The sequence below is a fragment of the Periplaneta americana genome, chromosome 5 (assembly GCF_040183065.1).
Source record: "Periplaneta americana isolate PAMFEO1 chromosome 5, P.americana_PAMFEO1_priV1, whole genome shotgun sequence".
NCBI lineage: Eukaryota > Metazoa > Arthropoda > Insecta > Blattodea > Blattidae > Periplaneta > Periplaneta americana.
This window is the reverse complement of record NC_091121.1, coordinates 114,216,269-114,360,447: the sequence shown is the minus strand read 5'-3', so window position 1 is coordinate 114,360,447 and position 144,179 is coordinate 114,216,269. Positions and strand designations below refer to the sequence as shown.

The window sequence follows — 144,179 nt, the reverse complement described above, 5'->3', positions numbered from 1 at the left end:
TCCTTCCATACCTCATGTCCGCGCACGACGTGAAGGTCAGAAAAATGTGCTTGCTTCGACATCACTGGCCTATTCTATTATTTTATCCTACATTATCCCACAGAACACATCTAACTCTTTAAATTACAGTGAAGAGTGCTGTAGGCTGTGTGCGCTTCCGAGTTAGTACATTATGCAACGAGCCTATAATGGTAGTAATTAAGACGCGAGTATGTTTATGAAACGAGCGCAAGCGAGCGTCTTAATTACCATTATTTAGGCAAGTTTCATACGACTTTTTATGCTCGACCATATTTCTAATTTGAAATTATTCATAAGTATTCATGTTATGGTTATCTAAGTGAGGAGCGGAACTGACCTCATGAATTTTGAGATGTGCGCAGACGCGGAAGTATTGATTTTTTCCGAGGAACGAATGTCATTGACCTTGATATAATCTAGAGAGTAACATGAACATTAATCTTGATATAACCTGGAAATTGATTTAGACATTGAAAAACGAGATGACAAATTGAATTTATTTGAATATTATTTACAATTAACGCTAATTATTATAGTAACAGAACATAACATTCTGCGACAGTATTGGATTTCCAGCCTCCGTGACGTTTCGCTCGTTGTCTTTCGATTGCATATCCGAGAATAATCGATACTTGCACTTTCATAATGCTACAATTGTGATTTCTGGTTGGCTGAACAACTAAACTTTAATGAAAAGGTGTACTTTAATGAGGTGCATTAAAGGGCTGCTACCAGGTGTATAATTACTACATTTCGGCATGGTCGAGCATAAAAATATTTAAGTGATTCCTGGTTGCTTCCTGCGAATCTCCTTCCACGTGAGCATGGTTCAGTTTGAGCGCTCTTCGCTGGAAGGAAATGCTCTCGAGTGAGGAATTTTCAAACGAGTACAAGCGAACAAAAAATTGGCATTGTAGTGTACTACCGTCAATGGCTGGTGAGAAGAAAGAATTCGTATATAGGTTAAATCTTATTTGAGAGTACGGCAAAGATCTGATACTGTTTACGGTTTTTACTATATAGTATATGAAAAAGCTCGAAAATTCCTAATTTCGAAAGTGCTATAAGCGTTGCAATGAAAATAATACTCACTAAAATAAAATAAAGATCATTGAAACAGGCAATTCAGACAATTTTACTGAAAGAGATGGGTGTTGGAAATGAAGACTTGGCATACTACACACAAGTTAGATGGTTCAGTCGTGGAAAAATGTTAAACATTTTTTGATCTGCGGAACACTGTTTAAGAAACAGGTACAGTTTATATTTCAGTAATATAACTTAATGCAACTGATGTAGTCTGAAAACGAGTTATAATGATAATAATAATAATAATAATAATAATAATAATAGTAATAATAATAATAGTAATAGTAATAATAATAAATATGTAATATAATCGTAATGTATTTATTTTCTAATGTGAAACAACAAATGAATTGCCAGACCACAGTTGGGTTATCGATTTGACTTTTCTGTTCGACATAGCCAACAGTATAAAAAAACTTCAGTGTTTCTCTTGAAGGAAAAGATAAAGTATCGTACACATGTACGATGAGTGAATTCCTCCTTTAAAATTGCTTAATCTCTAACCCTATGTTAATATTAGACATTTCAGTCAAGTACTGGAAAATTTAGTGAGAGAATTGACAGAAAATAGATTCAGTGATTTATAAAAATTAGAGAATTACTTTCTAATATTTATCAATCCATTCTCGTTAATGGTCATTAAGTGATATTAGATCATCAGTTAGAAAGCTCTTCTACTAAAAAAAAATGACACATTTACGAAATGCAAATGCACAAATATGATTGGTCTATAAACGACTTTGCAAAACAAAATACCCACGCCTTCGGAGTTTTGTTATGAAAATTGCTTCTTTGTTTGGTTCAACCTATATTTGTGAGCACATTTTTCTTCAGTTAGGTACTGCAAAATCCAAATCGAGATCACGCATTTCAGAGTAGTTTTTTTCACTAGCACACAATTATTGCAATGTCAGGCATAACTCCAGATTTTGAAAAGCTTGTCAATTTAAGTGACAAAAAAGAATGAATATGGTCTTAAATTTTAACCGTTGTGGAATTTGCATGTTTATTATTTGAATAGCCGCCCAGAACAAGATTGTAACCAGCAAATACGAAATTCATAAAAAAAAAAAAAATGGAGAAAAATACATTATACTGTAAATACTTTAAATTTTTAGAGCAAGTGTGACAATCAGACATGTGTGCTGATTTTAATACGAGTACAAGCATTACACATATCGCACCATTAACAACCATTTTTTCACGAAAAAGTCAACTTATGAGTAATAAGGGTTAAATCCTTGTTCTGGGCTGCTATACAATTTTACGAGGTTTTTACAGTAATAATTTAAATTAGAAACACAGTTACTGTAAGTTTAAGCTATTTTTAAAATGAACTGTATTTATATTGGAACTTTTATTTTCTTTCGTTGTTATTCATGAAAATTACATTTTAGAATATTGTAACTTTGTCCTGTTTAAATGACTTCATGCGATCCACCACTGCGTATGAAGTTAACAAGTGATGCGTGTTGCCGCAGTAGAGTAATATCACAGTCTAGTATATACAGTCGCGAAGCTCAATACGTAGTAAATATGTAAACATTAGGTAGTTGCTCACCACTAGGATCGCTAATATCGCTTCATTACAGGCAATGCAAAATAGTACCGTCACAGTCTATTGTTCCTAGCACCCTCAAAACTCAAGCTTCGTGACTGTATATAGTAGACTGTGGTAATATGGTGCATCTCTTTAAATGCCCATATCTGCTTTACATTAATATTATGTCACATGTCGTACATAACCATTAAACGTTGCATACAATTGATTTGCTTTTTGTGGTGAAAATGAAATTGTCGATTATATTTAGGAATGTACTGGGAAAATAATAATACAGCCAGAAATATAAATAAAAATAACTTTCCATTTCATTGAAAATCTTAATCGTATTCCAAGTTTATTCACTGCATTGAATAAAAATATTAATGCAACATTATTTTGTTAACCTATCAAATGAGAAATGTGACGTAATTAAGACATAGTTATGTAATAATAGATATATTTTAAATCTAATTCATACCTTTCAGATTTCATTCGATTGAATTGTTTTATGCGATATGATTCATTCATTTAGTGTTCTGCCCAAGGGCAGGTCTTTCATAGCAAACCCAGCTTCCTCCAGTCTTTCCTATTTTCTGTCTTCTTCTTGGTTTTCTCATATGATCCATATATCTTAATGTCGTCTATTATCTTTTATCTTCTTCTATTCCGAACTCTTCTCCCGTTCACAATTCCTTCCAGTGCATCCTTCAGTAGGCAGTTTCTTCTCAGCCAGTGACCCAACCAAATCCTTTTCCTATTCCTGATCAGTATCAGTATCATTCTTTCTTCACCCACTCTTTCCAACACAGCTTCATTTCTTATTCTGCCGTCCACTTTACACATTCCAATCTTCTCCATATCCAAATTTCAAATGCTTCTGTAATTCGGTAATTTTCTAGTAGTAGTAGTAGTAGGGTTTAAGAAGGGCGCGTCAGCTACTATGGCTATTTGAGCCCTTATCTAAAATTCTTAATGTAACAAATACATAAATAATATAATAATCAGTGCTAAAAGAACTAAAAAGCGTTGTCACGGTAAAACGAGGCACACAAATGCAGTATACATAAGGTGATTTCTACAGAATCATAAAAGTGAGCAATTCTACCACACTAGTAATTTTCTATGTTTGTTATAAGTACTAAGAGAGGCATCCTTGATATCCATAGAAATATCAACAATGAAGCTTAAGACATTGTTGTTTCCCTGACGCATGACCCTCTAAATGCACCGGAATGCAAGTTGAGATTGTCCATGAAGCAATACCGATATGTATTTATTTATCCATGGCGTGACCTATTGTACTTAACAATAGAAAAACAAAACAAGACCTCTCATATTTGATATATCCTGCTTGACTCTTGTGTATTATAACTGCCATAATATAATGCGCGGGACATAATGCGAATTTCAAAATTGGCCTCGTAATCAATACGAGGAAAACATAACGTGGGCGTAATTATATTAATCTTGAAGGAGGAGCCATAGCCCACAAATTATTAGAATGCGATAGATTCGTTTTTTGAAAGCTTTTGATTCTGAAGAGGTTGTGGTTTGTTAGTTCGGTAGTAAGAAAAAACTCTTTCAGTAACATCTGCAGTACTTTCTAATGCAGTATCAGGAGCTCACTTGAGAAAGTGCTGAATATTTTTCCAACAATTTCTTGAGTACGTTAAGGACTAAAGATTTGTTAGTTTTGAACCACTTTGGAAAGATTTTCTCGTTCGGATAGGTACTTCATTTTATTTTTATTTATTTATTTTATTTTTACATCAAGATATAAAGAGAAACAATCCCGCACAAAATTCGAGTACTAGATTGTCTCGTTAATTTGCGTTTTCAGCATTCCTCATACCTAAAATAGGCCATGGTTTGTCTGTCTGTGTACAACAATGTGGCAGTTTTATTCACGCAGCTACAGGCTGTAACATGTGCCTACTTCCTATGTCATTGTTTTTTAATCGCTGTGGACGCTTTCATTTCTACACAGATTTGAATATTTAAGTACCATCACCATTGAATGGAATTCTCTACCTCAGAAGATTAGGGGCTGCAAGACAATAAATTACTTTCAAGAACAGGCCAAACGATTTCTTACGGACGCAGTCCAATTGAAATTATAATTACAGTCATGATTCAATCAATCATTTCATTATTATTATTATTATTATTATTATTATTATTCTTATTATTATTATATAATTATTTTATGATGTGTTGGGAAGGTAAAAGGAACTGTTATTGTATTATACATTACTGTTTGTGTAAAGTGCAACACCCAGAAAGAATGGCCCCAACGACTCCAAACTCGGGAGATGTGTAGAACAGTGTACCACCAATAATAATTGATTACGTTTCCATAGAGATGGCTTACACACAGGCCCAACAGTGACGTATCTTGTGTCACCAGCAAGATCAGTGTTATGCCTTGCAGAGTTAGTGCAGAGCTTCCAAACGTGAAACCATGAGCACGTGAGCACGTGAGTGAGTTCGAACGGGACAGAATGGTTGGTATCGGGGAAGCAGTTTTGTCATACCGTGACATTGCTGCTACGACAGTGATGCATGTGTGGAACCAGTGGATAGAAGAGTGTCGTACGCAGAGACGAGGGAGTACTGGACCACGTAATGTGACCACAGTATAGTATGACCGCCATCTTATCCGCATAGCCGTGACGGGCCGTACAGCTACATCTACAGTGTTGAGTTGACGTTGGAGTACTGCAACGGTGTGGACCTCTCTGCGTCAACGGTTCGTCGCTATCTTTTGAGGGCTGGACTAGTGGCTCGCATGCCGTTGCGTCGGCTTCCATTGTCCAGAAATCACCAACGCCTCAGACTGCAATGGACACGTGAACGCCGTCACTGGCGTGCTGAGTGGCAAAATGTAGTATTTTCGGACGAGTCCCGCTTCAACTTGTACTACAATGATGGCCGCATGCGTGTTAGACGCTACCGTGGTGAACGCAATCTGAGAGCCTGCATTGTTGAGCGGCATAGCGGACAAATGCCTAGTGTGATGGTTTAGGGCGCCATTGGATACAATATGCGATCTCGCCGCTTACGTATTCAGGGCAATCTGAACAGCAACCGCTACATTAGGGAGGTTTTAGAACCCGAGGTACTGCCCCTCCTTCAAGCAATTCCACATGCCATATTTCAGCAGGACGGTGCCCGGCCGCATGTGGCGAAGATTGTGCAAGCCTTCTCCGAAGAACGACGGGTATCACTGCTTCCCTGGCCTGCACGTCCGCCAAACATGTTGCCCATCGAACTTGTCTGGGATATGGTTGGTCGGCAACTTGTTCGTCATGGTCTTCCAGCACCTACTCTCGACGCTTTGTGGACTCGCATACAAACTTCATGGAGTGAGATTTCCCCAGGAACAAATCCAGGCCCTCTTTGATTCCATGCCACGACGCTTAGAGGCTCTGATTGCAGCGCATGGAGACTTCATTCCATACTGAAATCTCATGATCACAGATCATGTACAGTTCTGTAATTTTAATCATTTGTGTATTGTCATGTACCTAATCTATGGTATAAATTTCATTTCAAACACATGTATCCGTCTTGGTGTTGCACTTTTCAAAAACATTAGTGTATTAACTATGTATTGTATATTGTATTGTATTAATTGTTTTGTTTATAGTGATGTAGTAATTTTGTTTCATACTGGTTGAGTGGAAGAGAAGGCGAATGTCCTTAACTCTGCCATTTAAAATAAAACATTATTATTATTATTATTATTATTATTATTATTATTATTATTATTATTATTATTATTATTATTAATCGAAATCGAAATCGAAAAATCGAAGGAGAATTGGGAGGAAAATTTAAAAGGTACGCAAAACGCGTCCTTGCAAGGGGTTGGGGGCTGTACAAAACTAAATATGTGAGCTCCAAGCCTGTTGGCCACTAGTCTCACTCTATTATTATTATTATTATTACTGGTCTATTTTATACCAGAAATTCTAAATTTCTTTCTCCGGTTATTAGAAGCATAAAAAGTGTCAATTTGCATGGTATGAATTTATATCCATTTGATGTATAGTTTGGGCTATTCTGATTGTTATTGCATTATTTGTATTTATTCTAAAGTTAATTTTATTTTAATAATAATGTTATATGTCATTTTGTAACTCTTTCTTTTTCATTTATATTGTTCTTAACTGCAATTATTCTCACTACATTTATATTTATGCATCTGTTATTTGTCTTTTATTTTATTATGTGCTGAACTATAATTGGCTTCTGGTTGTTGTCCGGCACACAAATATAAATGTTAATGTTATGTTTTCTTTAACGGCGCTCGCAACTGTAGAGGTTATATCAGCGTCGCCGGATGTGCCGGAATTTTGTCCCGCAGCAAGATGCTGAAGTAACATGAAATTGACGACGTTATTTACACTTCATTGTAGACTTCAAGCATTCAGAAAGTCCGTATTACCTTCAACATTTTCAAGAGACAAAAGCATTCGTCTCCATATCCTGCGCGAGGTTCTGCAGAGACAAGTCTCTCCAATTTGTGTAAATGCAAAACGAACAGCTTCTTTTAAATTGTTCGGTTGTCTGGTATCTGATCTTGAAGACATATTCCTTATGAATACCTCATAGAAAATTTTCACGAAAGCTAAGGCAATTCGAGAGGTGCAGGCAAGTGAACAAATCCTCTCCAAATCCACCTATCAGAAAACATTTCATCAAAAATTTTCCTAACAGTGATGGTAGGCTATATTGAGGTGGAGTTCTGTCTTGCTGGAACCGGCTTTCCGCCAAAAGACCGAATATTTGCAACTCGAGAACATACCAGTTCTTCAGCATGGTGAGATATGAATGCACATCAACCGCGTCGTTGGAGAAATAGTGGCATATCAAGTACTTATTGAACAGTGCAGCCCAAATCATCACATGTAATGAATTGTGCTCTAACTCCTCATAATAATGAGTGTTTTCTTTGTTCAAAAACATTCCTATCACGGGGACTTCGGTAGATAGAATATTCATTACTGAAGAAAACCTTTCCACTTTGAGAAAGCAACACAACAAGCTCGTACATATGGCACTCTATTTCTTCAAATGAGCATCAGTATGTACAATGAAAAAACAGAACAATGTAACTTCAATTTTGCAGATCTTTTCATATGAGTCAGTATTTTGGTCTTTCGGATTCCAATTTTCAACGGTAGTTTGCTCAGTTGTTTTTGGGAGATCTCAGCACTGATACCTCCACGGCTGCACATTATTTTTGGTTTTATTTGTGGTATTCCAGTCCTCTTCTTATCCAGTATTCATCAGTTGTGAACAGCATATATTCCCATTGCAAAAATGTCTGTTTCTGTGTAGAAAAAACACGTTGAACTTCCCATATTATTTATCAGTCAGTCGACATTTATGAATCCATACATTTGCTACTAACCAATCCTTCATTCTATAGTTGCTTGTGCCAGCCATGTGAAGACAGACAGAAAATGTATACTTGTTTCATTTTCAGCATCTTTTCCCCTTTAAAACATTGTTATTGTGTGACAAGTGTTTTTTTTAAGTTTCTAGAATATTATTCTCAATCTGTTTAGTGTTTAATTAATAATTCCAAGCAATTTTCTTCAAAGTTATTGAAATTTCCTAAATCCATATATTTTTTCCCCAAAAAATGGGACAGTCTCACCTCGACCTAGAGTGACTTTGTCTCTTATATAAAAAACCAATGAATAAGCCTTTACAAGAAATATTGAGACAATGTCACCCCTAGATTATCAACAGTAATCTCACTAGACGTTTTGATTTATCTAGAGAAAATCAAAACTCGAGTGGGATTTAATTGACTATTACACGATTAGAAGAAGTATATAAAGATTAGAAGTAACGAAGTACTCCAATACAATAAAATATTAATTGACTTACGAAAATACAAGTGTCTTCAAATGTATTATTGTACCATCTCAACATTACAAATATTACGCTAGATGCATGCTAGATGGCAGTAGTGAACAATGCCTTCTCGTCGAGAAATTCTCGATCTATTATACACGATGGCAATGTTACTAGTCAAGAAGGCTTTGTTGATTCAGTTTCATTTTTATTAAAATGCAACATTCCACTTCAATTATCCTAATCCCAGTAATCAACGTCACTTGACAGATGATTTTCAATAAATCTTAATATTAAACAATCTCTGATACGTGACTATCCATAATATCATATAGCAGAAGCTTAACATAACCTAACTAATATACACAAGTGTTAGAAAAGTTTTAATTAACGACGATGACATAAAAATAAACATGAATAATTTTAAAAGGAATAATTATTGAATGTACAATTTTCAAATTTGAATATGGTTGGCGGTTCAATTGATGTTGTATTGGACGTGTGCGTAATAGAAGTGGAACTCGTTGATTTAGGCCTACATGTTGTATTCAACTTCTTCAGGATTTCCGAATGGTGCTCTTCATTTATTTGTAAATCGGATTTCAGGAGATGCATAGGTATGATCAGTGATTTTTATTAATTCTTGTTCTTGAATGCCAATGCGAGCCATATTTGAAACTGCTGTGCATCGATTGGAGTGGTTTGTAATTTTATATATATATATATATATATTTTTTTTTTTTTTGACTTCCAGACCAGCGCAGTTTCAAATGTTGGCAAACAAAGAAACAAATGCTAGGGACGCGATAAAATTAAACAAATCCTAGGGACGCGATAAAATTAAACAAATGCTAGGGACGCGATAAAATTGTGCGATAAGCAGCCATGATTGGTTGAAATACGTCCTTTCGTACCGTTTTATTGGTCAAAAGTAGTATGACGTAGTAAGAGTGTAATAGTCATAGAAAAATGAATCTCAATAGCAATGATAATTTCTATGTATAAAAAGTCATCATTTTCAGTAGGTGAAGGAAATAAATTAGGCGAAGAATACAATTTCATGAAAATTTCCATTTATTTTCATATTTTTTAAGTAATTTGAGGAGTACAAAAGCTCACAAAAACTGGAAAACAAACAATAATAAAGGAATTATTTGCAGTAATAATCACTCAATTATAGAACTGAAAAATTGTTGTTCATTTTCACCGATACAGGTCTCGGAGGATCAATTTTCCTCAAAATCCGCTCCCTTTCGTATTGCTGAGATCCCAGCTGTTACTTTCTTAATATTTTGCGCGAACCTCACCGTTAATTCAGAGTGATCACGGAGAAGCCTTCTGATCCAATCAAAGAGTGGGGTATTATCCTTGAATTTAGGCACACTTTCAACTTTGCTTTGCGAATAATATCGCACACTCATTCTAAAGTCAATTTCATCCACAAGAAACCCAAACTCTGAAAACTTGATAAAATGGTCAACAAACGATTGCTCCTATCTATCGTTGAAAATCTTTTGGCCTCCCGGTGTTTTTGTGTGTCTTTTTTTTTTCAATTTATTCTTCAAAGTTGTAATAGGAATTCCATAATTTATGACAGCTTTTCTTTGCCTTAATCGCTTCATTAAGACATCATCTACAGCTTTCTTCAAAGTGTGTTCATTGCATTTTTTTAGGGCCGGGTACCTGCTGGGGACACATACAAGTACGTGGCATGATGGATCAGTACGAATCTAGGCCTACTGTATATGAAAACAAAAACAAATATCAGTATTTGTTAGTATTCATGTATGGATATACGAATAAATGCAAATCAAAAGTATCTAAATTCATTTTCAATACAAAATATGATGTGACAAAGTCAACACTAATCGCTGTTAGAAACGCAACATTTCTATAAACCCAACAAAATAACCTATAATGTTGGATCAGTAATTGTAACTTTCATTGGTGTTTCAAGTAGACATATTAAGGAATAAAAATAAATATTTACCAGCTTACTGAAGTAAGTTCAGATACCTGCTACAGTAGAAAGTTTCCTGCACAAGAAATTCACTGAAAAAAAAAAAACACAACAGTACAAGAAACTGTGGAACCACAACGTGTAATCTGAAATTTTCATACTAGTCCTGTTATATATCGGAATCAGACATTAGTAACCTATTTCATTGAAACAAAAGTGAGATGGCGCCACTTTTATTTATTTCCGTGGTATGATAGAAAGCCACCTCAGGGTAGACAAAGTCATCCCAACTGACGGTCTGTATAAACCCTGATAACAATAACCAATGCAAGTAACAAGGTTTTAAGCAACTGCTACAGGAGACTCCAGTTTTGAAATACTCCCACAAAAATGACTGGCGCGTGAGATTCGATGAAAGAGCAGGTCAAGGATGTCACCAATCTTGAAATCAGTAAAGTTTTGTCCCACAGATATTTCATAAGTCTCAGAAAGGAGTAACGGTCAGCACGTCTGGCTGCGAAACCAGGTGGCCCGGGTTCCATTCCCGGTTGTGGCAAGTTACATGGTAGAGGTTTTTTCCGGGGTTTTCCCTCAACCCAATATGAGCAAATGCTGGGTAACTTTCGGTGCTGGACCCCGGACTCCTTTCACCGGCACTATCACCTTCATCTCATTCAGACGCAAAATAATCTAAGGTGTTGATAAAGCGTCGTAAAATAACCTACTAAAATAAAATAAAAAAACTCAGAAAGGAGGCACTACGCATGATCAGACATACAACGAAACAAAACTAACTATTTTACCTCAACTAATTCTTCTGTTGTGAACCAGGTCGCTCGTCCTCTGATCATGCGCACTGCCTCCTTTCTGGGACTTATATAGTATCTGAGAGACAAAACTTTTTTCTGATACTGCACCTAATTCATATTGTTCTGGAAATATACTTATAAGATGATTTTTAAGTGCTTTAAGTATCAAAATTGTAGAATCTATTAATTGTCTTTGGGCACTATACAGACAATTGACAAAGAATATATTTAAAAATAGCTGTACGTAGCACATAATCAAAAATAAATTATATATTAATACTACATGAAATAAAATTGAGAAATTCATAAGTTGAATAAAAGGGATGTTTTACAAACCATGTGTATACTCTAGTCTTAAAAACTTTACTATTTCAATGTTTTACATTTCCAGGCAATTTATTATAAAATTTAGGTCCAAGATACAGGTAACAATTCTAGGTCTTGTTTAATCTAAAATAAGATACATTTTCATTTGATTTCGTCTTGGTATTATAATTGTAGGGTAAACATTGGTAATTTCGTGGTAGTGGTTATTTCGTGATACTTTTTCTTTGCTCTTTTGTGAACTAACCAATGGTGTTACGAGATCCAAATTTCCGCCAAGGGATTGCATATGTTGTCCAGTTTCCAGAAACATATAGCTAAGCTTTGTGTGACTATTGTAGTTGCTTCAGTGAGCTTTTATGTTTGGAGAGAGCAAGTTAGCTTCGACTTCTCAGGCATACAAATTTTGTGGATGTTTGTAATACATTACAGGCTTATTACTAAAGGTAAGCATACGATATTTGGTACAAAGATTTATTGTATCTTCATGAAATTTTAGGAAATGTTTTTGGAATTTTAGATACATCTGTAGTCGCCATATAGGCTTAGTTTTACTGATAGAAATCTTAGCTGTTTGAGGCAAAATTTTGTTGAGCATTCAGTGTTACAATTTTTAAAATAGTATAAAATGTATTACAATAGGAATTTTAGAAATCTGAAGACAAGATGTGATAACAAAAAAGAAAACGGAGACGCAATGGGTTCAGTGTAGCTTCTGTTTGAATTTTTATCATGCTAAGTGTCAATGATAAGTGCTAGATGACTTACTTGCAAGAATTGTGAAAAGAAGATGGAACATGGCTCCACCATTTTGGACCGGAGACAGAGGCAGACAATGGAGTGGCATCATGCAAATTCACCAAAGAAATAGAAATTCAAAAGTACACCTTCGGCAGGAAACGTTATGACTGCTGTGTTTTTCGATTCAGAAGTACTCTTGCTTGTGGACATCATGCCACACGGAACCACCATTAATTCTGACGCGTATGTTGCAACTCTCAAGAAACTTCAAGTTCGACTGAGTCGTGTTCGACGACATCGGGAGAAGCAGGATGTTCTACTATTGCACGACAACGCACAGCCATATGTCAGTCACAAGACCACAGACCAGATCAGAAAATTCGGATAGACAACACTGAAACAACCGTCTTACAGTCCTGAACTGGCACCGTGCGATTACCATCTCTTTGGTAAATTGAAGGATCCCTTCGCGGGGCGAGGTTAGAAGATGACTCCCTTGTGCACGCTGCTAAAGAGTGGCTCAGACGTGTTGGTCCAGACATTTACCGTGCTGGTCTACAGGCCCTCGTTCCTAGGTTACGTAAGGCAGTTGAAAGGGACAGGGATTATGTGGAAAAGTGACATTTTGTTCCTTAAGGATGCGTCTACATTCTGTGAAAATAACAAGGCTGTAGGATAAAATACAATTTTTAAACAAACGTTATGCATTACTTTTGGAGTTATCCTAGTAATATAGGCTATAGTAAAGTCCGTAATAAAAGTGTTCACCCTTTCAGGGCAAAGAAGATCCCTTTTCAATTTCAATTTTTACTTTGATTTCATTCTTATTATATGTTGATATGTATTTCTGTGTTTTCTTGCTATGAATATTAGACGGAATTACTGTTTGAAGTCTTGTAACAATAAATGAGAAGTTCATTTGACTTTAATGAATTTTTCCACAATTCTTCTACCTCTCACGAAATTATCAATGCAATATCACGAAATTACCAAGGTTATCACGAAATAACCAACCTTTCAGCTAAGTTGTAAAAGTGGTTTTTGGCACATATTCAAGAACGTATCCAATCTTTTATGTCTCCAGATTTGTACAGCAAGTTATCGTCTTTTAGATGAAAAAATCGGAATAAGGATATATTTACACATTTGCATTTTAAATTAGTTTTCATGAAATTATCACGAAATTACCAATGTTTACCCTATATGTTATATCTTAAATCAAAATTTGCCGAGGAATCATGTACAAAGAATTAAATATCTAATATAACACAAAAATTATAAATAGTCAAATACTGAATTCGACAAACAATAGTCTGCTTGGGGTTGTAAAATGACTCTTCGTGATTACCTTCAGTATTTTCTTTTGTAATAGAAGGATTTCATTAGCCTTCTAATACTTTTCCAGAGAATTAATCCATGTCTTATAACTGATTAAAAGAAAAGCAAAATATATACACTCCACATAGTAAGGAGGAATACAATCTCTTAAATTTCGAATTAAATAAATAACTTCAGATAATCTATTCTTCAAATAACCAGCATGTGTTACCCAAGATAATCGATTATCAATATAAACTTACCTACTTACAAATGGCTTTTAAGGAACCAGAGGTTCATTGCCACCAACACATAAGCCCGCCATTGGTCCTTATCCTGAGCAAGAATCAATATGAACACGTAAAAATTTAATGCCTGACTAAAGGTTATTAAATCACAAGATAATAGTAAATACATAAGTAACAGTTTTGTCTTTATTTAGAAGCATACTATTGGCTCCAAACCATTCAGACGCTTTCTCATTATTGATTCAGTCGCTTGTTTCAAAACGCTTAAGTCATTGCCAAAAGTAACGAAAGTAGTGTCGTCTGCAAACATTATAGTGTGAGTAGGAATACTGCCTTATAAATAATTGACAACAGTAAGAAACAATAAAGTACCGAGGAACTCCACTATTTATATTACTCATTGAAGAAAATTCGTCATTTGCATGAACCATTTGCTTACGATCTGTCAAATACGATTTTAAAAGTTTAAATTCATTACTTTAATACTACTCGTATTAAAATAAAGCTTATAAATTAAAATATTATGATCATTGAGTAATATAATCAAAGGCTTTACTCAAATCACAAACGCTTGCTAAAGCGTACTCTCCACTTTCAAAAGTGTGAAGTATTATGTCTACTTAACTTTCTATCGTATCTACAGTGCATTTGCCCTAAGTAAATCTATATTGATCTTTGTAAACCGAAACGTTTGAAAAAGGAATTTAATTGATTAAAGATTACATACTCAAAAACTTTACCTATGACTGGTATTAGAGATAAAGATCAATAATTAGACACATCAGAGATGTTACATTTTTGTGCACTGCAGCAACTTTCGCAATCTTCAGACAATTTGGAAAAATGCATTATTGCATACAAAGGTTTATACAATATGTAGTCGCCCTGGGTGGCAGAGTTGGCATAGTGGTAACCTTCTGTGCCCGAGGTTAAGAGTGCTTAAATGCGACAGGCTCATGTCACTAGATTTAGTGGTATGTAAAAGAACTCCTGCGGGACAAAATTCCGGCACATCGGCGACGCTGTCTGCAGTTGCGAGCATCGTTAAATAAACCATAATTTATTTTATACAATATGCAAGTGGATAAAGAATGTTGTCAAGTGTTCTTTTTAGAAAGTTATTCGACATATCATGTAATGTATTATATCAGTACAATTACTGTAAGAGCTCTTAAGGTTAGAAACTATGTTTAACACTTGATCAACATGGATTCTTTCCAAATCAGATTATATTTTGGAGTTGTATTGCTATTTAGAAATTCAATATCAGAAATTTTAGATGTAGTAATTTTCGATTTAGTTTTTTTCAACCGAATATATAGAATAATTATTCAGAGTTTCGCAGATAGTGGAACTATAGGGTTTGTTCCTATCGTCATTTTTAAGTTTACTTATAATCAACCAGACAGTTCTACTTTCGTTATTGGAATTTTCTATCAGATTGAAATTTTTAGTCGTTTTTAGATTTGTTTACATTCTCTCTATATTGCTTTCTTTGGGCATAGATTGTTTATAGACATCATAACTTAACCTAAGCATAATTCTGAGCTGCATTAATACAATAGATAACTGAATTTTATTAGTAAAATTATAGCTTTTTCTTAAAACACACTTTCTAATAAAACATTAATTAAAAACATCACATAACACATTAAAAATATACTGTATTAAAAATATTCAAAGCTGTATAGTTCGTGCTATAAAAATACGTATTCCAATCGATTTCATTCAGAAGTTGTTCAAATTTATTATAATTCAAAGAAGAAAACTTTCTTTAAGCTAAATATGTATAATTGTGCACTAATTGAATTTTACAGTCTGCCATAACAAACATTAAAACAAATACCTATGCTAAATGATAAGAAGGATATAAATTATACACGTCTGTAGCGCAATTATATGTAGGAATATTAGTGAACACATTACCGAGGCAAGAATTACATCTTCTACATTTATAATTGTGACATGTAAATCCTAATTCTGATGGCAAGTTAGTAAAATCTAGAACAGAGTTCTTTATTCGTTGTTACATCAAAGTCTGAATTAATGTCTCCTCCAATAATGAACCTATAGGGGAGAGTCGGGTAGTATCGGACATCGGGTAGTATCGGACAGTGCGTTTCTTTCACCTACCACCATATGGTAGTACCTGAATGACATGGTTACGTTTCTCTATGCGACATCACTGAAACGTAACCATGTCAATCAGGTACTATCATCGTGTGGTAGATGAAAGAAACTCACTGTCCGATATTACCCGATGTCCGATACTACCCCTAACTACACCATACTACATTAGGAACATGTCAAAAATGTCATTGAATTGCTTTTTGGTATGAATACAATTCGTTTTCCCATATATTGCATAAATGTGTCGGTATATACATGTTCTGGTGTGCTCACTCGAAAGCAAGCTATGTAATTATTGACAATGTGAAAAACACGGAGTTTCTAAGTGAATGTCTGCAACTTTGAGCGACTATCTTTGAGTTTTATTTTAATGCGGTCATTACGGTCGCACTGAAATTGCAGTTGCTTAAAATCGAATGGCATGTTAGTAGTTATCATAGGAATATGTAGGATAAAAACATAATCTCTCTTCGTTTTTCCAGTTAATCCTGTCTTTTCTATTACATTTTGAATGAGTTTTTTCAACCAATTCTTGTTTGATTGCATAATTTTGGTGGGTCAATATATTTCGCAATAATACTATTGGTAATTCAATATTAAATTAAGTGGTGGTAATTCTTGTGCTTCAAAGTATTCAAGAACTTAGTTGCTAAACACAGTCTGCTCACTATCTACAACTGTCTCAAAAAATTCATATTGCGGTTACATTGTCTATATTTTGGCCTTCATGATTTCTCAACAATGTTATTTAATTTCGTGTAATTTTTCCATGGACTCATGAAAGTCGATGTTGAATACAACAGCTAATAATAAAGAACAATTGACTGCAGAAGATTGCATTTTAATAATAATTATAAATGAATGTTTGATCGTACTTTTTTATTTTTTTATCCTTTTATTTAATTTAACGTCCACTTGTGCGATTTTAATGTAGCCTTTGTTTTTCTCCTGCTTGTGAAGGTTAAATGTGCCAACTTTGGCAAGTTCGGTCAAAGCGTGTAGATTTATATCGAGTATATACGTACATACATACATACATACATACATACATACATACATACATACATACACACATACGTACATACGAGCATACATACATGAGTCATTCCACGTCAAATCGCACAAATTGAACCTCGAATTGACTTTCATGTCTCTGATTTAGATAAAACAAATTTTACACATTTTATCGATTGAAAAAATAAATACGTATTTTATTATTGTTGTCTATGTCGATTATTGTAGTAGATATGTGTTATCAAAGATTCTGAAATAGGTCGCGCATCATTATTGTTAAACGTGATTATCTCCACTAATAATCATCACAGAGATTTTCTGTTTGTCTCAATTTGAAGGTGATAATACTTACTTTGTTCTTCGCATAATAGGCTAATATAAAAATATAAATTTGTGAACTTTGTTTTAAAATACATTTAAACACTTAAAAATATGTTTTAATGGCAGCGGCTTACTTTAAAATTACAGAAAAAAATCCTTAAATACTTTGAAATTATTTTATCCGCCCTTAAAAAAACAGAATGCTACTCTGATCCGTTGAAGAATAATTAAATGATTCGCCAAGCTGCGCGTCTTGAGTTCGCGAGCTGCATAAGTACTGTTGCAAGATGATGTGAAGGTGCAGCTCTGTATGAGAGTCGTGTGACCATTTTACACTGTTCTACGGTCAGAATATCACTCTTTCATGTAATTTATGTAATATACTACTGTATTTAAATATTGTTTTTGTAAAATATACGCTTATAAGAATGATAACTACAGTTTACACAACACTGCACTATTAAAACTAATCACCTACAACCAATTCTATTTAATGTCCTCCACTTTACTCTCACTTTGAAGTGAATAGTTCTTTATTATGGCCTGAGATTGTGTCAGTGGAACAAAAGAATGAAGTTGTAAGATACCTCGTAGCACGTTTGCTTGTTGATACCTTGAGTAGAAAATATGGCTATGTATCCACTAATGGTAAAAATTTAAAAGGAATATTATAAATAATATTATTAATTCCATCAAGCATTAATTTAATATTTTCATGATGAACATAGACACAAACTCAGTGCGTGTCACTTGTTCCAGGGAGCACACATTCCTTTGGTCTGAGTTTGAACATTTTTGAAAACCCTATTTTGATATACGGATATTGCTCTTTGAAACACTGGTAAGTTTTCTTAAGATAACATAGTATTAATCTTTTCTGTTTGTGAACTCTCTTTCCATCTTTTTTAACTGAAACACAATTCTTTTTGTCAGCTATAGCCCTTCTCACATCATCAGAATTATAAAATTGAACAACCCTCGCTACTATAAATGTTCCCAAACTTTTTTCCGATTTAGGATTAGGAGTAGCCAAAATCCCCTCTTCTGCTGCTACTTGTTTAGAAATTCGTATCATGTGAGTGGTGATAATAAAATGCTGTTGAATTTTACTGTAGGACCAAGTTTAAGAAATTGTTAATATTTGTATTTTGAGATTTCTGTCGTCTGTTTCATGTAGGAAGTGTATCAATTTCTGTATTATATCGGAATTATTTGAATTTTCAGCTGAAGTTGTGTCTTCTGTGATATGAAATATTTTATGTTTAAGTGTACCTGTAACTTTCTGCATTTTTTGTTTTGGATATTTTTTTAGATAATTTTGTCTTCTTTATTGGCGATTCTCAATTATCACTAAGCTCTCACCCATCTTCATTATATTATTTTTAAAGTTATTTCTTACTCAAAAGCAATCAGAAATCAGCGTAGATCTATGTAAAATATAATACATTATAATTTTTTTTTGCTTTTTTAAAGTAAGCTGTTATAAAAAATAATTGTTTAAAAAGTGACCTCTAAAACAAGCTCATCAATAAATCAATTAATATAATATTCCATTTGTTCCCATTTCAAATTACACTAACACTTAACGTCTATGATGCATAGAATCTTAACAATGAGCATTTTCATACTGCGTCGTGATGAATTTGTCATATAATTAAAAGAGTATAAATTATAATAGTAAAGTATTAAAGCATGATCCCAGAAAAAATTACAGACCTCTTATTTTGATCTGCAGAACATATTATAGAAGATTTAAGCAAACAATAAATGGTCACATTTCGTATACATGTGTTTGATTTGACGTGGAATGACTTAGCACACAACACATCACGATACCTACTCCGAAAGACTTAGGAATTATTGTTAGATAAATTAAAGGGAAACTGCTAAGTGTTGAAGGGACATTACGTGCTTTTAGAACTAGAGGTTATCTGTTTATTTACGTAAAGTAACACCGCACCACTGATAATGTATTACTCGCTCTCGCTGCGGCTATCGCAGCTGTATGCTTCGGCACGCGGTCTGACTCAATCCGAGCCTTCTGACCCGAACACACCATCAGTAAATTATTTGCACAGCGACTTCTTATTCTAATAGCATTCTAATACCAACGCAGTTCTACGTAAAACATTTCAAAGAAAATAATGATATTTTTTCCCCGCTTTAGAAGTAGGCCCCTGATATATAAAAACGTATTTTAAAAATATAACCCCGTAAAAGGGGCCCATTTTATGTTTTAATTGAACACTAAAAATTAGTATATAATATTGCAATTATTGCACTTCAAAATTACATAAATACGGAATTTCTACGATTTATATAATATTCAATATAACCATTTTCATAATACGTTGCACCCTAATTTATGGAAAAGGTAGCATTCAATAAAAGACTAAATAATTGTGTGAGCCCGAAAAAATTACACAAGGGTTTATTAATTTAATCAATAGAATGTATAAAAAAATTGGAGCAAAATACTAAGTTGTCATGTTCGATTTGACATGGAATGACTCACATACATACATACATACATACATACATACATACATACATACATACATACATACATACATACATACATACATACATACATACATACATACATAAGTTACATACATACATACATACATACATACATACATACATTCTGGAAGCTGAAAATTATGCCAATCTTGAAATGAAAAAGATAGCAGCATGGGCTATAAAGAACAAAACCAAATTTAATGAGCAGAAGTCGAAGACGATGCTAATAACATGAAGGAAACGAAGGGAACAAAAATATATACACATCTTTCTCAACAACAAGGAACTACAACAAACCGACAAGATTAAATATCTTGGAATTATCATTGACAAGAGATTTAGATTCAACGAACATATTAAATATGTAACAGAAAGATGCACAAACCTGATTAATGCCCTTTCCAAAACCGCCAAGATAAATTGGGGCCTTAAACACAAAGCATTAAGAACCATATATAAAGGTGCAATCCTGCCCTTGTTATCGTATGGGGCTCCTGTTTGGATAGATGCCTTGGAGAGGAATTACAACGTCAAAAAACTGAACCAAGTGCAGAGGCTAATAAACATACGTATTGCAAAGGCATTTCGAACCACCTCATATGAAGCATTATGCGTTGTTACTGGACTCACTCCCATTTTGTTCAAGATAGAGGAAATAGTAAACTTGTACTTTGCAAAAACAAGACATAAGTACGATGGTCTAAATCTTGACTACATAATACAGCACAAGAACTGGACACACCCTGCAGAACTCATCGACATAAAAGAAACAGAACAAAATACAGAATATACGTATGAAATATACACGGATGGCAGTAAAAGTGAACGTGGAGTTGGAGCAGGAGTAGCAATATTTCAGAGTAATGAACTAATCCAACAACTAAGATTCAGATTAGACAATAAATGTTCAAATAACCAAACTGAACAACTTGCTATCATGAAAGCGTTAGACAATATAAAACGACTAAGAACAATAGGTGAAAGACTATTAGACGAAAGACGAATAGCCATCTACACTGATAGTAAAATTACTCTGGACTCTCTAAGGAATGGAAGCAACCACAACAACCTAATTGAAGGCATCCGAACGAATCTACGGCTGGTGGAGAACGACAGATGGCTAGTGGACTTCGGATGGGTCAAGGCTCATGTGGGAAACTACGGTAACGAACTGGCAGATCGTCTAGCGAAGCAGGCAGCGAGTGACGTCGATCTACAGATCTATTACGACAAGGTCCCGATGAGTGAAGTAAGGAACCAGCTAGCGGTCATATCCAAAGGAAAATGGGAAAGTGAATGGTCAACTACTTCCAAAGGTACTCTAACCAAGGCGTTCTTCCCTGGTGTCCAAGATAGACTGAAATTGAAGATAGAAGTAACTCCTAACTTGACGACTCTGTTGACCGGACATGGAAGACTCAACGCATATTTTCATCGATTTAAAATCAAGAATAGTGCGACATGTATCTGTGGGGATGGGGATCAGACAGTGGATCATATCATTTATGACTGTACGAAATTAGGAAAGGAAAGAAGAACACTAATCCAGTCTATACATAAATGTGGTGGAAAGTGGCCTGTGGACAAGACAAAATTAGTGAAAAGTTATGTAAAATATTTTATAAAGTTTGCAAATAGTATAGACTTTGAACAACTACAATAGGCTGGCTAGTATATAAGGATAAGTTATTTGGGAAGATAGGTTAAAAGTCAGAATTAAGTGATAAGGGTCAAAAATAGGTTACTTACATTCTGTAAATAAGCTACAATATTAGAGGGTATAATTTATCTGAAAATAGGCTGATCAAGAGATAGTAAATATGTAAATACTGTAAATATTTTAATGCTAGAATATGTAAATAGATTCTTGTACTTCATAGGTTAGGAATAGGAAAATAAGTTAGATTAAGAAGTACCAATATTATCTTGGCAGTTACACATAGTAGATGAACTACACTAATCAATATTTAATCTAGAATGGCAACATAATAATATATAATGTAAATGGATTATGTACTTGAAGGTAAACCTAGGCATGTAGTATTACTTTCCATTTGTAATGGAACATGCTGCTCAAAAAAGGAATACATACATACATACATACATACATACATACATACATACATACATACATACATACATACATACATACATACATACATACATACATACCAGTGGCGTGCATTCTGGGTAGGCTAGGTCTGCTGCGCCTACCCAGACAGGAAGAAATTTATTAAATTTGTATTTAAAAGTAATACTGTTAATTTAAGAAAGTCTGCAGAGTCCTTAACTAATTTCAGCAAACTTTGACTTGGCATCCTATTTTCATTTCCTTTTAGCTGGTACTGTACATCGCATAATTATTGTCCGCTGTGTGCGCGCCCTCGCGTCATCTTTCGTCACTGGAGAGTTGGGCTCCCGGCGCCACAGCCTACCCGGCCTGCAGTGAGCGTAGTGTTTCCCTTCATAGTCAGTACATTAGAACAGCTGGCGCATGCGCCCTGATTTACGTGTCTTGTCCATTGCCGTAATACGCTAGGCTGGTAGGCGCTATTGAAAGCGCTTTTGGTGATGAAATTATTGTATTATAGTGTTTATTTGAACTTCTGGTGGTAAAGTGAGTGTATTATAGAGTTTATTTGAACAAAGTGAGGTACAACTAGTGCGATATTGTTGTAATATGACAAAAGATCACTGTATAATTGAACAGATTTTTAAAAAGCCTTTTGGTTGTAGATCATTTAGCGAAAAAGTTGAAATTGTAACTATGGGGGGAAGACCAGTGCCGGCGTTTCCGAACTTAAAGTTTTTACATAAAGAAAAGAGTAGAGAATATTTACGTTATTTCAGTGTGAACCAATATGTGAAAACTAATTGACTAACCGGATGCTGTCATCTTAATAAATTATTCTGTTGGCCATGCTTATTATTTTGTAACGAACAAAGTGTGTGGAACAAAGAGGGTTATAATAATTTAAATAATCTCAGCAATGCCATTGTCAAACACGAACGATCGCAGTGTCATTTGCGTTCGGTTGTTCAGCTTTCTTGTTTTGGAAGTGTTCGTATTGAAACCCAACTTGGTCAACAATTGAAATCGGATGTGGCGCGTCACAATGAAATGGTGAAGAAGAACAGAGAAATATTGAAACGCCTAATCGACGCAACTTGCTTCTTAGCCATGCAAGAACTGCCGTTCAGAGGGCATGGCGAAAGTGAAGATTCACTTAACAAAGGCAACTATATAGAACTTTTACATTTGCTGAGCAACTACGACACTACTCTTCGAGAACATCTAGAGTCGTCTACAACATTTAAGGGCACATCAAACAGAATTCAAAATGACCTGATAACTGCTATCAGTGGCGTGTTGATGGAATCTATTAAGAATGACATTTCCATGGCCCAGCATGTTGCAATTATTTTAGATGAAACATCCGATGTAAGTAACAAATCACATCTATCCACCACTCTCAGGTATGTCCATGACCAGACAGCACGGGTTCAAGAAACGTTTATTTCCTTCGTTGATGTGAGTGCAGATAGATCCGCTAATGGTTTATTTAATCATGTAATGGACATAGTGGCATCTTATGATGTCAGAGACAAATTAGTTGGTCAAACATATGACGGTGCGGCAGTGATGGCTGGAGAAATAAATTAACTTAAAACCAAAGTTCAGGACATTTATCCTAGAGCTCTATTTGTTCATTGTTTCAGTCATGTCCTAAATCTAGTCTTATCTCAGTCAGCTATGAGTATTAAGGAGTGCCGGATCTTTTTTCAAACATTGAATGGACTAAGTAACTTCTTCTCCAAGTCTACAAAACGCGCGCATGCTCTTACTGAATATTCCAACAGAATAATTCCAAGAAATGCACCCACAAGATGGAATTTCTCTTCCAGAATAGTCAATGTTGTAAAGGAGAACCGTGAATTGATGGTGGACGTTTTTAAAAATATACTCAGCAACTCATCAGACTGGGAAAGTGAAACTGTTGCTCTTGCGCGTAGATATTTGTCTTTCCTTTCAGAGTTTGAGACCAAACTTCTCCTAAATGTGTTATCAAAGATCTTTGCATACACTGACATTCTGTACAACATTCTTCAAACGAAGCATTTGGATATTCTGTATTGTGTAGAAAAGGTTAATGAAACAAAACGTATTGTTCTACATGAGAGAGACAGATTTGATGCATTATGGAGTGATGTTTGTAATGAAGTCGAATGTGAAGAAGTGCCGCGAAAAAGAAAATGCCTGGAAAATGATGTCATAAAATACAGGAGAATATTTTTTGAAATAATATACAATGTGACAAATCATATTAAAGATAGGTTTGGAAATCTCCCTCAGTTGGAATTTATTTCATTGCTTGATCCAACCAAATTTCAGTCTTATAAATTAAATTTTCCTAATTCCGCCCTGGATGCGCTGAATGTAAAGTACAGTACGTTTGACATAGTCCCTCTAAAAATGAATTGACAGTCCTATATTCAATGGAGGAGTTTCGTGGAAAATACCCTCATGAACTGGTAACACATTTAAAATCAAAACAACTCCACACAGCATTTGTCGAATTGTACAAATTGACCCTACTGGTTTTGACCATACCAAGCACATCTGCATCTGCTGAGAGGTCATTTTCTGCCCTTAAGCGGATTAAATCATTTCAAAGATCAACTCAAGGGCAAGAAAGATTGAGCAGTCTAGCCTTGATGTCCATTGAGAAGAAAAAACTGAAAGAAATCCGAAAATCCCCTACATTCCACAGCGATGTCATTGAGGAGTTTTCTAAAAAGGAACGCAGAATGGAGTTCACCTTCAAGTAAATAAGGTATGATTTATTTAATTACTAATTTATTTTATCATTAGTTTCCGAAGGTTTCTGTTTTCTTACCCTCCTTCTGGCTGCTGCTCTGGTTTGATGTCAGAACTCACTAAAATTATATCAAATATCAAATTATCAATATGTTCGAGATATTGTAAGTTGTATACCTATGTAGCATGCAAACATGAAGAGCCTACCCTATGCAATAGGATCCGCACGCCACTGATACATACATACATACATACATACATACATACATACATACATACATACATACATACATACATACATACATACATACATACATACATACATACATACATACATACATACATACATACATACATGCATACATACATACATACGTCCCCCTGTCATAATAAAATGTGTGGTAGACAAAGCAGAAGTTGCAGAGCAATTTACACGGCATAGACCCATTTCAATCTTTTATTCCACCAACACAACCCAGCTCTCTCACTTCATCCATCATCTGCAATGTTAAAAATAGGCTAAGATGAAGTCTCTGAGTTAGTATGGACTTCCGATGCTAGTAGGGGATTTAAAGCCTAGCAGGTACAGGCATTGGGTGCATCAGGTGATGATCTGGGAATGAAACCTGGTTTTTGACCTGTCGACTGGAACAATCATGGCATAAGGCGCACAACGCGCCAATGTGAGCCTAAGTTCATGGATATATTCCGTGATGTTCATCGTAAATTTCTTCATTGCAGAAATGGCTCGACAGTAAGAGACACTGTAGTCCAAAACAGATACTGAGGTCAAGATTGTGTGTCTTAATTATTATCGTGAGGGTCAAGAAGTGTTACACATTAAGAATCATGACATTCATTCGCCTGATCTCTTAAAAGATTCAAGACTCTGCATCATCATTTCCGCTGACCATAGTAACCGGGGAATCACCGCAAATGTTATATGCTGAGTGCAAAAGTGAACTTCGTTATTTATCTTAATTCAATAAGTTCTTATCACTAAAGGACCTTCGATCCAAACAATTTGGTACAGAAATCAAGTTGGTATATAGACATTTGGTTCAGCCTGAAACGCCTAAATGCTTACTTTGAAATGTCCAATGCTACATTTGTCAACATTAAAATGTTACTAATGTCGCTCTGCAATAGGGAAGAAATCAAGTAAGATAACAATTAAAAACAAACGACAATAACGTTAGTAATGTCGCTCAGTAGTAGGCAAAATTCAAGTACAATTAATATTCAAAACCAACGGCAATAATGTCTGTAAATGTCGTTGGACAACAAGCAAAATTTAGTTAATATACTCTTAATTCAAAATCAAAGGCAACAATGCCAGTACTGCCGTTCAGTAACTGACAAAATTTAAGTAACATAATTCAGAACCAACGTCAATAATGCCAGTAATGTAGTTCAGTAACAGACAAATTTCAATTAAAACACAGTTAAAAATCAACTATAATAATGCCAGCAACGTCGCTCAGCAATGGGCAAAATTCAAGAAAAATTACTCAAAATCAACGGCAGTAATATCAGTAATGTCGCTCAGCAACAGACAAATTTCAATTAAAACATAATTAAAAACTAACGATAATAATGTCAGCAACGTCGCTGAGCAACGGGAAAAATGCAAGTAAAATTACTCAAAATCAACGGCAGTAATATCAGTAACTTAATGTCGTTCAGCAACAGACATAATGTAATTGACACAATTCAAAAGCGATGTTACTAATTTCAATAATGTCACTCAGCAACAGGCAACATTCAAGTAACATAATTGAAAACCAACGACAATAATAACAGTAATGTTTCATTTTTTTCATTTCATTTATTTTATTTCATATATCTTACACTAGCATTGAAGATGTAAGATGTGAAACAAGTAAAAAATTTGCAAGGTTACACTTTTCGCTAGTTCAGAGACAACTTTAAAAAATGAACCTGGAAACATTATTTATGTGCCATGATTGAATTTTCAAAGTATCACATTATGATCTTACAATAATAGAAAAAAAATAACTGAAATTACATTTGTGTAGATTCTAGTGTGCTGTCTAATGCTGGTTCACATTTTAGGAAACAGATTTCTGGCTTCTTATTCTGTGGTGAGACACACAGTATTAGTATGATGATGATGATGATGATGATGATGATGATGATTATTATTATTATTATTATTATTATTATTATTATTATTATTAAAGCACCAGCTATCTCATCACTAAGTGAAGGCCTGTTACCATCCTAACTGTACACAAACAAAACAGAAACGAAATGAAACATCGTATTCATAACTAGGGACCGGATTTTTATGTAATATCAAGTTGTGAAATATGTACATAGTTATGTAAGAAAAATAAGCTGAGTATGTGCCAAAATATGTAAAATCATGAAAATATTTAATTTCAATATCTGGCAGATATAGGATAGGTAATACTCTCCAGTTGTGTGATTTCATAGAACACCCGACTTTTTTACCGCACACTTGACGTATTACTATTTTTCCATCTGTAGAGAAAGCTTCGTCCATAGCAATCCATGATTTTATTTTTGTCGTTAGGGTTGAAGATACAAGGGCATTTTAGTTAGTTAAAAACAGTAGATAAACTCACTTGCACTTTATACTGTAAGTACTAAAACTGAGTGAAATGAATGACACAACAGTACTGCAAGCACTATTTAGCTGTACTGGGTTAGGAGAAAATATGACGAGATGTGGGACACATGCATTTTAGCTGCTCCCTATAAGAAACAAAGTACCTACTAAAACCTCAAACTATATAGGCATTTACAAACTGTTGTTTGAAAAGTGACATTCCTGTCTCATTCAGAAGGGTAGGATTATTCCAGCCGAGAACCATACTTTCTAATTGCTCGAAAAATCCCATTTCCCTATAGTTCTACTAAATTTAAAGTAAAGAGGTCAAGCAATAACCTGAAAAGCTATTTATTCGAATATTTCAACATCTTTCCAGTTTATTCCCTTACTCCAGCTTCTTTCCAAAAGTCGGCTACTTTATTGCGGCTCATGTCACACTTGACACGGGTTTTCCCTGGAAGGATTACGAAGAGGGTGGGTAAGGTTGCAAATTGCATGAGAACGGCTTGTTAAGACGTGTGCAAAACAATTATAGTTCGAGACAAATCATGTCGTCCTCGTCCTATTCCACTCCATGAAGGCAACGCTACTTTCTGAGTGATTTTTACAATACAAGGTAGTTGTATGAGAAAGGTTGCTTTTTGTTCACTCATATTTACAGTGGGCGGTATGGGCTGAGTGCCTCTATTACTTCCTGGAACTAAGGACGTTATATTTCATCCCGAAATATGTCTTTTCTTGGGTAAGTAAAAAGGCTCTTTATATCTGTGTATTTCAAATTGTAAACGTCCCAAGCAGAAGTTCTTTTTCCTTTTAGAGAAGAAAAAATGAATAAAACCCCCAAATATGTAGATTTATGTAACACCAAGCCATAATATGTAATGTGGGGTAAATATGTAAAAATATGTGGTATCAAATTTTAATATATTAATGGTAATTACAAGATTCGCAAAGATTTGTTATTTATATACGGTTAGCTTGAAAAGGAATATAATATGTAATTATATAAAAATCCGGTCCCTATTCATAACTCTTGTAGGCCCTACCTCAAGTTCAGACCACTATTAGAGCATTCGATTCAAGTGCTTGAATTGATTATTGAGATCCTTCTCATTGTCAACCTAATTACTCCTTTGAATTCGACAACTGTTTATTATACCGGGTGAATCTTCTCATTTTGCGGATTGAGAAGTTATGCAGTACCGGCATTTTACTGACTATAGTGAGGGTCACGTAAGAACAGTTCCTAAACAGCAAATATTGCCGTCTTGTCGGTGTTGCCAACTGTTACCAGATATGACACAGATCCTACGTACTAAATGACTTATTTACTTACCGTACTTTATGTTTGAAGGTTATTCTAAATAATTCAATAATTTGTAACATATTTTCATAGGCAAACTATACGGAAAAGGGATCAACATGTCAAGTATTTTGTCTAGCAATACGAAATTCATTGGTTTGACTAAACAATCGACTTACGAGACCTAACCTAAAATGTATTTCTTTAACACTTGAAATTATTAGTACAAACTCCGAAAACTTAGCTGACTATAGTCTTGAATTATAACCACAATGCAATACATAAAATAACTACTCGTATTATATATTAATATTAATACTGATATTAATTAGTTATTAGTATGTTCAAATTTCACTAGCTTCCAATAACCGGCTCAGAAATCTAGTACAATTTTAATTTCATTGAACTCTAGTACCGACAAATATTTCGATATTTGTCTCAGCTGCCAACATACCAGTTACAAAATCACTACCATTGGTAGTATTTGTCAGTATCGAAATTCGAAACGAAGTTGGCAAACTAGAAGATCACCACAATCCACTAGCATGTGTAGTAATGGGCGAAAAATGGTTAGGTTTCACCCTTATAGTATGAAGTAAGCTGACCCGGACTATATACCGTAAACACAGTCCAATGGGTGGGCAACTCGCGCTCTCAAACTGTGAACAAACTCAGTCAGGTAGAACGAACTCTGTGCTAGCTGCAGTGTACGAGGGCCTTGCAACACGAGTGGTTGTTGGTTCGCTTGCGTCTACAGTGATTGGCTGCTTTTAACTGTAGCGGCTGCCTCGGTGTGTGCTTTTTTTGTGCCAAGGTTTTTAGCGCCTTGGGAGTACGAGTTGCCCACCCATGCATAGTCCCATGCGTCTCGTCGAATAACTTTCGGCCGAACTGACTGCTACGTACCGCTCGGCATAACATGACCTGGTGTTCCACTAGCCCAGATGTGTACGCGCTGGCCTTTAGCGGTGAAGGTCTGACGTTCAAGTACTGACACCTGAAAGTAGTTTTTATTTGGGGTAATTTAACGGATAATTTGGCATGGAAGAGATTAATAATACTTTTTCTGTCATATGTTTTAACGTAATTAGTTTAACACAGGTCAACATCGTAGCCTTATCGGATGGGCTGATGAATGCGATATGAGCACCTGTATTTAGCATCATCTGTAAAATGAAGGTTTGCCTAATTATCAATCCGCAGGATGAGAAGATGTACCCTGTATATACCGGTATGCGCGAAGGAAAGTCTGATTAAATAGCTGCCGGCGCAGAGGGACCAATATTTCTTTCACACTTATTATTTTTTTGTACAAACTCTGACTACATTTATATATGAGGGCCTACCAAGAACGTAATATGACTTATTTATCCAACACGGAAATAATACGCTGAATAATAATAATCACGGCCTTCTCGACCAATGAACATCAGATTTGTAATGATGTGAATTTTAATAATGCAGTATTATGGTCTAAAAAGAAAGAGGTTACTATGACAACAATGATATTATACACAGCCTTCTTCAGTTACAAGCCGGAGCATGGGTAGGTTTGGCAACGCTGAGTGGAGGCGGACGGAGGCGAAATAAAGGCACAGTTTAGTATATACAGTTGCGAAACTCAATACTTACTAAATATGCAAACATAGACAGTTGAAATATGCATCCATAGATAGTTGCTCACCACCAGGATCGCTACTATCGCCTCATCACAGACTCATTCCCTAGCAGACGATAAAATGTATTGTACTTTTGATATCGTGTTCTTTTGAAAAGTTAACACCTTCCTTCCACTATTGAAATACGAAATACATAAGGTTTCTATATTATTTTCATAAAGTATATATTTTATAAACTCACCTTCCTGGATCTTTCGGAAGGATAACTCTGACCTCTTTTTCTTAGAATTTATAGTGCTACAAACGTCTCCTTGTCCCATATTATTATTCAAATTATTGTATTTTAGCCATTTACAGTTATTACAACCGATAACGAACATTTCACAGTTTACACAACTTTTCACAACAATGCGAAATACCGGTACCTGCCTTTTCGATCTAGATCAGGCCGTAATATATGTTCGGGTTTTCTATTTCAGTGTATGGAGCTCAATGAATTATTATAACTTTATTGCATATCATAGCTAAGTTTTATTTAGTGTAATGTGTCCATAAGTTCCCTTTACTTCTTGTTGCATAATAGCCTATGTGGAAGAAATAATTACAAAACTGTGTTATTTTAATGTGAAGAGAATTTTACATGTTAACATAATCTTTTCGCATCAACATTTTAAGTTTAGAATGGAAGCTATTTTGAGGTTTAATAAAAAAGAATTTACGAGTATATTGTGATTTAATCTAGCACATCTATCTTCCTTAATAAAGACAGAAAATTTATCATACCACTCCTATGAAATTAGTGTACGTAGATTGTTACTTCGTCTCTTAGGTAGTAGATAAATACAATAATTCAATACTCAATTGTAGTATTAAAATACAGACGAATGTGCGGAGTATCATACATGTCATTATGCTTAATTATAATGTATAATTGCGAATTTAGGAATATAAGATATAGTAAACATAACCTATAATATTTCCATATGAATGGCAGGGCATTGGAGACCACTAAAATTAGACAGAAAGGGGCAATGGGACAGTAAACATAACCTATAATTTCAACATTATACGTGCGGTGCAACTGAAGATTATTGAATCGTACATAAATGAATGTACAGGAATTTCGCAATATTTAATCGAAATAAAGGCAAGTATTACACATACGAATAACGTAATTTTCACACCAAAAATAATATTTCATCTTAACTCGCAAGTGATTTATGTCTGAAGTGTCTCATAATCATTGTTTTAAATTTTATTAATGCAATTACACTACATTTTAAAGAAATATATGTTACTCTTTATGCATTCCAACTAATTCATATGGTTGAAACGCCGCCCTTCGTGATCAGGTTAAGCCAGTTACATACTCTGCCTTAAGGTCTGTATTAGATCACGATGGCAGTGACATAGTCTATTGTTCCTAGTACTCACAGCGCTCCAAGCGTCTAGCAACTATCGCGAGATTTTCAAAAAATCATCCCAAGCTTCGCAACTGTATATACTAAACTGTGATAAAGGCATGACGTTTGACGTTTTAGTGCTTTGATTTCGTTGTCACATGTACATTTTCGACATTAATTGATACAAAACTAAGTGCATATGATCAAGATTCAGTGTATTGATGTACGTAATTTATTACGGAATCCGAAATGGTATTTTATTTGAGTTTCAGAATACCGCGTAAGCACTTGCATACAGCCACTTATAACTTTAAAAAAATTAAAAGCATACGTGTTTTTTATTGATGGTACAAGGCAAAATAAATAAATACTTAAACAAATGTTACTTGCACCAAAAATAAATAAAATAACAACGTACTTTCGCAATACCTTATTCCTATCAATTAACCATTATGTGGCTAGTAAACTGACACTGTTTTGCCGTTTTATGTTGTTTCATCTCTGACGTGAGAGGTCTAGGATATCATATACATTTTAATTTCATGTGATTATCTGTCGTGCTTTTCTAAAAATATTTCATGCCCAGGAAACCAGTTTTAGCTTGAACCTGGCCAATCACCATAACAATACTGTTATCCTAAATTATTTATTATAAACTTTTTTAAAATACGGAATAATTTTAAATAAACATAACTACAGAAAACAAGCTAAGAATGTAAATTATGCAAATAAAATAAAAATGTAAACAGAGGAACTATTGACATATTATAATAAAGTATGAGGATGTAAATGAATACAGTTAGGCCAAATATAAAGATCTATGAAAAAATGAAGAAACATACCTCAACATAATACGTAACAAAGCACATAATTTTTTATTAAGTATGTACCAATTAGCGTAAACTCAGTGAACTTTAAATCCTGTAAATACGAAGTGAAAAGAAACATATCTATAACTAATTTATTGCGAAAGAAATAATATTAATAAACAAACCTTGAAAACCAACAAATTGAGTGCATGCACCTATAAATTATAGGTAGTTCTGACGTATAGCAGGCATTCCGAATCTTCAACAAAACTGTAACATTTATGGGATCACAAAACAACTGTTTACAATGAACTTGAAAATCAACGGCGTAACTTTTTTGATATAGCAGGCGAGACCCAACAATTTCGCTAGAATTCTGATACACCACAAACCACAACCACTATAAAAATGTAGTTTATACAATATTTATTATTTAGGAGAATTGTCAATCATCTCATATTATATATGAGGTCTCGCCTACCTCACTGAATATTACACGACTACTATGAAGTACCCAATGTGTATTATCACCATTTAATTCGAGAAAAATTCGTTCCGGCACCGGGAATCGAACCCGGGACCTCTCAACTCTATGCGCTGAGTGCTCTTTCCAACTGAGCTATGCCGGGACACGATCCACGGTGCCGGCCTAACTTCTCTCGTAATGTTTTACGGCCTTACTACCTGCACTTTAGACAATGTAAGTCATACATGCAGGAGCGCATATTTAAATGTGCAGGTAGTAAGGCCGTAAAACATTACGAGAAAAGTTCGGCCGGCACCGTGGATCGTGTCCCGGTATAGCTCAGTTGGAAAGAGCAGTCAGCGCGTAGAGCTGAGAAGTCCCGGGTTCGATTCCCGGTGCCGGAACTAATTTTTCTCGAATTAAATGGTGATAATACACATTGGCTACTTCATAGCTGTCGTGTAATATTCAGTGAGGCAGGCGAGACCTAATATATAATGAATATGTGATGTATTAACTGTTAGCAATTTTCACAAACTGATGTTGAATATGGACATAAAGTCATTTAAATATGCGCTCCTGCATGTATGACTTACATTGTCTAAAGTGCAGGTAGTAAGGCCGTGAAACATTACGAGAGGAGTTAGGCCGGCACCGTGGATCGTGTCCCGGCATAGCTCAGTTGGAAAGAGCAGTCAGCGCGTAGAGCTGAGAGGTCCCGGGTTCGATTCCCGGTGCCGGAACGAATTTTTCTCGAATTAAATGGTGATAATTGTCAATCACTTTGTCATCAATAATAACCGCAAAAATTGCTAATGACTGCAGCGGTATTTTCATTTGTCTTGTTCTTATCGCCAACGCGCACCTAGTTTATAATACATCAACAATTGACGCTTCGTACGAACGCGAACATAATTTCCTCGACACACACATATTGTAACATAATTTACATTGAAAATCGGCATTAGCACAAACACGTGTTCTGGAAAGTAGGCCTCCGGTTGACAGTTAATTGCAGTGTTGCCGACGAATGGCTCCGGCTTGTAACTGAAGAAGGCTCTGTATTATAGCACTGGCAAGTCGTTTCATAATGATACTAGCTATGCCTTCTTAATAGAAGTCACGACGTTTCAGTTGTCATGGTAATATTATGGCACTAATGCGATAATGTAGCATGTTATGCACGATTATGACTAACGAAAATAGTAATTTATGATACAAGTTCGTGGCGTTCGTAGTATTTTGACAGGAGTGTATGTTTGAGAAACGAGGCTTGCCGAGTTCCTCAAATACACGACTGTCAAAATACAACTTGATGAATGAGTATCGGTACTAAACAATGTTTTTCCTTCGATTGCTTCAAATTATTACTTCACGCACACCTTCCTTACTTCACGCACTGGTGTTATTACTTCACGCACACTTTCCTTACTTAACGCACTGGTGTTATTGCTTCACGCACACTTTCCTTACTTAACGCACTGGTGATATTACTTCACGCACACTTTCCTTACTTAACGCACTGGTGTTATTACTTCACGCACACTTTCCTTGCTTAAAGCACTGGTGATATTACTTCACGCACACTTTCCTTTCCTTACTTAATGCACTGATGTTATTACTTCACGCACACTTTCCTTACTTAACGTACTGGTGTTATTACTTAACGCACTGCTGTTATTACTTAACGCACTGGTGTTATTACTTCACGCACACTTTCCTTACTTAACGCACTGGTGTTATTGCTTCACGCACACTTTCCTTACTTAACGCACTGGTGATATTACTTCACGCACACTTTCCTTACTTAACGCACTGGTATTATTACTTCACGCACACTTTCCTTACTTAACGAACTGGTGTTATTACTTCACGCACACTTTCCTACTTAATGCACTGGTGTTAGGCTTATTACTTCACGCACACTTTCCTTACTTAACGAACTGGTGTTATTACTTCACGCACACTTTCCTTACTTAACGCACTGGTGTCATTACTTCACGCACACTTTCTTACTTAACGCACTAGTGTTATTACTTCACGCACACTTTCTTACTTAATGCACTGGTGTTAGGCTTATTACTTCACGCACACTTTCCTTACTTAACGCACTAGTGTTATTACTTCACGCACACTTTCTTACTTAGTGCACTGGTGTTAGGCTTATTACTTCACTCACACTTTCCTTACTTAACGAACTGGTGTTATTACTTCACGCACACTATGCACACTTCACTCACTGATGTTGAAAAGACTCATTCACACATGCTAATAGTGCGTGAAATTGCACTTCACGCACTCTCATAGAAAAAGACTTTATAATGCTGGAGTACAAAAAAAACATCTTATTAGTTAACGAGTCGCTATAGTAACGATATAACGACAGTGTTGCCAGATGGAACATCACCAAAACCGGAGATTTATTATGGTGCCTACTACTACTACTACTACTACTACTACTGCTACTACTACTGCAACTACTACTACTACTACTACTACTACTACTACTACTACTACTACGGTTTGATATGCTGCAAGAATACGTGACTTTAATCAGCAAGTAGTCAGAGTTTTAAGTTCTCACTGCACGAACAGTAAATTTCAGTAAATTGACAATTTCCCCGGGCAAGATTTTCCTGTTGGCTGGAGATGGATTCAAAAAACAGGGGCGGCGTCCAAAGATCTGAGTACTCTATGTGACGATAGCAACACGACTGTTTCGAATTGCATGAATTGACAATCCACGATTGAAGCATGTTGCCACCCCGTTCGCAAGAAACTGATGCAAACACTTAAAAATTATGTTTTTTTTTTTTGTTCGAAATTATTGTACAGTATTAATAATTTTTCTGTTTCTAGACGTTTCAAATTTGTATATGAATCGGTTTTTCTTAAAGGGCGTAAGTCAGGAAAATTAAATTTGTGGGAAATTAAAAAAAAAAAAACGAAGTTAGAGTAAAACTCTCAGAAAATATATAATGCCGGACATGTGGGCTGATAGTCTAGGTTACACTTGTTGGTTCCTGAAGTAATTATACTTAAGTTTTATTCAGATTTAAAATATGAATATAAATTAAGAAAAAAGGAAACTATTGTGAATGATTAAGAGAAACCAATCATTTAATTTTAAATGTAATTACTGTTTTTCAGTAATTGTACATTGCATTATTGTCTGTAGATCACCTGAAAAGTTCTTCATAAAATGCATTTTGCTCACTGAGATGTAGGGCCTACTGTTTCACTCTTTCCAAGTCTTGCACTTCTTTCTGTTTTATTGGCACTTTTCCTGCTGGGTAGAGTGGGCTTGTTGATGGAGGAACAGATTCTTGCAGAAGTTCCATGAAGAATGCCTGCCTTACTAATTCAATAATACTACTAGGTATTTTGATGTATCCAACTCTGTCATGTATATACTCAAATTGGAACAGAGTAGGCCTACAGTACACATTGCAAAATTGATTATTTAATTCCTTTGTTTGTTCCTCATTTTTTTAGAAACAGCAGTCTTTTTGTAATATTTCTTCTGTTTTCAGCTGTTTGCACTCAGTCACCACTGCCAACTGAATAGTTTTAAAGTGATGCCTGTCATTGACTACTGACCAAACAAAACAAATTGCGATTTTAACTTACCTCTAATAAACCAACGAACAATATTATTGGCGCCCTTTCAAGCAAAAACGATGGATTTATCAATGTACTTTCGAAACTACGATGAAAATGAAAATGTCAAAAATCATGACTTATGCCCTTTTAAAAAATTGAATAAATCCATACCATATATTTTTAAAGTTTATAAGTTCCGGGTAATTTTCCAGTAGGCTTACTTTAAAATTCGGTACCGTAGTTTCCCCTAACTATGGTCCACATTTGTCACATTTTTCTTTGTATATTCAATACTATTCATCCAGATTCAGTGAAATTTTAGCTTCGGATTCTTGTAAGTGTACAGTATATTAAATAAATATTGACATATGTGTTTGAAATTATTTAATTACAAGTGTTGAAAAAATAATAAGCATTGGTACATAGTTGTATTCTGAGTTGCCCAACTATGGTCCACTCATATATTCATGCTTGAAAGCATGAATGGACTATAGCTGGAGCTGTAATTATTCGTAAATCAATACAATGAGTTTCTAATTTAAGGGTAGAAACATAATCTAGCACAGAAATATTAAAAATAAATGAAAATTACGTGGATTCTTTTTATTAGTACACATTGCATAAACACACAATAAACAAGTGAAATCTGAATGTCATTTTCCTTCAATAATGAACAACTACACACACCGGCAAAAATACCGGGCCACCTAAAGTTTCTCAATTTTTTTATGAGGTGAGAATCAGAAAACCCATTATGAAATGAAGAAAACATTGCTTTCCAGAAAAAAAAAACTCTTTTTTATTATCACTTGCGCTATTATTTTCAACGCCAAACAATGGATATAATTAAAAGGTGTAAAAACTTACAAATTGTTTCAATTTTCTTCCAAATGTTCAACTGATTTTGTGGCCACCCAGATGTTACTAATAGCGGATATTGCCTTCCCGTGACTGTATGACTGTTACCATTCGCCGTTTCAACCTTTCGATCTGATTCTGGATGTCAGTCTGGTCGATACTATTCCATTCTTTACGTCTTAGAACATTTCGGAGCTGCTGTAAGTTGCTGTGAGGAGTTAGTTGACTTCTAACTCGCTTTCCTAGCATTTGCCACACATGTTCATGTTATATCAGGACTTCTTGCTGGCCATACCATCCTGTTCAATCCAACGTCGTGGAAGACCCACACATGTTCAATAGGGTTTATATCAGGACTTCTTGCTGGCCATAACATCCTATTCAATCCAACTTCGTGAAAGACCCACACATGTTCAGTAGGGTTTATATCAGGACTTCTTGCTGGCCATGCCATTCTATTCAACGTCGTGAAGGAACTCATCCACGATTCTTGTAGCATGAGGGCGAGCATTGTCATTCATTAACAGGAACTTTTCACCAATAAGTGGGTATATGGCACCACATGTTAAATTAGACCTTTTTTCGATGTATCTTGGAGCAGTCAAAGCACCTCCATTAATGAAAATAAGTTCTGTGTGAGCTTCATACGAAATGTCATCCCATACCATTACTGATCCACCTTGGAAACTCACACGTGAACTGAAGGTACATGAAGAAAAACGTTCTCCTTCTCTTCTCCACACTCTTTCACGTCCATCTGTAAACTAAATCTCGATTCATCTGTGAAGCGCACTCGTCGCCACTGCCCCAGGTTCCAAATAGCATGATTGTGAGCAAAACGTAATCGTTTAACACGATGTTGCTGGAACAATTCTGGGCCTTTAGCTGGTCTTCTGGAATGCAGTCCACATCCATCCAGACGTCTGCTTACATTTCTCTCACTCACGTTAACTTGTCTTATTTTCTGGAAGGCTCTTCTGGTCCCAAGAACTGCAGCCACATAACGCTGACTATTCCCATCTTCTATCAATGCAACCATTTTGCTGAATCGGTAGGACATAGTGACATTTGTATACAATGAAGTACTCCAATATTGCCTCAAGAGAGCTTACCAGTCTGTAGACTTCTTCAGCATAGCTTGAAATGAGGTCGAGAAGTTTAGACACAATTTTGCAAGAAGAACGAATCTCCTTTTCGGATCATTGTTGGCTATTACGTATTCAGTATTACATTATTACGTATCACAAAATAAATGGATAACTAAATGAACCTCAGCACACCTACAATTATTTAAAAAATCCTACAATTTTCAAAAAATTTAAATAAAATGTAGTTGGCCCGGTTTTTTTTGCCGGTGAGTGTATATTAAAGAACAAAAGTACGGTATCAAAATAAACTAACACATTCTTAGCAAAATATTATGCAAATATATTCACTGATAATGTTTATTTACCATACTGAGAACTATATTCAGTAGTATCTTAAAAGTATTTATTTCAGACACTGACTTCACAGCATATGTTTAAGGTCCTACACCTTTACATTACATATTTAAAGGACGTATGAACGTTTTCGTTGGTCTACACCAACATCATCAGATACGAAATTCATTTTAGCAATATCAGTGCTCTCTACATAATATCTACAAATACAAAACATATTTAGTGGCATGCAAAATGAGACATATTAAAATACAACATTGCTGTGATACACATTGACATTCATATATGACTGCCTTGATTGTCACTTACTTAAAAAACACGTATAGATTACAAAATATATTGATTCACACACACACACACACACACACATATATATATATATATATATATATATATATATATATATATATATATATATATAAATGCAAGTGTTCACATATGAGATAATAAAATGACATAATTTAAAAGTGATAAAAATAATAAAATATAAAACTGAGATAAAAAGTATTATGAATGTGAAGAGTTGCAAAATTACAGTAATTAGCCTACATTTATTATATTCCTATTTCTGTTTCACAATAATATATATATTTCCACCATTCAGAAACGTATGTATCATGGTTTGTGTCACGTAATTATTTGAATATTTTTCAAATTTATATGGTTTTATTATAAACGCCAATATATTATACGTTGGGTTGTTTGGTGTTGATTAATAATGTATATTTGATTTTGCTCGATAATGCTGTTCCTCCAATCTGGAAGTAATTGAAATCAATAAGTTGATGACCCAATTTTAACGGATTTAACATTTAATTTGTATGATATGTTAAATGGAAGAAACTTACATGGCGATGTGTTGTCGATATCCAATACTGTAATTGTAATGAGCGTGTGGTATGGCGCAAGTCAAGTATCAGAATTAACTGAAAAAGATCAAATATTGAATAAATAAATCACTACTAATGATATTGATGAAGCAAGTATTTAACTGGCATCATATGAATTTAAATGAAGGTCATAATTCGGTGCTGTTATTTTGGGTAATGAAATAGTTACGAAAATAAATATTTGTGTGCGGTTATTATGTACTAGTAGCAATTTGAAATTATAATTTGGTTGAGCGAATGTATAAATCAAGCTTTTTAGTCATATTATCCAAAACAGCTATATAGTTATATATATATAGTTATATATATAACTATATTTAGTTATATTATCCAAATATTATAAAAATATCTATATAGAGTTACTCAGTGTAGACGTGCCTTCTTAGATGTTGATTATGTGGTGGTTGTGTGAGGACTGTGTGACGACTACGTATGTCATGGTCTGAGGAAGATGTGGACAGTGCGCGCATGAATACATCACGTCATATGTTGTATAGTGTGTTCTGTAAGTTAGGTAAATTTTCATTAATTAAAGATTTATTTCTTTTATAATATTTCGAAATACAGTATTCTTCCGCTGTATTTATATGAATATTATCTTTATATGTTTTAATTATTGTTAAAGTATCATTTACTGAGCCAAGTTCGTGTCCGTTTTGAATGAGATGGGATGCATATTTTGACTTTGCTCTGTTATGTTTAAAATCTGAGATGTGTTCTTTATATCTTACTTTGAAGGTCCGTTTTGTTTGCCCGATGCATTTGGCATTACAGGTTTTACAATTTAACATATACACTCCTTTCTTATTAAGTTTATCAATATGGTGCAAATCGTTATTAATGTTATTGTTGATTTTATTGTTAGTTTTGTGTGCTATTTTTATGTTTTCTTTTTGGAAAAATGTGCTAATTTGTTAGAAATTATTTTATTATAAGTCAAAGTCGACAACGTTTTGTTGCTCTCTTTAGTAGATCTAGATAAAGTGGACGAACTTTTCATTTTCTGTTCGTTTTCTTTCTTAGATATTAGTTTTCTAATTAATGTTCTATTATAACCGTTTTCATGCGCGATGTCAAGAATGTTCTGTATTTCTTTTCTGTATTTTGTACGGGATAAAGGAATCTGCAATGATCTATTAATTAAATAGTGAAACATACTTAATTTATGGGCAGGAGGATGCTCTGAAGTTGCTGGTATAGTATGATTAGTATGTGTTGGTTTCTTATAGATGTCGAAGGATAGGTTACTTTTTTGTTTTATTATTTTTATATCCAAAAATGGTATGGATTTGTTTGTTTCCAATTCAACTGTAAATTTTAAATTATTGTGAATTTGATTGAAATCGTATGCAATGGAATCACTGCTCGATTTATTGTTGTGTATTATGATAGTATCGTCTACATATCTGCGATAATATATTATACCGTGTTTATTTAGTAAGTTTTGAATGTGTTTTTCTTCCATGTGTTGTAAAAAGATTTCTGTTAATATGCCCGATAACGGACTGCCCATTGCTAAACCACTGTTCTGTTTATATATTTTTTGATTAAAAGTGAAATAATTTTGTGACGTACATAGTGTTATTAACTGAACTATTTGTTTTATTATTGAATCGTGAATTTTATTTTCAATTAGCTTTGTTTTAATTACTTCTATTGTTTCTTGAACAGGAATGTTCGTATATAAATTTTCTATGTCTAATGACATTAGTCTTGTATCTTTATCAATTGAGATATTTTTCAATTCATCAACTATATGTTTTGTATTTTTTGCTGTATATACATTGTTCATATTAAGAGTCTGTTGTAACCATTTCTGTAAAAATTTACTAAGTTTATAATTAGGTGAATTCATATTGTTAATTATTGGTCGCATTGAAAGAAGGGTTTTAGGCAAAGCTTTTAAGGTTGGTATTGAAGGACTCATATTTATATATTTATTAACTTCTGATTCTGGAATGATGTATGATGCTGACTTTAATGCTATTCTAATTTGTTTTTTATAAGAGTCCGTTGGGTCCTGCTTTATTTCTTCTATTTTGGATTTTACTAGAAAATCTGTAGTTTTCTCATTATATTGTTCTTTAGTCATATTTACAATTGCGTTATTTTTATCTGCCTTTACATGGATAAAGTTGTTTTCTTTTAATTTCCGTTTTAATTTTGTTATCTTGCTTTTCAGCCTCTTTGCATTTTGTATGAGATTGTTTGTTCTGGGGTCATTTTTGTAATCATTTATAATTTTAGATGCGTTATACCTTAAATAATCTTTATTTTCGTGAGAGCTGCTTTGTATTATGGTTTCGGTTTCAATTATTGTATCTTCTACTATTTGATTAAGGTTTGCTTGAGGAAAGTTGGTTTTATATCCTTGATTAAGAATTTGAACTTCATCATCCGAAAATGTGACGGTGGATAAATTGACAAATTTTATCTGATTCTTGTTTCCTTTTTCTTTGGTCAAATTATGTTTAGGAATTTTATTTCTATTTGCCAACATCATTAATTTACTTTGTAAGTGGTTATATTTTTTGTCCATCAAATGCTTTATTTTATTTTGAACTGTAGTATCCAAAATTGGCCAATTATTTCCGAAGGTTTTTCCTGCTAGCAAATGCAATTCATATAATTTGGTGTTGATGTTAATATAACTAAAAAGCTTGATTTATACATTCACTCAACCAAATTATAATTTCAAATTGCTACTAGTACATAATAACCGCACACAAATATTTATTTTCGTAACTATTTCATTACCCAAAATAACAGCACCGAATTTTGACCTTCATTTAAATTCATATGATGCCAGTTAAATACTTACTTCATCAATATCATTAGTAGTGATTTATTTATTCAATATTTGATCTTTTTCAGTTAATTCTGATACTTGACTTGCGCCATACCACACGCTCATTACAATTACAGTATTGGATATCGACAACACATCGCCATGTAAGTTTCTTCCATTTAACATATCATACAAATTAAATGTTAAATCCGTTAAAATTGGGTCATCAACTTATTGATTTCAATTACTTCCAGATTGGAGGAACAGCATTATCGACAAAATCAAATATACATTATTATCAACATCAAACTACCCAACGTATAATATATTGGCGTTTATAATAAAACCATATAAATTTGAAAACTATTCAAATAATTACGTGACACAAACCATGATACATACGTTTCTGAATGGTGGAAATATATATATTATTGTGAAACAGAAATAGGAATATAATAAATGTAGGCTAATTACTGTAATTTTGCAACTCTTCACATTCATAATACTTTTTATCTCAGTTTTATATTTTATTATTTTTATCACTTTTAAATTATGTCATTTTATTATCTCATATGTGAACACTTGCATTTATATATATATATATATATATATATATATATATATATATATGTGTGTGTGTGTGTGTGTGTGTGTGTGTGTGTGTGTGAATCAATATATTTTGTAATCTATACGTGTTTTTTAAGTAAGTGACAATCAAGGCAGTCATATATGAATGTCAATGTGTATCACAGCAATGTTGTATTTTAATATGTCTCATTTTGCATGCCACTAAATATGTTTTGTATTTGTAGATATTATGTAGAGAGCACTGATATTGCTAAAATGAATTTCGTATCTGATGATGTTGGCGTAGACCAACGAAAACGTTCATACGTCCTTTAAATATGTAATGTAAAGGTGTAGTACCTTAAACATATGCTGTGAAGTCAGTGACTGAAATAAATACTTTTAAGATACAACATAGACTTCTCTGAAAATTAAAAATGAATTGCAAAATATATTCAGTAGGCTTATTTCTATCCTTTGACTCTCCACTTCTCTTGTAATTCTGAAATTGGAAAATAATAATGACTATAATGTTAAATGGTGTTTTAGAATATACTGAGATACCGTATTTACAGAAGTAAATAATCACATTGATCACATTTTATTGAAACAAATATTTAAAAATGAAATACAACTATGGTCCACGAAAAATTGTGGTACATAGTTGAGGACTGACTTCTAGCCTTGAGGTTAAACATTTTTCACGCAGAGTCCTTAACCTCTGACAGTCTAATTATTACGTGAAAGTAAACACTACATAGCCAATTTTTAATTGTACAAAGAATCATATATCTATAACGTACCAGTTCTACAGAGGAGAGCTTAATAAAACAGACAATCACAAACTGAATGATTTCGTGTCTTCACAAATTCAATAGAACGATGCACACTGACTTTGTTAAGCATCCATATCACTGCCACGGTAATGGTAGATGGGAGCATCTGTGGGGAACATAATTCGATCACAGTGGCGCCTTAAATGGCAAACACCGAACTCTTGGGGGACTAAGTACTACATAATGCGTTTTGGACCATAGTTGGGTGCCTGGACCATAGTTATGGGAAATTACGGTAGTAGTTTATTCCATACTTTCTAAACTGTTTATTGAAATACGAATTGCTTTATACTTCATAATAGTTAAGTTAATTTTACACTCAAAGGTCAAAATAATATTAAACTCTCTCATGAATCAAGTGTAAATATTCCTTGCCGGCTGCCGGCACTCCTTTATACAAGTACTTGAGACTAGGGAGACTAGATTCACATCGATATAAGGAGGACATTGTTCGAAAAAAGAGGAGGGATAATATTAAGTTTATACTTATTTTACTTTAAATTACGTCAATATCTATTTTATTATAAAATATTTACAGTATAGATTTAGACTTATATCATACTTAAAATTATATTTATAGGCCTATATATTTTTTACAAAATAATTATGAAAAAATAATAACGATTTCACAGTTAGCTACATAATACGAAAACCAAGGGAACTGTAATTTTATTAAAGAGGACTGATAATATATATTTATGGTAGATTTAGGCTTAGGCCTATATTATACTTAAAATTATGTCAATAAAATATATTTTATTACAACACACTTCTGATAAAACGTAATAATATTAAATTATTTTACATTTAGCTATATATGAAAGCAACGACCATAATAAATAGGAGCAAAGAGAGTTATGATCGTTTGCAAAGAGTATATTCCGTCAATGCTGCTGCCACCTACAGGCAAATTACTTGAGAAAGGCGCCAAATCAGATAATTTCAAAATATCAGGCATAGAAGTTACAAAAGGAGGGCATTTCTTGAATTTTTAAATTCCGCCCGGACCCCGGACAAAGGCCTAAAAAGCAGGACATGTCCGGACAAAAAAGGACGTCTGGTCACCTTACCACAAACTAGGTGGTAATTTGCTAGGAGACATTGTTAGGTATAGACTATTTTTATATTAACCCTTTAGGAGTTATTTAAGCAATAATTAATTAAATGTTAGTTTATGTTTAGTGTAAAACTAGTCTATGTGAAATGACGTCTACTAGCAAATTACCCATTATTTCACAAACAGTGTTCTTCAAAATATCAGCTGTTTATTAGTGAATGTCACACATCAGGAAACACTAGAACATATAAAATGCACTTATTCATTGGATGCAGTATTTTAACACAAGTTTTGTTCCTACACGTTCGCATGTAGCACTTGAGTGAGAAATACATCTAAGGCAAACTTTGAAACATCTTTGAACTCATTATTGTCAACAATAACAATAAAAGCGTCAACATTGTATTATAGGTATTGAAAACTGGGAATCCCTTTCCCGCATATTTCGTTTGTAAGATTAAATAAAAAGAAATGAATATTCTGAAAGTCGTCAATTATCATACAATAAAGAATTATCCTACGGGCTTTATCGTACAATGTAAAGTAGTTAAAACTAGTGTACAAAACGACAAGTAACTTTCCATTGGAGACTGCCTGATGTTTTCAACATCCAATACCAGCTGCTGTCGATCACACAATCGATATAATTGACAATCGACGGATCTTGTCGGTTTCCGATTAACCAATCAACGAACAGTCAGGGTTGCCAGATGTCCCAATTTGCTGGGACATGTCCAGATTTTCATTAAAGTCCCGAGTCCAGCTTCAATTCGAGGCGGGACGCAAAAAGTCCCTCCTTTAGAAAATTAGGATCACTTGTTTAATTTTCTGATACCTAGTTAGTAGCCTAACTATTTTCTTCTAGGCCTAAATAATTGCATTAAATTTAAATTAATTTTCTCAACAATGTAGGTTTGCACATTGGAAAAACGAATATTTTGGCAAGTGTAAGGTTCATGACAGCCAATTCAGTTATGAATAACATTTAAAAAGAGACGTTCATCAGAAATGTATGACACAGAGAATGGGGAAAAAAAACTTGTTGTAAATGCTGAAGTCCAGAGATAAATATGTATAGGCCTATAAGCTCTGAAAATGTATACTGTATGGTAAATAATAGATTTGAAGTAGTAATATGCTAAGTCACAAAATAAAAATGCATTTAGGTATCAATAAATGTCATTGTATGGTAATTAATAAACATTGAAATTTAAATATTTTTTCGCATGTGATACCACCTTTTGTAATTTGACCTTTACAGTTCATAATAAACAGCTGGGAAACTCTATGAGAGAGAACTACTATTAAATCTCTAAGTTAATAATTTGGCATACCGGTAACATATTATTGCCACAAGCGTTTCAGAGAAATGTGATGTAACTTATAGCATGATAAATATTGTTTTGTACTTGGAAACCTGTATCTACAATACGTTTTATTTTATTAAAATTGGAATTTTGACATTCATATTACCTTTTTTTCAAATACATGTAAAAGGGATAATTTTTATAAGGCCTACCTTTTTATTTTTGTATAGTCATGAAAATGTCAACTCTGGCCATATTCATATCACTCTTTTTAAGGCAAAATGTAAGTACTATATATCAGTAGTTGCCAGCACTGGCTGAAATGAGTAACGGGTAAGCGGTGTGTCGTAATATGCCCCGTCGTGCAGCAGGAAGAGGGAGAGACCGTACCCGCCAGCACCCACGGATGCAGCATAGTGCAGTCTCTTATCTGCAGGCAAGAGACGCTAGTCCGAGGGTGCAATGTGCTGATGACTGCTGCTGTATACAATGGAAAAAAAGAGATGTCCCTTCTTAGTAGCTCTAAAATATGGCAACCCTGACCAATATCCTGTTGCACTGAAAGTCTACATGAGCGGAGACCAAGCTGATTTGCTTTTGACTCCTTCTTTAATTTATAATCTCTTTGAAATTTTTCAATTTAATTTTTCAGTCCCTAATCCATGATGAATAATTTTATAAAAATATAACTGGCATAACTTGGGTTTTATTGTTTATGCTTGATGATTGAACTTTTGTAGCAGAGGATTTGGATGATTTTTCAATTTATGTATAAATTTTAGCTTTAAATTTTCCGAAAACTCTTCAATTAATGCCGTGTTCATGCAAAAAGGTATTGGAAGTTGTGTAATCAGCTAGAGCAATAAAATTGTGCGCAGAACTGTTCTCTGCACACAACGCAGTCTTGTCAGTAGAGACCCCATTGATAGACGACCAAGCTGAATGTGCATATAGGAGGTTAGCTCTGATTATATTGTTATATACCGTAATTATATAAATTTTTCTTAGTCCACAAACTCAACGATGGCGATTTGAAGAAAGGATATAAACGTTGAAACGCTGGCAGAAATTTTATTTACGTCCTGGTTAAAAGAAAGTCTATGGTCCAACTGTACTCTCAAATAAGTTGTTTCTTTTTGATTGGGAATTACTACATAAAACGTTTTCAGTTCAAATGGTTCTTGCGGTTTTTATTTTAGTAAAAATTACTACGAAACTCTTAGAGGCATTGATTTTCATTTTCCAGTTTATGAGCCATTTTCTATCTTGTTTAAGTGACCTTGTAAATTACCACTGACTCTGGTGGTTTCAGCCATATCGCGTCTTCTGTTATTTTTAGTTGGTTATTTAACGACGCTGTATCAACTACTAGGTTATTTAGCGTCGATGAGATTGGTGATAGCTAGATGATATTTGGCGAAATGAGGCCGAGGATTCGCCATAGATTACCTGGCATTCGGGGAAAACCTATGAAAAATTCCAATCAGGTTATCAGCCCAAGCGGGGATCGAACCCGCGCCCGAGCGCAACTTCAGACCGGCGCACAGTGTGCAAGTTTCCCAATCTAGGTGGACAAAAATCAAATTTCGACTTGTTAAGTTAAGCATAGTTGAATAGGAATTCGTGTTCTTTAACAGTAAGAGAATGCTGCGAGAAATAGTTTTTACTGTTTTATCAGCAGCAAGCTATATTTAGAAAGATATGAACAACGAGTTCTTTCTAAACACATCTCGCTCCGGTTCAGTCATAGACAGAGAGGCTTACTATGTGGATGAATAAGTGCCAATTGTTAGTGATTTATTGTGTTGTTAGATACGTAGTCTTCTCAGATAAATGCATTCTTATTAATATAAATTCAATTTCAATTTTGCAAAGAATTTTTCTTCTTACAGTAGGTTTAAATATTACAATTGCAAAAAATATTTTTCTTAAAGTTCTCCAAATATAATGTGAGTTTTAGTACAGTCGATCACGTCCAGTTAAAACAATTCTTTTATCATTTAATACAGCATCATTTACAATGTTGGATCCTTGTCTTAAAGTTTGCGCGTTCTTGCGCATTTTTCAGTAATTAATTTTTTTTTTCAGTGGTGGGGAATACGGTAATGCGGTGGCAACTGTTTCACGTTTTGCTTAACAGCAGAAAAGAATAATGTAATAAGAAAGTTTTTAATCACTGTGTGAGTGTTTAGGCCTGCAAAATTGTTCACATGACATCGAACATCATTGGACACATTTTCATCTAAGCTTAACAAAATCACCGTGAATCAGAACGCAAATCTAGTAGTTCAACAGTATTAATAACTTCTCTCCTATCCAACAGATTTTTATGAAACTTTATACAGAAGTTAGAGGTAGCACACATTTTTGTCTAGGAAGTTTCATTATGTTTCTACAAGAAGAACTGCCCCTATATAGTGATGAATTTAGGCAAAATTAATAACTTCTCTCCCATATAATACATTTTATGAAGCTTTGTACAACAATAAGGCCTACAGGTAACGTACAGATGTAATCAGAGTTGTACACAAAAATATATGCTACCTGTAACTATGTACAGCTGTCAAAAAAAAAAAAAAAAAAGTGGCCGCACTCGTGAACAGCGAATATTTTCAAAGTCCACTTCGGGTCGCGGCGATGTTACACGATGCATGTGCTTGTACAAGCAGTTCCGGAACTATGAAAGTGTTCCATATCTGCTCCTCGCAGACCAGCGATAGAGTGCTTGTTTAATGATTCAAAGGTTCTGGGTTCGGGCCTTCTTCAAGTTTTCATTTTTTTTTTAATCTTCTTTAGCGATGTAAATGATATTCAAATTATCATTTATATCCAGTTATCGTTCTTGATGTATATCACGTTATTTATATTTTGTTATCGTTCTTTAGAGATATGAATAAAATTCAAGTCATCATTTGTATTCTGTTATCGTTTTATAACGATATGAATAATAATTATTACTATTGTAGCTACAGTATATCTAATGGGGGTTAGCCCTATTTTACATATGTATGTTAGGGCTATAGTTTTGTACACAAAAAAGATAAGCATAAAGAGAAATGGAAAAGAAAATTAAATTAGCTTACGCGATGTAAACAAAACATAAACAATCCGTAAATTAGGCATTGCGATTGCAAAACAAATATCAGTTATCAATTTGAAACATACAAAAACATTAACAACACACATACGTAACACTTCTATAACACAAATATGCAGATTTCCGTACCATACATCATAAATTAATACACAATAGTCACACAAACACAATCAAACTATAATTACGACATTGCGACGACATCAAGCATCCCATAACTGACTCACATACATAACAAATCAAGCATTCGTTGCAACACATACACTTCAACATAGTAGCCACACTTTTAAAAGTTACAAATTTGGCTCCAAGAAGAATAAATAGGACACTGTTACTAATTACTATTCTTCTACAATTTCTTAAATACATCTGTAATAAATCTGTGAAATTCCGATATAAATAATATTCACGTTTTTTATATTGTTATCGTTCTTTAGCGATATAAATAATATTCAAGTTATCATTTATATTGTTTTCCTTCATTAGCATTATAACATAATATTCATGTTATTTATATTGTTATTGTTCTTTCGCAATATAAATAATCTGTATTTTATGTAAGTAATTATTATAACACAAATAAACATCTTTCTTTGTAAAATAGGTTATTTTATTTAGATAATTAAATACGTATTATATAATATCTTATATTAATTAAACAAACCGATATTTATCATTTATATTGTGTTATTGTTCTTTAGTGATACCGTATAAATAATATTCAAGTTATGTATATTGTAATCGTTCTTTAGCGATATAAATAACATAAATTTAATATTAGGTTTGGAAAAATCCAGTTGCATAATACTGCTATTAGTTTTTCTTTTTGTATTATTACATTATACTATCTTGAACCACAATAAAATGAAAAGGAGTAACGAGGAATTGAACCTGAGACGTTGACATCTAAATTCCGACGTTCGTCCGCTGAGCTACGAGGGCAAAAGTGTGGAAACATTTTCGGAAAAATTGGCCCAATCACACTCTAAGATTTTCTGATGATTCGTAGAAGCTAGTCCAGGATGCGGGGGGCAAAGGCTAATTGAGATTTCCCGATCTCTGATAGGGTCAAACATCTTGATAGAATTAATATTTAACCCTTGCCGTGACTTTCGGTGAAGTCCGGAGGGCCCAATTAGTCAAATCCACTCTCCTCATCTCCACGCTTGGGCGCCCTGGAATTTAATAAGATGCGAAAGAGATAGTGGTGTGCGGAAAGCAACGGGATGTTACTGCATTTAGGCCTATCCTTCCCAAGAAAAACTGCAAACATGAACAAAGGAAGCTTTTAATAGAAGAAGAAGGATCTTCTGCGGACCTCTGGAAAAAGAACTAAGGAAGAGGCTAGTGAAGTGCTTTGTGTGGAGTGTGGCATTGTATGGGGAAGGAACATGGACATTACGACGAAATGAAGAGAAACGAATTGAAGCATTTGAAATGTGGATGTGGAGAAGAACGGTGCGTGTGAAGTGGACAGACAGAATAAGAAATAAAATTGTGTTTGAAAAAGTGAGTGAAGAAAGAATTATGCTGAAACTGATTAGAAAGATAAAAAGTAATTGGTTGGGTCTCTGGTTGAAAAGAATAATAGACGACATTAGGATATGTGGATCATATGCGGAGACTAAGAGGAAGGCAGAAAATAGGAAAGATTGAAGATTGCTGGGTTTGCAATGAAAGACCTGCCCATGGACAGAACACTTATGTATGTATGTTCAGAATTCCTGGAATATCGTGTCTAAAAACAGTCGCTATTTGCAAAGACTAGTCAATTCCATGCCCACTCGACTGCAAGATGATCGAGATAAGAGGAAGATAGACAAAATATTGAATTGTGGCTTTTTGTTTTGCTTTTTGAACGCTTAATTATTTGAATGTTTTAAGGCCGACGCCATTAAATTTGTTTTGTTTATTCCACGAAAGATATTTTTATAGAATAAAATCTTTTTTCTTTCCATTTGCAGCCACAATATCATAATGATAAAGTCATGGCATAATATATTAATGAGCCTGATGTTAATTACTAAAATAATCGTAAAAGAGAAAGGAGCCATTATGTATAGTTTGTCTCTCCCAAAAACAGAACAAAAAATAACATAAAAAGCACGTGGTTGTAGTCGAACGCAGGACCTCATGAATAAGAGGCCTGAACGCTACCATTATGCTATCGATAACACACAGAATACTTCAATTATAACTGTAGATATCAGGCAACGTGGTCCAACAACATGTAACATCGCCTGTCTCCGAACTGTAGCGAAGATACCCGAAGGGAAGTTTGTTTCAGGAGAGCGGCCACTTTTTCTTTTGACAGCTGTACAAAGTTTCATAAAAAAATCTCTTAAGTAGGAGAGAAGTTAATTTTGTGTAAATGCACCCCTTATAAAGGATTAGTTCGTCTTATGGAACCGCAAATATAATTTGTATACAAAAAATTTATATGCTATCTGTAACTTCCGTACTATGTTTTATAAAAATCTGTTAGATAGGAGAGAAGTTATTAATTTTGTCTAAAATCACGCCTATAAAGGGCTAGTTTCTCTTACTCAAACGTGATCAGAGTTTGTACACAAAAAAATATGTGCTACCTATAAGATCTGTCCAAAGTTTCATAAGAATTCATTGAAATCCAGGGAAGTTATCAATTTTGTCCATCTAGATTTGCGTTTTTGCACACTGTGCGGTGGACAAGCGCCTTAACTAACTGAGCCACGCCGGTGGCTTCATCTGTTGTGGATTGTATGAAACTACTTATGTGGTTGTCTCTGATGTCCGTAATCTGACCAATGTAGTACAGAGAGTGATTCACGAAAATTGTGCCAGACTCCAGGATCTGATTCCAGACATCATATGACGATCTTTTCTGAGCTCAGTAAGCAATACCAGGTTTGTTTCTGCAGCAAGTACTTGATGGTTTGATAATGTTTGAAATTCAACTTCAACTCTTGCGCATGGTCAGCGATAATCGGTTTGAAATTAATTTCAATCCATCCCTGCACGAACGCTCATGTACAGTACCTACTGTAAAATAATTTTACTAATTTCGTGTATTGAAGTATATCTTTCATTAAATTTCACATTATATTTTAATAATCAAATATAGATAAGCTTGTAAACATACAATATTAAAAAGTACGTGTGTCCCAGTCCAGTGGATAAAAATAAAGCACAACTATCTTAATGTGCATGCGTCACTCTGGTTTGAGATCGGTTGGCGCTTGATCCGAACATTTTCCCGACCGTCAGGAAATGGTTTGGTGCTGGTTTGATATGCTGCAAGAACGCCTGACTTTAATCAGTCACAGTTTTAAGTTCTCGGTAAAGTCGATATGTTCGTGCTCATGACAGTTTGAAACTGCTACAGAAATTAACCTATTAAGAACGCTTGGAAATAGGGATGTGACAAACGGTTATTTTCTTGTAACTGTTATAACTGTCTCCGTTACTTTTGATTAGTAGTTGTAAATAACGGTTATAAGTAATGGTTACAATTTCCTGCCGGAGACAAAATAGCAGTCACATAAGAGGAAGTTACATTTAACGGTTAAATAACTAACAGATACACAGAAGCAGTTAGTTATCCACGAACAAGTTATATTTGAATGCTAAATACCTTACATTGTAATAATGAGTGAAAACGTTGACAAGTACATTTATAGCAGAAATACCATAAAATATTGGATTGATTGAACTTCAAAAGTAAAAACATTAACAGAAAGGACAGTAATGAAGATTACAACACTCGTAAGAAACACATTGAAATTTCTGGGTTAAACAGACGTCCACATTCTACTCACTGCGGTACACAATAATGTAATAGGCCTACGTTTTGTCAATTTTATAACTAGCTATGTGTAATCTTATATAACATTGCGAGCCCCCTCCAGCACATCCCTGGCTGTAGTACAATGTCGGTGACTACTTCAGAACGGTGGGGGGGGGGGGGTTAGTTTCTGAATAGTGTGGATTTGTGTTACATAGTTTCATTTTAATATCAGACAGGTTTTCTAGAAAATACCGTGTTTTCAGTTTGCTTTTTGTATTTATTCAGTGTTAACATTTTTTTAAAATTTTCTTTTGAGATTTAGGAAGCCAAAGCCCCTGCCTGACCCACTTGCCTACGCCCAAGAATGATAGCAATGTAAAAGGATAAGATGTGACGACTTTATAGAAGTGTAGACAAAGTCTAAGAGATTATTTAAAGTATTTATAATTATTGGTACCTATATAAATACTCTCAAACTTTCTCCTTCCCCCCTCCGCTATACTTGTTTTTTGAAAGATGGGCCATGACAGGAGCGTTGCGATCGGAAAAACAACTGAATGTCACATAGCGTGGTAGGCCTGTTGCTATGGTAAAAACGGTTGAGTTGCCAAACTTATAGAGTTTCCACGTGGCGAGTGCTTAATGGCTCTCTCGGCGACATTTATTGTGTACACAATGTTACCATTGGTACGTTTCGTTTGTGATTCTCTGTCGATTTTTGTATTGTTTTCTTACCTTCGCGTCAATTATCAATGAATGTTTTAACGTCAGCCATCTTAACGACAACTGGTAGCTTCCATCAGCTGGCAACATGGTACTGTAGTTCCAAGCTCGGCCGCTTAACTGTCATGTCCCATCTTTCAAAAAGACAAGTATGGATCCACCTATCAAATAAGTACAGGCTCCTTAAGCGACAAATCATGCAATAATCGTTTACTTTAAATACTTGAAAACTGTATATAATTACGAAGGACATCAATAGCTTATGAATATTATAATAAAAAAATTGATTTATTCATTATGACTAATTTTTTGTGATGGTTTATTTGCATAATTATACACATTCCACTTCGGGTGGAAATATTTTATGAAGAGTATAGCCGCTTATAATAAATTTTCTTACATATTTAATAACAATAATATTGTGAAATATTATCACATTCTCGGCTCTGATCGAAACAGTGCTCTCAGTGCTCTGCTCTAGGGAACGGACTTAGTTGATATTTTTGTCACCAGATTGTGAAACACATTAATAATGTATGATTTGAGGCTTTCTCGGCGTTGGTTCGCTAATGTTTTCGCGGGATATCAGCCGAGTTATGAGGAATGATAATTCCCGGCCCCGGATTGGCCGATCCGCCAACCAATCCCGTATCACCTGAGACAGCCTAACATCTATATAACCTACGACTTTCTGTCCAGACGCAACTTCCCTGAAGATGGCTGCAGAGACAGCAGTTGAAAGCTTGGAACATTCCAAAATTTTAACTCGGCTGATATCCCGCGAAAACATATTAGCGACATTAATAATGCCTCGTTATCTTGTGGACAGGTTGAGCACTACGTAATAACGTTACTATAACTAGTTTCTTTTGCAGAAGTTCCAAGCATAAGTAACAATGTAACAGCGAGTAACTAATTATTTCATGTCCAAATTATTTTTGTAACTGTTACAACTAAGTAACTGTTACAAAGTAACTGCTACGTTATTTTTTGCCCATTCCTACTCGGAAAGGTTGCATGGGCGCAGTGGCTTACAGTTAACCAAGTTGAAGTATATTACAGTTGTTCAACGTCACTTCAGAACGCAATTTGAACGTGGAAAGTTTCCAGTTATGGAAAACAAATTGAGAACTACAGGAAGGTCGCTTTTATATTGAATATCTTTTATATCGCTCCTATATTAAAGGTAAGGAAAGAGAGAAATGAAGTCTCTATAGTCTACAGGTTCTAGATTGAGAGGTGTTAAAGTGCTCTTTTTCCATTCTAATGTTCTGGAAAACTTTGCGCTTGAATGTTGACTGAATTGGAAATACTCTGTGATCAAGTAAGTTATTAGGGTCTACGGAAAATTTCCTGGAGGATGGTCAATGTCAAAAAGACATTTTACATAACTCTGAATCATGTGAAGTTTAAAAGGAATGTAGAGAGTATCCATACGAATTTCAGAGAAAAGTTTAAGTTATCATTAATCAAACTAAATTGATCTAAATGTTCTCACGTGAATTTTTTAATACTCAGATCTCGATTAGTTCGACTGCGACTTCATGTAGTTCAGTTTTTGTGTTTCATAATGTTGAATTTGCAGGTAAATATAGTATGTTAAAAACGTATGTTGTCCTTTTATGTGTAATTTTCAGCTACAAAATAGCTAAAATTTGAATACGGGCCTCGTTGTTATATTGGGTTGTGTGATATTGGACTTTCTGCGGTAAGTAAACAGTTTACGTAGGTCATGCTCGTCTCTTAAGTAGAAGAAGAGCCGCAGTGTCAAAAAGTAGAACACCTCGACGATGCTCAGGACGCTGCATCCCAAGAAAAATCCAGCCGTGCCTCCAAACGCCACTGTAACAGAACAAACTCAATGGCAGAACTACTTATTATGGGTATGTTTATGTATAGTTCTCAAAGTCCTATTTTCGTTCCCTGTTTAAAAAGAAAAATCTACAATTTAATCAGGGATTGCAGAAACAGCACATGTCACTATTTGTGGCGAAATGAGTTAATTCGAGTTTCATAGACTGTTGATATAGGGCTATCATTCCATGCAGAAACCACATATGACAGTATAGCCGTCTCACATTTGGTGATCTGTGAAATCCAGGAAGCGCGTAGAAACAACTCATGTCAAAGACATGTGCTGACACATTGATTCCGATTCCAGACGGCAGACATCTACGACACAAGGATACAAAAATTGATCTCACAGAATGACAAATGTATCAATTCTGGTGGTGAATACGTTGAAAAATAACTCAAAATTGCTATATCTGTTCCAATAAAACTTTCCATGAAATTTTGTTCTCTTTCTGTAATCGGCCCCAGGGAAACTTAGTTTTTATGGCCTTCTTTATTGCGCTCGAGTAAGCACTTCTTTTGGCATTATTAAAGTGATGGAAGAAAAAAGATTAATTTTTATCTGCCCCCATGAGAATGTTTGCTTGTAAGTACAAAGGAGAATACCATATTTAAATTCTATATTGGCATATCCAGACAAAATCGTACCAATTCAAAGAGAGAAGCTTGACGATATACGCAAACTAATGCGTTACGTACCACATGAATATCAAGACTTTTACAATAATATTCTTCAGTGGCCTATTGTGGAAAAATAAGTTCATTTGTATGCTGAACTTAAGTATTAAGTACACAGTAGGCCTATGCATATATTATATTCCTAATTTGACAAAAATCATCAGTTGAACTGAAATTATTATACTAAAATTTTGATTCTTTGCAGAAACAGCACATGTCAAGCTAACATATATTGATTTATTTCATTAACAATTCATTAGATTCCAATAAGTTACAACACATCTATTAGGCTTCTGTCTGAAGAAGCCAGTACTATAACCAATGATATAGCCTACCACCAGTAATTCCGTTTTTTGTGTCTATTGAAAAATTTAGTTTTCATGACATGTGCTGTTTCTGCAATCCCCGGTTCAATTTAATCATTATTAATAAAATACTGTAACAAAATTACTCTTATTTCAAGATTCGGAAATATATGCAGCGTCGATAAATGAAGTAATGTCTGGTTATGAATGCTCCGACTATAAAATGACATCAATAAAATTGACAATTTATATCATTTACAATATCAAGCTACAAATTTACATATTTTTCCTGATTCCTGAAGGCTTATTGTTACTGACAGCGAGATGGTAGTCTTGCGATAATGTATGAGTTTGAGATTTCGTAATGTGACTACCTGACATTCGCCTTATAATTGGGGAAAACCCAACCAGGTAAACATCCTAAGTGCAACCTAGAACAGCCTCACTTCTCGATTCAAAGTAGCTATCGTCAGAGCTACGCCGATGAGCTTAGTTTACAAATTGGTTCTGTAACTTTTGAAAAGAGAGTCTTTGTCAGATACATAAAAGTGCATTAATCACTCTAGCAATGTTCATGTCGAATGGAAACGAAAATTGTACGCAGTTTTAAATGTTTAAACATTTGTTAAAGTGTAGTCATTAGTAATTGCTATTACTAGAGACCGGATTTTAAAGGGAAAATGTTTAATCAAAAAAGGACAAGAAAAGGAAAGTTAAGCCAAAAAAAATTTGAAAAGGGACTATATTACTCCCCAAAAACACACTTCAGCACTTTCATGGATATACATGGCACACACAATCTTACATTTATCTCTTCACAACATAAGGAAAGAGTTATATTTGATATAGTCAAAAAATAACTTTAAAAAGGACTATAGTACTCCCTCAAAAGGATGCTACTGTATTTTAATTAAAAAAAAAAGAACACTTCAGCACATTCATGAGTTTACATGGTGCACACAAGCATATATTTATCGCTTCACAACATAAAGGAAAGTGTTGTATTTGATAACATTGAACATTTCAATATGTTTCAATATGATTCTGCCTCTTTGAATGCAGAATGTCTTTATAAACAGAAAATGACCGCTCAACATCAACTGAAACCAGAGGTGAAAATTGTCTTTTTATCTGAACTCTAAATCAGCACACTTTATTAGTTTTTCAATGTCTGGAATCAGAAGAAGAACGATATTTATTTTCGCTTGCTCAGGAAGTTATAGGCCTATCGAAAAATATAGGAAAATTATCTAAATGTTTGCGACATTCTGTCAAGAAAGGGCCATAATAAGAGGTTTTTAAAAAGGGGGAAGAAGGGAATATGGACTAAAAAAGGGAAAATAGGAAGTCAAAGCCATATAATTTGGTCTGTGGAAGATAGTTTTGAACATCGTAATTATTTCATGTTTAGTGGTGAAATAAAAACAAAAAGGATTCCCTTTAAAATCCGGTCTCTAGGTCTATTACCAAACGTACAACATGGAGAAGAAACTCACACAAATCAATTATTTATCAGTAATGTTTAATGAAATTCAAGAAGCATGATGGAGAAACACAGATTCTCCAAAAACATATAAATACAAACCCGTTGTCAGAAGACACCATAAACGTTCATAAGGATGATGCAGTCAACAATTTTAGGAATTCTTGTAGACGGTATATTCTACTGATGAGGCTATCATAAACATTATTGTTATTATTATTATTATTATTATTATTATTATTACTGTTTAATTTTGATACATATGATTTTATTAATATAAAATAAATACAACGATTTTATTCGACACTTTGTGTCACAAATAAATATTGGGATGTAAAGCATTATTTCACATATTCTTCGAAGGAAGACAGCAAAATCGTCTCAGCAACAAAAATTCTAGAGAAAATGTAATCTCGTTCAAGACAATTACCACAAAGTGAGATTATCTCACAAAAGGGACTTCAGAATAAGTTTACTATTATTCTAGCTAAATATAATACAATGCGGGATATGTAAAAAGCTAGGGAAGCAAAACAATTAAATACTATATTACAATAATATATAAAGGGACAATTGTCAGAGCCTGTCTTTATAAAATTTCACATTGCTCTTTTAAAAAATTGAGTTAAATCCATTACGGGAGTAGAGAGAACATTTATTTGTAATAATGTAATATGTTCTTGGATTAAATTTTGTATTCTCGAGTTCGAGCCAATTTTGACTTATAGTTTATTTTTAAATATCTTCAATGTGAAAACCATAAACAAATGTAAAAGACATCCTGCCAAGATTCTGTTATTGATATTCCTATCCTATGGAAACATCGAGGTATTTAAAAGGTTTAAAAGAAATCTTATTGAAAATGTAGGCGAAGTGTTTCAGTGTTATGAATTAATATTATGTAATCCAAACTATTCAAGTCCAATAAGTGAAAGGTCAATATAATGAAACCGTCAAGACCCACTCACTTATAAGGAAATTATCTTTCTACTCGGCTAAAATAAGGCGGGAAAGTGCCATGCATAAACCTCACGCAAAGTGTGACGAGTGAATGTTCTTCCTCCTTGCACATTCAACTTTGTAGGATGAGATATTGATCTGATAGTCTCCCCATAATAAAAAAATGGGAATCATTAAATTATCGTTATAATTCCTGTCCATAAATTTAGACTGAACAGTGGTTCAAAATTTCACAGAGTAAATATACCACGTCGAATATTTTGTCGCAGTTTACGACAAGGAACAGAGCAGCACAGAGAAACCCATCTGGTTGAAACGTACGTACTTTGGAAGATGAGGAACCTCAGGAACTTTCAAACATTGGGTATGAACTGTTTACTTCAGTAAACTTTCTGTGCAATCTTATGAAACGTACTATAGGCCTATATACTCATAAAGTGAGTGATTGATCAGATCTAGTAGTTTTCTTACTTTCGACCACACATATCACCAAATGTGTATATGTATTTCAAACGAGTCTACTTACAAAAATAACAATATTATCTAAAAATTCAATCTACATCTTGATTACTTTCTTCAGAAGATAACCATATTATTCAATTATTATTCTGTTATACTGAGTGATTTGAAAGTTATACTCAACTTTAGGAGCTTATAGAGTGGTCGAAATATAGTAACATTCTTCGAATAGGATCCTTTGGACTCCGAAGTAATCAAAAGTCAGTACAAGCCCGTAATATCGTGAATTACATTGCGAATGTAATTATACTTTGCTCCTTACCTTCTACCACCGTGTTTGAATAGGAAGATTTACAACATATATTTTGCAATAAGTTGTTACAGAGTTGTTACAAAACGTGTCACTTATTGTGGCAGTAGATGGAGATGCAACAGGACGAAGCATCAGCACACTTTACTCTTTTTCAACGAGACTTTCTAAATATCGAATATCCCTAATGTTGGATTTGTAAAGAAGGACCAGTTGAATGGCCACCCTACATTTTCCTAATGTCATACCCCTTGATTACATTTTTGGGAGCCTATAAAAAGCCTCGTTTACGACACGCTTGTTTAAGACTCATAAACAATTTTAGCCAGGACACTTGCAGCATCTGATGTGATTCGGGAGGCGTCATTGTATTTGGGAGAGTGAGTCACAGTATCCTTCAACGACGCAATGCTTCCACTGAATGTTGTGGTTGCTAGTTCTAACAACTTTTGGTGTAATACCGAATTAACTGCAAAGTTCATCTAATCTTTGCTTACCTAAAATTATTTGCACAGATTAGTATTACCGGTACTCCAATGGCATCATATATTTCTTGACTTCCACAGATATACAATGACTTAGGATTGCTTCGTAGACCATGAGTTCCAACCCATCTATAGGCTTCTTCAGTTCGAGCACAATATTAAATTTTGAATCACCCTTTAAATTTTATTAATGTCATGTGTTTTCCTTTATTATATCATTTTTCTTTCGTACTATCTATTGATTGACGTACAAAATAGTCAATGGGAAAAATTGCATTATCTGTTAATAATACAACTTTTTCGGTTGTTAAAATCGAGGCAATCTATGTAACAATATTTAAATGGGAAGTGAGTGATTTTAGTATTTTTTTGCGTTAGAGATCGCTGTGTGCAGTGCACTGCATGTGGGAAAATACTCTTTGACGACTTAACATTAAGTTCAATCTCTCTAACATGCAGAATACCATGTACCTAGCATATCAGGAAGTGTGAAGAGCACATCTCGCTTCATTCGAATTGTTGGGTAGTTCGACACATACCATCTGAGACTAGTACCTCCAAAACGTTCTTGCCTGTAAAGTACAACAGAATGTATGAATATGAAGCATGAAAATAACAGTTAGGCTTGTGATTACATACGAGTACCAAAATTAAGTATTGTGTGAAATATAATAGGATTCTGATTAGAATTAAAATTCTCCTTCCATCAGAATGTCGTTGGAGCACAACAGAAGTCATAAGGACTACTAAAATTTTAAGAACTTGAATAGGCTAATTTATAAACAGAATTAAAATTATTCTTCCATAAAAATATCTGTGGAGTATAACAGAATCATGAGGACTACTTAAAACTTGATAACTTGAATAGACTAATTTACAAATGGTATTAAAATTATTCTTCCATCAAAATGTTGGTGGTGCACAATGGAAGTCATGAGGACGACTAAAAACTCAAGAACTTGAATAGTCTAATTTAAAAATTCTTTCAATGAAATCCAACTGTTGCTCAATTCTTTCACGTTTTCTTTGGTGTATTTTATTGTCGGATGTCAAAAACTTTTATGAAATGTAATAATACCTGTAAGTTTAAACACTTCAAGAAACATTCTGAAAAGTATTTTTTTTAGAATGGCCTTCATCAGAATTTATTGTCTCAACAAAAGAACTAATTTTTGTAATATCATACACCATCAATTAGGTCGCATATCGATCTTCCGGACAAAATAGTATTTATATATAATATATTTAATCAAATCATCATAATGGAAATTATGATTTTACCATATCAAAACAGACAATCAACATGCTTAAAGTTTTTTTTCTGTGTAGTCCCATATTTTGTAAGCTATGTTTGCAAATGAGTCGTCTAGAATCAAACTGCACCTTCTACAAATTATGAAATATGAGATTAAAGTACGTTTCAATGCAGAATTTTGCAGGGAATATGATAAACTGCTCGTTTGAAATCAAACTGGAATTTATCTGCCTTAACTCCAGTAGTAAATTCACTGTTTGGAGTCTAATTACATTAGTGTTTCGCCTTCTGTGACAAATCAGATTTTTGGATAAAGTCCAGCTTTATTCTAAGCTACTCAAATATGATCATATTACCCAGTCACAGGAAGCAATAAGTTGACTTAAACTAGATAAAAGAAGAAATTTACATTCACTTCTCCTTCTCCTTGAGACCTTGAACTCCTCTATTCCTTCGTGCCTGTTGTTCTCTTCACTTACCTTGTTCTCATCGTAATCTGAACACATGTTCTCACCATGAAACAATACTAACAATACCATCCCATAGCACCTCTTCATACTCAGCCTCTTTCACAATAGCCCTGCCAAGACTCTGGAATTCGCTACCTCCTAGCATCAGAGACTGTCGAAATAAAATTGAATTCAAACGCAAACTTACTAGGTATTTGGTCAGTAATTGAGACTCGTTCAGACGTGACTTCCAGTAAATAGTTATCTTGTTCTAGCATAAAATATTTAAATACCCGGTAATATCATCCCTAAATAATTATTCTACGTTTAATTTGTACTTCAGTAAAGAAAAATCTTTCGTTGTTCCTAACTTCTGAAATAGATGAAAGTACCGCAAACAAAAAGTGTTGGAATCTTGCCAAACAGTATTTTACTATAATTGTGGCACTTTCATCGTTCACCATTTTCACATATTTTATTAAGGCACATATTTTCTTATTGCACTAAAATAATACATTTATTTATTTATTTATTTATTTTATGATATATATGATATATATTTATTTGTCAGTCAACTTTACAATTCACAGTTATGCTGGACCTTCACATTTCTGTTTTTCGATCCACCATCCCTTTAATACATACAACTCTTTTCTATTAATGTATTCTTTGCCGAGTATTTCTTGATTACTTTCTAATGTTCTGTTATAACTGAATTGCTCTATGTCCTTCCCTCTCTATCCTCTTCTATTCTCTCCCTCCTACCTAGACTGTCTCCCTTCCATTTCTCGCTCACCTATTAAATATTGCATATTCCTTGCTTAATAATTTGCATTTTTTATTTATTTTCTTCTCTACCCTCACATCCTACCTACTCTTAATCATTATTTTCCAGCTATTTTCTCCTACATTACTTGCTAACTTTTCCGTTTACTCTATTTTACAACACTTACATCACTTATTTTCTTTTCTATCCTCTGTTTATTTATGTATTGATCCCATTCTCTTCGCTTCACTCCTAAATTTCCTATTTTATTATCTCTTTCCATAAATTTATTTCTTTAATACTCCTACAGTTATAGTACCCCTGATACTACTTCCAACCCATCACATTGAAAAACATGAAATATCTAATTCACTTAATTACACTTGCAATTTCTCTCTCATTCTACTTCTCATTTATTCAGATTTTTTTTTTCACTTTAATTCTCTTGTATTCACTGTTTGATAGTCTTATCTTATTACACTATTACACTATCTTCTTACACTTAACACTTTCTTCTCTGTTCCTTTTCTTACACTTTTGCCACTCCTAACTTTCTTGCACTCACTTTTTAGCACTCTTCTTCTTCGCTAATAACCTCTCCAAAGCCCTATTCATTCTGTTCTCACAATCACTAATATCTGGTAGTCGCTTCGTTCCTTCACCCGTTCTTATCATGTCTTCTCTTGCATTTCCTCCATTAGTCTTGTCTATGCTCCTGACCTTAGACCCTTCCAGCTGTTTCCCTAATTCTTCGTCCGCAGTATTTTGTATCTGCCTCACGTTTTGATTTCCTCCTTGATTTATTCTGGTCAGCTGTTTCGTACTTGAAGTGGGCGTCAGATATCGACATTGTACATCTCTCGTTTCATTGATATTGAAGTTTTGTGTCGTTTGCATTTTTTCATTCTTCCTAGCGTGATGCCTTGACGTACGCATATTTTCACGTTCATTGAACCTCAGTTTCACTGCGCCTTGATTCACCTGGCTTTGCTCGATTTCAGTCCAAATCTCTGGTTTGTCACAATTCTTTTCACAGTATTCGAGAACGTACACTTTATCATTGATTTTCAATTTATCATCGATCATGATCGCAAAATGTCCTTTACTTCTCGCTGTTTTCAGATATGGTAACAATAATTTTCTTCTTCTTCTTACTTCGTAACTAAGGTCATTTACAAAGCGCAATTTTGTTCCCCTCGCATTTTTCACTCTGTTCATAATCATTTCTTTTGTCCTTAAATTTTGAAATTTCAGCAAGATTGGCCGAAATTTTCCCTTCCCCACTCTATAAACTTCTTCTATATGGCCATCTATATCTACTTCTAAAAGCTCCCAACACACTCTCCGGACTGCCTGATTAATTTTTATGAATCCTAACTTCATTTCTTCTTTAATTAACTCTCTCAACTCTTCGTTCTTCACACTCTTTGGCCCCGGATTCACTTCAATTCCTCCCATTATTAATATCATCACTATGACTGCTCCAATCGCCCATTTTAGTTCTTTCTTCTCCCCACTCTCCCATCCTCTCTCTTCTTTAACTCTTCTTATGCTAAACATTCCAATTCTTGATCTATACACATATAAATCCACACCCATTTTACTTTCGTCTACTGCTGTTCCTGTTGTCCGACGACTCTTTTTACTTTAGCTTAGAGCATCGCTCTCTCTATGTTGATTCTGCAATTCCTCGCACGACAGTACGTCCGCTCGGCTTGAAATCTAGTTGCTGACTGTATTTATTTATTTATTTATTTATTTTCTTATTCATTTGTTTATTTATTTATTTTATTAATTAATTTTATTTATTTATTATCGTATTTTGTAGATGGATATGTTCCAAGAAATAAAATTAATTTGTACCGATATTAATATTGTATCACATTCACTTTTTTAAATAAATTAACAACTCTTAAATATTCATTTCCGTATGATCGATTTTTTACTGTCCGTTATATTCTTGGATTTTCATGTACCTAACCATGATGGTTTCTGACTGCAGGGGACTTGCTCCGCGTGTTATATCTAAGTAAGAAGACATTGGCTTTCTCCTATATCAACTGAGCAGTGTATTGACATTTTACCTAGCTTCTATAGTTTCAGAGTTTTTGTACAAATTATGTCATGGAACTTTGTTATATTGAGGAAGACGATTATGTAATCCAACGTGATGTCATATTTTTTTTTGCTGGTTATTTAACTACGCTCAATCAACAACTGGATTATTTAGCGTCGATGGGATTGGTAAAGCGAGATGGTATTTGACGAGATGAGACCGAGGATTTACCATAGATTACCTGACATTCGCCTTACGATTGAGAAAAACATCGGGAAAAATCCACGCAGGTAATCAGCCCAAGCGAGACTCGAACCCACGCCCGAACGAAACTCTGGGCTGGCAGGCAAGCGCCTCAGACGACTGAGCTACTCCGGTGGCTGTGATGTCATATGAAGAGTCCACTGCAAGAATGATGGATGTCATTTGGAATATATTTTGCAGGAGAAGCAATTGAAAGTTTGAAATGCTTAGCGCTCAAAGCTTAACTGTGATTTTCCGATCATTACTGGACAATGACTATCAGTGTTAATGCCATATAACTCTCTATGTACATTCTATATGTCTTAAGTTATGCATTGACAGTCTTGGTTCATTTCGACAAGAAAGTGACATCCAACATTCTTGCATTGGACTCTTCATATATAGTGCATACATTTTATTATTCCACGCTCCCGGATGTAGAACGTATGCGACAGTGCACAGCGCATCTGCACACATGCGAGCGTGGAAAGATGAAAATGTATGCACTGTACAAATAAAATTACATTATTTCGGCGCGAAGTAAGTACGCCGAGTACATGTGTGTATAATTATATTTTAATATTTAGTAAAATTCGAAACATAGATATATTATAGGCCTACATTACATTACATTATTTAACGATAAATTGGGAACCGAGTTTCCTCTATTTCTTCATTTAATCAATTCATTGACAAACGAGTTGAATAAATTATTAATTAAAATATATTTCATAAAGCATAAACTTACACGTATAATAATATAATATATATTACAAACTGCATACCATCCCTTCGTACTCTTTTCTACAATGGAAAAGTCATCGCCTTCACAAGTGGGATAACAGTTGCAGGAAAACTGGTTTACTTCGTCGCCATCAACAAATATCAGTGACTCTGAAAATTAAAGCAGCATCGTATTAAATACTAGTCCAGTATTAATATAATATGCAATGCTTTCTTTTCTTCGTAGGAGAAATGATTATGAATCAGTGGTGATGTTAGCTGACAATTTTTGGATGCTCCGAAGGATTTTTTTTATGCTTCTAGATACTGTGTGCATATTTATTTTGTACTGCGACTATTCTATTTTATTTGCTTTATAGCTATACGCCTTGTTGAACATAGGAATCGAATTTCTTCTTTATTTTTAATACCGGTACTTCTCTTTTTTTCTACGGTATAAGTATGCATAAGGATGTAATTATTTGACTTATTTGAACTGTTGTATCAGTGAAGCGAGGTGAGTCAGTGAAGTTATGGTTTTACAGTGCAGTGAACAGTTCCGATCAGTGATAATTTATAGCGTCAATGAAATGTGTTCTATAGTGTCAGTGAAATGTGTGCTAAAGTGTCAGTGAAAAGCGTCATAGTGCCACTACAAGGAATGAGATGAGAGTAAAGTGAAAGACTATTGAAATTTATGTAGGACCTATACATAATTATGTAGGTTGTATTGTAAAATTAGGTATTTTATTTTATGTTTTATTATTATTGTGTTAAATTGTATTGCGTATTCTTATTGTATTGTGTATAAAATTGTATATGTGTTGTAAAATTGTATTGTGTATTGTAAATTTTATTGTGTATTGCTTATCATTTTATTGTGTATTGTTAATATTGTATATACCACTGCCACCGGGTGCTTGCCCACTTGCAGTGTAAATAAATACATACATACATATACTCTGAACTCTGAGGAGCGATCTACAACATCGACTCTATCAAATCAAGCAAATCAACCAAGTCCAGCATCGCCAATCGAGTTTAACTTCATGTCCCACGTGGTAGACGTGTCCCCGAAATAATTCTGCAAGAGGAGACAAAATGTCTCTTAGTCTGCTTTTACATTAATCCCAACACTCATTTGGACGACATTCAGCCTTTTCTCTACAGCATGTTCATGGAATATCAACGAAAATCAATAAGATCTTCTTGAGGCTAAAGTAGGAACTGGAAGTGCCTATGATCCTCACCAGAGGCCACTTCAAAGTAGAGATTAACAAAGATTAGTTTCTCAGCGATCAATTCAAACTAAGCTCTGTTCAAAATAGACGCTAGTTCATGTTTAGACTTGGTGTTTTTTTTTTTAGAAACTTCAACGTTAACTCTCTGCCCTTTATTTCTCTTACGCCTATCTCATATCATAGACCTAACTTAACCAATGTGAAGCTTATCAATGATAAATGAAATCTTGTAAGAAAAAACAAACACTGCAGTCTCATTCTGCGTTACTGAAGCCCTCAGACGTATTTTACATGGAAACCTTGCGGTTGTAGCACTGTACACAGCCCCGGAAGTTCTTTCTTTTTCTGTGTTGATCAGTACTGTAGAACTGCTGCTCTAGTTCATGCAAGAAAGTAATGAAAGCGTGAATATCTGCACTTATTTTGTTCAGTCCAATCTATTAAAATAATGAGTCACTCTCGATACATTTCGCAAAAATAGCCATCGAGGACTACATGTTCATTTCAGGGATATACAGTTTTTTGACCTACAATGCAGTGCATTGATATCGGTTTTTAACATCTTTAAAAGTATTTCTACTAAAATTAATTGAAATATGTGTTGTATCACTGTTCAGTGTAGTAGTAGTTATCAGAACTATCTCTGGGCAGAAACTCAAACATACGCTTCAACTTCACATCTTTGACAAATAAAGTCATCTGTGAGCTCAACCAGAAAGCACTAAGAGATACTAGTGTGTGAACAACGAATTTAAAAATAATAAATAGTAGTATTTTGTTTTATACAGATTACAATAAGTTCTGCAGTCTCGCTAGAATATGTACATATGGACTGTTATGTCTTAGTTGATTGGATAAAACTTCGCATCATTTGACCAGCAGCTTAATTTGGCCAAAGTGTACTAGGCCCGACAAGGACCAGTTAGCCGGAATTGATTGTAGTTCGATTCAATTTCTGTCTTTGCTTGTGATTACCCACACATTACATCTGTAAAATCTACATAGATGCTATTATTGCAACGCAAGAATTTCAGATTAGTTAGGCCTAAGTTTCACTTTCAGATCTTCTTCACAATTGTGCATACAGTCATAAGAGTTAATGAGTAATACTTATTTTAATGGCAAATATTGTGTCATTACAATTGAAATTATTCAGTTGTTTGATAAATGTTTATTGTTATTAGAAGCATGTGAAGTCGTGTTTCTGCAGATAACTCATATTTTGTGTTCATGTTTGAAATGGTAATATTAAAACGTTTCCTCAACTACCACATACAGTTCTAATATTCCAATAAAAGTCTTTATGAAGTTTTTCCGTTCTCAATAGCAAAACTAGAAACATAGCCTAAGATCATTTAAATATTGCAATTTTCTTAACTATTTATTACAATTTAAATGTAAAAACACAACAATTTTTCACGCATTTTAGAAGAAAAACAAATGTAATACGAGTCTAAAAGGTAAGATATGTAGCAGCTAATACATGTTAGTCAATTTCTATAATGGTAAAAATAAAAAAACTGTTTTGCTTATACATACCAGAATGGTTTGCAAGGCACAGCATTCCTTCAACATCACATATCTTGTAATCAGCTATAAAGAGATAAACGTAAGATTATGTGACATTCATTACAATGAGAAAAGTAGTATGCAGAAAAAAACAGAGTGGAAGATAACCTTTTACAATCCTTCTGGGATATGATATCTCGAATTATGCCAAACAAGAAAGACTAGTAGACCCCTAATATTTTGTTCCCAGAAGGGCGGTTTTTGAAAAAAAAAATGGACTTTTATAACTGGAAATTATGATTACGTTTTTCATGAAACTGCTCAAAATTGGATATTTATCTCATGTAGGATGTGAGCCGTGCTCGACATCGTAGTTTTCCATCTAGTACGTCACTTCGCCCGACAGAGTGCTCTCAGACGATATGTTATAAATAGCGCTACGAATTTCCTTCATTTTCTTATCCAAATTATCCTATGGGCCGCTTGATTACGTCAGACGAAGAGAGAGGGAAAGCGAGTTTACTTGGCTACGGGCAGTTGTATGTAACTCACTTAAGAGCCGGAGCTCGTATTGACAACATTACTCAGCAGCCAGGCCGTGTACCGACAGCTTCATTCAGGCAATCGACGTGCACTCACGATATAGAGCTCGAACTATATTCTACACTGGTAACTTAAGTTCATTGTGACAGATTGTTCGAGAATAGTGTGTCATTATATTTCACTTGAGTATTTACGGATTATATGAAACCTTGTTTGAAATATATCTTGGGATTTAGTGCGGCAACAAGTTGTATCAGATTTGTTATCATTGGAGTAGGCAAATTTGGGTTGTGATATTCTCATTTTTGGTTGTATGTGTTTGAGATATTGTGGTGGATCGTGTATGGAAATCACTCGCTGATGATACGTCTTGGGTTAAGTAATTGCGATTACGTGAAGTGATGTAATTGTGATATATGACGTTGTATTGTATTGGGGGATTACGTGATGAGATATACTTTTTTATGTGAGGTAGTATTGATCTTCCAAGACGGTTTGGGTGATAGCGTAGTGATTACGATCTCTTGGCTTACATCGTAATAGACGGTGTAATGAACTAGAATAGTATGGAACTCGTTATCTATTCTAGTACTTGCTACTCCATATTGGTTATTATTGGTCTCCACACCGGTATTCAGGAATCGAGTGCATTGACTTTCCGTTGCTATTCAAACGATCATTTGTATTTTGAAATTATTGTCGGTTACTTATTATCTATCGTATCTCTCTCTCTCTCTCTCTCTCTTGGGTATTGTGTGATTGTAAGGTACAGAGATTATTGTTAATGCTATTTGCACAGTTTATGTGAGACATATGTGGAATTGGTAATTTATATAGTGATCACTCGTGTGACAGTTTGTATTGGGTAAATTCTTTGTGTGATACTGAGCCCATGTGTACGTTCAGTTTGGTTAATCAGATTTTATGGTGTCTGTAATTGAATGGGGCATGTGTTATGAGTTGGCATACTGACTGGGCGTTCATGTTGAGGTTTATATCTAGTTGGTTATACATATACATTTTGAGACAATGTTTCAGTGACTAAATGCTTAATCGATCAGTAACTCATTATTGAGAAATGGGTGTATCAAATTGTATTACGACTTGTAAGTATGTTCGCCCAGTGTAGTTAAAGTTTCCACCATTCACTTATTGGTTCACTGATTATTCAGATTAACTTGTAATATTTTCATTCACTTAATTTCATACCTATATGTTATTTCATTCAGGGGCGGCTTTAGAGGTAGTACCGTTGTGCCATGGCACTACCAGAATACAGAAGGAAAAGGAGAATTCATATTTTCCGCTCAAAACCTGAGAGAAACAAGTTACGCTTATACAATCTCTACCGTCAATATGATCTTTGCAGCGAAACACGTTGTAACCAGTGTTTGGAGGATGGATCTGTGCCAGGCACTACATCCCATAAGAAATATAATGGGATGCGCGCGCAGTCTTCATGTTCGCTCGTCCTTTTCAGCATCTAAAGCATGATCTAAAATGTGACAGGCACAAATTGCCGCTGGCTTTTGCAATGCTTGTAAAACTGTATACATCCCCTTTACTACGCCGATCCCTTACTACCTCTGGCTCTGTTTGCCCTTCCACTTTGTCGGAACAAGTTTCGTAGAGCGAAGACTGCAACAATAAGGTAATAAAATCTCTCCCGGTTTCTTGAAAACTTGCTTGAGAAAGTTTTCACTTTATTATTTCTACAACAGTACCAATTGTAGTGTGATCGTGTTAAGTCGTGAGGTTGTCATCGTAATAGTGGTCGTGTTATCGTGTTGTGTACTGTGAAAAAATGAACTCGGTTGGCGCTTTATTGAAATCTCCGTTTTCAACATTAACATATGAAAACAAACTTCGTATTAAAGAATTAGGCAGACCTGTACCGCACTTAAATATTCATCAAAAGCAGCAAAGTGCTAATGTTAATAGATCTCGCAAATTCAACCCAGATATTTATTTAAAAAACAACTGGTTGTGTGGATGTGATGTGAAAAATGCATTCCTCTGTTTCCCGTGTGTTCTGTTCCGAGGTGAACTTAGCTGGTCAAAAGTGGGTGTGACAGATTTAGTACATTTATGGGGTAAAATAAAAACACATCATAAGTCAAAGGTTAATATGAATAACGTCTTCAGTTTGTCTATGCTGGGTAATGCGAACACTGAAAATCAGTCAAACTCACACTACAGACTCGCGATTGCAAAATACAATGAGCAAGTTGATAAAAACAGATATGTGTTAAATTTAATAATAAATTGCATACGATTTTGTGGGGCACTAGATTTAGCACTAACAGGGCACGATGAATCTGAGGAGTTTTGTTTGCAAAATAGACAACTTCAACAAAAAAATGATGGATTTATTTTCAAGTCAGAAGAATCTGCGAATGAGTTTTATCTGTCGCGCATATTAACCAGGTCAACAAAAGTGCTCAAGTGCTCCAGTTGTATAAATTTAGGTGAGTGACTATTATTATTATTATTATTATTATTATTATTATTATTATTATTATTATTATTATTATTATTATTAGAGACGAGAATTTCATGCACTATAAAATCCCAAAATATGCATGCATTCATGCACTATCAAACAATGAAATATGCTGGAGTGTAGGCTTTCACGGCCGGCGTCAATAGTAGAAAAGTTTTCCGGGCTATGAGGCCGTGGTCTGTTGGTTGTGAGACCAAACGTTTCGTTCACTGCTGCGGTGAACATCTTCAGTGGTGTCTATTGCTGGTGCGGCTGGTTCTACTGCGTGTTCCGATTACAGTCTGCGCTCGAAAAATCGAAGGAGAATTGGGAGGAAAATTTAAAAGGTACGCAAACCGCGTCCTTGCAATGGGTTGGGGGCTGTACAAAACTAAATATGTGAGCTCCAAGCCTGTTGCCAATAGTCTCACTCCGGGTTACGCTGCTCCCCTGAAGGAGCTCTAGAAAATTTTGAAGTGGAAGACGAAATTGGACGTAACCTCTTAGGTACCACATACGCGAGGGGGGCTGACATTGATCAATTGATCACGGAACGGGGCGAGGAGGAGTTGGCTGGTGTTTGCCGTTAGAATGGCAAGACGCCGTCATCTGTTGTTCGATGACAAAGCATGTGAAGGCCGTCGGAAGAAGCGCCGTGAAATCTAATCTGCAATTTGAGAGGTCCCTGTCCTTTCAATTTGCGACTTATTGAGTGACCTCGTATATTTAATAGACTATTTATATTATCTGGACTAGGGCATACATCGTTTATAATAAGGGTAGAATATATATGGGGAAGGGCATATAGGTCCGTGGCCCATTTCTTATAGGGCTCATCCCGACATTTGTCTTACGCCTGAGAAAAAACCATGGAAAACCTTAGGCGAGATGAGTTGTCTCATGTATAAGAGACTAGCCAATCTGGCTAATATGTAGGAGGTGATTGTTGTCATGAGCCTTGTTGAATCGTCTCAATTTTGAGACAAGCCATTTGGCTATATGATGGCTCAATTACGAAGAGGGGGAGATATGTAATTAGTTGATTAATTTAAAGTAATTAAGGAGATTAATGGGGATATGAGTGCAGGTCCGTGGCCCATTTCTTTTAGGGCTCATCCCGACATTTGTCTTAACGCCTTAGGAAAACCACCGAAAAACCTTAGGCAGGATGAGTTGTTTCAATATCAGAGACTAGCCAGTTGGCTCTTAGGTTGAATGACTCTATGAATCGATGGATATATACTAGCCAATTGGCTCTATGATACTTCCATCGATCAACAAAAGTAGATATTGTTAGGGAGGGATTTTGTTTAGCCCAGTTAAGACAAGGTCATTTTAAAGCGGTTGCACTATCCAAGGAGTCTCATGGAGTTGAGTCGTGGCTACCAAAACCTGGGAGTAACGCCAGCCTCCCTGTCCTCCTGTCTCAATAGTATAGCTAATGGACCTGTCTGGTGTCTACGCCGTAACCTAGGATCATACTGGCCGAGGCCTGATATGAGCGGGTTGGGGTTAGCACGAGCTTCCGCATACAGGTTCCTAGCCAGTCGAGCAATGAACTCGTCTATGGTTGGCAACTCTAGTTCATCATGGAACTTTCTTCTCGAGGCGACTCGAGGGAGATGGGTAATGGGTCGAATCACATGGTTTTGGACAACTTGGAGTTCACGGAGATGGGACACTGCCGCAAACCCCCATGCGGGTGCGGCATAGGTAATGACAGAGCGAATGAGGGCCTTATACATGGTAAGTCCTACCCTCAGGTTGTCAGGAGTTAAGGCCGCCAGAATGGGATAGTCTCTAACTATCAGCCCCTTGGCCTTACGAAGAAGGGAATGGATGTGATCTCGGAAGTTGAGATGAGAGTCCATAATGATCCCTAAATATTTAATTTGGTTCATCCACGGCATTTCTCGTCCGAAAAGTGTGGGTGGTGGTGGTATGTCTTCGAGCATCGCTCTTAGTGAAAAGAGTATGGCCTGACATTTCTCTACATTGACCTTGATTCTCCAGTCGTGGAACCACGGCTGGAGGTGATCTAAGATCGACTGCAATCTACGGGACGCTAATCTATAGGTTTTGCCCATCGCCAAGAGGGCAGTGTCGTCTGCATAGATATACAGATGACTACTTCTGCCGTGGATATAGCGAAACGGGAGGTCATTAATGAATTTATTGAAAAGTATGGGCCCGATAATGGAACCCTGTGGGACTCTGCGTGAATTTCACGGGGGGTGGAGAAACTAGTGCCTACACGGGTTTTGAATGTACGGCCTCGGAGGTAGTTAGAAATGAGGCGTATCATTCCATCTGGGACTCCCATGCCCAGTAACTTAACGAGGAGTCCCTCATGCCAAACCTTGTCGAATGCTCGCTCGATGTCCAGGTAAGCTGCAGCTACTACACGCTTCGTGCTCATAGCCCAGGTAATGTCCTCCGTCATGCGGAGTGCATGGAGTGTAGTGGAACGACCAGGGTGGAAACCGAACTGCTCGTTCCTGATTTGGGGCAACACTACTTCAGTGAGGTGTCTATGTATGACCCGCTCCGCCAGTTTGCTGAGACAACTGAGGAGACTAATAGGCCTATAGTTGCTTGGATTTGTCTTATCCTTTCCGGGCTTTGGAAAGAGAACTACGTGAGCCTCTTTCCAGGGAATGGGATAGTGACCGGAAGCCAAGATGTTATTAATTATCTCTGCTATGCGCTTCATAGCTGACCTTGGGAGATGCTGCCATATAATTCCTTGGATACCGTCGGCTCCTGCGGCCTTATGAGGGGCGAGGCGACGAATGAAATGGGCGACCTCGTGGGTGTTCGTAGGTCGTATCCCATTTTCCGGCTCCCTGCTAAGGAGGTCTCGAACCGATTTCTCAACAGCTCTGATATGGGGCAAGTTTAAATTTTGTTCCACGGGTTGAAAAGTGGTCTCTAGAACGTCTGCCAGTGCGTTAGCCTTCTCCTCAGGAGTAAAGGCCCTGACATATGGACCGACTACTAATGGGTGAATAGATTGAGACGGATTGGACAGAGCTCGAGATACACGCCAGACATCTGACATGTTTCTGCTGTCCATCGTCTCAACCTTGGATTTCCAAGCATCCACGACCGTTTCGTGGACCGCCTCACTGATCCGCCTGCGCAAGCGGTTCATTTCTATTCTATGTTCATCTAACCTAGTACGCTTCCACAATGTTCTTGCTCTATTGCGGGCGATCTTTAGGTCTATAATATAGGCTGGGAGCTGCATCCGTCCCGGTTGTGAAGACCGTTTAGGTATTGCAGCAACCATTGCCTTCTTTATGCACTTCGTCAGATCGCTAACTGACCTATCTAAGTCTGCCTGAGTGACTTCAGGGGGGAGTGGTGGAAGCGTAGCGGCTACCTGGTCTTGGAAGAACACCCAGTCTGCCGCCTTGTAGTTGAATTTCTCAGCGGTTGGGGAGAGTTCGACTGGGTGCATGATCTCCATTATCACCGGTAGGTGGTCGGACGGAAGATCATCCAGGGTTGTTAGTCTCGCTCTAGTTGTGAGACCTTTCACCAGAGCGATGTCTAATATGTCAGGCAGTTGATTTGCAGCAGCCGGTACGTGTGTGGGTTCCCTAGGGGCCATCACGACGTATCCTTTTCCTGTAGAATTTAGAAAAAGCCTATCGCCCTGCCGATTGGGGCGTTGACAGTTCCAGCTAGCGTGCTTCGCATTGAGGTCGCCGGCGACTACGAATCTATCGGATAGACTTGTCACTATATCTAAATCGCGTTCATTTAGTGTGCCCGGAGGACTGTAGGCAGCCATAAGCAGAAAGGGGAGTCTGCCTATGTAGGCTCTAATAGGCACTGCCTCTAATGCCGCTAGCTGGGGAAGGAGATACTCACAGTGCGCGATCGAAGAACGAACGAACACCGCTACACCTCCGCCTCTTCTACCCGCTCTATCTTGTCTATAGACTTTAAACCCCGCGCATCTTAAATTTACTTGGGGTGTCAGGAACGTTTCTGTTATAAATGCTACGTCTATATTATTAGCGTTCTGGAAGGCCCTGAACTCATGTCCATCATGTCTAAGGCCCCTGGCGTTCCATATACACATCCTAGCAACTCCGTCACTTCGTCTGGCCATTGAGAGAAACGAGGGAGGTTAGGAGCTTAAATATCTCCGGGAGGGCAGACATAGAATTCTCCATAAGGAGAACTATCACTCTGGTTAATCCTTCTAATATTGGGGCGAGCGGGAGGTTGGGGTTGGCTAATTGCAACGCCTCGGCAAAGTGCTGGACTTGGTCCAAGGTAGCGCCTTGACCGGTCGGGCCTTTGGAGGTGCTTGCAATAGCTTCCTGCTGGGCCGGTGGGACAGGGGCGGAGATGGGCTCTACCGTGGTAGCCTTGGTGGCTTTTCTGCTGCCCCTGTTGCGCTTAGGGCGCTGAGAAAGGGGTCCTACTTTATTGGCAGCAGTTTGGGGGGCTGTCGCTGCCATGGTGGACCACAGAGGCGCGGGAACGGGCACATCCAGAAGCGAAGGGATGTCCGCCTGCTGCTACTACTGCGTTTGCTGCTGCTGTTGGCGGACCGGCCCGAGTTCCGTGCGTCGCTCCGCACGAGGCCCCTGCACAGGGGCGCGAGCCTGTGGCTGCGGCTGCTGTTCTCGGAACAGCTGCTGCTGCCTCGCAGCTCGCTCCACCCGCTGCTGCCGGAGCCACTCGCTGTTCCTCGAGCTCTGCCCTCCTCCGTCGGGCAGCCCTGATCGTTCGTTCCATGGCATCTCTAACCTGTAGTGCTACGGGACAACCTCCGTAATTGGCGGTGGGGATAGACTCGAAAATCGAAAAATCGAAGGAGAATTGGGAGGAAAATTTAAAAGGTACGCAAAACGCGTCCTTGCAAGGGGTTGGGGGCTGTACAAAACTATATATGTGAGCTCTAAGCCTGTTGGCCACTAGTCTCACTCCGGGTTACGCTGCTCCCCTGAAGGAGCTCTAGAAAATTTTGAAGGGGAAGCCGAAATTGGACGTAACCTCTTAGGTACCACATACGCGAGGGGGGCTGAGATTGATCAATTGATCACTGAACGGGGCGAGGTGGAGTTGGCTGGTGTTTGCCGTTAGGATGGCAAGACGCCGTCATCTGTTGTTCGATGACAAAGCAGGTGAAGGCCGTCGGAAGAAGCGCCGTGAAATCTAAGCTGCAATTTGAGAGGTCCCTGTCCTTTCAATTTGCGACTTATTGAGTGACCTCGTATGTTTAATAGACTATTAAGGCTGCATCGTTGTATATATAGTGCGGGAGGTGGGGGGCTTGCTGTTGTCGCCTCGGTCCGCGCTCGAATGTGCTTCGCGAGCGGGTTTGCTGTTTTCCACGCGCTCCGCGTCCGAGGTTGTGTTGTTTAATTGTGCTACGCGGGCGGGTTTGATGTTGGTTTTCCTTAATGCCGGATACCAGGCCTTGTTAACCTTGAGGCCTTCTTCTTTTCGATTGAAATTGTTCTTATGTTTATATATTTCAATCGGCTCTCGGTGTAGCCTCGCGTAGAAATGTGGTGTGTCGCTGAGTGTATCGGTGTCTTCGAACCTAATTTTATGTTCGCCTTCCAGATAAGCATGTTCAGCTACAGCCGACTTATCTACGTAGCCAAGGCGGCAGTTTCTTCTATGTTCGGAGATCCGAGTCTTGAAGCTCCGCTGCGTCGTCCCTATGTAAACTGCTCCACATCAACACGGGATCCTGTAGACCCCCGTAGAAGACAATCTGTCGCGTTTGTCCTTGGCTGAGCGTAGGCTGTTGCGTATCTGCTTGGTGGGCAGGAAAATAGTGTCCACCTTGTGCCGGTTGAGGATCTTGCTTATCCGGTCCGTAACTTGCTTGTGATAGGGCAAGAACACCGTGCCTCTCTTGGTAAGGTCTTGGCCTGACTCCGGTGTCGTCTTCTTCCTTGGTTTCAAAGCCCTTTTAACTCTGTCCTGGCGTAGCCTGAGGCCTTCTTATTGGCGCATCGGCGAAAGCAGCAACCGCGGACAACCAACCAGATTCTTCAGTGCTACAGCAGCAAGCGAGCGCAGCAGCCAAGCAGCACTCGGCCAGGGAGGCTCGAGGCGCCGAGCATCGTACTTCTGTCGGCCAGGCGGCGGACACCTACGTAATCGGCACTTCTTAAAGAGCAGCCTATTGGTTCCATTACCGCACCGGCGCTCAGAGCGAAGAAAGCCGCGCAGCCTACGGAGGGCTGTGCGCACTAACTTCCCTAGGCCAGGCGGATCCCGGTCGGGGTTTGGGTCCCCTCTCGAGGAGACCCCTAGCCGTCCTCGGCCTCCTAGGCAGGCTTCCTGCTAGGGAGAGACTCTGTGCCTTCGTGCCGGAGTGACTGCCCAAATGCAAATTTTCGTACGGCCCTTATCAGGGCCAACGAAATTAGCGAAGCAAACCGACGGTCCCCGGCGGGCTCCGCAACGCTTGTTGCGATCGGCTAACCGGGCTAGGCTTCGGCGACTAGTCGGGCGTAACTGCTGGGCTTCCACCCTTAGTGGGAAAGGGGCCTAGCAGGTTCTTGCACTGCGGACAGAGTGCCGCTTAGGTTTCCCCCCCTGACAGGATCGAATTTCTAATTCGAATGGCTCCAGTTAAGAGCAACAAGGCCACGAGCCAACCTACTGCAGGTGGCGTAAAGCGGTTGCTAATTTGCACTAGCCAGACAGGGCCCACTACCTCCTACTTGCGCGTGTCGCGTCCCGCGCAGATTACTCCTCCGCCCAGGCGTCGGAACCTGAGATCGGCTGGTCCTATACGGACGCCGCCTGTCCCGGTCCCCGTTGCGGAGATCCTTGAGTTTCGTCCCCCTACCACCATCCCAGTCCCTTCAGGACTCCCACGAAAGCCTACCCCTCCCAAGGTAGCTCCCAAGGTCACAGAGGTGACACGTATTGACTTGCCCGGTCCTAGCGGACTGAATAGCCATGGTGTTACAGTCTTAGCTGATGAAGTGCCGCCGATTCCATCTGGGTCCGGCGCACTTCAGGTCATTAAGGCCAAAAAGAAGAAGAAGAAGGGCTCAGCTAAGACTGAGCAAGGCGGCATTTCTACCGCTAGTGAGCTTACGAAGGAAGAGAGATCGGCTCTCTCTACCTTAGAGCAGTTAGAGGCGGCTACTCTTGAAGTCGTGACCGAGGAGGCAGCACCCCACGCCGAACCTCAGGCCCCACAGGAGACGGCTGCTGCTTCTGAGGTAGTTCAGGCTGTTCCCCGCCACCCTTCCCCAGCTCGTACTCACGTGTCGGAGAGTGAGGACGAGGAAGATGATGTTGAGACTGCTCTCACTAGGCGACGTGGTGATATCCCACCCGTTATTATTACGCCAGCCTTCACTGGCTCGCTGGGCCGACTGAACTTAAGGTTCAAGGCCGAATACGAACCGTTGGGCTTATGCTCGTACAGGGCGCGCGGCGGGACGGCCGTGAAATCTGTTTGCGAAAGGGACTACGCAAATCTTTGCAGGTTCCTGACCGAACAGCGAGTAGCGTACAACTTGATGCGTCCCAAGAACGACAAGCCTCTGCGATTCGTTTTAAGAGGAATAGATATTCACACAGATGAGGAGGACATCCAGGGCAACCTGGAATTCCAAAGCATAATCGTCCGGTGAGTGACGAGGATGCACTCATCAAGGACAAAGGCCAAACTCCCAATGGTCATTGTCGATGTGGAGAATTCCCCCGAAACCCGGGTTAGGATGAAAGCCTTGCGACAGTGCTGCCTGATGAGGGTTACAGTTGAGGACTACGTCCCCAGCAAGCGCCCGCCTCAGTGCAGCAACTGCCAGTGGTACTACCACACGCAGGCTTGCTGCAAAGCGCAGCCTATGTGCAGAGCTTGCGCCCGCCCCCATAGGACTAAAGATTGTCGCAAGCCGCACGATGTTCCCGCTACATGCGCACTCTGTAATGGCGCTCACACCGCCAATTACGGAGGTTGTCCCGTAGCACTACAGGTTAGAGATGCCACGGAACGAACGAGCAGGGCTGCCCGAAGGAGGAGGGCAGAGCTCGAGGAACAGAGGACGCTCCACTACGAGTGGCTCCGGCAGCAGCGGGTGGAGCGAGCTGCGAGGCAGCAGCAGCTGCTCCGAGAACAGCAGCTGCAGCCACAGGCTCGCGCCCCTGTGCAGGGGCCTCGTGCGGAGCGACGCACGGAACTCGGGCCGGTCCGCCAACAGCAGCAGCAAACGCAGTAGCAGCAGTAGGCGGACATCCCTTCGCTTCTGGATGTGCCCGTTCCCGCGCCTCTGTGGTCCACCATGGCAGCGACAGCCCCCCAAACTGCTGCCAATAAAGTAGGACCCCTTTCTCAGCGCCCTAAGCGCAACAGGGGCAGCAGAAAAGCCACCAAGGCTACCACGGTAGAGCCCATCTCCGCCCCTGTCCCACCGGCCCAGCAGGAAGCTATTGCAAGCACCTCCAAAGGCCCGACCGGTCAAGGCGCTACCTTGGACCAAGTCCAGCACTTTGCCGAGGCGTTGCAATTAGCAAACCCCAACCTCCCGCTCGCCCCAATAATAGAAGGATTAACCAGAGTGATAGTTCTCCTTATGGAGAATTCTATGTCTGCCCTCCCGGAGATATTTAAGCTCCTAACCTCCCTCGTTTCTCTCAATGGCCAGACGAAGTGACGGAGTTGCTAGGATGTGTATATGGAACGCCAGGGGCCTTAGACATGATGGACATGAGTTCAGGGCCTTCCAGAACGCTAATATTATAGACGTAGCATTTATAACAGAAACGTTCCTGACACCCCAAGTAAATTTAAGATGCGCGGGGTTTAAAGTCTATAGACAAGATAGAGCGGGTAGAAGAGGCGGAGGTGTAGCGGTGTTCGTTCGTTCTTCGATCGCGCACTGTGAGTATCTCCTTCCCCAGCTAGCGGCATTAGAGGCAGTGGCTATTAGAGCCTACATAGGCAGACTCCCCTTTCTGCTTATGGCTGCCTACAGTCCTCCGGGCACACTAAATGAACGCGATTTAGATATAGTGACAAGTCTATCCGATAGATTCGTAGTCGCCGGAGACCTCAATGCGAAGCACGCTAGCTGGAACTGTCAACGCCCCAATCGGCAGGCGATAGGCTTTTTCTAAATTCTACAGGAAACGGATACGTCGTGATGGCCCCTAGGGAACCCACACACGTACCGGCTGCTGCAAATCAACTGCCTGACATATTAGACATCGCTCTGGTGAAAGGTCTCACAACTAGAGCGAGACTAACAACCCTGGATGATCTTCCGTCCGACCACCTACCGGTGATAATGGAGATCATGCACCCAGTCGAACTCTCCCCAACCGCTGAGAAATTCAACTACAAGGCGGCAGACTGGGTGTTCTTCCAAGACCAGGTAGCCGCTACGCTTCCACCACTCCCCCCTGAAGTCACTCCGGCAGACTTAGATAGGTCAGTTAGCGATCTGACGGAGTGCATAAAGAAGGCAATGGTTGCTGCAATACCGAAACGGTCTTCACAACTGGGACGGATGCAGCTCCCAGCCTATATCAGAGACCTAAAGATCGCCCGCAATAGAGCAAGAACATTGTGGAAGCGTACTAGGTTAGATGAACATAGAATAGAAATGAACCGCTTGCGCAGGCGGATCAGTGAGGCGGTCCACGAAACGGTCGTGGATGCTTGGAAATCCAAGGTTGAGACGATGGACAGCAGAAACATGTCAGATGTCTGGCGTGTATCTCGAGCTCTGTCCAATCCGTCTCAATCTATTCACCCATTAGTAGTCGGTCCATATGTCAGGGCCTTTACTCCTGAGGAGAAGGCTACCGCACTGGCAGACGTTCTAGAGACCACTTTTCAACCCGTGGAACAAAATTTAAACTTGCCCCATATCAGAGCTGTTGAGGAATCGGTTCGAGACCTCCTTAGCAGGGAGCCGGAAAATGGGATACGACCTACGAACACCCACGAGGTAGCCTATTTCATTCGTCGCCTCGGCACTCATAAGGCCGCAGGAGCCGACGGTATCCAAGGAATTATATGGCAGCATCTCCCAAGGCCAGCTATGAAGCGCATAGCAGAGATAATTAATAACATCTTGGCTTCCGGTCACTATCCCATTCCCTGGAAAGAGGCTCACGTAGTTCTCTTTCCAAAGCCCGGAAAGGATAAGACGAATCCAAGCAACTATAGGCCTATTAGTCTCCTCAGTTGTCTCAGCAAACTGGCGGAGCGGGTCATACATAGACGCCTCACTGAAGTAGTGTTGCCCCAAATCAGGAACGAGCAGTTCGGTTTCCACCCAGGTCGTTCCACTACACTCCATGCACTCCGCATGACGGAGGACATTACCTGGGCTATGAGCACGAAGCGTGTAGTAGCTGCAGCTTACCTGGACATCGAGCGAGCATTCGACAAGGTTTGGCATGAGGGACTCCTCGTTAAGTTGCTGGGCATGGGAGTCCCACATGGATTGATACGCCTAATTTCTAACTACCTCCGAGGCCGTACATTCAAAACCCGTGTAGGCACTAGTTTCTCCACCCCCGTGATATTCACGCAGGAGTCCCACAGGGTTTCATTATCGGGCCCATACTTTTCAATATATTCATTAATGACCTCCCGTTTCGCCATATCCACGGCAGAAGTAGTGATCTGTATATCTATGCAGACGACACTGCCCTCTTGGCGATGGGCAAAACCTATAGATTAGCGTCCCGTAGATTGCAGTCGATCTTAGATCACCTCCAGCCGTGGTTCCAAGACTGGAGAATCAAGGTCAATGTAGAGAAATGTCAGGCCATACTCTTTTCACTAAGAGCGATGCTCGAAGACATACCACTACCACCCACACTTTTCGGACGAGAAATGCCGTGGATGAACCAAATTAAATATTTAGGGATCATTATGGACTCTCATCTCAACTTCCGAGATCACATCCATTCCCTTCTTCGTAAGGCCAACGGGCTGATAGTTAGACACTATCCCATTCTGGGGGCCTTAACTCCTGACAACATGAGGGTAGGACTTACCATGTATAAGGCCCACATTCGCTCTGTCATTACCTATGCCGCACCCGCATGGGGGTTTGCGGCAGTGTCCCATCTCCGTGAACTCCAAGTTGTCCAAAACCATGTGATTCGACCCATTACCCATCCCCCCCGAGTCGCCTCGAGAAGAAAGTTCCATGATGAACTAGAGTTGCCAACCATAGACGAGTTCATTGCTCGACTGGCTAGGAACCTGTATGCGGAAGCTCGTGCTAACCCCAACCCGCTCATATCAGGCCTCGGCCAGTATGATCCTAGGTTACGGCGTAGACACCAGACAGGTCCATTAGCTATACTATTGAGACAGGAGGACAGGGAGGCTGGCGTTACTCCCAGGTTTTGGTAGCCACGACTCAACTCCATGAGACTCCTTGGATAGTGCAACCGCTTTAAAATGACCTTGTCTTAACTGGGCTAAACAAAATCCCTCCCTAACAATATCTACTTTTGTTGATCGATGGAAGTATCATAGAGCCAATTGGCTAGTATATATCCATCGATTCATAGAGTCATTCAACCTAAGAGCCAACTGGCTAGTCTCTGATATTGAAACTACTCATCCTGCCTAAGGTTTTTCCGTGGTTTTCCTAAGGCGTTAAGACAAATGTCGGGATGAGCCCTAAAAGAAATGGGCCACGGACCTGCACTCATATCCCCCTTAATCTCCCTAATTACTTTAAATTAATCAACTAATTACATATCTCCCCCTCTTCGTAATTGAGCCATCATATAGCCAAATGGCTTGTCTCAAAATTGAGACCATTCAACAAGGCTCATGACAACAATCACCTCCTACATAATAGCCAGATTGGCTAGTCTCTTATACATGAGACAACTCATCTCGCCTAAGGTTTTCCGTGGTTTTCCTCAGGCGTAAGACAAATGTCGGGATGAGCCCTATAAGAAATGGGCCACGGACCTATATGCCCTTCCCCATATATATTCCACCTTTATTATAAACGATGTATGCCCTAGTCCAGATAATATAAATAGTCTATTAAATATACGAGGTCACTCAATAAGTCGCAAATTGAAAGGACAGGGACCTCTCAAATTGCAGATTAGATTTCACGGCGCTTCTTCCGACGGCCTTCACATGCTTTGTCATCGAACAACAGATGACGGCGTCTTGCCATTCTAACGGCAAACACCAGCCAACTCCTCCTCGCCCCGTTCCGTGATCATTTGATCAATGTCAGCCCCCCTCGCGTATGTGGTACCTAAGAGGTTACGTCCAATTTCGGCTTCCACTTCAAAATTTTCTAAAGCTCCTTCAGGGGAGCAGCGTAACCCGGAGTGAGACTAGTGGCCAACAGGCTTGGAGCTCACATATTTAGTTTTGTACAGCCCCCAACCCACTTGCAAGGACGCGTTTTGCGTACCTTTAAAATTTTCCTCCCAATTCTCCTTCGATTTTTCGATTTTCGATTTTTCGAGTCTATCTCCCCCGAGTCGCCTCGAGAAGAATGTTCCATGATGAACTAGAGTTGCCAACCATAGACGAGTTAATTGCTCGACTGGCTAGGAACCTGTATGCGGAAGCTCGTGCTAACCCAAACCCGCTCATATGTGGCCTCGGCCAGTATGATCCTAGGTTACGGCGTAGACACCAGACAGGTCCATTAGCTATACTATTGAGACAGGAGGACAGGGAGGCTGGCGTTACTCCCAGGTTTTGGTAGCCACGACTCAACTCCATGATACTCCTTGGATAGTGCAACCGCTTTTTAAATGACCTTGTCTTAACTGGGCTAAACAAAATCCCTCCCTAACAATATCTACTTTTGTTGATCGATGGAAGTATCATAGAGCCAATTGGCTAGTATATATCCATCGATTCATAGAGTCATTCAAACTAAGAGCCAACTGGCCAGTCTCTGATATTGAGACAACTCATCCTGCCTAAGGTTTTTCCGTGGTTTTCCTCAAGGCGCTAAGACAAATGTCGGGATGAGCCCTAAAGGAATTGGGCCACGGACCTGCACTCATATCCCCATGAATCTCCCTAATTAACTCTAAATTAATTAACAATTACATCTCTCCCCCTCTTCGTAATTGAGCCATCATATAGCCAAATGACTGGTCTCGGAACTAAGACAAATCAACAAGGCTTATGACAACAATCGCCTCCCACATAATAGCCAATTTGGCTCGTCTCTTATATGAGACAACTCATCCTGCCTAAGGTATTCCGTGGTTTTGCTCAGGCGTAAGACAAATGTCGGGATGAGTCCTATAAGAAATGGGCCACGGACCTTTATGCCCTTCCCGATATATATTCCCTTTATTATAAACGAAGTATGCCCTAGTTCAGAACTTATATAAATTGTCTATTAAATATACGAGGTCACTCAATTATTCGCAATTGAAAGGACAGGGACCTCTCAAATTGCAGATTTAGATTTCACGGCGCTTCTTCCGACGGCCTTCACATGCTTTGTCATCGAACAACAGATGACAGCGTCTTGCCATCCTAACGGCAAACACCAGGCAGCTCTTCCTCTTCCCGTTCCGTGATCACTTGATCAATCTCAGTCCCCCTCGCGTATGTGGTACCTAAGAGGTTACGTCCAATTTCGGTTTCCCCTTCAAAATTTTCTAGAGCTCCCTCAGGGGAGCAGCGTAACCCGGAGTGAGACTAGTGGCCAACAGGCTTGGAGCTCACATATTTAAATTTTGTACAGCCCCCAATCCTTTGCAAGGACGTTTTGCGTACCTTTTAAATTTGTCCTCCCAATTCTCTTTCGATTTTTCGATTTCGAGCGCAGACTGTAATCGGCACACGCAGTAGAACCAGCCGCACCAGCAATAGACACCACTGAAGATGTTCACCGCAGCAGTGAACGAAACGTTTGGTATCACAACCAACAGACCACGGCCTCATAGCCCGGAAAACTCTTCTACTAATGAAATATGCATGACCAAGCGAAAAATACATTAAAATATGCACTTTTATTTTTGTTTCAAATGTCTTATTTCACTTCACTTTTTTTTTTTTTTTTTTTGCACAGTTAAAAACGTAACAACATATTTAAATTGGTTTTCCTGGACTTGTCATTCAATATGTTTTTGTAGGCAGAGAATGACCTCTCTATATTGCAAGAAGTTACGGGTTTAAACTTGAATGAACATATTTGTGACAGTGTCAGGTTAAATTCTTCATTCAGTTTTCGCCACAAATAACCTTCTTCACTGAACAAAAGAATCCGCAGTCCGGGTTAGCATTTATGACCCTGTCCAATTTGTTTTTCGGCGCTACATCCACTTTCCCACGGGCATAAGTGAAGGATCTATGAAATTCTTTGCATATTCTTTATTTTGTTCCATTCTTACAATATGTGACACAGATGCGACATGCTGGTCGACTTGAAATTTTTTAGTACATTTCATCTGAAATTATAGTAGACCTTACGGTTACCTAGGTACGATTTAAAAACGGACATCGTAATTTAATAATTATTTTAAACAAGTTTTGTAATTTTTTTTACAAAGAACAATTGCCATATAAAATGTTCGGAAACAGAACAGCATTGCTTAACTCTTTACTCCAACAGTCGCAAAATACGACATCCTAATCTGATCTAATAAAATCTTTTCCTTTACAGTAATCCACTGTGCAAAGAGTACACTTTTGGAATCTTTAAATTGGAAACATATTAGAACCACATTAACACGCGCAAACAGAATAAACAAGCACATTAACAACTTACGATATTCACACACAACAAACACAGTTTAACGATGATTCCAATTTTAGAATAATCTAAATTGCTACTAGTACTAGAAAAGGAAGAGAATTTACAACCTCCCTGAAAGAGGATGCTTTTGACCTAAATTATTTGTCGGCAATTTCCTTGAACCTTCTATATTTCCTCTCTACTTACTATTCTCAAAATATCCAACGTAATAAATTAATTTATGACACGCAGTGTATAGAGGGTCGTCGGTAAAGTGTTGTAAAAGTGGACTTCCGTCCAGGGAAAGGTCCTCTAACAGCTTATTGTGAAAATCTTAACATTTTATTTAATTTTTCTGTTATTTAGTTTTTTTTTTCTTTTTATTTTTCAATCCTGATTCCTGAAGCTAAAATATGGCATATAAAATCAAGAAACTGAGGTGTCCACACAAAACCATTAAAACATGCATTTAAACTGAATGTAATGTATATTATACGCATTATTAAGCTAAAAATTACCTAAATATGCATTATGCATGTTTTTATCCCTAAAAAGTCGAAAACATGCAAATATGCAAGGGAAAAGTACACATATTTGGAACCGGAAAGTAATGAAATGGATAAGTACTAAGTTTGAGCTATGTCCTATGTTCCTATAAAAACATGCATTTGCATGGAATTCTCGTCTCTAATTATTATTATTATTATTATTATTATTATTATTATTATTATTATTATTATTATTACTTACTTACTTACTTCTTGTCTATGGTTAAGACCATAGGCGGATCCATGGAGAAAATAGTAGGAAAAAGAATTACCCTCCCCCTTAGGGTATCCTGGATCTACCATTGATTTTGGCACTAGGCATTAAATATGTATGAGCCGCCACTGATTTCATTTATCATTCATGTATATTGTTATCCATTATTTGTTAATTGTATCTGTTATACAAATTCACACTATTTATTTCTAAAAGTCTTCCACTGCGCACATCTAATCATCCAATGTACCATACATCTGGCGAATAACAGCCACTATAAGAAGAAGTCGAGGAGGAGAGGATGATCGTACACCACCTCCTCACAGATGATAGAGTTAGCTATGTATGACCATGTTACAGTAGTATTTGCTTGGAAAATAAAACAGATTTCGAATAAATCGCGTCAATAGTCGTGTATACATCAGGGGGGTATTTTGCGGGCTACCGGGGCTACCGGCGGTAGCCCAAGGAAATTACAAAAGAAAAAGTTTATAATATAACATAATGTAATAATTTTTTTATTATTAGTTTTACCATAGTAATTAAAATTAAAGTAATTGTTAGATATATTTTGTGTAATAATAGGGCCAGCGGTAGCCCAAACCCTTTAACCAGTATACGCCACTGGTATACATTGCATGGGAACAGGGCTATGACACGCTGGCAACACTGTTTCTTACTGCGCAAACCATGTGGTCGAGCTAGGTGTACGGAGCGGACGATACGCTACGTGCAGTTCGAAGCAGTTGAAACACAACGAGGTACCACAGTTTTCTAATCGTGAGTATCTGGACATGTTATTAATTTATGGCGAAACTGGTCACAATACCGCTGCAGCTGCTCGCTTATACCACAGTCTACTACAGTAGCGTGCAAATTAATCCGAACAACGTAATTACTTATGCAAAAACACTCAAACGGGATAAAAAAAAGGATCTAAGACATACCTCAGTAATCTATGTGGCCTCCCTTGTTCCTAATAACAGCTCTGAGACGATTTGGCATGGATTCCACTAATTTCCCACAAATATTCTTCATTTCTTCATCGCGAAACCATACACCAATGAGGGCAGAAATCATCTTCTCCTTTGTAGAACAATCCATTTTTTGCATTCTTCTTTTGCAATTTGACCACAAGTTCTCAATGGGGTTGATGTCGGGTGAGTTGCCTGGCCAGGGGAGTACCTGAATATTCTTCTTGTTAAAGAATTCTGTAGTTTTTCGAGACGTATGGCATGTTGCCAGGTCTTGTTGGAACACACCTCTGCCATCCAGAAATGATTTTTGCAGCTGGGGTACGATTCTAGTTTCCAATAAGTGAATATATTTGTCAGAATTCATCATTCCCTTGATAGGTATTAATGCTCCAGGCCCTTCATGTGTAAAACAAACCCAAAACATTACTTTAGAGGGGTATTTGGGTGCTTGTTGGAGATGAGCTGCTGTTACTTTTTCGTATCCTTTCCTTACGTAAGAAACACGGTGGCCATGGACCTCGAAATGAGACTCATCGAAAAAAAGTACACTCTTCCAGTCATTCACTGTCCAGTGCTGATGTAATTTTGCCCACATTAAGCGTTTTTTGTACATAACAGTGGTTAGCAGTTGCTTCTTAATAGGCTTACGAGCCCTTCGTCCAGCTTCCAAAAGCCTACGCCGCACTGTTGTGACGTGAATATTCACCCCAGTGGTAGCCATTAACTCGCGGGTTAAGTCGACAGCAGTTAATCTAGGATTTAATTTACTTTTCCTGACAATTAAACGATCATCTGCAGGTGAAGTCTTCCTTTTCCGGCCACAGTTTCCTTTTTTCTGGGGTGTGATGGATCCTGTCTCCCTGTATCGTTTTACGATCGAATTAACAGTAGCCAAACCGATGTGATATTCTGCAGCAATTTGCCTCTGTGTCATAGAAGAATGCTCTGCTAATGTTATAATTTTTACCGTTTTCGTGGAGTTGTATCCATTTGTGAAGACGACAGAATGTACACAGGATTGCAGTATTAAATCTTCAACAGAACTGAAATGCTTGTAAGTACAAAACGACAGGCAAAATGTCACATATTATAAAAAAAATAATGACAGACTTTCAACAATGGAATTACACGTACTACAGATGTCAATTAAAGCGGTATGAGCAGCTGTGAGGCCAACAATGACAGAAAATGTAAAAATATGTCGTGTTCGGATTAATTTGCACGCTACTGTATATACAATCACGAAGCTTGAATTTTGAGGGTGCTAGAAACAATAGACTGTGACGGTTCTATTTTGCATTGCCTGTAATGAGGCGATATTAGCGATCCTAGTGGTGAGCAACTTTCTAATGTTTGCATATTTACTACGTATTGAGCTTCGTGACTGTATATACTAGACTGTGCTTATACTGTGACAGAGAACTGGATCAGGAGTGTGAAAGTTGTAGACACGCAACTGGTGGTCACTTTGAATAATACCTTTAAAAGACACTGCAGAGAATAGTGTACAAAATTTAACAGTGTACCTCAGATTAATGTGTATCATTATCATTTAGTTTCAAAGTTGTTTATTTCTTCCATACATTGTATTGTAATTGAGTTGGAGTGACATCAACTGTGTGATCCTCAATGTAAAATAATACTGTATTCAAAGGATTAGGCTAATTTTGTTTAATGCATAATTTTTCATTCTACTGTATTATTGATGAAATTGTCTTAAAATGTAACGGAAACTATGTGTTTGTTCGTACTAAATTTAATGCTGAAACCATACAATAACGAACGTTTCATAATAGATAACGAATAACATAGTTCATGTAATTAACACATTACGATTACATAAATTTTGATTTGACTGCTTTCTCAACAGATGTTTTTGTTTACAAAACGGTATGTGTGTACATCCTCTCAAAACCCCTGCCAAGTAGATGATTGGAGCGCCATTCAGTATGCTGGGATGCAAGGATCTCGCGAAGTAAACATTGCTACTGTCTACAACGTTGGAACATTCCTTTTCTCGAAATATTACAAAAATTATTGGTCATATGAAAAAATGTTGACAAAACGTTCCCAAATGACATAATCTCTTATGTGTGTGAAGGATTGTAAAAGGTTACCTTTCACCCTGTATATCTATTATACCATGTGACGATTAGAAAAAATAATCTCAAATTAAAGTTTTTGTCTTAATTGTATAATGTTTTGCAGTTCAAATAAAATAGCTTACTGCGTTACGCAATGGGTACTTCTAACGAAGTGAATCATATTTCGGTAAGTCAGAAATGCCGCTAATTGTCGCTGTAAAGAACCGGTACAGCTTTGTCACTTTGCAGTCACCAGCATTCCCATTTTTGTCATTTTACGAGGACTGGTAAACGTTCCTCTTTATGACATACAGTATACTTTGACTTTCTTTGCATATATTTTGTAGTTTCATTGATTGTTATTTGTGTGTTCAATTCTGCTGTTACTATTTTGTTTAGACTTGATGTCTGACAGTCAGTCATTCTGTTATTGGATGAATAAATTAATAACCAGACATATACCACGCACTCAACAGCAGTCCGTCTCCTAAGATGACTTTTACATACAGCTACTGATGACGGGACAGCAAGGCCTCGAAACAAGTTCAGAACAATTTTCATGTATTTCAAGAAATTTTTCAGTGTTCATAAAATGTTACAATAAGAATTTTAAGATAAATTTTATTTTATAATATTGTAAAAATCATAATCAACTTTAATAAATAGTAAAAATTATAACCAGATCTAACCTAGCTAACATAACCTAATCTGCCTAACCTAATCTAATCTAACTTAATCTATCTAACCTAACCTAATCCACATACTCTAACATAATCTAACTAACCTAACCTAATCTGTATAACCTAACCTAATCTACCTATCTAACATAACATAATCGACATACTTTAACATGATCTACTTAACTTAATCTAATCTACCTAACCTAACCTAATCCACATACTTGCTTACTTATGGAACCGGAGGTTCACTGCCGCCCTCACATAAGCCCGCCGTCGGTCCCTATCACGAGCAAGATTAATCCAGTCTATACAATCATATCCCACCTCCTCAAATCCAATTTAACATTATCCTCCCATCTACGACTCGAACTCCCCAAAAGGCCTTTTTTCCTTCCGGCCACCCAACTAACACTCTACATATGTTTCTGAATTAGCTCATACGTGCTACAAGCCCTACCAATCTCAAACGTCTGGATTTAATATTCCTAATAACGTCAGGTGAAGTATACAATGCGTGCAGTTCTGCGTTGTGTAACTTTCTCCATTCTCCTGTAACTTCATCCCCTTTAGCCCCAAATATTTTCCTAAGAACCTTATTCTCCAACACCCTTAATCTCTGTTCCTCTCTCAAAGTGACAGTCCAAGTTTCACAACCATACAGAACAACCGGTGATATAACTGTTTTGTCCACACCTGTGGAGTAACGGTCAGCGCGTCTGGCCGCTAAACCAGGTGGCCCGGTTTCGAATCCCGATCGGGGCAAGTTATCTGGTTGAGGTTTTTTTCCGGGGTTTTCCCTCAACCCAATACGAGCAAATGCTGGGTAACTTTCGGTGCTGGACCCCGGACTCATTTCACCGGCATTATCACCTTCATATCATTCAGACGCTAAATAACCTAGATGTTGATACAGCGTCGTAAAATAACCCAATAAAATAAAAATAAAATAGTGACATAACTGTTTTATAAATTCTAACTTTCAGACTTTTTGACAGCAGAGTAGATGACAAAAGCTTCTCAACCGAATAATAACACGCATTTCCTATATTTATTTTGCGTTTAATGCCTTCTTGAGTGACATTTATTTTTGTTACTGTTGCTCCAAGATATTTGAATTTTTCCACCTTTTCGAAGAATAAATCTCCAATTTTTATATTTCCATTTCGTAGGATATTCTGATCACGAGACATAATCATAAACTTCGTCTTTTCGGGGTTTACTTCCAATCCTATCGCTTTACTTGTTTCAAGTAAAATTCCCGTGCTTTCACTAATCGTTTGTGGATTTTCACCTAACATATTCACCTCATCCGTATAGACAAGAAGCTGATGTAACCCCTTTCAATTCTAAACCCTCTGTGTTATCGCGAACTTTCCTAATGGCATATTCTAGGGCAAAGTTAAAAAGTAAAGGTGATAGTGCATCTTTAGCCCGCAGTGAATTGGAAAAGCATCAGACAGAAGCTGGCCTATACGGACTATGCTGTAAGTTTCATTAAGACACATTTTAATTAATAGAACTTGTTTCTTGGGAATACCAAATTCCAGTAAGAATGTTATATAAAGCTTCTCTCTTAACCGAGTCATATGCCTTTTTGAAATCTATGAACAACTGATGGACTGTACCCTTATAATCCCATTTTTTTCTCCAATATCTGTCGAGTACAAAAAATCTAATCAATAGTCGATCTATTACGCTTAAAACCACACTGATGATCGCCAATAATTTCATCTACATATGGAGTTAATCTTCTCAAAAGAATATTGGATAAATTTTGTACTACGTCAACAAAAGTGATAAGCCTATTCCTCGAAAGTTACTACAGTTAGTCTTGTCCCCCCTTTTTAAAAATAGGTAAAATTATGGACTCCTTCCATTGTTCTTGTACAATTTCCTGTTCTCAAATAGCAAGTACAAGCTTATAAATTTCGCTAGTTAATGCGCTTCCACCCTCTTGTATTAATTCTGCTAGAATTTGATCGATACCTGAAGACTGGTACTTTTTCAGACTTTCTATCGCAATTTCGACCTCAGAAAGTGTGGGTTCGAGTATAAATGGCTCAGCAGTTTGTATTTCAATTTCGTCCCGATCATTTCTATTTGCCCTATGTACAGTAATGGCAAAAAAACCGGACCGACCCTTGTATCTGATTTCAGAGCCTTGTTCACTGTGACAGTACGATAGACTGGTAGCTAAGACTTTCGTAGTTCGAATCCTGCCTGGAAAGGAAACATTTTTTTTGTTCCTTATTTAAATTTATTCCCAATACTTTTCGATTGCAGCGATATTTTACTACTTAATTAACTTATTATTCTCAGAACCTGAAGTTTGCCAGCTTATTTTCTAATGGCTTGCGAAATGGGCTACGTCAGTAGTCGAAACTACAACAATTTCAATAGATTACTCGCTATCTCGTGAATGCGGGCGTGGCATGCGCAGTGGTTCATTTCGGGGACTGATTATTCCGACGGTCCGGGGTTTTTTTGCCACTACTGTACATTTAGTTGTTGCCCAAAATAGTTTTTCTATCTGTTAAGGATTGAATGAGAGTCTGCAAGCAAGTCACCATTCTCAACCTTGATCACGTTTACCCTTGCCTGATATCCGTTCTTAAATTCCTTTATACCCTTAGGCTATATAAATCCCGAATGTTTTTATTTTTACTATTTGTTTTTACCTCATTAAGTTTTTCTTTCAAGTAATCTCTCTTTTTATTCCTAATTGTACGACTTGCTTCCCGTCTTTCAATGAAATAATTATCTCTATTCGCCTCAACTGGATCCTGTAAGAATTTCAATTTTGCCTGTTTCCTTCTTTCTACTACCGTGCAACAATCTTCATCAAACTATGATTTCTTTTTCTTAGTGTCATAATAACCTATGCTCTGCTCAGCTGCAGTTTTGATACTATCAATTTTCGCAATTTCCGTACCTGCTTTAGTAACAGAATAGAAAACAATAATACATAAATCTTAATTTATAATCTGAGATAAATGAACTGTCTTTCAAAGATTCCAATTTAACAATTACGTTCAACATTTTATTGCTGATTGAAAAACTACTATCATCAGTAGTCCTACATGTGTGTCAACGGATCCATTACATATAGGCCTAGCATATGGTGTAAATTTCAAAGCGCAATACTCCTTATCCTGTCCAATAAATTCTTTCAAAACTACCACATTCATATCCTTATTTTAGAATTTATCTGGGGAGAAGTAGCTGCTCCAGGAGAATATAAACTTTGTACGAGTGCATTCCATGTCCCATGTCTTCTGCCATTCCCGTTGTATATTTTATTCTGAGGCTAATTATAAATACTACATAATGACAATAGAAGCGAGTTGCTGGCCTAGCGTTCAATCCCTCCAGAACATACCTGCACAAACAGCGCTCAACGAGCGCGCAGCTGTGTTTACCGCTCGCCGAATCGGAGAGGAAGATACGTCAGAATGACATAGATCTGCTATGAATAGAGGAGAGGGAAACGACCAATCAGCTTGCAGTGCGTATTCTCAGTAACTGTTTCACGTTGCTTACCTACTGCTACAGTACAGTATGAAGGAATCTAAAAGACGGAAGTGGTGTTCAGGCAAATTCTTTCAATGTTGCATGGGAAAATGCTTATTTTTTCATAGCTGCTGGAGTAAATACTCAGTGCTTTATCTGCCACAACATTTTGAAAGGTAGAAAGAAACGTAACATAATGCGTCATTACGAGTCCAGACATAAAGATACTAAATATATTAATCTTCAACAATTTAAATATCTCTCTTCAGGGAAAAGGACAGCTCAGTGTTGATATGTTGAATAAATTACGGGATTTCAGTCGTAAACTTACACTTTTCGTAAGTTAGTTTCGGGAAGGTAATATGGCTTACTTTCGAACGATAGAATCTGCTCGTGATGAACCAATGTTAAACGATTATGTGCAAATATTAATTGAAATTCAAAATGAATTTAATTCTAAGTTCCAAGATCTTGTCTTAAGGTCCACACCTGTGGAGTAACAGTTAGCGCGTCTAGCCGCGAAACCAGGTGGCCTGGGTTCGATTCCCGGTGGGGACAAGTTACCTGGTTGAGGTTTTTCCGGGGGTTTTCCCTCAACCCAGTATGAGCAAACGCTGAGTAACTTTCGGTGTTGGACCCCGGACTCATTTCACCGGCATTATCACCTTCTTCTCATTCAGACGCTAAATAACATAAGTTGTTGATAAAGTGTCGTAAAATAACCTACTAAAAGTCTTGTCTTAATTGGAAAGAAGTTTAAAGTTATCGTAATAAATTCCTTCAACACCAGTTGAGACAATGTCATATAAGTTACAGGTGGGCGTGGTTGGCGCAGTGGGTATAGCGTTGGCCTTCTATGCCCGAGGTTGCGGGTTCGATTCCGGGCCAGGTCGATTGCATTGAAATGTGCTCATATAACCTCGGCAGTTGCGAGCGTCGTTAAATAAAACATAATGTTTAACGATTTTTTAACGATTTCTCGGACTTATTGATTTTCAATGTGGCCTAAGGGCTAAAGATCGTTTGAATAATGCTACTAGCCTGGTTGAGTTTTACAAGACTAAACATTAGCAATAATATCCACGACTACAAGCTGGCTGTGAAAATGATTGCTATGTTTGGCTCAACATTTATATTTTGTGAGCAACTGTTTTCTATAATCAACATTAATAAAGGCAGGCATCGAACTTCTGTAACTGATGTTTCATTACGATCCGTAGGCTACTGTTCCTTTCAATTGCCAACAGCATAAAACCTCGTTTTCATGTACTGATAAATAAAAATATAACAAAATGATATTGTACATTTAAGTAGGTATAAAATTTCTATTATTTCTGTAAAATAAATATTTTTGTATTAATTAATAAGTCCAAGATAGTTTTGCAAACACTGAACGGGAATTCATTTCATGAACCTCGTAATAGTACTTCCTTTTGTGTACATTTTGTACGAGATCACCACTTCTTCCAGTCCACCCTATACAGAGCGCAGCTAATACCTGCATTCCGCTCATGAGCAGTGAGCCGGCTCGGAGAGTGCAAAACTTGTGCAGGCCTGCTCTAGGCCAACTGGTTGCTCGCGATGCTATATGCAGGTATTGAGCACGGTGCGGGCTCAGTTCGAGCGGAGCAGTGGACGCGTATAGTTTGTCCTCTGTAGCAGTGGTGTCTCGTAGATCAGCGGCTGTTTTTCATGGAAAGAAACCCGTTAAAGCGAAGGCCTTCGATGTCAACAAACAATTTCAATCCTGAATGGGAAGCAACATACTTCTTCATGGAATGTAGCAAAGTTCTATGTAAATTTTTCGAATTATTGAAAGGGATAAATTTGTCCCTGACCATCTCTATGGTGTAGGGGTGAGCATGCTGGTCTCTTACGCAGAGGGCCCGAATTCGATTCCCGGTCTGGTTGAATTTCCTGGTTGAGGTTTTTCAGGCTTTTCCCTGAACCGCAAGGCAAATACCAGGAAATTCGGGCCACAATATCCCTGAATATCACCAGCCTCATTCATCACCGAAATCATATTCATAACAAATTAGCAGGGAAAGGATTTATATGTAAATACATATTTACTTATAAAGCTAATATAATTTATATTTTGCATTATCTTTATGTTTCACAATGTGTAGGGTTGAAAAATCCTACTTTTATTTTCCATATTTTTCCATATTTTAGAGTTTAGTACATATTTTCGTTAATTTCCATATATTTTCCATATTTCATATAAAACAGTCCATATTATATTAGGTTTAACAATAAAACAAAACAAAATTCCATTAACTTTTAAAAATACATTTCAACAATAGAGATTTAAACACATGTTCAGTAATCCCTTTAACATCAGAGTTATTTGAAAATTAGCAGTCCTATCAACAATGGGAAAGTAAGTTACAAAACTGTATTAATTTAATTTAAAATTTTTAACAGACTTCAGTTGTGCAGCTCAACAGTTAAATGCCAGTCAGAGTACACATAGGTTCAGTTTTGTAAATCATACTATAAAGACGGTAAATATGCCAAAAGTACGTCATTCAGTCAATTTAAAATCAAAACTAACAAGTTACATTTCAGAATTTAAAGAAGATGGTTTATCAACTGACAATAAAATATTATTTTGTAATTTGTGTCAGTGTGCAGTATCATCTACACAAAAGTTCCTGGTGCAACAACACATTACAACTAGTAAACATCAGGCCAACAAACAACTAAATTCCAAGCAGAGACAATTGTTTTTAACACAACCAACAACATCGAATGTAAGATCTGAGTTTAACATCGACCTGTGCCGTTCTCTCATCTCTGCTGATATTCCTCTCTACAAACTAAAGAATAAGGTCTTCAGGGAATTCCTTGAAAAATATACTCAACATACAATCCCGGATGAGTCAACACTTAGGAAGACGTATGCTCCATCCATCTACGATGAGACAATACAGAAGATAAGAGATGAAATTAAAGATAGTTCAATTTGGGTTTCCATTGATGAGACTCCCGACAAAGAAGGTAGACTTGTTGGTAATGTAGTTATCGGTTTGTTAAGTGAACAATATTCTGAACGAATTCTTTTACATTGTGATGTTCTAGAAAAGTGCAATAACAAAACTATAGTTAAACTGTTCAACGAAGCTATGGGTATCCTGTGGCCAAAGGGTATTATGTACGATAATGTGTTATTCTTTATTAGCGATGCTGCCCCTTATATGGTCAAAGCTGGACAAGCATTATCTGTTGTATATCCTAAATTGACTCATTTTACTTGTGTGGCGCATGCATTTCATCGTGTGGCAGAAGTGGTCAGAGACAATTTCCCTAAAGTAGATTTGTTGATTTCATCAGTGAAAAAAGTATTTCTCAAAGCTCCCAGTAGAGTTAACGTGTTGAAAGAAATGTACCCTGAAATTCCATTGCCACCAAAGCCAATTTTAACTAGATGGGGTACATGGCTAGAAGCAGTTGAATATTATGCCGAACATATAGACTCTATTAACAATGTTCTCCTTGCATTGGACTCTGAAGATGCAGTCTCAATTGATACTGCGAAAACAGTTACCTGTGACATAAGTGTGAAGAATGACTTAGCTCACATTCAGCATACATTTTCATGCATCATAAAAACGCTCAAAAGTCTCCAAAATAGGCACCTTTCACTATCTGAAAGTTTTGAAATTATAAATAGTACTGTGGAACAACTGAATCGTGGTAGAGGTAAAGTTGCAGATGCAGTAAGAGCTAAGGTGGACACTGTACTTTCAAAAAACCCTGGATATGAAGAACTACAAAAGGTTGTTGCTGTGATGAGTGGTGAATCAACAGTGAAGATTAACTTGGACTTATCCCCAGCAGACATTGTGAAATTGAATTATGTACCAGTTACTTCTTGTGACGTCGAACGCTCTTTTAGTCAGTATAAATCTATCCTCAGAGACAATAGAAGAAGATTCACTTTTCAGCACTTGAAAGAAATGTTTGTAACCTATTGTTATGGTAACAGACAATAAAAATTGTGTTTTGTTGAAACTACATTGGAAGATAAGGTACGTCCATTATATTTTTTGTTTAGTTTGATTAAAATGTACCAATATTTAACGTACATAGTCATTTTTTTATAATTTTAAGTCCATATTTAATTCCATATTTTGGTAAAAATCCATATTTAATTCCATATTTTGGTAAAAATAACTACATATATATTTACATATTTCATATATTTTTAGTCCATATAAATCCGTTCCCTGCAAATTAGTAATATATATATATATATATATATATATATATATATATATATATATATACAGTCGCCATCTAGTTCACAACAATGGAACCAGTCTCAACAATAGTACACAGGCCTTTGGATTTCACCCAAAAGATTAACTCGCGATATGACAAAAGATGTTAAAGCGAGTATAAATAACAGCGAGAGAGAAAAAATTGTTCCTGGAAATGAGTGGAGAATCTGTTACAGAGATCGCAAATATTAAGTGGAAATGTGATCTTGCAATCACGGCTAATATCTGGACATTTAAACGTTTTAAATCAGCTATGGGGAGTATCAGCAAAGTAGGGAAGGAACGTTCCTACTCACCCCACATTCGTTTGATTGACGGGCGAGGGGTAACGCAGTTGTCTTGCTAAGTCAAGTGCAGTAATGGATTCGACACACTTTGCGCATCAGTAATTTCTCCGCTCTTATTTCTTGTTTCAAAATCTTTACAGTATTTTGTTTATAGGAAGTACACGTATCATACAATAATTATGACGGCCACCTACTGTGATTAGACAAATGATATATTCTTCAATTGTTAACTATTCCTTTATCATGTGCACAAAAAATTCTTGAACTGCCTTGTGATCGACATAATAAAGTATTTCTTTTTTAAAAACAATAAAGAAAAAAAGCAAAGCTCCATTGTCATTTAACTGCACAATATATTAAAATATCAACATAATAAATTGTTTATTTTTAAAACCAATAAAGTAACTAAGCCCCATTGTCATTTAACTTGAAAAATATTAAACACAATATAATGATCAACAAAATCAATCGTTTCTTTTTATAAATACTAAAGAAAGTAAAACTAAGCTCCACTGTCATTTAACTTTAAAACATATTAAACAAAATATATGAGATATGAATAAAACGAAATACTACTGCAGGCCTATACTGCTGGTTTTCATTTTTTTGTTGTTGATTTCCCTCGAAATTTCTTGTTATTAACTGAAAAGGATATATTTGGCTCTAAAACAGAACAACTCAACCGTAATACTGAAACTAAATGCATGTTTGTGATCCTAGACCTGGAGATACTTTTGGTCATATTCATTTTGAAAAGAAAAACAGCTCACAACAGTAAGTTGAGCCAAACATAGATACCATACGCATTGCAAATGTGCGCAGATTAGGGAATTGCTCCTCTGGTAGGTATTTAAAGAGCTCTAATCCATTTTTTCCTAAACACTTTAGTGGTGTGCTCTTTTGCATCTCTATAGTGGCTCTGATGCTTGGGTAACATCAAATACAAATGGATTATTGAACAGACACATCTCCATGTCCATTGCAGTTACTTCTAAAAATCTTTCTTGGAAAGAGAACGCATCAAGTAGGCCTAATATGCACTCAAAGTTTTAAATAAGTTCAGTTCCAGATTTAATAAAATAATAAGTAACTAAACCGCGAAAATACCATAAACATATCTTGTTTTGTATCTTTTCGCAAATATTACGAAAATAGCTTTCAAAATTGTAAATAAATACTTGTAAGATCACCGAAGTCCGCTTTATGCGTGGCGTTTAATATTGAAGCGTTTTATATGCGTAATTTTAAACCTACATATTAAGCAGCAGGCTTTCTTCTTTTTGTAAGTAACAAAAAATTCTTTCTGCCACTCTTCCTGAAACTCAATCGAAGCCATACCCGCCACTGAATGAAGCGTGTCTAGAGAAGCACCAGGCGGAGGAGAGGGTCGGTGGAGTGAGGTAAGGCGGCTTTGAGTGCAATGGTCCTTCGGAGCCATTTTTCCCCATGGTTGTTTTAAATGAATCACTTAAAGAGAAAAACAAATTGATCATAGATATTATGTTCTGTAGTATTCAAGCTTTCAAAAATATGGTGTCATTATGAGACCCTCAACTGTCCAATGGTGATCCTGGTCATTTTCTTACGTTGACACATGTGGTCCAGGACTCTGATTTCTTAGAGGTGGGCTGTTATGTTGAACATCTCCAGTTGCTTTCTCGTGAGTTTGAAGGCAGATTTCAAGATCTAAGTCAACTAAAAATGGATTTCGATCAATTTGCTACACTGTTTAGTATGAATATTGATGACACTCCCAAGGAAGTCCAATGGAACTAATCAACTTGAAATGTGGCATTGAGTTGGCTGATAGTTATAGGAACAGACGTAGTTTGCTAGACTTTTAGGGGCATATTCATAGACATTCTTAGCGCGGGCTTCCGGTGGATGATCAGCGTACTGACGTTTTTCGTATTCATAAACCAGTGTTATCGATATGATATGATATGAATCCTGTACAAGTAATCAGTCGATAGCCGAGGCTAGTTTAACACGCGGGTTAGCGAAATGTCTATGCATAGCACCCTTATAGTCGATTTCCTAAGTCAAGATTCCCTCATCTCCACAGACGTACGGCATCTTTGATTTCAATGTTTGGTTCAGCTATGAAACATAACAAAAGTCCTGAAAGAGCCAACCTCAGTGACCATAACTTAAAGCAGTGTTCCGCAACATTTTTCTGCTCACGACACATCCTACGGGCCTAGATTCAACACGGCACACCAAAATGTTAATCCTCTTAAAACATATATATAATGTAATCAAATTTATTATTATTATTATTATTATTATTATTATTATTATTATTATTATTATTATTATTATTATTATTATTATTATTATTATAAAACAGAAATCGACTCTTGCATTTACTAACAATTTATGAACTTTAATAATTCACTGTAGAAAATACACATTTTCATTAGTATACTAATCATCATTATCATCATCCACAGGGATTAGGTCTTTCGACCTGTTCCGTCCTCTCAATGAAATTGATCTCTCCATCTCTTCTTAGGTCTTCCTCGTCTCTCTTGCCTTTTGGTTTGTACTCTAGAATCTTTTTAGGAACACATTATTCTGACATTCTTTGTACCGGTACATGTTCATAGTATTTTTCTTGGTATTATTTTATTTTATTGTTTAAGTTGAATATGTTCAGTTCGTCTTAGTATACTAATATTAAAGTAAATAACTCTACTCATACTTTCAATGTGATACTTGGGCCTGCTTAGATGCACACAGATGGCTGATCCATGGCGGAATCGTTGACAGTGCAAGCCTCATTTCTTCATCGATGGATCTGAGTCTCTCTTCTTCATTGATGTTTTAATTTCAGTTAACTCGAGAAGCCCATTTCATACATATGTGTAGTTTAAAATGACAGTAACATATTAACTGCCATCTCAGAGATAGCCGGATATTCAGTCCTTAGTGACAACCAAAATGTTTCCAAAGGTACTTCGAGAAGTTTTAATTTGAATTGTCTCTCTGCTTTCAAATCTGCTAGTTCCCCTTGGGCGAGTATATTATTCGGAAGGTATTTTGAATCCACAATGAATGAATCACGAACCCAGTAAAAATCTTGAACATTCTCCAAAATAATTCTTGAACTTCTGTTGCTAGATTATTAAATGTTCTTTCTATCAACACTTTATTGCAGTCAGCAAGGGGCCATACAGTTGGAAACATCTCAATAATCTGTATCCACAAATTCTTGAATCTTATCCATAATAGTCAGAATATTTTCGTTCCTGTTAAGCTCATTCAAATGTACGAAAATATCGGAAAGGTATGCCAACTTAGATACCCATTCATTATCTGCAAATAAATCCGCCCTTCAGCAGGCAAAAATGCAAGTGCCTCCTCCTTAACATTCGCCCTAACACTTTATCTCGTGACAACCATCGCACTTCTGTATGTAGCAGGAGTGTAGTGTGCTCTGACCCCGTTTCCTGACACAAATTGCAAAAAAGCCTCGTATTTAGGGGCTGCGATTTGATTAACTTCACGAATTCTACTACTTCGTCCATCACAATTTTCAGAGGAGATGGCAAAGACTTAGTAACAATAAAATTGCTCCTGGGTGAATGAGACAATGGTCGCTCCGTATGTTAGGATGTATTTCACGTACTTTAGCCACGAATCCTTTCACTCGGCCTGTCATAGAAGCGGCTCCGTCTGTACAAACACTAGCACAGTCCTCGCATGTTAATTCATTACGGACCACATATTCATTAGTTGTACGAAATATTTCTTCACTGGTTGCTCGCTCGGGCAGTTCTTTGCGGGGGGGGGGAAATTACTTGGAATTACATCCCCAGCAATGTACCGAATGTGGGAAAGAAGTTGTACATGACCGCTAATATCGGTGTACTCGTCTATCTGAAGTCAGAACTTCTGACTGCTTTCTATTTTCTCCTTCATAATGTCTTCAATGTCACTGGAAATGTCACTAACTCGGCGGCTGGTTGGTCAACAGAGAAAGGAATTTTTAAAATTTCACTAGCAGCTTCTGAACCCAGGATTATTTTCACCGTTTCTTTACAGGCAGGCATTAACAATGTTTCAGCTATTGTGCATTTTTTTGTCTTTACGATAAGTTCGGCTACCTTACAGCTAGCTTCTTGTACTTTTTGCGAAAGACGTACCGACGTCGTCATGAACGTCACTTGGTTTTTTTTTTTTTTTTTTTTTTTGTTCCAACAACCTACAAAAATAGCTCGATAGAAAGGAATGTTCGTTAAAACAAATGTTCCAATTTACTGGGAACCATAGCAGCATTACTGAGTTTTACACCATACACTGGGGGACTGGGCATGTTTTGTCACCACACCATTTTAATTTAAATTTAATTTGAATTAATTTTCGCGTCACATCTTTCACCTTGTGAAGACACACTAGTGTGTGGCGGCACACCAGTTGCGGAACACTGACTTAAAGTGTGCATTAAGGGTTCAGAGTTGTGTTTCATTATATCCAAATATAGTTCATATTGTAGGCCTACAAATCAAAATATGTCAAAAAGCAAGAGAGTGCACCGAGTAAACTTGAAAGAATCAGACTCTTAATTGACATATGTATCCATTGCACAATTTATATAGTTTTAATTTGAAACCATCTTTCCAGTATTATTGTTGTATTTGTCAATATGTTTCTGTTTACATTTTTTTTCAACGTGCTCAGTGTATGAAATATGTAGAAATTTGATTTATAGATTGCTAACTTTCTCCAACAATGTATTATTTCGCTCTTGTATAAATATACTTAAAAAGATGTTGCAAGTATATGCTAAAATTAAGTTGTATTTAGTTATATTGGTACAATGTATTATTTGTATTTCTAAAATATAGGCTATTTGCATTTAGTTGTTCATTCATTCATTCATTCATTCATTCATTCATTCATTCATTCATTCATTCATTCATTCATTCATTCATTCATTCATTCATTCATTCATTCATTCATTTTATTCCATAGATCTTACATGAGCAATGAAGCTTTAAGATGTGGAAAAAGTCAAAATTTTACAATATTACAATTACAATTTTTACAAATTTTTACAGTTTTACAATTTAGTAATTTTCTACAATTTTTACAATTTTGTGCAATTTTTTACAATATTTTGGCGAGTTGTTCAGGTTATAATTTAGTGCTGGCACAAGGGGAATAATGAACAGTGTTTACCAAAGCGCATGATATATTCTTCTTTACTATCTTGTCATCTATAGTGTAATGGTAAACGCAACTACAGATTACAGACAAGCAGGCCGCCATTGCGTTACGTTCCCGCCGACACAGATCCCGCACCGTGCGCACAGAAGTAACACGGCGTGCTTGCGAGTTGGTTGACGGTGCTCTAGAACAGTGTTCCGCAAACTTTTTATACTCACTGCACACCCCAGACAGGCCTAGACTCAACATGGCACACCAAAATGTTAATCCCCTCAAAAACCTATGATGTGACTCTCTTAATATAATTACGTAATAGAATCAAGTTATTATAAAAGAGAAATCGACTCTTGCATTATCTTATTAACAATTCATGAACTTTAATTCACTGCAGAAAATACACATTTCAATTATTAATATTAAACTAAATAACTCTACTCATATCTTCAATGTGATACTTGGGCCTGCTTAGCTGCACACAGGTGGCTGATCCGCGGTAGAATCGTTGACAGTGCAAGCCTAATTTCTTCATTGATGAATCTGATGTTTTAATTTCGTTAACAAATGTCGTTTTAATTTACTGGAAACCATAACAGCATTACTGAGTTTTTCACCACACACAACACACTCGGGGATTGGGCATGTTTTGTCACCACACCAAGATAAATAATTATCATTAAATTACCGGTGCACTACTTTTTGTTTCTTTTTTTCGGACTCAATGGTTTCACTACTTGCACTCGCGGACGAAACACTCCGTACAAGGGACAAGGAACTTGTCCCTCTTGAAAGTATAAAATGTTTAATAATAATAGAAAATAGTAAAACTGTCTAACAATTACAATTTTACGACCACTTCAGAGCACAACTATGATAGAACTGAAATAATTGTAACTACTGTTGTTTTGAGACATGAAATAATTGGTGTCCTGTGATTGCCCATCCAAGTGACCAATCCTATTTGTCAAAATTTTTTCTCACGCTGCCTTCTAGCGAAATTTTAAATTTGGGAAAATCATGCAGAATCATTTCTTGAAAAATCCTCTGCTAAGGGTAATCTGACACGTTTTATTGAACCTGTGCGTGACATTAAGAGAGTTTAGTAACTCAGATATACTGTCTGCGAAAATTGTAAATGTTTTAAAAATGTTAGAGAGGGATCAGTTATTGTCGTTTATTATAACAAATATCTTAAGGTTGCGAAGCTGTCAGTTATTGTAAGAAATGGGAAACTTCAAACCCGGCGACAATTCCTAGTCAGGTCAGTCATGCTTCCAGCTTCTGATAAAGTGGCAGGCAATAAAGTAATAAAATATAATGTTCCGAAAGGCCTGGGTATGGTACACAAAACATAGGTGAGTGTTACACAGCCGGCGCAGCGGTAGAGGCGAGAATACAAAAATTAATACCGTATATCAATAAGCAAACAACGATACAACAACAATGTTGAGTAAATAAATTACACTTCATTTCTTTGACGAAATAAAATTCGCAGCATTTAATCTATACTAATAATAAATCTGTAGCCGAAATTTTTCTGGTAATTTTCGATTTTCCAAAAATAATTGGTCCTAACATATATAATTAATCTCCCTGAAACCGAAAATCGCTTTTTTGAAATTTTTGTTTGTATGTCTGTCTGTCTGTCTGTCTGTATGTTTGTTACATTTCACGCGATAATGGCTGAACGGATTTCGATGAAAATTGGAATATAAATTAAGTTCGTTGTAACTTAGATTTTAGGCTATATGGCATTCAAAATACATTATTTAAAAGGGTGGTTATAAGGGGGCCATAATTAAATAAATCGAAGTATCTCGCTTATTATTGATTTTTGTGAAAAATGTTACATAACAAAAGTTTCTTTAAAAATAATTTTCGATAAGTTTTATTCCTTGAAAAATTTTGATAGGACTGATATTTAATGAGATAAATGAGTTTTAAAATTAAAATAACTGCCATCTAAGGCCGTGTAATGAATGAAAAAACAAATGACTTCGTCTATAAGGGGCCTTGGACAGCAACAATCGAAAGCTATGAAAGATAGCCTACAGAGAATGTTTCTGTGTTTGTATGAAGTAATATCTTAAGCTAAATTAACCGATTTATATAATTAATTATTAATTCACCATTGGAAAGTGTAGTTTCTCTAGATGGACATAATGCTATAATGTTATTACAGTAACTTCTGAGTGAATCGAGGACAGGTAAGATTAAAATAGCTTCTTATGCACAGAAAACTTGATAGGCTATTCTGTACATTCGTTTCCTGTATTTCCTAAAATAATTTTTATGACCAAATGAGTGGTCTCTGGATCAAAAAGATCGCATTTTAATTATGCAAATACAATTTAAATTAAGTAACATAATAAACGATTTATCCTTATATCAAACACGAATGTTCCCTGGATCAAATGTCCTATTTTAATTATGTAATTACTTTATATTTATTTCTAACGGGTGCAGCGGAGCGCACGGGTACGGCTAGTAAAGAATAAACAAGTACCATCTTACTTAAAATAGACAATTTTATTACTTTAATTTTAATTTTAATTTTATTTTATTAATTTCTTACAATAATAGGTAAAAGTTCACGTCACACCTTTCACCTTGTGGAGGCACACCAGTGTGCCGCGTCACACCGGTTACGGAATACTGCTCTAGAATATCTCAAACACAGTAGCTACTTTTGATCAGGGATCCAGGTCACTTACTGTAAATCATAAGTTTATTCATTGACTATTTCCCTAAGTGTACTAACTAGGATAATCATTTTCAACGATATTTCGCGAATGATCCGCTGGTGTACTGCAAGAAAATCAAAATTGTAAAGGTTGTCGAGCAAAAATTGGAAAAATGAAGTGAAAAGAGTAGTAAAAACGTGAGTCCACAAGATCAACTTTCAGCGAACGCAACACAAGTCAACATTCAGCAAACCACTTTGAAGTATGCGAGCGGCAGAGAAGAGACTGACGTATAACCAGAGTTACCAGGTCGTAAAGTTAGAATATGGTACCAACCTTAAAAAAAATGTCATACTTTACTTGTCTCTATCAAAAAATATATATTGTAGGCTACATTAAATATCTCGGCAAAGGATGTAATATTATATTATATTTTTAATATTTCATAAATAACAAATTAAGAAAACATGCATAACACCATACTTCCCATATTAATATTGCATTGTAATAATTTCCTGTCAAGAACTGATATATTCCTATCATAAACTAAAAATAAAAATATAGAAAGCGCGTTAGCTCTATTTGTGAATAATAATGTATTTTATTTCGGTGCTTCTCAAACTTTTCTGCCCCATTCATCACACTAATCATTCTCCTATGTTAACTAAAAAATAATGCAAAAAAGATTGAAAATATATTATTCTATATATTAATTTCATATATATATATATAATGTGGATATGAAGAAGAATGGAGCGTTTGAAATGAACACAATAAGAAATGTAGCTGAAATGAAGAGTTTATGAAGAGAAAATGATGATGAAACTGATAAGAGAGAAAAAGGAATTGGTTTGGTCACTATCTGAGAAGAAACTGCTTACTGAAGGATGCCCAAGAAATAATGGTGAACGGGAAAAGTGTTCGGGTCAAAAGAAGATATCAGATGATAGACGACTTCGCAGAGACTAAGAGGAAGACAGAAAATTGGAGAGTGCTGGGTTTGCAGTGAAAGACCTGTATGTACGCACGTATGTATGTAGTGTATGTATGTATGTATGTATGTACAGTGGTTCCCAACCAGAGGGGAATTTTGAGATTTTCAGGAGGGGATGAGGACTTCAAAATGCAAAAAATGAGATACATACATACATGCTACGAGTACATACATATATACGAGTACATACATACATAGGAATACATACATACATAAATACATACATACATACTGTAAATTTTTATACTGAACAACAATGTAATTTTATTATCTCAACACAACAATTACTCTTCACTTTTTACAATTTAATTCTGCTCCCGTCAACAATGGGATTTGCTCTCCACACAGTAACACAGTATTCGTTATTGCACTCCACAGACGTCAATAACAATTTACTTGGACTATTACGAACAACAATGAACTGTTAATCTTAACTAATATTCACAAAGCACTATTTACAACACAGAACTGTCAGTTCTCAGCTTGTTTGTCTTGGCTAGTTCTTCTAGCTCAGTCATTCGCGTTCACAGAATCTCGAACCCCAGACCTTCAGAGACGATCCGCTGCACTTCGAACTCAGGTCCCCCAACTGCGGTCCACTGCACTCGAACTCCGGGCTTGAGGCTCCACAGTTACGGACACAACTCAAGTCGCGCTCTGGTCTCGAAGCTGGCTTCACTGCTACACAAGACTGTCTGGCTTGCTCTGTTCACTGGCTTACTGACTGAACTAATCATGAATGACTGTCTCGCGTTCATTTGCGCGTTGTATTTATAACTAAGCCATAGTTTCTGGAGAGTTCGCCAAAGATTCCACTCTCGAATAATCTGGATTTCCACTTCGACGGACTTCTGGACGATTCGGGAAGGTCCGTCGCCCCCTTCACTCCGCAAGTAGCAGATGCGCGCGCAACCTCCCCTCGCCGCGTTGCCGTAATACACCCCCTTTGCCCTCTCAGCATGCAGATGCTCCCCTTACCAGCGTTTCGTCTGCCGCGCGCCCTGTCGGTCGTGAAATCGAACCTCACGTGGCCGTCACAATACATACATACATACATGCATACATACATACATACATACATATAAACATACAGTACATAAATTATATACATACATGTAGGATGACCAGATTCACATCGATAAAAAGAGGACACAATGCTTCAAAAAGGACATTGTTCGAAAAAAGAGGACAGAAATTATGTATACCTAGATTTAGACTTAGGCCTTTATTATACTTTAAATTACGTCAATATTTATTTTAGAACAAAATATTTACAATACATATTTAGGCTATGTTAATATCTCGTTATGTTAATATGTAGCTATGTTAATATATATTTTATTACAAAATAATTATAAAAGAATAATAATAATAATGATTTTACAGTTAGCTACATATGAAAGTCAAGGGAGCTATAATATTATTAAAGTATTATTAAAGAGGACAGAAAATATCTATTTAGATTTACATTCGCACCTAGATTTCTCCACTTACTAAGCTATCTGTGAGCAACGATCATAACAAGGAAGAAGGAAAGAGAGTTATCATGATCGTGGCAAGGAGTATATTCCGTCGATGCTGCTGCCACTACAGGCAAGTTACTTGAAAAAGGCGTCAAATCAGATAATTTCAAACTATGAGGCATACAAGTTACGAAAAGAAGGACATTTTTTTATTTTTTTTTTAAATCGCCTGGACCCCGGACAAAGGACTAAAAACGAGGACATGTCCGGATAAAAGAGGACGTCTGGTCACCCTACATAAGTGTATATATTATGTAATTTATTTGAATTTTATAGCCCTCATTCCCGCCTAAAATCTCAAAATTCCCCTCTGGTTGGGAACTATTGGTTTAGATTATATGAGTGTGCCGCAGGATTTAAGATTACAACTACAGTGTGGCACATGTTGAAAGAGGTTTAGAAACGCTGACCTTGAGGAACGTTATAATTGTAACGTTAAAAGCATACAACCTGAAATAAGTGGAGACATACTTACCAACGTGAATTCCTACTTGGAAGAAAGGAACGCAGCCGCACAGACTTTTGGCGAGGTCTGCGCGACATTGACTGCGGCACAGGTTGCTGCTGTACACGGGGCTGATCGCTAGGTCAGATTCTTCCCAAAAGCGACATTTTCTGTGGTCTACGTCGAGTTGTCTGACCGCAGACGTGGCGTAAACGGATATGACGGCCAGATCCATGGTGCTGTAGTGCATCATTGGATTCATGACCACATTGTTCAGTTTGCCCATCGCCGGTATCTCCTTCGCACCTTCAAAGTAAACCTGCAGAGTGAAATCCGAAAATTCATAATAAAATAACTATTCTTAATGAAAGTGTGCTTAAACATAGACTACGTTTTTGTGTCAATGAATTCAGGTAGTTATATAATCACAACTTCACATCTTGGACAGTCGTATAATTTAGGTATAGAGGGGGACAAGCCTTGATGTCCTCTTTTCCTGAAAATGGCAAAGAAGCCTTCCCTTTCCAACCATTTACTTCAAGGTACTCACCCTCAGACCAACAAAGGAAGAGTAGTGACCAACTCTCGTTAAGGAAAAAAAATGCGGTGTTGACAAGTATCGAATGAAAGGTTGGTCGAACAACGCAGATAATTTATAAATCAACTTCTGGTCACAGTAATAACAATTGAATCGGTCGGAGCTTACAGGCATTAAGTCAAAATTGAATTTTTTTTATTTGCTATTATGAACTATTTAAGCAAGACCTATCGATCGGCACAAGAACGAATTAAGTCAGCCTTCTCCGTGTACAAGAAACTGTTGCTACTGGTATAGGTCTCGCAAGCAGAGAATATCGACGGAAGGAATGCGAAAGAAACAATGCGATAAGGAAGAGAGAGCCATGGTGGAAACATAGTAAAGGTGTGGGACTGCGCATGCTGTTGCGATAGCGGCCGAGGCGTGTGACGTCATCTTTACTGCAGACAGCGATCGCAGCTCATTGCGTTGAGTACATTTTCTTTAATAAACCTAACTAGACATTAATTACAATACATAATTTGAACTGATTGTTGCCAATGTTATTCATATCCTTTTCATTGTGCGTTTAAGTTCATGTACTCTTTAAAGAGTTATGAATAAAATTAAAAAAAAAAAAAAACATATAAAAAATTAACAATAATAGCTTAAAAGTCGCTCCCTCAAATCTGCCGTCCTAGACAGCTGCTTAGTCTGCCGAGGCCTAAATACGCCCCTGATTGCATGTAGGCTACTGTACCTATTAACTTTCTTTCACTTCAGCGCAACAGGAGCATCCAGCACTAATGTAACAATGGAAAATCGCGGAGCCACTGAGTCTACTGTCACAGAGGAATGCCAAATACTAAGAATTAGAAGAGAAGAATTAGAAGAGAAGAATTACTCTCTAGAAACGAGGATTAAGGAATTGACAGCTGCCAACAGGAAACATGAAGACGAAAAAAGAAAATTACATGAGGATGTAATTTCATTGAAAAACATTAGACAAACAGAAGTTAAATCTAAAGTGGCTGAAATTTTGAAACCATTTTTCACTATTGGGCAAATTGATGCTCTTTTGAATAAAAAGCATAGGGTGAAATGGTCTGTAGAAGATTACGGTACTGCAATAACACTTCGAAACCTAAGTCTAAAAACATACCGATACTTAAGAACAAAATTAAATTACCCGTTACCTGATTTGTCAACTCTGAGAAAATGGGCAGTAAAACAATTATCGCTTGAGGAAGGGGTACTTCATGATGTCTTAAAATTAATGAAGGCGAGAGCTAAAAATATGTCGGAGTTAGATCATGTAACAGTATTAGCATTTGATGAAATGTATTTAAATGAGGAGGTTTCTTTTGACAGTAGGGAAGAACAAATAATTGGACCTCATAAAGCAGTGCAGGTTGTTTTTGCACGTGGTTTGTTTGCAAGGTGGAAGCAGCCCGTATACTATAAATATGATCAGACAATGACAAAAGAAATCTTAACAGACATAATTTGCCAGTTAGAAGGCAGTGGTTTTCAAGTTGTGGCCACAGTTAGCGATTTAAGTGGAAGTAACAGAAAATTGTGGCGTGATTTGAAAATTTCTAGCAAACTAAATTGCAGTTTTCCTAATCCAAATAATTCAACTCGAGAAATATTTGTTTTTTCAGACGCTCCACATTTATTGAAATTACACAGGAATCACTTTCTAGATCATGGTTTCAACTTGAACGGATTGAACATTTCATCAGAACCAATTCATGAACTTTTACGTGTATCCTCGTCCTCTGATACAAAATTAGCTTACAAGTTAACTCCGTTACACTTAAGTGTCCGTGGTACCCAAAGACAAAAAGTTAGTTTGGCAGCACAATTATTTTCCAACAGAGTTGCAAAGGCTTTGAAATGGTATGGTGAAAACGAGCTGTTGAGATCAAATGAATGGAAAGAAACTTCAAAGGCAATAAAATTAACTAATGATTGGTTTGATTTATTTAATACCGTTTCTAAATTCGGTACCCACCGTGGGCTGCATAGTTACGGAATAAACCTTCAAGATCAGAATATTATACTCTCAGAAATGAATGACGTCATGACCACAGTTAAAGTAGGAGAAGCAAACAGGGAATTACCTTATCAGAAGGGGATTATAATAAATAATAAATCATTAACATTGTTGTATGAGGCAATGAGGTACAAGTACAAAATTGAATACATCATCACAAGAAAACTTAACCAAGATCTGGTAGAAAACTTTTTTTCGGAAATTAGAAGCATGGGTAGAACAAACGATCATCCCTCTGCTTTAGATTTTAAACATAGACTGAAGTGGTACATACTAGGTCGAAATCCATTATCTCAGTTTTGTGAGAACAAAAACACCTCCGATTTGCTTTCGGAAGAAGAGGCATTAATAGTGGGTCCTAGTACAAGCCAATCAGAAGTCAATGATAATCTGCAGAAAGAACTATGTGCAACGGCAGAATTTCTTAAAGGCATTCTGAAACCGGTTAAATTTACCAACGATCGAGATCCTGAAGAAAATATAGGCCTCCCAGAAAAAATATATGAAATCTCTGCAAGACAGCGGATATCCCAGGAAGGATTAAAATATATTGCAGGATATGCTGCATCAAACCATATGGAGCAATACCCGAATCTTGGAATTCCCACAAAATTGTCAACTTCTGCTAATCAAAAAGACTGGATTACTACAGTGTCCCATGGAAACTTAATTCTCCCTTCTAAGGATCTACAATTGGTTGCCATGCTTATTGAAGTATATTCTCAGATGTGCACGGAGATTCTGTTTCTCATGAGAAATTTATAATAAAAAAGACTGTAAATTTGGTTAATTCTGCCATGAAAAACGAAGCAGAAATCAGTTGTCCTCTTCCGCCAGAAGTAATTACGACATTGGTTAGAACAAGAACATTTATTAGAATTAAAGAAATTAATAAAATAATAAAAATGTCTGGGATTTCAAAGAGAAATATTATAAAGAAAATGAAAAAGATTGCATAAGAATAAGTATTTACTTAACAGAGTGGGATTTATAATGGTGAAATTATATTATGTCGTGTGTGGAATAATAAGGTAAATAATGTAGTAGACTATATTATGTCTGCAATAGCCTGAATATATAAAAATATTTGTTTACTATAATGCCAAATTATTCCAAGAAATTCATATACATATGTTAATGAAGGTTTCAAAAGTATTTGAATTCATATACAAAATAATGTACGTTATAAATAACTGTATAGATCTAAGTATGTATATATTTATTACACATTGTATTGTAATTATTATAAAACCACGTGTAGGCCTATATTACAGAAGTCAATATTATTAATGACACACTGCCATATCACATTGTTTCTTGAAACTTGAGTTTAATATGTAATAGATCATAATTTTATTACGTTATCATTTCAAGGTAGTTCCTATTGTACTTGAATTCATGTGTAATATAATTTGTGTGATATATGGGCCTAATTTTGTGCATATTTGTAGCATAATGTATTATAATTATTATAAAAGTACGTGTATATTACAGAAGGCAATTATTAACGTTGCACTACCATATTACATTATTTCTTGACTCTTGAATTTAATTTATTGTTCACTATTTTATAATGTTATCACTTAAGATAGACCCTATTATAGCCTATACTGTCAATATTTACTGAATACACAAACCGTGAGTTTTATTTATTCATTTAAATCTATGGACGCAGATCTAACCATCAACAATCTGTTATGCTGACTGTGTCATTCGAGTGGTGCCTGCAGTAAAGGTGACGTCATGCGCAGACTGAACGAAAACACGCACAGCTTGTCCCACACCTCTACTATGTTTCCACCATGGAGAGAGCGACAGGAAAGGTCACGAGATAGCTTGAATGATTTTCAAGAGCACAATCGGAAGAGAAATGACATCCATAGAGTCAGTCTTGCGTTGTGATATTTACATTACGACTTTAGTTTGTTCCATTGCATATGAATACGTATCTTGTATCGCACGGTATTATTATTTCATTCGTAAACATATGTTGAGCGTTTAATTAGCTTCGACTTTTTCTCTTGCTACGTTGTTTATTTCCACAGCGATGTCCTCATTTGTTCATCTTCTTGTAAGAGATGGTACTTCCATCAGCTCGCACCTTTCGCCAGGTCACGTACAAACATACACACGTCAAAAAGATTTCATTATACAGGGACATCATTTTATTTTTACTTCAATTTTTATTGTACCTCAGTTTTTTAATGTACTTCACTCCCACCCCTTCTACTAATGAAGTTCAACCGTCTTCCGCACAGATCCAAGACCGCATATACAGTCATAGTAGCTTTACCGTCACAGTACGTTCCAAAAATATGTTCGCGTTTTCCAATGACGAAAGAGCTTTCAATATTGCATCATATTCGCACAGGTACTGTCGTCCATTTACCTACGTCCGGTTTTCCCCACCAGCTTCTATTTGCCTCTCTGTAAAAGCTAGTGGCTGGGCTGTCTTAGCTCTTTTCTGAAAACATTAATTTCTGTTAGGAATTGGACATCTACGTAATATATATATATATATATATATATATATATATATATATCCATACAACTGTTTAAAATAACTGAAATAAAAGGGCCTCGTTAAGTAATTAACTGTCACGTGATTTCCCTCCTTTCTACGATCCTGCGACATAACCACTTGGACGGACAGTAGATAGCATGTCTGAGTAATTTTATCTTTTCGGATCGAGCAGAAGTGAAGATTGAATTTACAGTACGTAAGGTACTCTTTTACAGAGTAGGTACAGAATTATTTCAACATGAGTTACTAGTACGAAGGACGAAACTGGTAATTGGAATTACATACATTAGAACTGAAGCCTGTATCGAAATGAACCGCCACCATTTTCAGAAATGTGTTTAAATATCCATATTATGATTATTTTTCAATTTAACTTCATTCTCTATAGTGTACGCTAATGTGCTATAGATACTGTAATATACACTGCATAATGAATACATCCGTATGAACAACTCAGTTCGTGAGTAAAAACACTCGTTTTTAATAGTGTACTGTATTCTGATTAAACAAAAACCTAATGAAAATTATCAAACTCAAAAGCGTGATATTTCATAGTTTACGTAAATGGATGAATTATTTTTGTTCCCTCCTATACCTAGTAAAGTGATTTGTTTGTATATTACGCCATCGAACTCCAGTCGTGGAAGGGGATAGCAACCAAAGAGTTTATAATATATAACTAGAGACACCAACGGCGCTAGTTTCGCGTACAAAATTGATCCGCTGTTCGGCCGCCATTAAAGGGAGTTGATGCTTCGCCGGGAGTGCGAGCAGTTCATGTTTATTGAGGAATACGAATAAATATAAGTACACTTGAAGGAAAATAATAAGAAAATGGTGAAATACTGCGTTGCAAATAATTGTTCGAACATAGCTACTAATGTAGGATGCTCAGGAAAGCATACATACCTTAATATTTGGAAGAATGTTCCAAATGCAGTTCCTCCATTGAATGTGTTTACAGATTGTCGGAATATTTCTTGGATAAAGTTTTTCCAGAAACACATTAATCAGGTTTATAAGGTTGGTTTCAACAATGTATGTAAGGGTTAGGTGCCATCACATTACAGTGGATTATAATAGCAGAGTGCATAAGAAAATCCGCAGACTATATCTGTCTAAAACTGTTTTGTTTCACAATAAATGAATTAATCATGTAATTTCCGTTTTGTAAAGTTTGTACTTCTAGTTTTTGATTGTATTATATGCGAAGAAATTAGTGAAAATATAGCTGATAGCCTACTTAGGCCTATTATTACCACTACTACTAGGTCTATTATTACCACTACTACTAGGTCTATTATTACCACTAATACTAGGTCTATTATTACCACTACTACTAACTAGGTCTCACTACTACTAGGCCTACTAATTCCACCAAAACTAGGCCTACTATTACCACTACTACTAGGTCTATTATTACCACTAATACTAGGCCTACTAATACTACTACTACTAGGCCTACTATTACTACAAAAACTAGGACTACTACTACCACTAATACTAGGCCTACTATTACCACTACTACTAAGCCTACTATTACCACTACTACTACGCCTACTATTACCACTACTAAGTTACTAGGCCTATTATTACCACTACTACTAGGTCTATTCTATTACTAGGCCTATTATTACCACTATTACTAGGCCTATTATTACAAATACTACTAGGCCTACTATTATCACTACTACTACGCCTAGTAATATTACCAAAACTAGGCCTCCTATTACCATTACTACTAGGCCTATTACCATTACTACTAGGCCTATTATCACCACTACTACTAGGCCTATTACTACCACTACTACGTCTATTATTACCACTACTACTATGCCTAGTAATATTACCAAAACTAGGCCTTCTATTATCATTACTACTAGGCCTATTACCATTACTACTAGGTCTATTATCACCACTACTACTAGGCCTATTACTACCACTACTACGTCTATTATTACCACTACTACTAGGCCTACTATTACCACTACTACTAGGCCTACTACTACCGCTACTAATTGTATTAAAAAGTCTGTACTGACCTCAAACCTGGTGGTCATTAACAACACAATGAATAGATTGTTTTATGATAAAAATTATTCTCATTATATTTTAACTCAGTTTCCAGAATTTTTATGATCCCATATTTCACCACTAAATATTTTCAAAGCACCATATACCTTCCTCTTTCTTTGCATGAAAGGACTGAAATATAGATCATTTTAAATATTACAGTAAATAACCATTATTGTGTCCTTAAAACAATACTATTAATACTGAAAATTAATGTTGACATTGCCATTATTCAATATTTCGCATACTTATACCGAGTGTATATGGGTGATTTAATTTATTTTTTTAGAATATCGCCAAAGATGAATCATTATAATACTTTAATAAATATAGCGCTCCTCTGCATTCATGTTTATTTCATCACGACTCATCCTTTGTAAAAGATGTTTAAAACAGTGTCTATCACCAGGCTACATCAATGTATTATGGTACTGTTTTCGAATTTCGCGCCGCAAACATTCCCTTTAATGGCGGATTCTAGCCGATTCAATTTGTGACATTTTTCTTGCCTGCCACTCACGGGTATGTGTCTCTAGTAAGTATTACAAACTCTTTGATAGCAACCGATGATTCAAAGGTATAGCTAGGCTAATATCAGAAATGTTAGTAAAAATAAAATGATGTCCCTGTACTTTTATGCAAACACACAAACTCCAGTTCCTTATGTATTTCTATATTATCTGCTAATTTGTTTTTCATGTTTCCATTGCTTTTCGGTAATCGTTCTTTGCGCGAGCTATAACGTGAATGGACGACGAAAGCATTAATTCATTGACTTCCTGCCTTTCAGCGCCGCGCCGCACCATGTGAGGCTGACCAAGCATCCGAGTTGCTGCTTTCCGATTCCCGCCAATCCCGCGGCCTTGTAATATCAATGTTTCAGTGTAATACGAATGATAAGTGACTTAGTGTTTTTTATTCCAGTTTACTGTACTTAGCTTGTATTTTGTTGTATTGTAAGAGGTGTTATAATTTATAGCATTCCGTTCATTTAATTTTGAAATGGCCAGCAATAAAACTGAAGTGGAATCCTTGTAAGTTCAACTGCTATAAGTGGTTTTGTATGTTTTACTTTACTGTACTCTACTTAACTTGTATTTTGCTATATCATAAGAGACGTTGCAAGCCAGCGACATAGCTCAGTCGGCTAAGACACTTGCCTGTCGATCAGGAGTTGCGCTCGGGTGCGGGTTCGATTTCCGCTTGGATCTTTTCCGAGGTTTTCCCCAACTGTAACGCAAATGTCAGATAATCTATGGCGAATCGTCGACCTCATCTCGCCAAATATCGTCTCGATATCACCAATTCAATCGACGATAATTAACCTTGTAGTTGATACAGCGTCGTTAAATAACCAAGTAAAAAAAGAAAAGTTGTAATTTATAACAATCTTTTCATTGAATGTAGATTATGGTACTTATGTTAAAAATAAATATACCTGAATTATCATGTAATATTTAAATATGTAAAACACTTATGACGTGTAAGTAGCAACCACAGAGCTGAAAAGCATGAAGTCAATTTTTCTAAATATTTTTTTTTATGTGTATAAGGCACTGAATTTGTCTTTCTATTGTGGCACACATATGCTAGGGAATTATTCTATAGCTTAACATAAACATTCAATAAACTTACTTGGTTTTATTCATGATATACTGTAATGTTGCAAAACTGACTTAATGCCATTCAGCTCCGACCGATTCAATTGTTATATATTGTGGCGGAAGATCAAGGTTTGTAGATGATGGTATGTGTGTGACCTATAAGAAGACTGATCCTCAATCTTATTATCATGAAACAGAGAATGCAGAAATTTTGGAAGATTAGTTTGAAAATAAAGTCTTAAAGCGTTTAGAAATACGTCTGCAATTATATTACTGTAGATAACACTTTCCACCACAGTCGATTCCTCAAACCTGTACCTTCAAACACCTGGAGAAAAGATTCCATTCTACTTTCATGCAAACACACAAAACTTTAGCTCCTTATCTATTTCTATATTATCTGCTAATTTGTTTTTCATGTTTCCATTTTTTCACTATAAACAGTAGATATGTGATTAAGGGTATTTATTTTTTAATCTTTACATGTACTTTCCTATTTTTGCCTCTAATAAGTTTTAATTCTTAAATAACATGGTCATAACTAGGGGCTGTACTTGTTCCAGGAGGATACAAGATTAAGTATTACTGGAGTTTTTAATTGAACGACGTGCGTGCTTCTAGCAAGCGAAGCATTTGACCTAAAGTTTTTTGTTTAGTCAAGTTGAGCAGAACAAAACATGTACCAGTTTAAAAATTACACTAATATTTACAATTTACATTATTTGAACTATGTACATTATAATAAGCCATGTTTACTATTTACACTATCATAAACAATGTAGGCCTACATTGATCAAGCATTATTATAATATTTAGCTTATGTACAGTGTTGTGTATTGTATTGCAAGGTACTTAATTTCATAATACTATAGTCTACTTATTTTGTAAGTTGAGTACAATAGTGTAAATAATGTGTCAACATGTAAGCCTTCATTTTTTATGATAGTATAATAATTAAAATACCGTACGAGTATTTTAGAGTGCAAGTCAGACATTTACTACTTTCAAAAGCCGATTGTGAAAAAGATTGCACTGCTTTTTGTTTCTAGAATAGGCTATTTCTTCAAATATTACTTTTGTAGAATATTTATTTTTAATACATCAGTTTTCCTTCATTATGTTAATAATTCCTTTTTCCAAATTATCTTATTTAACACAAAATTGTACTTGTTTAACTCTTTATGTAATAAACATCTTCTTCCCTTACTTCTTCTTCTTCTTCTTCTTACTATTATTATTATTATTATTATTATTATTATTATTATTATTATTATTATTATTATTCCATTATTTGCTGTATTGATGTTATTTATATTTCCTATGTATTTTTATACTGGTTATGCAGAAGAGAAGGCCTTGTAGCCTTGACTCTGCCAGCACCAGTAAAAGTATATCAAATAAATATATGAAGAAATAATTTAAATTGTAGGAAAGGTCATCGTAGTGTCAATCTTTACCATTGAAATGCGTTTTCAAGAGTCTCCAAGGTCAAGTTTTGAATCACTAATAGAACGTTAACTTCAGAGCAAACAAAATGCAAATGTTTCGTCATAGTACCTGTGTCATGCGCCAACATGACGTCATGCAAATATAGTATATGAATAACTAATCTTATCTCCGTAGGCCCTGGGACTTAATACGGCCCCTAGTAATAACAATCGAGGGATTCATAACGTATTGTATTTAGCAGAAGAGATCTGACGTTTGGCATGTGCTAAATCTACTTTCAGACAGGAGATGAGGAGGACGATAATGCTTGTCCCCAAGTATAGCACATTGGATTGCAGGTATCGATCTTACTCTCTTACGAATGCTTACAACTTTGCCTGAGGGTTAATACGCTGACCTGAAATCGGGATTCAATGGTTGGTGTCATCTATCGATTGACCTACAAAGCACCCAGGTCCGACGTAGTACGCTATGAACACCACTCCGTCCTTCTAAATGTTCTACAGCCTCCTCAGATCGATGCTATCTGTATTCAAGTCACGCGTTAGCTACTACATCCTATATTGATAGGAAAATCACTTTATTGTACGTATCGTGATTCACTATTTGGTGCCATCTATCGACTTACAGTAGCTGCACATCATCCAGGTACGACGTGGGACTTAGGTAGTTTAGCAGATAGATGTAATCTGTATGCAAAGCACAGTACTACAGCCTGCTGTATCCTACATTGACATGAAGATCATGTTACTGTATGTGTCGTGATTCACTATTTGATGCCGTCTATCGACAAAGCTGGGCAACCTCCAGGTCAAATGTGAGGCTTCTGCTGCTTCCCAGATAAACGTAATCTATATGCAAATCACGATACTATATCGACCTGAAACTAGGTATTGATAGATGATAGGTGAAGTTGAAATTAATGAAAAGAATGAGTCCGAGATTTAACGCCGAAAGTTCCCAGCAATTCTGCTTCATTAGGTTTACGGGTAAAACTTCAAGAAAACTCCAACAAGGTAATTTATTCCAACAAGGATTTGAATCCGGGTCCGTTTGTTTCACGATCAGACATGCTAACTTTTACTCCACAGCGGTGGACGTCAGGTATCAATCTTAGATTTATTTAGGCCTAAATTCATAATATTTAGAGTTATTCTAGTTACTTACGACAACATCGCCATTTATTTTATTCACTGTCCTGAATATTCCAGGCTTTAAGAATGATCCAACGAGCACGGGTGCAGTTCTGTTGTTGAATCTAAAACAAAATAAGAACATAATTCTGAATGTCTTAATAAAACATTCTAACGAAAACGTTATGTCAATCATTGATGAAGTCCTACAGTCCTTCTGCAATGAGGAAAGCTCTAGCATTATTAATTATTGAAATCTGATTTATTATACCATTACGTCATTGAAACTTTCCAAGTATACAATTTCATCTGCAAACTTAATTTTCAATATTTAAGTGTGCTTCTACGCAATTATATATTCTCAAGACGAAAAATTAAATAAACCGTGAGGATGCGCGCTAGGGTGGAGTGAACAAAATGAAACTAGTTTTTGATTATACAATACCTCCAAAAGTTGTGACATAGAATATTGTTTTCTGTAAAATTCCAGCCATTTAGCCTACATATCTTTAGAGCTCTACCAAACTTTAAAGTGTGTGTGTGTGTGTGTGTGTGTGTCCAATGCCTATTCACTTAACTTGCGTGATTCGGGTTCCGCATGTTACGGCTAGATGGCAGGACAGTGACACATTTTCAAGTTGCACACCATTTCGGCGGACCATACTGTGCATGACATGTATCTGTGGAGAGTTGTGTCGTCTACTATGGTGAATATATGTGTAAGTGTTCGTGTAAATGTGGTTTAGAGAATGGTTGAGAATGGTGATGAAGATGAAGAGAGAAAGAGAAACCCGGTGCCGGCACTTAACTTTCTCCTGTCAAATAGCATCAAGGGGCCCACCAGGCTTAATGTCCCCATTTGACGGACGAATCACTATCAATAGTGACATATGCCTTCTCTTCACATGCACTGCGTAGAGATTTGAGATTTAACCCAGGCATATTGTGCACAATCTAGTAATTAGAAGTTGTGCACCGCTAAAGCCTTGGTTTTTCTGAACCGACGCATGCGACGTGCGAGGTGCGAGGCCGGCGTCGCACAAATCCAGATTACACGAGAGATAGTGAGTGGCTTCTATAGTTGCGAGGAGCGCAGACCTCGCACATCGCAGTTATAGAAACCACTCACTATCTCTCGTGTAGTCCAGATTTGTGCGACGCGGGCCTCGTACCTCGCACGTCGCATGCGTCGGTTCATAAAAACCAACGGTGCTATTCATAGACATTTCGCTAACCCGCTCTACGAGCGTGCTAAATTAGCCCCGGCTATCGACTGAATACTTGCACAGGTTTCATATCATATCATATCGCCAACACTGGTTTATGAATACGAAAAACGTTAGTTCGCTGATTAGCCACCGGAAGCCCGCGCTAAGAATGTCTATGAATATGGCCCTAAGTCTTTACTCTCCTAGCCCCGAGACCCCATCGAGAATCAAACCCCGGCCGGTTAGTCTCGAGGCAGACACGCTATCACAGAGCTAACGCGGCATACTCCATACTTAAAAATAAAAGTAAATAAATATGTTTAATAGAAAGCTGTTTACTTCCATTTTCGCAGCTGCAAATCAATTAATAATAATGAGCAGGGAACGGATTTATATGGACTAAAAATATATGAAATATGTAAATATATATGTAGTTATTTTTACCAAAATATGGAATTAAATATGGATTTTTACCAAAATATGGAATTAAATATGGACTTAAAATTATAAAAAAATGACTATGTACGTTAAATATTGGTACAATTTAATCAAACTAAACAAAAAATATAATGGACGTACCTTATCTTCCAATGTAGTTTCAACAAAACACAATTTTTATTGTCTGTTACCATAACAATAGGTTACAAACATTTCTTTCAAGTGCTGAAAAGTGAATCTTCTTCTATTGTCTCTGAGGATAGATTTATACTGACTAAAAGAGCGTTCGACGTCACAAGAAGTAACTGGTACATAATTCAATTTCACAATGTCTGCTGGGGATAAGTCCAAGTTAATCTTCACTGTTGATTCACCACTCATCACAGCAACAACCTTTTGTAGTTCTTCATATCCAGGGTTTTTTGAAAGTACAGTGTCCACCTTAGCTCTTACTGCATCTGCAACTTTACCTCTACCACGATTCAGTTGTTCCACAGTACTATTTATAATTTCAAAACTTTCAGATAGTGAAAGGTGCCTATTTTGGAGACTTTTGAGCGTTTTTATGATGCATGAAAATGTATGCTGAATGTGAGCTAAGTCATTCTTCACACTTATGTCACAGGTAACTGTTTTCGCAGTATCAATTGAGACTGCATCTTCAGAGTCCAATGCAAGGAGAACATTGTTAATAGAGTCTATATGTTCGGCATAATATTCAACTGCTTCTAGCCATGTACCCCATCTAGTTAAAATTGGCTTTGGTGGCAATGGAATTTCAGGGTACATTTCTTTCAACACGTTAACTCTACTGGGAGCTTTGAGAAATACTTTTTTCTCTGATGAAATCAACAAATCTACTTTAGGGAAATTGTCTCTGACCACTTCTGCCACACGATGAAATGCATGCGCCACACAAGTAAAATGAGTCAATTTAGGATATACAACAGATAATGCTTGTCCAGCTTTGACCATATAAGGGGCAGCATCGCTAATAAAGAATAACACATTATCGTACATAATACCCTTTGGCCACAGGATACCCATAGCTTCGTTGAACAGTTTAACTATAGTTTTGTTATTGCACTTTTCTAGAACATCACAATGTAAAAGAATTCGTTCAGAATATTGTTCACTTAACAAACCGATAACTACATTACCAACAAGTCTACCTTCTTTGTCGGGAGTCTCATCAATGGAAACCCAAATTGAACTATCTTTAATTTCATCTCTTATCTTCTGTATTGTCTCATCGTAGATGGATGGAGCATACGTCTTCCTAAGTGTTGACTCATCCGGGATTGTATGTTGAGTATATTTTTCAAGGAATTCCCTGAAGACCTTATTCTTTAGTTTGTAGAGAGGAATATCAGCAGAGATGAGAGAACGGCACAGGTCGATGTTAAACTCAGATCTTACATTCGATGTTGTTGGTTGTGTTAAAAACAATTGTCTCTGCTTGGAATTTAGTTGTTTGTTGGCCTGATGTTTACTAGTTGTAATGTGTTGTTGCACCAGGAACTTTTGTGTAGATGATACTGCACACTGACACAAATTACAAAATAATATTTTATTGTCAGTTGATAAACCATCTTCTTTAAATTCTGAAATGTAACTTGTTAGTTTTGATTTTAAATTGACTGAATGACGTACTTTTGGCATATTTACCGTCTTTATAGTATGATTTACAAAACTGAACCTATGTGTACTCTGACTGGCATTTAACTGTTGAGCTGCACAACTGAAGTCTGTTAAAAATTTTAAATTAAATTAATACAGTTTTGTAACTTACTTTCCCATTGTTGATAGGACTGCTAATTTTCAAATAACTCTGATGTTAAAGGGATTACTGAACATGTGTTTAAATCTCTATTGTTGAAATGTATTTTTAAAAGTTAATGGAATTTTGTTTTGTTTTATTGTTAAACCTAATATAATATGGACTGTTTTATATGAAATATGGAAAATATATGGAAATTAACGAAAATATGTACTAAACTCTAAAATATGGAAAAATATGGAAAATAAAAGTAGGATTTTTCAACCCTACACATTGTGAAACATAAAGATAATGCAAAATATAAATTATATTAGCTTTATAAGTAAATATGTATTTACATATAAATCCTTTCCCTGATAATGAGAATGTCCAGTGTTGAATCTATTTTATTCACTTTTGTTAAAAACATGTGACCAATCTGATGTCTCCGATCATTCAGCTGCAGCGAGTGTATCGGTTGTTTTGCAAGAGCTAGGTCTCATCACGAAACAAAATACAAATTTTGTTATTGATAAAAGTAAAATTCGACGTTCCAGTCAAAAAATGTGGTTCCAATTTACAAAGCAATTTTATAGTTACTATTTTAGTTGTGAAAGTATTGTATTTTGACTGTAGAAAAGACAAAACATTTTGTCAAGGAAAAATTGAAAATTAAAATCATTGGAGGGCAGTAAAGAAGAGTACATATCGTTACTTAGAAAGTCAGGATTCGAAAATTTCGGACATACATCAACATCGAGTTTGGGGCGGAATATTGTACAATCTGTAATTATTTTTTCTGAATTAGTCAGGGATCAGTTCAGAAAGTTTGTCTCTACATGTGCAAAATATTGTCAATTATTGTCTAATCGGCAACAGGTGTAATTCTAAAGCTCTGCATGAAGCTGTTAAATGCTTCGACATCATTAACAGCACATGCAGCACATAAGTTAACTATTTTTCAGTAAAACTTATCGACCACAGTCAACAAGCGGATGTAAGAAGCAAAATTCACTGATATTCGCCGTAGAGTGTTCAAATCAACCCGTCAATTCATATTTGGTTGAAAGTTACAAAATCTGATGACGTTAATAATAATAATAATAATAATAATAATAATAATAATAATAATAATAATAATAATAATAATAGAATTACACACTTGACAGCTATCTGAGAATTGTGGGCATAACATATTCCAAAGTCAGTCAGGATTTTATCCAAAGAACTAGCACCAATATCATTAGTGTCAGCTTTCTCTTCTTCCTCTTCTTCATCTGATTCATCATCTGATTCTGGACCTTTAGCGACTTTAGCAGTAGCATCAGAGAAAGCGTAACTGAATTTGAAGGAAATCTGTAAACATGAAACATAAAGAAAAATTAGGGGAGGTCGGGGCAAGTTCGGCACGTTAAGCTAAACACTCACATAAGACAATAAAAAGACTATGTTTCAAAATCTTAATGATAAATACACTTAATATATTTATATTATGTATATGGATCAGAATTTATAGAAAAGTGAAGTATTGAATTAAAAACAGAAATAAATTAAAGACGCTACATTTGCCGAAGTTGCCCCGCACTCTGGGACAACTTCGTCAGTATTTGCATCCTCAACAAAATATCTTATTTCCGAGTTCAGAGTTCATTTACAACATAACAAACTCTCACAGGACTAAATTTAATATCTGCACATATCACAAATGAAGTGTCCAAATAAATTTTTCATGTCTGTTCATGTTTATATGCCTATCATATGTGTGGCTAATCTTTGTTTAGACAGTTTTTTGACTTCATGAAAGCCTCAAGTCAGGCAGATACAGCCATCTTCTAGTTTGTGTTTAAAGGATACTCTATATGATTGGATTCTGCGAATCCGAAGTCTAATCTTCGAAATTCCACTCTAGACTTTCCGAAAAACATTTTCTGCAGATTGATTGCATGCTGCTTCAAATTTTCAGCCATATCTGAAGCAAACACTCTTTTAAACCTGACTTTATTTTATACACCTGGTGCTGAAAGATCTACTTTCAGCGAATACTAATGTGCTGTTCATGGCACTCCATAATTTTTTTGCAGATGTCAGGCTTATCTTCTCTTACTATGCTCACATAGAGCTTCCTTGAGTGCGTTCTGGTCATATTTATTTTCAGTTTTCCACTTGTAATTTAGAACCATTTCACTGGTAATAAATAGGCAACTAAAATGTGCGAGGGTCACTCCAAAAAGTAATGCAGAACTTTTTTTAAATTTATTTTTTATTCTACACCTTTGCAATTTATGGAGGCCATAGATACGACCTTCCCGCTTGTATTCATTTCTAATTTAAGTCGTTCTCATTAGTGGCTCCATGATAGCACTCCTTCAAGATGGTTGCTGTACTGACATTCGTCAGAATCAACGTGCTGTTATCGAGTTCCTGTGCTGTGAAAACGAGACTGTAGGAAAAATTCACAAGAGGTTGGAAAAGGTGTATGGAGATGCAGCTGTCGATCGCAGTACGGTTAGTCGGTGGGCAAGCAGATTATCTGGTGAAAGAGGACAAGCCAATATTCGGAATACTCCTCGCTGCGGCAGACCCTGCACTGCACGAAGTCCTAACAATGTGCAGCGTTTTGACAACATGGTTGTGGCTGACAAACGAGTAACAGTGAAAGAAGTGTCACTCCAAGGTTTGTGCCAGGTGGGTTCCGAGGGTGTTGACAGAAGCCCACAAAGAAACCCGAAAAATAGTGTTCAGGGAAATTTTGGACAGGTGGAAATGACTTTCTTGCAAGAATTGTGAAAGGAGATGAAACATAGCTCCACCATTTTCAACCGGAGACAAAGAGGCAGACAATGGAGTGGCATCATGCTAATTCACCAAAGAAAAATAAATTCAAAACTGTGCCTTCAGCAGAAAAAGTTATAGCTACTGTGTTTGACAATTCAGAAGGCTCTTGCTTGTGGACATCATGCCACACGGAACCACCATTAATTCTGACGTGTATGTGGCAACTGTCAAGAAACTTCAAGCTCGACTGAGCCGTGTTCGACCACATCGGGAGAAGCAGGATGTTCTGCTATTGCACTACAACGCACGGTCACATGTCAGTCGCAAGATCACAGACCAGATCAGAAAACTTGAATGGGCAACACTGAAACATCCGCCTTACGGTCCTGATCTGGCACCGTGCCATTATCATCTCTTTGGTAAACTGAAGGAATCTTTTCGCGGAACTTTGAAGATGACGACTCCCTCGTGCACGCTGCTAAAGAGTGGCTCAAACGTGGTGGTTCAGACTTTTATCGTGTAGATATACAGGTCCTTGTTCCAATGTGGAGTAAGGCAGTTGAAAGAAACAGAGATTATGTGGAAAAGTGACATTTTGTTTCTGAAGGATGTATCTACGTTCTTTGAAAATAGTTTAGCTATAGGTTAAAAATGAATTTTCAAATATTGTACATTACTTTTGAAGTGACCTTCGAATAATTGCTTTAAATTATTTTAAATGTTATAATTACTTATTTTATATACTAGTTAACAAACAATACAGAAACACTATCCTCTTCCTCTTTTCCATAGGGCAAGATCGGCAGCTTACTGCTGAAGTTGCCCCAATTGGCAAGAAAAAAATTATTAATCAGTGCCCTTAGTAGGGGCTTACAACCAGCTTGCCAAGCTCATAGTCTGATACAGATTTAGTCGTTCTAAATAATGATGCCACTCATTAATATCGTCAATGTTATCGTTACGGGTTCTTCAAGACATGCAATATCATAATTACAGTAAGCCATGGGTTAAAAGAATATATTTACCTGTCAGATCTGCAATTATCTCTCCACATCACACAAGCGTTATTCACAGCAAGCGCCCATGTTTTCTCAATACACTATCCTCTGAACAAGCCCTTATTTGCTCAGGTATTCGAAACAAATGCTATGACGAAGTTGCCCCTAATGCCGAACTTGCCCCGATCTCACCTACATCTATACTACAATGTAGAAGTTATTATAGAATGGACGATCAAGTTATAGCCTGCTTAAGAGGACACAGGATTACCTATCTTGATAATGCTAAATTCTATCTTATATAAGGAACCTTTTTCTGGACTTCTGTACCCGACGTTGCGGGTTCGATCCCGACCCAGGTCGATGGCATTTAAGTGTGCTTAATTGCGACAGGCTCATGTCACTAGATTTAGTGGCACGTAAAAGAACTCCTGCGAGACAAAATTTCGGCACACTGGCGACGCTGATATAACCTCGGCAGTTGCGAGCGTTGTTTAATAAACCATCATTTTTATTTTTAAGGAACTTTTTCTAAAAAAAAACTGTTGGAGTGAGACAGATAATTTTTTACAGCTCGTGGACACTTAACTTGACTTTGGGCCAAGTGAATAAAAACTAGTTATTGCTTAATCTAGCAAATTTTAACTTCATACTAAATGCTGAAACGATAGTTTTTTCCCTTAATTTTTCTCTTATGAAAAATAATTTTTTCCACATTCATATATTTTTTCAGCGATATTCAGTACATTATTCCCTACAATATCCTCAAAATTTTACAAATATCTACAACATTGTTTCAGTTCATGTAAAACATTCAAATAAACAATCCCTGAAAATTTCAGCTCCCTAGATTAAAAATAGAAGTTGAGGAAAAGGTTGTTTTTTTATCGTGAACTTACAGAAAGCAAGAGTTAAACTTACACTCATACACATATACTACGCCTCCTCTTAGAAAAATTAAAAGTTAACATGGATATAATAATTGTAGTATAGACATAAGTAATAGGGCATTTTAAAGAGGAAAAAGCAACTAATAAATAGAAAAAATAATGTAGTCTATATGTTTCCACAAAAAAATCGTAGGCTACATTTAGGAAGTATAAACGTTAAAATTAAATCTTTATACACTTTCTCAGATAATAGAAAATGTAAAATGAATACAATACAAGTATAGTCATATGTGATGCAGAATTTTAAAATTAAATTACGTTCCATCTTAAAATATCCCTCTTTAGAATTGAAAGTTTGTTAGCAAAAACCGAACAAGTCCAAAAATCCAAATGTTGAGCGTAGTACAGTTCTCTCACTTCATTTCAAGTTTCTACAGGGACATCATTTTATTTTTACTAACATTTTTAATATCAACCTGGCTATACCCTTGGATCAACGCCGTTTGCTACCCCCTTCCACGACTGGAGTTCGATGATACTGGCGTAAAATACAAACAAATCACTTTACTAGGTATAGGAGGGAAGAAAAGTAGTTCATCCATTTACGTAAACTAGGCAATATCGCGATTTTTAGTTTGATAATTTTTATTAGGTTTTTGTTTAATCAAAATACAGTACAGTATTAACAATGAGTATTTTTACTCACGAACTGAGCTGTCCATGTGAATGTATTCATTATGCAGTGTATATTATACTGTCTACAGTACATTAACGTACAATATAGAGAATGAAGTTAAATTGAAAAATAATCATAATATGGGTATTTAAACACATTTTTTAAAATGGTGGCCGTTCATTTCGATACAGGCTTCAGTTCTTTTGTGCATATTATCGCACTATAGACTAGTGTACCTAATCCCTATTACCAGTTTCGTCCTTCGTACTAGTAACTCATGTTGAAATAATTTTGTATCTACTCTATAAAAGAGTACCTTACGCACTGTAAATTAAATCTTCACTTCTGCCCGATCCGAAAACATAAAATTACTCAGACATACTATCTACTGTCCGTCCAAGTGGTTATGTCGTGGGGTCGTAGGAAGGAAGGAAATCACGTGACATTTAATTACTTAACGAGGCCCTTTTATTTAAGTTATTTTAAACAGTTGCATAACATTACGTAGACGTCCAATTCCTAACAGAAATTAATGTTCTCAGTAAAGAGCTAAGACAGCCCAGCCACTATCTGGCGAATAAAAGCTGGTAGGGGAAACCGGGATACGACGTAGGCAAGTGGACGACAGTACCTGTGCGAAAATGATTCAATGTTGAAATCTCTTTCGTCACTGGAAAACGCGAACATATTTTTGGAACGTACTGTTTACTATGACCGTAAGGCTACTATGACTGTATATGCAGTCTTTGATCTGTGTGGAGGACGGTTGAACTTCATTAGTAGAAGGGGTGGGAGTGAAGTACATTAAAAACTCAGGTACAATAAAAATTGAAGTAAAAATAAAATGATGTCCCTGTACAAAAACCGGATTTGTACCATTGAAATGAGTGTTTAAAAATGTAGCGTTTCTGCAAAAAGCGGATTAGTCCAATGTCTTTCTAGCAAACAACGGACAAGTCACAAACTTCTCCGGTTCTTGTTAGAAAATATCATGAAGATGGCATTAGTGTTGTCTTCTTTAGTTTCATAGCCATATTAGCTGTTATTGTTTGTGTTATTGGTTAAATATTTCGTTTTACAAATGAACGATTAACAAAATGGACCAGATCCAAATATGCAATGGCCAAAGAAGAGGAAGAGGAAAGAAAAGAAGGAGAACAAAATGAGAGTGCCAAAGTTAAAGATGAAAACATATAAATAATGTTTGGAAACTGATTCCAACACGTGTGAAAACAGCTATAATAATAATAATAATAATAATAATAATAATAATAATAATAATAATAATAATAATAATAATAATAATAATAATAATCATCATAATAATTTTATTGTGTTATTAGAATGATTATTTTTCGGTACTTGATATACATGACGTGCAAAGAATTCAAAGACTGAAGGACACAAATTTAGAAAGGGAAAAATTTAAACATGAGAATATTGTTTTTCTTGGTCAGGAACAACATTAAGTATTTAATTTAATAAAACACTTATGTATTTATTTGGCCGATAATACAGTTGACAATATGAATGAAACATGATTTCATATAGTACTTTTCTCAATTAATGTGTATACTGTACATATAAAATTTTCAGCAAAAAGTGGATATGTTCAAATGTTTTTTTTTTTTTTTTCAAAAAACATATAAAAGAGAACAAAGAATCTTTATGCACAAAGTTAGTACATATATGAGATACCTATATAAAATATGTGAGATCATCACATTATATTAGAAACGTGAGGAACAGTGTTTTTCGTTTTCTGAAAAATTAATATTTTGGACTTGTCCGATTTTTGCTATCAGCCCTCCATCTTTATCATCTTTAAAATTTATGTTCTTTTCGGAGCATAGGCAGTAAAAACTGGTACGACCTTTAGGAGGTGGGAGATTGCAACTGATTGGACAAGACTGGAAGGCAAACCATACATCTAACAAGTTTCAAGCGCCCTGTGCCTCAACTCGTATTTCCAAATATCCACGACCGTTTCATGGACCGTGTCACTAATCCGTCTGTGCAAGCGATTTATTTCCATTCTATGTTCACCTAACATAATACGCTTGCGCAATGTTTTGATTCGATTGTGGGCGATCTGAAGTTTCTAATATAGTCATGGAAATGTGTCCGTACCGGTTTATGAACACCATTCAGTAATTGCGGCAACAATTTGTCTTCTTGATGCACTCTGTCTGATCTCTAATTAACCCAACCGTCGCACAGTGGTCTAGAATGCAAATTTAGCGGGACATATTAATAACTTTTCAGCTACATAACAGATTTTTATGAAATTTTACACAGTAGTTACAGGTAGCATATATGCTTTGTATTCAAGCTCTCGTTACGTTGGTATAAGGGAAACTACCCCTTATAGGGGGGCGCATTTAGACAAAATTAGAAACTTTTCTCCTATCTGACAGATTTTTATGAAATTTTACAAAGCAGTTACAAGTAGCATATATGTTTTGTATACAAGCTCTGATCACGTTCGTATAAGGGGAACTACCCCTTATAGGGGGCGCAATTAGACAAAATTAGTAACTTTTCTCCTATTTAACAGATTTTTATGAAATTTTACACAGCAGTTACAGGTAGCATATATGTTTTGTATACAAGCTCTCGTTACGTTGGTATAAGGGGAACCATCCCTTATAGTGGGGGCGCAATTAGACAAAATTAGTAACTTTTCTCCTATTTAACAGATTTTTATGACATTTTACAGAGCAGTTACAAGTAGCATATATGTTTTGTATACAAGCTCTGATTACGTTCGTATAAGGGGAACTACCCCTTATAGGGTGCGCAATTAGACAAAATTGATAACTTTTCTCCTATTTAACAGATTTTTATGAAATTTTACAAAGTAGTTACAGGTAGCATGTATGTTTTGCATACAAGCTCTCGTTACGTTGGTATAAGGGGAACTACCCCTTATAGGGGAGCGCAATTAAACAAAATTAGTAACTTTTCTCCTATTTGATAGATTTGTATGAAATTTTACAAAACAGTTACAAGGAACGTATATGTTTTGTATACAAGTTCTGATTACGTTGGTATAAGGAGAACTACCCCTTTTAGGGGGCACAATTAGACAAAATTATTAACTTTTCTCCTATTTAACAGATTTTTATGAAATTTTACAAAGCAGTTACATGTAGCATATATGTTTTGTATACAAGCTCTCATTAAGTTGGTCTAAGTGTAACTACCCCTTATAGGGGGGCGCAATTAGACAAAATTAGTAACTTTTGTCCTATTGGACAGATTTTTATGAAATTTTATACAGTAGTTACACTTAGTACATTTCATTTGTGTACAAACTCTGTTTACGTTGGTATGAACAGAAGTGCCCCATACAGGGGGACGCATTTAGACAAAATCTTGTGGAGGGGAAAATGTAACATTTTAGGTACTATTGCACCTTTTGGACACTCGGGAAGCTTATTTGGTACATAATTAACAAGCTGTCATCTTGAATTCCCTGAATTATACTGCGGAAGTAGATTCGGCTCACAGATATTGAAATAACTGCAACCGAGAAAAATTGCACTACTGGACCTCGAAAGAATAGTGCTCATAAATTATTACTTCCGCAATTCTGCGCACCTTAAGACTAGATTTAAAATACAGGTAAATAGTGAAGGTAGTGAAAAAAAAATCAAAGGGTTTTTTTTTTTCTCTACCTTAGCAAAGTCTGCACTCAATGGTTATATTTATATTTTGTCCCGTGTCCATTCATGCTAATTTTACATACTATAATAACATTAAATGTAACACAAACAAACAGTGTTACATACCTAAAGAACTACTTGACATGTTGATACCAAATATGAATGGAATCGACCGCTTACAACAGAGTTACAGCACAAAGAAAACGGCAGACTCGCCGCGCTTGCTGAGTAAGAATGCTGGGTGGCGAAATGTGGCATGTCACCGGCTTCTTATCTCGCTATGCAGCCACCTCCGCTGATTAAGATTATCAATTGAGTGTTACTCAGTTATATAGGAAAAATAATTTAAGGGTTTAATTTCATTTTTTTACATGTCATTTTTCTGCATTTGTCCTCCTAAATATGGATTTTAGACCACTGTGCGTCGGCAAATTTGTACTCACTATGACATCACTAGACGCAACCAGAAATACATAAGATGCAATTTCAATCGAGGAGTATAGAGCACTCCGTTCGGATCCAAGTGACGGACTCTCAACACAGCATCTGACGTAAAATACACAATATTGACTTATAGATGTACAGATTATATTGTTTCGCCTTTAGTTCTACTGTGCTACAACAAATTAGGAAAATACGTCACAAATTGCCACTTTAATACAACTCATAAACTTTTTTCTGTTAGTCACGATCTTTGTTAGATATATTCAGAAAACAATATTGTTCCGAAATGTATTGAATATAGAGTCAAACATAGCAGCCATGTAAGGTAGCGGCAGGCGACCTATGATAGGAGAGCATTTTAAATAAATCTAAGCCAGTTTGGTGTACAGTGGCGGCTCGTGAACTTGTGGATTGGGAGAGCTGCAGTAGATTTCGGTACATACAAACTTCACTTCTTGATACCATTACTAATAAGTATAGGAAAAAAATAAATGCACTACATATCGAAAAACCAAAACTTCCTGAATTAGTTGGGAGATGTATGTAGGACCATTTGCTAATCCCTAAGAAAAACTAATACCATCGATTTCAGTCTGAATTTCAGATCGGCAGACACTCAACTTACAATCTACCAGTTCATTCTGAATTGTCTTAGAATAACCCTAAACAGCGACATGTTCCAAATGATTTTTGAGAGGCTCGTTTAGATTACTCACGAATTGTAGCAACCCACGAAACACATCACGGTTCTTCGAATCGTTTTTTCATCATGTCCCCTAAGGGGAAGTTCATATTGGCCACAAAATTTGATACAATCAATTTTTTTTAAATAATTTCACGATTTTTTTTATCACTTTTTGATTATGTTTGAGAATGTTTGTTCTGTTTGTTTCATTTAATTGCACAGCAGTATGAGTTGCGTAACATAGCCAATGAAACAGCATTTTTCAGGTGAGACTGCGAAGATTCGTGTATTTTGCTTTTTAGGGGCAAATGTCCTAAATCTGTCACACCACTCCTAGTCCATGCAGTATCACCACCGAAGAGGAGGCAAGGAAAACAAAATACAGATTTTTTTTGTTCACATCCACGTAACCACAAATGCTTAGCGTAAATTTCATTGTTATACTTCCTTACATAAATGCACTATTTCGGCTGGATGAAGCTTAAGTAAGATTTAAGTCGGGTAACGGACGGCCCTTTAATTTCACTTCATTACATCAATATTCTCCGCAAGGGAAAAATAAAATTAATATTCTGTAATTCACACATACTCATGCTTGCACATTTGTACTGGTTAAGTTACAGTATTAAGACGTCACACCAAAGCAACACTCAGATATACTGATGGTCAACAATTTTCTAAAACTGGAAAAGAAGTCTCTTTCGTATTTTACGTACCATATCAAAAGGATTCTACTCGTGCAATAATTTTGAGTTAAGGCAAATATTAGGTTCTGCTGGAGGCTGGATATATACCTAATAATAAGGCAAAAGAGAATATTAATTTCGTTATATTAACTCGATAAGATTCTACAACAATAAGTATGTGAAAAGAAAATAAAAATTTTGTCGTTAAGTTTCAAGGGAATAGAGAATCCATTTGACGCAGCATTACAATAGCGGTGTGGGAGGAGAGGAAAGATCCCTTGTTGCCTGGCTCTGCAACCACTGCAGCGAAATATGGGTTTTAAACAGCGGCAGTTTTCCTCTGCTCCCCTTCACCTCTCTAACCCCTGACCAAGCAAGAGACACTCTGTATGAGCTGACCACCCTGCAGATCCCAGGACGACTTTGAATGCAGTGTCAATTTCAATACAGTCGACGCGCAAAAAGATTATGCATAAGATAATAGTACATATTCCCGGCCAGGTGAAATATAAAGCAATTTACCAATAAAAGCTGTAACAATTCTTCTAAAAATTAAAATAAATATTACTTTTATTTTCCTGTCAAAGCAGGGAGTGCTGCAGCTCCGCAGCTCTTATGGACGAGCCGCCCCTGCTGGTGTGTTATATAATGGCAACGTTTTATGCCCTCACTTATTTCCAGCTCTCTTAATAACACTTACTCCACCTAGTAGACTTTTTTTAAAGTCGTATTTCGAGTCCCGTATGTTACTACCGATACAAGCTGCTTTATGTTCAGATTCATTTCTTGTACAGGGACATCATTTTATTTTTACTTCAGTGTTTATTGTACCTGAATTTTTTAATGTACTTCACTCCCACCCCCTCTACTAGTAAAGTTCCAACCTTCCACAACACAGAACCATGGCCGCGTATCCAGCCAAAGTCGCCTTACGGTCATAGTCAACAGTACTGAGTTAGTGAGTATAGTACGTTCCAGAAATATGTTCGCGTTTTCCAGTGACGAAAGGGCTTTCAATATTGAATCATATGTTCGCACAGGTACTGTCGTCCGTTTGCCTACGTCACATCCCGGTTTCCCCCACCCGCTTCTGCTCGCCATACTGTAAAGGCTAGTAGCTGGGCTGTCTTAACTCTTTTCGGAAAATATTAATTTCTGTTAGGAATTGGACGTCTACGTAATATTAGGTCATACAACTCTTTAAAATAACTTAAATAAAAGGGCATCGTTAAGTAATTAATTGTCAAGTGATTTCCCCCTTTTCTACGATCTTGCGACAAAACTACTTAGACGGACAGTAGATAGCACGTATGTGTAATTTTATCTTTTTGGATCGTGCAGAAGTGAAGATTGAATTTACAGTGCGTATGGTACTCTTTTATAGAGTACATACAGAATTATTTCAACATGAGTTACTAGTACGAAGGACGAAACTGGTGATTGGAATTAGGTACAATAGTCTACAGTGCAAACAGTCTACAGGGAAAACACGGAAATTTTACTTGAAGCAAGTAAAGCGATCGGTTTGGAAGTAAATCCCGGAAATACAAAGTATATGATTATGTCTCGTGACCAGAATATTGTACGAAATGGAAATATAAACATTGGAGATTTATCCTTCGAAGGGGTGGAAAAATTCAAATATCTTGGAGCAACAGTAACAAATATAAATGACACTCGGGAGGAAATTAAACGCAGAATTAATATGGGAAATGCGTGTTATTATTCGGTTGAGAAGCTTTCATCATCTAGTCTGCTGTCAAAAAATCTGAAAGTTAGAATTTATAAAACAGTTATATTACCGGTTGTTCTGTATGGTTGTGAAACTTGGACTCTCACTCTGAGAGAGGAACATAGGTTAAGGGTGTTTGAGAATAAGGTTCTTAGGAAAATATTTGGGGCTAAGAGGGATGATGTTACAGGAGAATGGAGAAAGTTACACAACGCAGAACTGCACGCATTATATTCTTCACCTGACATAATTAGGAACATTAAATCTAGACGTTTGAGATGGGCAGGGCATGTAGCACGTATGGGCGAATCAAGAAATGCATATAGAGTGTTAGTTGGGAGACCGGAAGGAAAAAGACCTTTGGGGAGGCCGAGACGTAGATGAGAAGATAATATTAAAATGGATTTGAGGGAGGTGGGATATGATGATAGAGACTGGATTAATCTTGCACAGGATAGGGATCGTTGGCGGGCTTATGTGAGGGCGGCAATGAACCTTCGGGTTCCTTAAAAGCCATTTGTAAGTAAGTAAGTCTACAGTGCAATAATATGCGTAAAAGAACTGAAGCCTATATCGAAATGAACGGCCACCATTTTCAAAAATTTGTTTAAATATCCGTAATATGATTATTTTTTAATTTAACTTCATTCTCTATATTGTACGCTAATGTGCTGTAGGCAGTATAATATACACTGCATAATGAATACGTCCGAATGGATAGCTCAGTTCGTGAGTAAAAACACTTATTGTTAATACAATACTGTATTTTGATTAAATAAAAATCTAATGGAAATTAATATTTGAGGAGAAAAATTCGCTCTGGCGCCGGGGATCGAACCCGGGTCCTTGGTTCTACGTACCAAGCGCTCTGACCACTGAGCTACGCCGAACTGAATCCACAGTACCGGACCGAAACCTCCTCCTTCAATGTTTTCCTTTGTGGCCTGACTCCAAGTGTATGTTGACGTATATGTCCAATGTCAACTAGGAGCGCACTCAGCTGAGTGACTTGTATGGCCGGGATTCCGCAGTTACGTGCACAGTAATCTGTACAAATATATGGCACTGCAGCTATGAGGATATTATAGATTTATCAATTTTTCCTACAGAATAATATCTGTAATATTGACAATTAATATTTGAGGAGAAAAATTCGCTCCGGCGCCGGGGATCGAACCCGGGTCCTTGGTTCTACGTACTAAGCATACTGATCAAAGAGCTACGCCGAATTCAATCCACAGTACCGGACCGAACCCTCCTCCTTCAATGTTACCCTTTGTGGCCTGACTCCAAGTTAGGCATATATGTTGACGTATATGTCCAATGTCAGAGGGTTCGGTCCGGTGCTGTGGATTGAATTCGGCGTAGCTCAGTGGTCAGAGCGCTTGGTACATAGAACCAAGGACCCGGGTTCGGTCCCCGGCGCCGGAGCGAATTTTTCTCCTCAAATATTAATTGTCAATATTACAGATATTATTTTGTAGGACAAATTGATAAATCTATAATATTCTAATGAAAATTATCAAACTCAAAATCGCGATATTTTCCAGTTTAAGTAAATGGATGAACTACTTTTCTTCCCTCCTATACCTAGTAAAGTGATTTGTTTGTATTTTACGCCAGTATCATCGAACTCCAGTCGTGGAAGGGGGTACCAAACGGTGTTTCCGGTTCTCAACCGTTAATCCAAAGTATAGCCAGGTTAATATTAGAAATGTTAGTAAAAATAAAATGAGGTTCCTGTATAAATTGTAATCAAGATATCATGGTATATATTTGAAGTTATGAAGGAAATATGCAGTTTTTAGCTCCATGGACTATCTTACATCAGCTAATATTGTCCCGCGGAGAAGCGTCAGGCCTACATAAATCTCAATGACATAATGTGGTTAACAGTACAGAAAATAGTGGGCATGTGGTTTATCTGAGCCAGGCGAATCAGATGTTAGTATCAGTAATATTGGCACAGAATTAATAATTTTTATTTTCATTTTATCCCGATGACTTAAATAGGGAGAAAAATGATAGTAGGTATCCTATTTCTGACGACCTACAAGGTGGATAATAACTTAATCCCTTCGCAAACATATCGCTAAATGAAGTTACGTTACTCGAAATATGAATAGTGATTTTAAATATTCACGCAGAGAATATATTGGCTTCCCGATGTACTTAGTAAACGTTTGTTTTACAGAACCCTGAAGGATGATGAGACACAACAACAATAGTATCATTTGTCTCAGTGGCGGTGCGTCAATAAGAGTACAAGAGCACGTGAACACCTTGTTTCCATTAAAGCACGACTAATTTTATTATTTAATACCGTATTGACGTAGTGTGGATGTATAATATCAGAATCGAGTATTTTAAACTTCCCGCATCTTGCATAAATTCTTATGCAAACTTGGCAACATGCATTCACGTACGGGCCGTGCTCTTTTCAAGGAGGTTACAGGAATTACAGGCATGCGCGGGAGAAAATTGTCTTTCGCTGGCCGCTTATGACTCGTCAAGAGCACAAAGCGTTAAGTGAACAGTCAATCTATCCTACAGATGTCAGGTGCATCGATGCCTATAGTTCACGTGCTATATCTCGAAGAGGAAATTTAATAGTCTATATTTTAGCCTGTAGGTTTCAGCATTTCTCACTGTCGGAACATTTACTTTATGTGGATGTGTGTACAGTGCTGCTACGAGAGTGTAGTTTGTGAATTACTATATTTTAGTGTTATTATAATAGCATAGTTTGGCTTTCAAACACGTGCTGGCTGAATGCGATAGTGGTATGAATTTAAATATCTGTATGGTGGTGTATATTATTTAAGAATAATATTTACTGGCATGTATTTATAGTAATCAAGCGAATGGGATTACAGTACTCTTATAGGCTATAGTATATCAGAGTGTTGTGAACCAAAATATATCACAGAACACACGCTTTTGTAAATAACGGCACTGTGGTATGTATTAATTTTTAACAAACGTAAACAATGAACTCTGTTCAAGCAATTTAGAACAATAAATAAGTGGGTAAACTGACTTACCAGGAAAAATTGAATATAAAAGGACTGGGTTTCATTATTATTATTATTATTATTATTATTATTATTATTATTATTATTATTATTATTATTACTATATATTTTGAATTTATATATGGTTTTTTCGATAGTGAAACATTGGAATCATGACATTTCATATTACGCTAAACGTAAAATTTCAAATTCTCTTCTGTTTTGGAACACAAAATTGTGAACACATAAAATATTTTATCACGAGCCGCCACTGAGTTGTCTCCATTAACATCTTGCGGCCATTGACTTTTTATGGTTAAAACGTAAATTCTTTATGATAATGTGCAGAAATAAAACACTGCCGTGAAAGATTCAGAATCTCGTTGCGAAATTTGCATCTTTTTTTTTAACGTAGTCGGTAATATAAATACACATGCCGCCGGAATAACTACGAAAACAATAGCCACGACAGAACACCAGTACTTTCTGTAACACAGTAAGGAAGAAACTCTTCCGAACGAAACTGCTGGATACCACGAGCTCGCTGTGAAACAGTCGGCAACGCCGACCTGTCAGCATGGACTCATGGTGGCTTGAGCGGTTACCATGGTGACGCCTTGAAGTCGCTGTACTGTCAACATCTTTCTAGTTTTGTATAGAATAAAGGTATACGATATTGATAACGATAAAGTAACATTAGGCTAAAATTTCGACGTCATTCAGTTTAATAATGCCTAAATAAAGAAAATCAGAAGTACCGTTAGAAGTCACTACTATCATAAACTTTAATACAAACAGATATTAAAATAACCTTTTCAACAATGTCATTATAATCAGATGAAGGTATAGATGTCATCCGTCTGAAATCTTTGATACTGCTCAAGTTTTTATAATTAAGGTAGGCCAGTGTTTCGAGGAATCTTCTCATGTGATCGACGTCTCTTGGATGGGTTGAATTCGCTAATCTGCAAAAGATACAATATAATTACGACGTGAATATAAAGAACTTTCGAATAAAGTGTGTACCGTATAATTTGAAATTTTATTAAATCAATGCAGAGCACAATAACGATGACTCAGTGCGCTGGGCTTGTAAGCCAGAAGGCCATGGTTCACATTCGAGTTGATCCACTTTGAATGTATAACTCGTGTTGGACAAACTCCTGGTCCAATAAATACAGTGGATCTCTCCGGGTGCTCTGTTTTTGCTGGTCTGCACCGGCGTAGCTCCGTCAGCTAAGGCACTTTCCTATCGATCCGGAGCTGCATTCGGGCGCGGGTTCGATTCCCGCTTGGATTGATTACCTGGTTGTGGTTCTTTCCGAGATTTTCCTCAACCATATGGCAAATGTCAGGTAATTTGTGCCGAATCCTCGGCCTCATCTCGCCAAATATCATCTCGCTATCACCAATCCCATCGACGCTAAATAACCTCGTAGTTGATACAGCGTCGTTAAATAACCAAGGGAAGAAATTCTGGTTCTCCTTTGACATAACAACTCTACCCATACATCATCTTAACTCATTAAGAGTGTAATGTAGACACACCGTGGTGCACTCTGGAGAGTCTCTGAGGAACTAAGTTGAATGAATGAAGTGCATTTATTGATACATACACAATTATACAAGCTCATGTATACAAAATCTTTCGCAAGGTCTGATTTTGCATTAAAATTCCTTTGAGTTTACTTTTTATGGTTCTATGCAGCTTCTGCCCTCTGTGTTTTCACATCATTCCTGATGTCATCTAAGCATTGGTTTAGTTTCTGCTCTGAATAATTGCATATGGCCTAGTTCCTAGTACATCTATATGTGTTCAGTCTTTCTTATTTTTGAAAATATAATCAATATGGCAAATAATGTATTAAATTTCAAATTTAACTTACTTTGTCAATCATATTTACTAACGTTCTTGCTACATGCCAAATTTTTATTCCTGAAAATGTCGTTTCGCCATAGAAAAGTATCCAGAATATTTTTTGTGCGAGATCGTGCGTATTTGCTTGTTTTCTGCACAGAACCAATACGCGGTAAGTGTGAAATACCACATTCAGTATTCCCAACGTAACACACATAACAATTTCCCTCTTCTTACCGCTTAAGCGCGACATTCATTTTACTGCTTTAGGCTTTTAACATATTATTTTAGAGACGTTTAACATAGTAATAATTATAAATTGGAAACTTACCACTGCAATTTCACTTAAATTGCAATGTTAATTATTGTTTTTAAATATTTGCAAAAATTAAGTAAAGTCTACTACTCCACGAAACTTATTGCATTCCTGATACAAGTAACATTAAGGAAGCCGTGAAAAAATCAACGAGATTCCAGATGCCGATGTTATTACTGCAATATGTTATATAAATAATATTGTTAAAATATTAAAATGAAAAATAAATCATTACATAACCTTACCGTTTGTTTTAAGTTCGCATTTATAGACTGGGGGGAAAAAAAGACAGACGTATATCACGGCCTGCTGGAGTCTAGTAAACACAGAAAACATTTTACAGCAACAATGTTGAAGAAAGATTTTTGGTGTTCCGAAGTTGGCGTCATTAAACAGAAACCAACATGGAGATTTCATTGCAACTAATTAGAAATTCGTCTTTCAGGTATGTAATAAACGATCTTCGCACAAAATAATGTACGATACACGAGCGGTATATTTGTTTTCATGTTCTCGGAAATTAAAAAAGCTCAACTACGTTTCGCTTTTTCAATCTTTTCCTCGACCATGAAAACGTCAACATACCGCTTTTGTAACGTATATTACTATTACATTACCAAACAATTGATTAACTTAAAATAGTGCTGCTGCCTGCAGGTAAGTTCTGAAAGTACTTGGTTAAACTGTTTTACTAGCAGAAGCTGCCATTACACAGTACATTAGAAACTACTTAAATATACCACATTTTATGGGATATATAAACATTCAAATATATATTCTCAGTTGGGATAAAATTACCCTTAATGGGCAAATGTTACCTACCCCGGTTGACGGTAATTTACTTTACTTTTTGTGAAAGTTTTCGAACTATGATTATAATATTCACAAAACAAATAACATATGTGTTTATAATATTTAATTCGTTATATTTCTGAAAGTAGGATAATTATATCACGTTGTTTCTACTATCCCGCTATTACTTTTGCATTATTCCTCTTCTTACTACCATTAGCCCTACTCGCCCTTCTATTTAAGGATCTCCATTCGCCTGAAATTCCGCATCCGCGTAGGCATGCCTATGCTACTGAAAGTACACCAACTAATTATCATGGTCACAATTATATTCCTAGGAATCTTGGAGAAATAATATTCTATTTGACCATTTTCCATATATATTGGTATTCTATTATTGTATCAGTTTAAGAATTTTTAACCGACATGATGTACAATTTAGTTCAAATCATTTTATTTTTGGAACCAAGTATTTTTTGTCATATTTTGGACTCCACCTTCATGTTAATATTCTTTTAGGTCATTAAGTACCGTAGTATTATCTAATTAGTTATCTTATAGAGAGTGGTTCAGAAGGAAGAGTAAATATTTTAGTGGGTGAGTAAAAACAGTTCGTATCAACATGTGTCCAGTTTTCAATGGGTGTGGAGATAATTCTGTGTGAATTATTACGTACTATTGACTGCGCACAAAGGAATAGTAGGCTTCATGTCGTTCTTCCGAGATCTTCTGAAGGCGCACTGTTCATTATGGGTATAGAGACACAGTTGTTCACAGTTCCCTTGACTGTAAGGATAGGCATGCTCTTCCAACATGATGGAGCCACTATACATTTTATCCGACAGCTAACAAAATGTAAATCTAATATTCCCGAAAGATGGCTCAGCCGCAGTGATCAGGTGCATTGGCCACCAGTGTCCCCAGAGTTTACTACTGTCAATTTTTGTTTCTGGGTGTGGATGAAAGACGAAGTGTACTGCTGTAAAAAAAAAAGTGACTGCACTCGTGAAACAGCGAATATATTCCAAGTCCACTTCTGATCACGGTGATGTTACACGATGCATGCGCATGTAGGATTGTACTTGAAGCATTTTCAGAATTATTGTGT

The 144,179-nt window shown here is 36.5% G+C and overlaps 1 protein-coding gene across 1 annotated transcript; it reads right to left on the bottom strand.

Moving 5' to 3' along the window:
* Window positions 1-52,958: 52,958 nt before the first annotated feature.
* LOC138700532 (pickpocket protein 11-like) lies at window positions 52,959-110,067 on the bottom strand. Its single transcript, XM_069827126.1, has 5 exons — window positions 109,804-110,067; window positions 68,667-68,720; window positions 65,949-66,057; window positions 60,866-60,966; window positions 52,959-55,702 (listed from the first exon to the last, which is right to left on the bottom strand). Exons 1-5 carry the CDS (start codon window positions 110,057-110,059, stop codon window positions 55,509-55,511), a joined length of 714 nt encoding a protein of 237 aa, XP_069683227.1. The 5' UTR covers window positions 110,060-110,067; the 3' UTR covers window positions 52,959-55,508.
* Window positions 110,068-144,179: the final 34,112 nt, after the last annotated feature.

What these genes read in the sequence shown, in the direction of transcription:
- LOC138700532 (XM_069827126.1), bottom strand. Translation starts at nt 110,059, where the DNA reads ATGGGCAAACTGAACAATGTGGTCATGAATCCAATGATGCACTACAGC. An exon ending in CCAAGTAGGAATTCACGTTG is followed by an intron (nt 68,721 to 109,803) that starts GTAAGTATGTCT and finishes ATCTCTTTATAG; the next exon opens with CTGATTACAAGATATGTGAT. An exon ending in GTGCCTTGCAAACCATTCTG is followed by an intron (nt 66,058 to 68,666) that starts GTATGTATAAGC and finishes TTTAATTTTCAG; the next exon opens with AGTCACTGATATTTGTTGAT.